We start from the raw sequence: 121,896 nt of genomic DNA, 5'->3' as shown, positions 1-121,896 counted from the left end.
AAGCTGGACAGAGGTGGAAAGTGGTGTCCCTCAGGGGTCTGTTCTGGGACCCCTTCTATTTAACATATTTATAAATGATCTTGAAGACAGCATTGAAAGTCATGTTTCAGTGTTTGCAGATGACACAAAACTCTGTAAAATAATACAATGTTATTACTTTGCTGCAGAGGGATTTAGATAGACTGGAGGACTGGGCACTCAAATGGCAGATGAAATTTAATGTTGAAAAATGCAAAGTTATGCACTTCGGCGTAAAGAATACACAAGCAACGTATACCCTTAATGGAAGCAAATTAGGGATAACAACACACGAAAAGGACTTGGGAATTGTTATAGACAACAAACTATGCAACAATGTGCAATGTCAATCAGCAGTGGCCAAGGCCAGTAGGGTATTGTCATGCATGAAAAAGGGCATTCATTCTCGGGACGAGAATATCATTTTGCCTCTTTATAAATCACTGGTAAGACCACACATTTTATATGCTGTGCAATTTTGGGCACCTGTTCTTAAGAAGGATATTATGGCACTAGAAAAAGTGCAGAGGCGGGCTACAAAATTAATAAAAGGAATGGAACATATCAGCTATGAAGAAAGGTTAACAAATTTAAACCTATCTAATTTAGAAAAACGTCGCCTGAGAGGGGATATGATAACATTATACAAATATATTCAGGGCCAATACAAACCATTGTGTGGAAATCTATTCACAAACCGGACTTTACATAGGACACGAGGTCATGCGTTCAGACTAGAAGAAAGAAGATTTCGTCTAAGGCAAAGGAAAGGTTTTTTTACTGTAAGAACAATCAGGATGTGGAATTCTCTGCCTGAAGAAGTGGTTTTATCAGAGTCCATACAGATGTTCAAACAGCTACTAGATGCATACTTGCAAAAACAGAATATTCAAGGATATAATCTTTCAATGTAGGGTAATAACTGCTTGATCCAAGGATAAATCTGACTGCCATTCTGGGGTCAAGAAGGATTTTTTTCCTAGCTTGTTGCAAAATTGGAAGTGCTTCAAACCGTTTTTTTTTTGCCTTCTTTTGGATCAACAGTAAAAAACATTTGTGGGGAAGGCTGAACTTGATGGACGCAAGTCTCTTTTCAGCTATGTAACTATGTAACTATGTAAGTGCCAATTCGGATTGGGCTGATGGCTGAAGGCAGGCTGCTTTGGACTCTGGGAACAGAAAGTGATATCTGTCTGGTGGAAGAATCACCCCTATCATCTGACAGTTGGAAGTTAATGCTGGTTAAAATGTTAAATAAAGCTGTGGCCGTTACCCTTATCCACTATACAGGTGTTGTGTATTTATTGGGCAATGGGAGGTTACATGGGTCAGCAGTCATGGTAACTGGGGACTGTGCAACACTAGTGATGGTTGTCATCTCACTAGCGATGCCCCATTGTGGCCCTGTCCACCTGCTACAATTCGCCCCAGTGAAATTCTGGGAGGTATGTATGTATGCATCATCGGGTACATGGAACCCTTCCTATTGGCAACGGGGCACAGAACGTCTATGTGCAATGATCTTGGAGAAGAGAACGCCCTTTAATATGTGCAATGTACCTATAGTGCATTTGGTCCCCTTCTGTTGTTAATCAGGGAACAGATCAGACTAGTACATACAATGCCAAAGCTACCTTTGATACCTTATATTTTAAGAACAGTGTTTTCCATGATGCTAAACCAGGCCAAGAAAGATATCTGTGCTTCCCTGGCCACACACTATCGGTACAACACCCCGCATTTCAAGTCGCAGCTGCAGACTTCACCCAAATGACAAATCAACATCTTGGCGACTGCGATGCATGGGTCTAGAGAGGGTTAGCTCCAACAGCCTCAAGATTTATATGACGTCTTTGTTGTTTTCCTTTTTCAAGTCATTTTACTCAAAGCCACTTAACTCCTAACTTTCTACGTCACTTTCCTTCTCCCTCCCTCACCATGCCACTCACTCCCGTACCTCATGACATTGGGAGATATGAACACGGGACATTGATGCCACTTGCCAAAGATGCCATGTGCAAAACCTATCTGACGTTGGAAGAGATACGGTCACGCTGTGATTGCTGGGGAGGGGACAGTTCATTGGAGTCCCTGGACACAGCACACCAGGGAAGCAACATGGGACGGTGGGACTGGATCCTGAAATCAGGACAGAACAACCAAATCTTAGAAAGGCAGGGGGTGACCTCCATTCCTCATGTATAACATTTCCATATTTACACCCTATTTACCTCACTTTTGATCACTTTAGAACACATTTATTTATTTATAAAATATTTTACAAGGATGGATCACACATCATCCCTCTTTATGTCACTTGCTCTTTCCATTCCTCTACTCCAAAAACATTGCTGCCTAAACCACTAAACTATGCTGTTTGGCATTCAATTCACTACATTTCTGTGTTTAGTGAATAAACTCCAGTGTAATATTTGACACTTCATGTAAATCAAATATGAGTTCAAATAATGTTTTTTTTCCACATTAAATATTTGCATTTTATTGATAGAACTGCTGAGGATTTTCTTATTATTTTAGAGTATTTGGGAGACATGCACTAACCAGTCATGACTGATAGAAAAAAAGGTATTTGGAAAAAAAAAAAGCAGCATCACTAATGATCATACCTTCTAAATGTTTCCAACACACACATGCAAACGTAAACACAGTAAAATCAATACAATGAATAAAGTTGCACTATTGATAATTGTGATTAAAAAAACAAAACTATGCCGTGAAAATATCACTCATGGGAAACAAATTGCTAAAAGAATGTTTTTTTTTTTTATCAACATCTGCCCTTTCTTCTGCCCTTCACCAAAATGGCGGCTACTGACTTCCAGTACAGTCACAATGACGTCGCAGGCTTCCATCCAGCCCTGTGCGTGTCAGCGGGCTGAGACTGACGGGAGATTCCAAGATGGCCGCGCTCATTTGAACCATCCTCCCTATCCTTGTGTATGCGGCTCTCTGGCTGTTCTTATCTTTCCTTATTTCGACCAGTAGGTACTAGGCATCACCCCCAGGCCTCTGTCTAGCGCCGAGAGCACGGACGGACGATTACTTTACAACCAGGTGTGGGAGATGTGTTTTATTATTAGTCACTATGTATCTATAAATGGCCAGTGGGTATGCATGCTCACATATCTGTACTACTGTTATTATGGAAAAAATAAATAAAAAAGTAAACCTTGTAAAATCAGTCACCTTGACCTGTAACAGCCCCCCCTCCAGGATATCAGGATATGGGACACTTTAGCCTTTGGACATTGATGTTTATAACGAAAAAAATGATTCTCACTCCTCCTGAGTTTCCTTAGTTTATCCATACTTTCCATTATATTACAAAAGTACACAGTGGGTGTTTGTGAGAATATATGTTATAGTGTATCTACTTTATTTTACCAATAGCGGCTATCTCAAATCCCCATTCCATCCTTTAGATTGTAAGCTCACGGGCTAGCTAGCTAGCTAAGTACTTTGTATACAAAGTTTACAGGCAGGGCCCTCTCTACCTTTTGTATTTGTTTGCGTATATTGTACGTTCTCCCATGATTGTACAGCGCTGTGGAATATGCTGGCACTTTATAAATGCCAGTAATAAATGAATAAGTATGTAGCACCAACGCATTCCACAATGCTTTGGGATGTTTTCTTCAAATGCGTTGATCATATTCTTAGTGTTTTTCATTTTCATATAGAGTTCTATACTCCATAGCTTTAAATTCTACCCTAATAAATTTGCTTATTAGAAAAGGAAAATCAATACATTTGTCAAATTGCCATGTGATGAGCATAACACCAAACAGGACGTGAAAAGGTGAATTATGCGTTATAAAGATAGACCGTGGTAAGCTGAATGACAGCGGATTAACTTGTTTACTGTTAACAATGAATCTGTAACAATGTACACAGTTATCGAGAATAAAATTTTACATTAAACACAGGTTCTGCACTTTTCCTTATGGCAACAGTTCGTCCAATGCTTCATGTAAAACGATTTATAGATATCACTTGGTTTATCTTGTGGTATGTAATATTTTCCAGAAATAATGTGGATATTTGGAACCCATGTCGAACATCTATGAAGAGAGGCAAGCAATGATTGCAGCAGGGGATTTGCAGGAGTTTGTTCCTTTTGGCCGTGATCACAGTAAGCACCACCCCAATGCTCTGAATCTCCAGCTTCGCCAGCTACAGCCAGCCTCTGAGTTGTGGTCATCTGATGGGGCAGCAGGCTTGGTTGGATCACTGCAGGAGGTAACAATTCACGAGAAACAAAAGGTAAATATAGCATTTCTGAGATTAGCTTTATAAGATAGATGAGTATATATGTAGAACTACTTTTTCTTTATTAATTTGTAAACACTCTTTAATGCTGGTCATTTCAGCTTCAAAAATCCAGTTGAGTTTTAGAGTATTTGTTTTTAAATATGCTGTGAGAAATGTTTTTTTCTCCCAGTATTTCTACATTTTCTATTAACAAACACAGTTGAGGGTATTTGAAAGACTTTTGGGCTATTCAGTTTAACAGGATTTGGTGAAAATTGACAAAGGATTGTCAGATATACAGGGTTCTTCACTAAAGTGAGAATTCAAAGAGAATGTTAAGTTACTTAAATTGCATATTTCTTTTATTCCATAGTTCACAATTACATTGGTTACGTGGATCCAATCCTTGTGCTCTATAAAGTGAAGCTTCAATTTTTAATTGGAACACTTGGGTGTTCAATGATTCCAATATAAAAGGGGATGAAGGACTTCCAGTTTCTTGCTATAATTATTTTGACTGCGGTCATATAGTGTGTGTGTGTGTGTGTATGTGTGTATATATATATATATATCTCAATAACTCGTTAGCGTTTAAACTTCATATATTCATATGGAGTATGGCATTCTCTGGATCTTTTGGTATCATCTTATTAAGCAGGGTTCTTAATCTATAGAAGGCCCCAGACCATAAAGCTTTTACAACTTCACAATCCCACCAAATATGGAGAAAAGAACCAGGGAACTTATTACATCTCCAACACATCGGAGAGCAATAATTATACATCTTGGCCATCCTATTAGGCACTAAATACCATATTTACATTACCTTAAATAATACCTCAACCAGATTTAAGCAGTGAATATATTTACATCCTTTAGATAAAACTTAGCTCCATTCACCTCTTGATGGAGCTACCTTAAGGTCTTTTTTTCCATTTCTCCAATGCTGGCTTATTCTCTTTAACCTCTATTTTGAGTAAGTCACTCCTAAATTTTGGAAGCAATTTTCTTTACTTTATCGTTATTAAATAGTGCACAAATAATCTCAACTTCCTGTGAGCTCAATATTACGTACTAAGAAATATTTAAGTCTAATATAGGTAAAGTATTCAATATTAGTCGGATTAAACTCTTGCTGAATTTGTAGAAAAGGCTATAGTTTTTCTCATATAAAGTTGTTCCACTCTCACTATCCTATTTTGCATCCACTTATTTAAAGGAATATCAATAATTCATGAGGTCTACGTCTTTTCTTTTTTCCCTATTTAAGAAATTATAGACTAATCTTTTTGCTGTCGCGTTAAGGCCCTGAGTGTTCACTGTTCTCATTCTAATCATTTTACTTCCATGCGAACAGCCCCCAAGAACCAAAGCTATGTGTTTACATAAAATTTAACACCGACAAATACATTTACCACAAAACGCAGCCAATTGATCAACTCTATCAAATTGGCCTGAGATGACCTCTTTCCTACTTTCTGGTTGGTTGGAGTCATTTTACGAAAATTGGCTGTATAACTCAATACCTTCGGTTTTTGTGTCTCACTACTGGACACTAGGTGGGGGAAAGAAGGGGTCCTGCCTGGCAGGGCCACTGAGTAATTCATTTTATGGGAATTATTATTTGTACATTACATCAAGAGGAATTCCTCACCTACCACACCCAATTTCTTTTTCTTTTCATAATATACATGTGAAGAAGAGGAAAAACAAACAAACACCCTCTAAGAAATAGGCAGTATCAACTTCTAAAGGTTTTCATTATATACACCAGCTATTCTTAGTTCTCCTTCGTGTCTATTGCCACCTTATTCTCAGATAATTTTCCTGCCAATCAGGCTGTTTATAAAATTTCCATCATATACCTGATAACGCTCTGCTATTAACTGCATCTCCACCTGCTGTAGTCCACATTTAAATGTAACTCTTACAGGCTCTTATAGCTTATATTCGTAAGTCAATTATAACTGTCCAAACTGTGATGTGAAAAGTAAAATTAAAGAAAAATACATCCAAAACTATTCAGTGTGCTCCTTTCATACTCACGGTCTGTGAGTTATTTACTTTAATACATAGATCCATTGTTTGCATTTTCTCATCTGTAATACTACTACCATAGTTTTATGCTTGTAAGGACCTGTTGCACACCTTTCCTTTCTCTTGTCTAAGCAAAACATGAAAAATGTAATGAGTTAACTGTACACCTATATAATTATATATTGGTTTGCTTTGACCAATATAAATCCATATCCAACACCATTAATTCAGTATCTTGTTGGAGTGGATTATTGAACACATTACTGAATTCTACTCATTCTTCCATTCACCTTAGACACAATAATTCTCTAAAATATGAAAAAATAAAAATAATGCCAGCTTCTCTAATTTTTCCATATCTACTGAGTTTGATACAAACGTCAGATAAACAGCGCTGACCACCTAGACACAAGAAAACAATATGCTAATACAATGGCCGCACCCGTTGTTTAGCCGGGTACAATTTCAAGCCAGATATACAATATGCGATGCCTCTGGTGGGCACCAAAATATTTAAAAGTGATATATATGCTGTGACCACATAGGTGAAAAGAAAACATAATCACAACAAACTAGCCAACACGAGACTACTACGAATACCACCTAGCACAAAGCTACTCCGCAAGCTAGTTACCACAAAGCACCTACCCAATCCAGCTAACGTGAGGCGACTCTACAAACCAGATAACACACACACAAAAAACAAAAACAAAAAAAACCAAGTATATATATATATATATATATATATATATATATATAATATATATATATATACACGCAAACCAGTTAACACAAGGCAACAACGCAAACCGACTGACACAAAACAACTACGCAGACCAATTAAAACTGGACATCCACACAGACTCATATTACACCAGGTTATACACACCTAGTCAATGTATCTTGGAGCACGCACCTGCTTAACTAAACTGAATACACATGTTCAATATACCTGTTTCAATGTTACCGCCTCTGCGTAGGCGATCATATGCTTTTGCAATGCCATGTTTGAATCTCACAAATATAAAGTGTTGACAATAAAAACGATTTAAAACAAACGTCAGATAAACTTTATCCATATCGATGTGTATTACAACCGTTTTCTCATAGAATTACCATAATGATCAGTACTGTTTGTATAATTTACACCCTATACCTAAAACCTCTCTACATTCCACTGTTATAGATAACTCCTATGAATTTGTGTTTACTTTCTCACTGTGATTTTATACACTGAGTGTCATCTATTACTTATTTATTTAATACTACCTATGAAAAAAAAACTTTACTATTCACCTTTACCCCTTCTATACTGCCTAACCTTACTTTAGTAGGTCTACTATATTTTATCAAGACTGTGATATAAAAAATATAATAAACCTCAAATGTTATAATTGTAATGTCAGCATACATTTCCTTTTCATTTGCTTTAAGAAAAAAAAAAACGGTGCAGCCTTTTATAACATGTTAACGGATTTTTCACTCGAAATGTTTTGATGAGATGTCTATAACGTGTCGTTGTAATAACCTGACTCTACTCGCACCACAAAAATAAAGAATGGAAAAAAAATATATATAATAAAAACAAAAAATAATTCAAGAGTTGTGTGGTGCACTCAATTCATTTTAACAATCTGTGAGATATTAATATTGGACTTAGATCTATGACCTCCATTGTCTCACCTGTAATAACACTCTCATAGTTTTGTGCGCTTAAAAGTGTATTGCTCACTATCTTCCTATCTATTGTCAAAAAAACAAAACAAAAAAACCACGTCAAATTGAATGAGTTGACTGTACTCCTGAGCGGTTATGTACTATTTATACCTTAACCCATTACATCCATATACCCCACCCAGAATTCAATATCTTATTAGAGTGAATTAGTGAACACAGTAATGAATTATAGTCATTCTTTCATTCACCCTAGTCACAATAATTCTCTAAAATATAGCGTTAAAAAAAATAATAAAAAAAATAAAACATTAGGGGGCTCCTACTCCTCCTTGTCTCCTTCACTCTCTCCTCTTCATTCTGACGATCATGTAATATTAAGATTTTTTGCCCAATTTGAGAGTTTTTCTGGGGTATCAAAAATTTCCGTCCTGTCATTCCATATGACATTCAGCAGTTTGGGATATCCTCATCTGTAGATAATGTATTTTCTTTTTTGTCTCAATATGGCTAGTATGGAGATGAATCCTATTTGACAAATCCTGGTTATACAGGAATGGTCTTGAAATATCAGAATATTTTAAAATGTATTGTCTAAAATAGTATTTTTCCTCATGGACGACAGAATTTAGATTTTAGTATGAATTCAGTGTAGTTTTACTATTACGTCCCGTGGCACAGACTCTGGAATGTTGCGGGGTCTTGGTAAACGATGAAATCGGTCGATTAGATAGTCATGTGTATCTCCATAAGGGGTGATGTTTTAAAAAAATTCTTGCAGATATATCTGTAAATTTTCCTTTGAAATGCATTCTGTAATATTGCGGATTCTAATGTTGGCCCTTTTAGAGTGATCTTCCAAAATATTTTTTCCTTTCAGATTAGAGGCAGTGCTTACACCATAGGGATATCCAATCTGGAGGGAAAAACAGGCAGGCAAATCTCCAAACATTTTAACCCCTCCCCTAATTACCTCCTTTCCAATAAGTAGCAGCTCCTCCTGATCCTCCCCAGTTCTTTGCCTGCCTTCGGCAGGGGAGGTTATGCAGGAAGGTTCTCCAGGAAGCAGGTGAGAAGGGCTGAGGCTCGGGAGGCTCTGCTTCCTTGATGTTCGGGTGAGTATCTTATGCCAGATGGTTGTAAAAAGAAACTTTGCTCTGTGTGTTCAAAGAAGCTTCAGAGGAAGCACAAAGAACAGTAATGTCCACTTTATCAGCTGGTTGCAACAAAGTATGCAGCGAACAGTTGTGGATATGTGGTCAGCAGCATTACAGACAAGCCCAGGATTCTCAGCTTGTAATACATGCTAACAAAATGCCTAAGATCTTGGGAAGTTCCGATTCTAGTTTGGAACTAGTGGTTCTGAGTATGGCGATAATTCAGCAGTGCCTCATCAAATGAGGAATCTGCATTCCCAGTAGAATCCATTTGGGGTATTGATTTAAAAGAATGGAAAATTCCCAGGTCACATGCTGTTTATTGGCTAGACAGTTTTTATTTCTCTCTTTCCATAGAAGCGGTACAAGACTGTATGCTGGATACTGTCCCTGTAGTGGGCGTTCCTATTGCTCAAATAGGTAAGAAAACTACATTACCAATTAGAGTTTCAAGCGGCCTCAAGGAGGTCATGGTTGAACGCATGGGCTCCTCCTTAAAGATGTTGTTCATCTCTTCGGCAGCTCAAGCTAAAGCTTTGATTACGGGGTCATCCGTTGCCAAGGCCCATATTTCTTTGGTTGGAAGAACTTGAAAAGGAAGACCCGTTAAAGCTATTATAAAATATCAGTATGGCATCTGATTTTTAGTGGATGCCTCTGCAGAAAGCCTGAAATTATCGGCCAAGAATATAGGTATTTCAACAGTCGCCAGAAGAGCACTTGGGCTTAGAAATTGGTCAGCAGATGCGACACCTGATAATTCACTGTGTGAACTATCTTTTGAACCTGGGAGACTTTTCGGTTCAAAGCTGGATGAGTTGTTGACACAGGTGAAGGAAGGAAGGAATGCTTTACCAGTATCGTATGGGAAGCAGTTAGAAGCCGTTACGCAGAGACACTTCCCTCATTTAGAAGTTCCTCTCTTAGAAACTATTTCAAGGGTCAACAGAAAGAGCATTTGATTTTAGGAAGAAGTATCGACTCTGTTACTAAAAGAGTGGTGGAAGAAGTTCCTCTAAAGGAAGACATCAAGGCACCTATTCAAGACTTTTCTTGGTGCCAAAACCAGATGGTTCGTTCGGAACTATCCTAGACCTAAAGGCCGTAAACAAGCGGATTATCATAAAGAAATTCCTCATGGAAACAGTAAAGTCGGCTGCTCTGCTTATGCACCCATAAAATTGGTTTGCTTCCCTGGATTTGAAAGATGCCTATCGTCATGTACCCATAGCAGAATCCAGCAAAAGTTTTCTACGGATGCGGTGTGCTGCCAATTGGTAACCATACATTACCAATTCAGAGCACTACTTTTCGGCCTGGCATCAGCGCCCAGAGTATTCACATAGCTTCGAGTAGTAGTTCAAGCTTTCTAAGAAATATGGGCATCGCTGTCATTCCATATTTGGACGACTGGCTGTTGTTTGCAGAGTCCCAAGTTCAACTACAGTTAGACCTGGGGACAGCCATCAAATCGCTGGAAAAGCATGGCTGGCTAATAGATTTCAACATATCGGAACTAGTGCCAGTTCAAAGGATCCAGTTCTTGGGTCTAATTTTGGATTCTATCGCGATGAAGTTATTCCTGCCAGAGGGGAAGATACTAAAGATCAAGCGGTTAATCCGGAATCTCTGAGAAAAAAGTATGTTTTCAATCAGAGATGCCAGGTGCTTGCTGGGTCTGTTTACAGCCTCAATCCCGGCAGTCGCTTGGGCAATAGCCAGAATGAGACCTCTACAAAGTTACATTCTGCAGGTCTGGTATCGACAGGAACTCGGCCTAGATAGGCTGATGAGGTTTAACGATCTAATTTTGAAAAGTCTGCAGTGGTGGACATTTTCTCGATTCCTCCACGAGGGTCTGTCTTTCCGGATGAAGTCCTTTACTATCATATCAACAGACGCCTCTGCGCTGGGCTGGGGGGCCCATCTGGTAGACATATAGAAGCAGGGGTCCTGGCAAGAGAAGGATATGAGAAGTTCCTCGAACTTCAGGGAATTAAAGGCCGTATGGATGGCACTCTTGGCGTTTCAGTTTCTCATCAAAGTTCAACATATTCGAATTCGTTCAGACAATCGAACGACAGTGGCATATTTGAACATACAGGGAGGTACGAGATCAACAAGATTAGAAAGCCTTTGTTCGATAATCATGCTGTGGGCAGAAGTGCACCTGATGTCAATCTCTGCAGTTCACATTTTAGGAAAGTTCAATGTGGTGGCAGATGCCCTGAGCAGGCATCATTTGAAACAAGCAGTTTGGTCCCTGTCATGCAGAACTGTCTAGTTCAGCACAGTCCGCTTCGGTGTTCCGGAGATAGACCTGATGGCACCCAGAGTGAACAGGAAGACAAGACGTTTTGCATCCCTAACTCCAGCAGACAGGCCGGATTTCATAGATGCCCTGTCATTACCATGGAAGTTCAACCTGGCATATATCTTCCCGCCAGTAGTGATTATTCCCAGAAAACTTCAAAAAAGTAAGGCTGGGAAATGTAAGTATTATCCTAATCCGTCCAGGGTGGCCAAGAAGTAGTTGGTTCTCGGTTCTCCTGAACTTTCCGGGGGCCACCTTTTGGAAGCTTCCTCTTTTCAGGAGTAATTCTAGAGGACGCCATGGTGCCTCTTCCGGCCCTTCGGAGATTCCGATTGACGGCCTGGTTTCTGGACTCCAGATTTAGAGTGTAAAGGTCTGAATCCTGAAGTTATAAAAAATTTTTGTTGGCATCTACTTCAAGGTTCTACGTTAGGATTTGGAAGTTTCAGCGATGTTGTAGGTTTGAAGTCAAACCTGTTTCCACGTCCATCCAGAATATTCTATGCTTCCTTCAGATGAGATTGGCAAGGTCTTAAACCTGCTTCATTTAGTTTACATGTTTCTGCTATCGGTTTCTTCTCCCTCAGATGTTTCACCTCGAATTTTCTGATTTCAAGGTTCTTCAGAGCTCTGACACGTTTGGTGCCCTTTGTTAGGGAAACCTGTCCTCCCTGGGATCTGAATTTGGTCCTTTCCGCGCTTTGAGTACCGCCTGTTGAACCATTGGAAGAAGTTCCCTGAAGATGTTTTCTTTGGATACCATTTTCCTTTGATGGCTATTCGTCAGCTAAAAGAGTATGTGAGCTCCGAGCGCTTCGGGAGTATTTTCCCTTTTTGGTTTTCATCAGGACAAGGAGGTTCTGAAGCTCGATCCTTCAGGTATCACTAAAGTTTTTTCTGTTGCCAATGTCAACCGAGAAGTGGTTTTGCCGACCTTGTGTCGGAATCCGTCTAATGCCTTGGTAAGTAATTTTCTCTGCTTAGACGTAACGATAGGTCTTTGGCAATATCTAAAGCTACGGAATCCTTCCGTTAGGATATCGGTATGTTTGTCTTGTTCATAGGCACACAGTAAGGTATGTTGGTTTCGCAGAGTTCTCTGGCTAGATGACTGAAGGATTGTATTCTGTTATCTTATTCTAAGAGTGGCTCGGAATTTGCAGGCCCTATAAAGGAACATTCTACTAGAGCTGTTTCGCCGTCAGGGGCTCTGCGTGCAGCTACTTCTCCGTCTCGAATTTGTTCAGCTGCTAATCGGTCCTCTCTCCATACGTTCTCAGGACACTACAAGTGGGACAGACTGGCCTCGGAGTATGCAGCTTTTGGGCGCAGGGTGCTTCAAGCAGTAGTGAACTGAAACCCGCCCTCAGGATCTGCTTTATTATATCCCTATGGTGTAAGCACTGCCTCTAATCTGAAAGGAAAAACATAAATTTTACTTACCGAAAATTTCTTTTTCCTGAAGATTAGAGGCAGTGCTACAATTCCCGCCCCTTTTTCTAATAAACTAAGTAATTTTGCAGCTATTTGGCTTATGTATTGTCTGGGGAGGATCAGGAGGAGCTGCTACTTATTGGAAAGGAGGTAATTAGGGGAGGGGTTAAAATGTTTGGAGATTTGCCTGCCTGTTTTTCCCTCCAGATTGGATATCCCTATGGTGTAAGCACTGCCTCTAATCTTCAGGAAAAAGAAATTTTCGGTAAGTAAAATTTATGTTTTTTTGGTTTCAAGAGAGATTTTCTTTTCCATCATTGTGTTCATTTTCTGCAGGTGAGTATATTGCGTCTCCATCTTAGCAAAATTAACTTCTATAGCGGATAATTTTTCATGTATGTTTTTTGATTCTTGTTTTATTTCTATCATACTGGCTGCAATGTCTTCTCTGATTTTGCCTGCGAATTTGTCCAAGTAATTAGACAGCTTTCTTCTGTTACACTTGCTTGGAATTGTGTTAAACTTTCCTTTGACACACTGCTCTTAGGAGATTCATCCATTCTCTACTGTAGCGATTGATACTTATTTTGGGAAGGGGAGAAGAAGCCAGATAATCTTTTCTCTGTATTTAGATCTTTTCCTTCCTCCTTTTTCCTTTCTTCAGTAGCTTTCTTTGAGGCCATTATTTCTGTACTCTCCTCCAAGCGAGCATGCAGGATTGGAGAACTTTTCTTTATTTTTAGGTATACTGTGTGTTTGTTTATCTCTTTCCCTTTAATTTTGGATTATTATCTTTTAGACCTTACTATGTTGACCCAGGTCTATTCTCTTGAATTTTTCAGAAACCACAGTCTCTACAGTGGTTATTGTACCCCCTTGTAATATATTATGCCACTTTGATACGGTTAATGAATCCGTTATAGCAAGCAGCCTAACACGAAAAATACAGTGTTTGGCAATTACGCCCACATGCCAGCATTTCAGCTACTTCCTCCTATCGTCAGATATTTCCTCCTTTATTTAAACTATTTACACTTCCAGCAGTACTCAGCTTTTTCTCTGCTTCTTCTTTGTGCACACGACTTTGCTTCATGGACTCCACTGCTGTTCCAACTGCATACTTAAGTTGATACTTCCAGAACTCTTCGTGTAGGTAGTTCCCATACGGCGTTGTTCCATTTTCCTGACTCACAGTATCAGAGTATTACCGCGGCCATCTCAGTGCGCCCACCTCGCATCTTCCCCTTGCCCCGCCTCACGACGTCTATGCCTAAGTCCATCCTTGCAAGCGCGCTGTCTTGGCGTCATACTTGAATCTGGCCTCACCTTTGAGCCTCACATCCAGTATGTTGCCAAATCTGGTAGATTCCATCCGCCCCTTTCTTACACAAGATGCTACCAAGGAGCTTGTCCATGCTCTAGTAATTTCCTGCATGGATTATTGTAACCCTCTCCAAATTGGTCTTCCCAAAAGCCGTAATGCCCCCCTACAGTCTGTAATGAATGCTGCCGCCTGACTAATTTTCCTCTCTAGTTAGTCTTCTCACACCTCACCCCTCTGTCAGTCCTTATATTGGCTTCCTGTATCATATAGGAGTCAATTCAAATAACTAATTCATACCTATAAAGTATTGAACATTTCTAGCCCCTCATATTTCTTCACAGATCCATAGGTATGCCCCTTCTCGGTCTCTCCTCTCTGCCCCTGACCTTCTCCTGTCCGCTGCTCGCACCCTTATGGCCAACTCACGCTTGCAGGACCTCTCGCGGGTGGCTCCCTTCCTATGGAATAGCCTGCCTACCACCATTAGACTCTTCCCTAGTCTTCAATTGTTTAAGTGCCTTAAAACCCATCTCTTTAGGAAAGCTTATGGCCTCCCAGAGTAGCTTCTACCTCACATACCTGTCTCTTGTTCTCTCCTAAAGGGCAGCACTTTACTCTCTCCTCCAGCTCTGCCTCACTCCCACCTTATTTGATTGCTATTTCCTGTCCTACTGTGTTTTAAACCCCACCTCCTATAGACTGTAAGCTTGTTTGAGCAGGGCCCTCTTCAACCTATCGTTCCTGTAAGTTTTCTTGTAATTGTCCTTTATAGTTAAATCCCCCCTCTCATAATATTGTAAAGCGCTATGGAATCTGTTGGCGCTATATAAATGGCAATAATAACAATAGTAACCCATTAAGTTTAGTGAATAGCTTGTGATTTTTAAAATATTGACAATAGGAACTACTCAATTGAAGAATTACACTTTTGTACTGAAGTGACACTGTAGTCTTTCTTAGATTCACAGTTTTATTGTTTAGAAAATTCACAAAAATGCCAAAAATAAATAAAATATAAAAAAACATACTCACTTTTCAATTCCTTTTACTTTTGTTTTGAGCATTCTGGATTATCAGCTTCAGCTGTTAGCTCTCCGCAGACTAGGAATAACATAGGTAGGTATAGTTAAAACATTTTAGCAAATCCTGTCCCTCCCATTGTATGGAGTATTCAACGTACTGCTTATGGGATATGTAGTATAACAGACAGCTGCCATTTCATTTATGAATAGGCATAAAAGCACCAGCTCTACAAGGTGATAAAAGTTGCATCTTGACTTTTATGAGATTATAGACTAGCTTCGTGTTTTGATTTTTTTCCATAAATTAAGATTCAGTCAACCATGGCTAAAGTTTTTTTTACATTTTTATTATTATTACATGTGAGGGGTACTATCAGAGAAAGTGTGGAGTGGAATAAAATGTTGAACAGATAGGTGGAAGCACTGTATGCTCTTTTGTAGTATTTGAGCAGGTTGATGCTTGATGTTGATATTTCTACTGCAAATTATTTCTATCCAATAACTGCAGTTACAAAGAGACGGAACATATTTGCCCAAAAGCTCTAACTATAAACTTGGCATGTGGTAGTACTTGAAGTTCTACATCGTTTACCATTTTCTTTTGTATTGCTTAAATATAACATGCCAGTGGATGATTCGCAATTTTAAGGCTGGCAAAGCATCATGTGAGATGTACTTCTACAACACACATCCACCAGTTGACCATCTTATTTTTAGAGACCATTAAAATTTTGTTTTATAACTGTTACAGTTCTATGTTTCTATTGTCCTTAGGAATAACTATATACATGGTAATCTAATGGCTTTTAAAGTTTGTTTGGTAGAAACAAGTCTCATGTTTATTATATTTAAATACTAGTATACAGAATCAATTGGAAGTAGCTTCATGACAGATAATCAGCAATTCTGCCACTGGGACATAACAAAATGTTTATATTCTGCTTTTAGAAATAGCTGTCTATAAGTTCAAATATAAACACTGGTACATTGAGAAATCTAGGCATACTGTGGACTATTAGTTTTAGAACATCTCCGCGTACTTGGAATTATTTTGACTGGCATGTGTATTTGATCTCTATGTACTTACCCACCGAATTCCTGTCTTTCAATGTGCTTCAGGAAAGTTGGCAGCTAAGAAAAGGTGTTGGTGATCCTGGCGACGATGTGGAATATGACGAGGAGATCTATCTGGCTGGAAACATGGTGATTTGGAGCAAGGGTAGTAGAACTCAGGCTGCAGCAGTATATAAGGCATTTACTGTTGACAGCCCTGTTGTTCAGGTAATTATGATTTATTACACACACACACACACACACACACTCACACTCACACTCACACTCACACTCACACTCTCACTCACTCACTCTCACACTCTCACACTCTCTCACTCTCTCACTCTCTCACACTCTCACACTCTCACACTCTCACACTCTCTCACTCTCTCACTCTCTCACACTCTCACACTCTCACACTCTCACTCTCACTCTCACTCTCTCTCACACTCTCTCTCACACTCTCTCTCACACTCTCTCTCACACTCTCTCACTCGTATAAGAAGTTACATTAGAAATTGAGAGAAAAAAAAGTGTATGTAAACTCATTACAGTTTATTTAACCTCTTTGTAACAAATGGTCTGCAGGAACTATTATAAAAAACCTTTACCTAAACGATGAGTGACAGTTGTAGCACATTGATGAATAAAATTCACATCCGGCACGTCACCTGGTGAATGTTGATACCGAGTGTCAATGCTGGAGCAATCCTGATCAGCCCCGTTAGTGATTATTCCAGGCATGCAGTGACTCTTAATGAATCGCATACAGGAAAACACTCTGCCGTGGCCTGGAAAATTAGCTATGGAGTTGTCACCGTGATCATTGGTGAGAGAAGGGCTTGGAGGTGAAAACAATCAGTAGTTATTATATGAAACAAAAGCCTTAAGGTCTCTACTGGCTGCATGCAGCCAGGCCTCTGCTATATAAGCAGAATATATGAGCGAATAATGTAGGCGCATTCCTGGATTTAAGTAGTGTTCATTTTACTGTGTCCATAAATTCAAAAGATCAACGTTTCGACCTATTCAGGTCTTTGTCAAGATCAGATCTGATCTTGACAAAGACCTGAATAGGTCGAAACGTTTATCTAAAAATGAACACTACTTAAATCCAGGAGTGCGCCTACATTATTCGCTCATATATTCTGCTTATATAGCAGAGGCCTGGCTATGTATCTCTAATTTTTATTTTTTAAGGAAGAGTGACAAACCTCTCTCTCTCTCTCTCTCTCTCTCTCTCTCTCTCTCTCTCTCTCTCTCTCTCTCTCTCTCTCTATCTATCTCTATCTATTATTCATGCAGCGCTGCACTCAATCTACTGATTGAGAAAATACCTGCTGCTCAGCAACAGAAAATATACATCGTGAAAATGTTAACTGAACATAAAACTGAAACATTGACTTGTTCGGATTTCCTTAAGTAAAGAAGCTTTATGGAACCCTAGAGTGCTGGCATTTGTCTTCTATGATTATATATACATTTTGTTGTTAAAAAGTTAAATAAAAAAAATTCTATTTAGAAAATGAATCTGGCTGAACATTCCTAAACAAAACACAACTCTCAACCAGTGAGCGTCATCAGGCCGCTTCCATGATTAGCACACTCGGAACTCGATTATTAGTTGTAACCGTTTCAAGAGTAGTGAAAATAAACACGTTTCCCAGTCACAGACTGGAGCCAGGAATCCAGGATCAGGTCCATACATATATCAATGAACCGCAAATACAATGTGATTTAGCCTGCTGACTCCGTCATTCTGTAGTAGAATCAAGTAAGAAAAACAATTGAACGCGCTTCATGCAACAAGTGAAAAATAAAGTCAAAAAGCAGCAGAGCACGTAACCTTCTTAGAAACTTTAAATCCTGTTTTGTTTTTTTCCTGGTTTGAAGGAGGTTTTTTTTTTTTTTTTGTATTGTACTCTCGAGGAAGGTATGTGATATGCTGATATTTGTTTTATTTTTTATGGACACTTAAATAAAGGCTATGTTTCATAGTATGTGAAGCTGGGAGGAATATTTTTTTTACTTGATTCCACTACTAAAGGACTGTGTTTGCGCGCTAAATCACAGTGAATTTGCAGAACATTTCTAAAACAATACATGAAAAGCAGAATGGTTCTTATTTAGGGATATTGTATTTTTTATGACCCCAATGTAACAGATGCGTTTTCTGTTTGCAGGCTGTCTGGTGTGATTTTACCATACTTGATCGGACTGACAATGACAGTGGTAGGTTAATGAAAATTAGTAGAACTAGCAGAATATATTCGTTCGTAAAATAAATATTTGTTCATTTGTATTTTCTTTCCTTATTGCTCAGCAAATGTTTACAGGAAGAGTGATATGTGCCTGGAGTAGCCTGCCTCTGGAAGTAATTAAGTAAAACATGGTAAATGATTCGAAAAAGGTTCCAGAGGTCCATATGGCTATCCTGTTGGACAAATACATTTGCTTATTGAAAACATAGAGGTTGTATTAAAGAGGTACTGTCACCTCTGAGATTTTAGCACAGCCGTATAGGTAAAAGAAAGGTATTGGCTGTCTATACAGGGTTGTTGTTTGTTTTTCTTTAAGTAATCACCAGGCAACACATATGAATTTGTTAGCTCCTTCATTGCTGTACTTATGGTGCATGCATGTGTATAGCACTACTGGAGAAAATAGAGTACGTAAGCTCATATGGAACTTTAAATATGGGTATTTAAGGTGAAAAGCACATAAAGGTCTCTTAGTGGATCCATATATTTTGTAGTTTATTGTAAAATATGCATGAATACATTTAATAGATTGAGGTGATGTTATAAGATGGATCCTTGTATATGTAGATGGATATTTGTTTTATAGTGATTTTATTTATTTTTTTTATAATTTTTTTCCCTCCAGCTCCAGATAAAGTGGAAAAATGTGTCTGTATCCTGCAAGGCTCCTGTATCAATGTCCATAACACTGAAGGAAAGGATTACATCGCGCCTTTGCCTTTTCAGGTAAGCCACGGGCTGTATTTTGCATAGCTGACTTTTGTACAACCTTCAATATTGCTCCCGATCTCTGTAGATCACTAAACATTATTTTAGTAATAAAATGGCATAGTTTTATGCCCAATAATGGAATTCACGTGGTAATTTTGTGGACTTGGAAGGTAAAAAGAAACCCCCCCCCCCCAAAAAAAGGCAAACAAGAAACGTGACATAAAAACAGCTGTTGTTCTATAAATCAAGTCAACTTTCTCTTACTTTTTTCCATAGTAATCTAGATAAATGATAAATACTCAAGTCCACCGACTTCAACCTTTAAAACAAATCTTTTTATACCACAAAAAGAGTGGGGGGGGGATTCTTCCTGACTCCACAATGGCAATCAGATTTCTCTCTGGGTCAACAATCTATTCATGTTATTCCTGATAAATGTTGTTTTAAATATATATATATATATATATATATATATATATATATATATCTCCAGGCCTTAGTTAGAAATATCTGCAGAAATGAATGTGTACTTATTTCACAGAAGTGTTGCACACAAGGGACAAAGACAAGTTTGGAACAAGCATTCTTGATTTGTTCCATGCTAGCAGTAATCAGAAGTAGAAAAAGTGAGTGTAAATTTTTTTGTAGATTTTACTCATCTCTTTAGTTTTAATTAAAATGTGACTTGTACTAGACCAGGAGTGTCCAAAAAGGTAGATCCCCAGATGTTGAAGAACTACAATCCCCATAAAGCTTTGTTCGTTTTTAGATTCTAAAGACTAACAACGCATTGTGGGCGTTGTAGTTCCTCAACATCTGGAGATCTACCTTTTGAGCACCCCTGCACTAGACAATGCTATCTGTCCTTTCTATATAGTGCATGTATATTCATTAATGTCTGAATTGTAGTGATCTGAAATTCAAATGGCAATTCTTGGAGGGAAAAACAAAGCAAAACACCTCCACAATAGTCACAGCTTAGCCACTCTGGCTACTTGTTATTGGGATTTCAGTTCACTATAATTCAAACATTAGTAAATGACCTTGCAGATAACCAAACACCTCTCCATCTAGGAAGGAGAAGTAACGTGGTTTAGTAAAATTCCGATTTTCATGTAGGAGCAAAACATTAGTTTTACTCGCTGCTACCTTGTTAACAGCATGGTAAAATATAAGGTAAATTCACGTTCAGTATATGCAGTTTGTGTGTTTTGCAGGATGTGTGTACATGTGACTGCACACATACAATGGAATTGCAGGAGTTCCTTTTCTCCTTTGCAATTCAGTAAGAAGGAAAACTAGCATTCACACATTTTAAATGTTATATTCTTTTTTTTGTTTGATAGGTAGCCAATGTTTGGCCCACAAAATATGGCTTATTGTTTGAACGCAACGGTTATACTCCTGAGGTTCCACAAAGTCCTCCACGGTGAGCACTATGTTTTTTCCTTTTGATATTTACAATCTTAAATTTTAAAATTCTAAACAATATTATAGGATTATGAAACATGCATCACAGTTTTTTTTTTTCCTCATCTCTTATGAAACTCTAGCCTGTCATGTATATGTCACTTCAGGTTTTATCATCATGCTCCTCGGCATAGAATTGGAAATCCATAAATCATTAATCTTTGGACATGCTTGTGGGTTGGTATGGGGTCCACGGTTAAAACCCCTTCAGCAGCTTACCTTTGTCCTGCGCTGGGCTTCCTCAGGGGTTGGTGACCTCTCCTCCCCTTACCGACGTCGGCTCCCGAGTTTAGTGGAATGCGCATGCGTGACAAGTGCCGCGCTCGCATTCAAACAGTCCATAGGAAAGCATTTCTTAATGCTTTCCTATGGACGTTCTGCACGCTGGATGCGCCTCTAGCGGCTGTCAGGAAGACAGCCACTAGAGGTTGGATTAACCCTGCAATGTAAACATAGCAGTTTCTCTGAAACTGCTATGTTTACATCTGAAGGGTATAAACCTGAGGGACCTGGCACCCAGACCACTTCATTGAGTTGAAGTGGTCTGGGTGACTATAGTGTCCCTTCAAACAATCAAGAATCAGAGTACTAGATTTGTCAAATTCTGTTCCAAGACGATTCTGGTACATTAGTGGACCTCGAGGATTGCTTAGAGAATTAATATTGTAGCATAACTGTTTCTATTAACTTGGTCACCACAAGCTTGTTTTTTGTCTGTCTGCTATTGATCACTAGTAGTGTTTTTAACGTAAATAAACATGACAATAAACTCTTATATTTCAGAGAAGCTTTGCCGACCATGTTTAGCATGTTGCATCCTTTAGATGAGATAACCCCCCTGGTTTGCAGATCTGGAGGTCAGTGTGGATTTCTGCTTTGGTTCTTATTATGAAATCTGTCTTTCTTTATGCAGCCATATTATTTGCTTGATGTTAACTCTTTAGAGCTTTCTACAATCCTGAGAGCCAGAAAGTACATTTTTCATGTTATGTCTATCTTTTTTTTGTCTTCTTGCAGGTATATTTGGCAGCTCACGAGTGCAATATGTGTCAGATAACACCATGAGAATTGTATTCACCAGTACTGAACCTTCCATTGTAATGACATATGACACAGTACAAGGTTCTCACACTGTTTGGGCTCTCCGGAAAGTAAAGCCAGAGGTAAGAGAAAATAAATGTAAATAAAAATATATTCAGCATAATTCATTGTTTGTAAAGCAGTTGGTAGTGTTACCTCTAATCAATAAAGTAAGTCAATTAACAGGCATACTTGAGTGTTGGAGACCACCGTGAAATACATTGCAGACTTTTTGCATTGTGTCAGAAACCATTGTAGTGTGGAATAGAACAGTGGTACCCAACTCAGTCCTCAAGTACCCCTTAACAGTCCAGGATTTATGGATTACCCAGTTTAAGGTGTCTAAGGTGTTTTTAGAAGAAAGATTATACAAAAAACAAAAAAAACACTTTAGACACAACAGGGTAATCTCTAAATACTGGACTGGGTTGGGAACTCCTGGAATAGAAGAATGCACAGGTGTTCTTATAATGTCCCTGCATTGTCTATTAAAATGTGTTTGTTTGCATAAGTATTGTGTGTCAGTTAAGAATGGGTCACATGCCCGCCAACCCCAAAGATTTTTTTACAATACTCTTCTTCAATATTCCACTGTTTGCTGCAGATTCTATTCATCATTGAGTATACATGGAATTGCTCACAAGCTGGTAGATTATATATTCTATAAAATGTTCTGGCAGTTTCCATTAGTCTAATCCTATTGTTAGAAAATTTAGAGGATGAATGTAAAAATATTTAATAGTACCTCATACATTACATAACAAAAAAAATAAAAAAAAAATATACAAAAAATAATACAAAAAAAAAAACTAATACAAAAAATATTAGTTATAACTTTTCCACGTCGGACTAGCAGGTTTTTTTTTTATTATTATTTTTGTATTTATTTTTTTTACACTTTTAATACTTTGATATTTTTCCAGGTACCAGTGTGCTTATTAAATATGAATGGGTCCAGGATGTACATTTGTTTGAACAGATTAGAATAGCTGCATTTCTGTCTGATTTACACAGGAACAAAATTCTGTCTTGAAGTATCCTGACCAACTCGGCACTCCACAACATGGGATGATTAACAGTTCTCTGGCAGCTCACCTGAGGAGCGTGTCGAAAGCAGATTCTCCTACAGCGTCTCCATTCCAGAATTACTCCTCCCTCCACAGCCAGAGTCGCTCAGTGTCTTCACCAAGCATTCAGTCCCGTTCCCACTCTCCATCTATTTCCAACATGGCTGCATTAAGGTGAGGCAACAATCGATTATTGTGCTACGTTTTCTAAAAATAAATGTCATTTGTTAATCTATGAGCATATAAGCTCACAGGCTGTCACATCCTTCCAAGTTTGGATGGCTTTGTACCATTAATGCAAAGTGAAACATCCACCTTCTCTGAGTGGTAAGAGATGGTCCAGACTAGTGTTTAGATTTCTGGCTGTCTCCCACCCCCCTACTTTTTGTTTTAAATTCAGTTAATCAGCACAATCCAAAAGCATTGAGGACAAGGGTCACATGCACAGATATTGCTGTGCAAATCAAACTCATCTCATAGAGGAGCATTAAAGGGACACTCCAGGCACCCAAACCACTTCTGCCCATTTTAGTGGTCTGGGTGCCAAATCCAATCACCCTTAACCCTGCAAGTGTAATTATTGCAGTTTTTATAAACTGCAATTATTACTTTGTAGGGTTAAGTCCTCCTCTAGTGGCTGTCTATCAAACAGCCACTAGAGGGACTTCCGGGTTCTTAAAACACAAAAAGTGCTATGCATGAGGATGGGGCCGGAATCCCCATTGAATAATGCTTTCTTATGGGGAGGTCTAATGCGCGCCTATAGTAATCCTTTAAGAACACAAATGGCAAAATCAGTCCCCAGTGCTTTTTAACATTTATTTATTTTATTGCAATCCGCTTATTTTGAAAATCAAATGGCTTGTTTCTCTAACCCTTTCTTGTTTACTTATTTTCAGCCGGTCTCATTCGCCTGCCTTAGGGGTGCATTCATTTTCAGGGGTACAGAGATTCAATTTCTCCAGTTACAGCCCTTCGCCAAAGAGACTTGGTGCTTCTCATTCTCCCAACAGTACATCTAGTGACTTTCTTTGTACAGAGACAGAACCTATTGTGCCAGAGCTCTGCATTGACCATCTTTGGACTGAGACTGTCACACACACCAGGTAGGAAATGCAGTGCAAAGAATATACTAGATCGTGTACCCATGTATGTTAGCAGGTTTGAAAAACAAGATAGTTTTTCCTTAAGGTAAGGTAATAAGCTAGTTTTTAGAACTCTTCCTCCGCTGTAATTTTTAAATTTTTTATTTAAATGTGTTTTGTAAGCTTGTATGCTACAGACTGTTTTTCTTGATAATTTAACGTTGTTGTGTGAAAGCAGGAGAGCCAAAGATTTGCTTGCTGCTCAGGTGAAAGCAGGAGTCGTTGACAACTGAACGGACCATTTATTTTAACTTAACGGGTTGCTCCAACATCAGGACCACTCCTGCTTTTAGAAGTGGTGGTTGTTGTAGGAGTCTGTAATGGCAACGTTTCTGCTTAAAACGCTGCACATTCAGTTTTGTGCGGGAGGCTATTTTCACCCTTGTGAATGTGATTTCAGTAAGGCTTTTGACACTGTTGCACATAGAAGGCTTATCAACAAACTACAATCTTTGAGTTTGGATTCCAATATTGTTGAATGGGTAAGGCAGTGGCTGAGTGACAGGCAACAGAGGGTTGTAGTCAATGGAGTATATTCGAAGCTTGGGCTTGTCACCAGTGGGGTACCTCAGGGATCTGTACTTGGACCCATTCTCTTTAATATTTTTATTAGTGATATTGCAGAAGGTCTTGATGGTAAGGTGTGTCTTTTTGCGGATGATACTAAGATATGTAACAGGGTTGATGTTCCAGGAGGGATAAGCCAAATGGAAAATGATTTAGGTAAACTAGAAAAATGGTCAGAGTTGTGGCAACTGACATTTAATGTGGATAAGTGCAAGATAATGCATCTTGGACGTAAAAACCCAAGGGCAGAGTACAGAATATTTGATAGAGTCCTAACCTCAACATCTGAGGAAAGGGATTTAGGGGTGATTATTTCTGATGACTTAAAGGTAGGCAGACAATGTAATAGAGCAGCAGGAAATGCTAGCAGAATGCTTGGTTGTATAGGGAGAGGTATTAGCAGTAGAAAGAGGGAAGTGCTCATGCCATTGTACAGAACACTGGTGAGACCTCACTTGGAGTACTGTACACAGTACTGGAGACCCTATCTTCAGAAGGATATTGATACCTTAGAGAGAGTTCAAAGAAGGGCTACTAAACTGGTTCATGGATTGCAGGATAAAACTTACCAGGAAAGGTTAAAGGATCTTAACATGTATAGCATGGAGGAAAGACGAGACAGGGGGGATATGATAGAAACATTTAAATACATAAAGGGAATCAACACAGTAAAGGGGGAGACTATATTTAAAAGAAGAAAAACTACCACAACAAGAGGACATAGTCTTAAATTAGAGGGACAAATGTTTAAAAATAATATCAGGAAGTATTACTTTACTGAGAGGGTAGTGGATGCATGGAATAGCCTTCCAGCTGAAGTGGTAGAGGTTAACACAGTAAAGGAGTTTAAGCATGCGTGGGATAGGCATAAGGCTATCCTAACTATAAGATAAGGCCAGGGACTAATGAAAGTATTTAGAAAACTGGGCAGACTAGATGGGCCGAATGGTTCTTATCTGCCGTCACATTCTATGTTTCTATGTTTCTATGATGTACATGTAATGTGCAAAATCTATGTCTGTTGACAGCGCGTTGGTAACAGACTTGGGAAGCCTTGCTCTCCCCTCCGCCTAAAAATAAATAAATAAAAATCTATGAGAAACATTTTGATTGGGCCACGGAGAAGAAGGTAGTGAAGCGGCAAGACATCAGACGGGCTGAATTTCATGTAATGTTTTTATTTATAGCAATTTATCAAGTATTATTGCCATTTACAAACTAGTGTACAATAGGGCATTTTGAAGAAAATTAAGCAAAGATAGGAAAATGGTTAGAGTAACCCTTTAATTACATTTTTTTTTTACTTAATTAAATGTACAGATTCTTTTTTTTAACGCCATTTGTATTTGTATTGTCCCATTTACTTTCACCAAGGTACAATCCTTCTGCATCCCAATCATAATTATTATTGTTGTTTATATAATGCCAACGTATTCTGCAGCTCGTTACATTACAGAATTTTAGAGGTGATGAAGGCCCTGCTTAAACAAGCCTACAGTCTGAGGATTGGAGGTGGGCAGATATTTGACTATAGGTGTATTGCCCAGTGATATATATCTGGCTCAGTTGTGGTTTATATATATTTTTGGAACCAATAATGGTAAGTCCTACTGTGATATGGTGATACGTAGCAGTTAAATTGACCCTCAACTTCCCAAATAAAATAAAAATTAAATTCACAAATCTGTCTTAAATAAAAAAAGTAGGACAAACTATTCACACATAGGGTTCTGGAGTGTCTGTTAAAGGGAAACTCCAGTGCCAGGAAAACAATCAGTTTTCCTGGCACTGCAGGTCACCTCTCCCTCCCACCCCCTAATACCAGGTTGCTGAAGGGGTGAAAACCCCTTCAGTAACTTACCATGTCCCACGTCGCTGCTTTCTCCTCCGCCGCATTGCGTTGGCCGGTGGGCGAGACTGATCCCGCCCACTGGCCGGGGAGACCTAATGCATTAGCGCTCCCCATAGGAAAGCATTGAAAATGCATTTCAATGCTTTCCTATGGGTAAATGAGCGATGCTGGAGGTCCTCACATAGCGTGAGGACGTCCAGCGACGCTCTAGCACAGGTTTCCTCTTCTAGAAACCAGGAAGTTCCCTGTAGTGGCTGTCTAGTAGACAGCCACTAGAGGTGGAGTTAACCCTGCAAGGTAATTATTGCAGTTTATAGAAAACTGCAATAATTACACTTGCAGGGTTAAAAGTAGTGGGAGTTGGCACCTAGACCACTCCAATGGGCAGAAGTGGTCTGGGTGCCTGGAGTGTCCCTTTAAAGTTGCAAGGGCCAACGACCCGTCAATACTGCAATAAGCAGCATTTTATTCCTTTTTTTGTTTTTTTATATAAAATATATTTCACAATTCAACATTATAACCTAAATATGGGTATATATAGTCTTGTGCTGTTTTTGACGTTGTCTGTTTAAAAGTTGTACTACCAGCCAAAATATATACACTGTTGTATTTATTTTGCATTGCAGGAGGAAATCTCAAAATTAAAATTCCTTACAAATACCCACGATTGGGGTGTTGACCAATTTTGGTTATGTTTTTTGTTAAGTCTAGTATAGGTTCTTCCATTGCAGTTTGTCCTACTATGCGGTTGTATGTCCTTGTACTGTGCTGTTGTATGTCCTTCCCTCCCGATATGATTGACTGCAGAGGATGATCACATATTTATTCCCAAACTAAAATTGCTGCTTTGTCATAAATTTACTTTTTTTTAAAAAATATATCTTCTGCTAAAAAAGACATTGCAGTGGTTGAAAACATGCAATTTAGAGCAATTGGGAATTTATACACCTAATGAATTGCAGCAAATTGAAAATTGGATTGCAATATTCACTAAAGAAAAAAGATGATTTGAAAGAAATCTCCAACTTGACTACAGGTTGGTTATTTTAGCAGGTTTTCAATTCAATTGGTTGTTTAGTGAATAGACCCAATGAGGTTGATGAGTGATTTGTAGTTTTTAGAGGGTAATCCATCACAGTTTAAAGAGAGTTTAGTACATTAACAGATGCAGAACCTCCCTGTGTTTAATTTATAGTGTCTTTCTTTCTATTTCCTATCAAAAGAGAAAAGAACTCTCAAGCAACAAAAGTATTTATTACAACGGATCTATGCGGCCAGAAATTTTTGTGCTTCCTAGTAGAGTCCAAGCACCAACTACGGTAAGCATTGGCCTGAGTAATCCTACTGATTTACTATATTACGGAGTAATTATATTTTTAGATGGTATTATGTCTGAAATGACTTTGCTCCCTTTTAATTTTCCCAGCCCTCACACTCTGGTTTTTATACTTCAAAACTATTCAGCTTCACACGGACACCATGACGAAATAAACAAGTTTATTTCCTTTAAAGGACCACTATAGTGCCAGGAAAACATACTCGTTTTCCTGGCACTATAGTGCCCTGCGGGTGCCCCCACCCTCAGGGCCCCCTCCCACCAGGCTCTAGGGTGAGGAAGGGGTTAAAATCGTATCTTTTTCCAGCGCCGGGGAATCTCCTCCTTCTGCCGTAATCGGCTGAATGTGCATGCGCGGCAAGAGCCGCGCGCGCATTCAGCCAGTATCATAGGAAAGCATTCTCAATGCTTTCCTATGGACGCTGGCGTCTTCTCACTGTGAAAATCATAGTGGGAAGCGCCTCTAGCGGCTGTCAATGAGACAGCCACTAGAGGCTGGATTAACCCTTTTGTAAACATAGCAGTTTCTCTGAAACTGCTATGTTTACAGCAGAAAGGGTTAATCCTAGAGGAACCTGGCACCCAGACCACTTCATTAAGCTGAAGTGGTCTGGGTGCCTATAGTGGTCCTTTAATTTAATTTTTAACTGAAATGTATGGAGTTAATCCAGATCTCAATGAAGGACAACTTTAGTAGAATGTTTAAAAAATATTTGATTGTATCTTGTCTTGCTCAATCACAGTGATATACTGTATGAAATATTTGTCTCTGTGTGATTGTAATACTTCATAAATGTTAAATGCAGAAAAAAAAGATGATGTGTAAATCATTGGTGAGTTATGTGGAGTAAAATAGTGAGAAAGGAGCCCATTTACTATGATAGTTAAAGTAAGGGGCAAGTTATTTATTGATTTATTTTTTTTAAGACTGCAACCATTTAGTCCCTTTTTATCCAGATAAATTGAACTGTGGCTTTAGGCATCCTGATATGTTCTAGAGTGATGGGTTTTCATTATGTTTGTTTATTTCTATAATTCTCAGTGTGCTTATTGACTGTGTTTATTTTTTAAGCATGGTCAAGTTTGAAGAAAGCAACGACAAGTCACAGTTGATCTTTGGTTCTCTCACTAGCATTTTTGCAAAGGATGCTGCTCCTGTACAGGTAATCGATGTAAAGAACAATGACACCTGTATCTTCCACGTGCATATATAAAAGGAGATACAAAAAAACATGTTAAAATAAAAGCAAAACACTTAAATGCCAAAACATTGCAGATTTTCTTATTCAGATTATTTAGATGTTTTTTTTTTTTTTTTACTCCTGTGTTTACTATTTTGTTTTTTTTAATAGTATGTAAGCAAGTGTTTACCTGCAATATTTCTAAAATCCACTTTCACTCTATTTAGAGCTTTGACACAATGGTGGTGTTGGAGACCAATGGAAACCTGGTTCTGTACACTGGCGTTGTCCGGGTAAGTGGTTTTATTAGTTTATTTATTTTCAGGAATTTAATTAAATCATTAATATTTCCTTAAAATGCAAGCTGGGCAGTCATTACATAAATAAATATTTTTTGGGGTCGAGAAGTGGGCTAGAAGTGGCATATTTCATCTAATGCAAATAAAAAGTGGCATTTTTAGGTTAATTAAATGTTTGGCATAATTTTCTTTTAAAATGCTATTCATTGATTGTGTGATTTATTCGAACTACCATTTTTATAGATGTGAAAATAATTTTCAACAGATTTAAGTAACTGGAAACCTATGTTGCAGTTCTGTGGGTTTAAAGTAATCAAAAAGTGATAGTTGCCTAAATAATTTTTTTTTTCTTCTTCCGATTAAACAGGTTGGAAAAATTTTCATTCAAGGACTTGCTGCTCCATCACTTGGCATGTCAAACCCAATGCCACGACCGAGCACGCCACTGGAGAGCATCAGCACACCAACCAAACCACTGAGCAAGCACCTGGCTCCAATGGATGAGATGGTATGTTTAATATGTTTGCTTTTGTCCTCTGCAGTAAAATCCTTTTTAATTTTACGTTTATGAAAATCCAGTCTCAGCCCTTTTTCTGTTTAATGTTTGAAAGACATGTATTACTTGTACATCCAATGTCTGTAATATCTGCAGGCAGGTATATTGTCTCCCGTTCCTGAGCTGCGGGATTCCACAAGGCTCCATGAATCTACCTATTTAGATGACTGCACTTTCCATTCGATTGGCACTTACATTCATGCTGTTCGAGATCCTGTACACAACAGAGTGACACTGGTAAGAATGGATCCTGTTTGTGAAAGAAACTATTACCTTATTAAAAATGTATTTATTTTTTTATTTTTTTTCTCTTCCTCCTATCAGGAAATGAGCAATGGATCCATGGTTAGAATCAGTATTCCAGATATTGCAACCTCAGAACTGGGTAAGTCTACAACAGTTATAGCCTGGTATTCCTGCTCCTGCTCTTGAAATGTGTCTTTAAAGTCTGCTACGTGTGTACTAAAATATTGTTTGCCTAAAATTATCCTCTTGGATCAACAATTTACAACTATGTGTGTATTTTGCTTGGAATCTCTTAAATGCACCTTATTAAATATTCAAGGGGTTACTACAAGTACCATAACCACTTCAGTGATTTGATGTGGTCATGGTGCTTGCAGTATGTATGTGCAATGTTTTGCTTAAGAAATGCACATACATCTACTGCAGAAGAGGGGTTGAAATCTGTAACGCCAGTGTTGGTCGCATCATTCGGGCATGATTGGATAGCACAGCATGCTGACATCCAATAGCGTGGGGAAGTGACATAAGCGATGAGGATGTGACTGCAGGGAGATCTTATCCTTAGCGCAGAAATGGACATAAATTTTTTTGCACTATTTATTTTGATATGGAGACGTGCAGATCAGCTCAGCAATGGTTACTTTAACCAAAAAACAAACATTTAATTAAATTTTACACAGTATGTCTTAACATGTGCAAGTTTACATACATACATGCCACACAAACTGTGCAACAACTTGACAAGGTCAAGCAGTAGTGTAAAACAAATTCTGAGGTTGGACTGCTTGCACTCATGGCTGTTTTTGCTGGAAGCAGTATACGTTTGACTCCTTAAGGACACATGACATGTGTGACATGTCATGATTCCCTTTTATTCCAGAAGCTTGGTCCTTAAGGGGTTAAACAGAGACTCAGCTGTATGTAATATCTAACTGACTCACAGCAGTCTTGCATTGCATTGAAATATAAAACCCTCCCTATATAGTGTTTTTAATATTTTTGTTTTTGTTTTGAGAGGCTCTAAAACCCCCTTCCACCTCCCACAAAACATCAAAGGAGTAATTAACCATGTACCTAGTGCCTTCACATTCTATCTTTGTTGTTGAAATCAGGTGGAATAAATGTTAAAGGTATATAGATGACTATTTACTATGGTTTTTAATAATGTCCTCATACTTCTTCACGTGGTAGCTAGATTAAAACATGTGTAGCCATGAACTCCTGGTATACATAATTAAAGGGATCCTATAGTGCCAGGAAAACAAACCCATTTTCCTGGCACTATAGGGTTATTAGGTACCCCTCCTTGCTGGCCTGAAGGGGTTTAAAACCCCTTCAGCCATTTACCTTAATCCAGCACCGGGCTCCCTCTGCGCTGGTGATCTTTCCTTCCCCCTGCCAACGTCCGCTCCCGAGTTGAACTGAATGCCGCGCGCATTTAAACCACCCATAGGAATGCATTACTCAGTGCTTTCCTATTGATGTCCAACGTGAGTTCAATGCGATTTTTGACACTGAGAATCGAGGAAGCGGCCTCTAGTGGCTGTCAGGGAGACAGCCACTAGAGGCTGGATTCACCCTGCAATGTAAACATAGCAGTTTCTCTGGAACTGCTATGTTTTCAGCTGCAGGTTTAAAACTTGGAGGCCCTGGCATCCAGACCACACCATTGAGCTGAAGTGGTCGTGGTGCCTATAGTGGTCCTTTAACCCCTTAAGGACCAAACTTCTGGAATAAAAGGGAATCATGACATGTCACACATGTCCTGTGTCCTTAAGGGGTTAAGCAAATTTTAAAGCGCAGCTTGTATGATTTTAGTTTTGGAATGGTTTATATAGATGGTTATTTTAGCAACCTTTTGATACTCATATAATTATATCAACTTATTTCTGTTTCTTATTCCATTCAACAGTTAAAAAGTGTCTTCAAGCCATTAAATACATCCTACCAAAAGAAATAGCTGTTCAAATGCTGATCAAGTGGTATAACTCCCACAATGCACCGGGGGGTCCTAGCAACCATTCTGAATGGAATCTGTTTGTTACTTGTCTTATGAATATGATGGGTTACAACACAGACAAGCTTCCGTGGACTCACAATGTAAGTCGATTCTCATGGTTATGTTTTGGCTTGGTTATCACAATATTATGGGAGTTTATTTTATTGTTCTGAGCACTATCCTTTCAGAGCTACCAATGTATTTAGGGGATATATATGCTTTATATGTTTTGTCTGCCATGGCTTCAAATATTAACCTTGCTTGTCCTTGTGATACAGTCAAACTGGTCAAATGTATTTATTTATGGGGAGCACGATAATCAGTACAGCTCACAATATCGGTTATGGTTTCAGGAGTGGCGTGGTGCCCTCCCACAGTAATTAGTCAAACCCTTTTAGCCTTGGTTTGACAACTACCTAGGATGCACCAGGTGCACCAGGTTATACTTACCTCCGCCGCGATCCGCTTCGGGAGGACTGCCTCACAGCCCAGGCAGCCCTCCCACGGCAAATCAGGCCCCCGGGGGCCATGTGATCGCTCTCAAAGAGCGATCACATGGCCCCCTATAGCTGGCTGTGGATATGCCAGCAGGGGGACTGTTTGAAATATCAGACAGTCCCCCTGCTGGTGGGAAGTATAAAAAATAAATAAAAGACAAGTGTAAAAATAAATTAAATATATTTTTATATATATATAATATGTATATATATTATATATATAATATATATACATATTATATATATGTAACGTCATACAAAGTGTATTTTAATATTAATATAAGTATATATATTAATATTAAAATACACTTAGAATGACGTTACATATATATAATATGTATATATATTATATATATAATAGATGTACATATATATATTATATATAAATACGTATAATTAAAATAATAAATAAATAAAATAATAAAATAAATAAATAAAATATTGAAACAAAATTTAATATAAATTATATATGCATATGTAATTTCATTCTAACTGTATTTTGTTATTAATATATATATATCGGTAACAAAATACACTTAGAATGACATTCTATATATATCTATATATATATATAAAATACAAATAACCGCAAATATATATATATATAGATAAATACATATAATTACATAAAAGATTACATTAGTATACACGTAGAATTTAAATACCTATAAATGCATATATATTAAAATTCTACATGTATATTTAAATAATCTTTTAACGTAATTATGTGATTTGATTAATTAAAATGTGATTGACATGCCTGACAACACAGGGAGAAAGTGCAGAGAATTTAATTTGCAAGCACTATATTTGACCCTGTAACTCTCCAAGACACCATAAAACCTGTACATAGGGGGTACTGTTTTACTCGGGAGACTTCGCTGAACTCAAATATTCGTGTTTCAAACTGGTAAATTGTATTACAACGATGATATTTTAAGTAAAAGTGAAGTTTTTTGCATTTTTTACAAACGAACGGCACTTTTATGGACTATATTATTGTTGTAATATGTTTTACTGTTTTAAAACACTAATATTTGTGTTTAGTGAAGTCTCCCGAGAATAACAGTACCCCCCATATACAGGTTTTATGGTGTTTTGGAAAGTTAGAGAGTCACATATAAGGCTTGCATTTCATTTTTTTCACATTGAAATTTGCCAGATTGGTTATGTTGCCTTTGAGAGCGTATGGTAGCCCAGGAATGAGAATTACCCCCATGATGGCATACCATTTGCAAAAGTAGACAACCCGAGGTATTGCAAGTGGGGTATGTCCAGTCTTTCTTAGTAGCCACTTAGTCACAAACACTGGCCAAATATTCGTTTTTTGCTTTTTTCACACAAAAACAAATATGAACGCCAACTTTGGCCAGTGTTTGTGACTAAGTGGCTACTAAAAAAGACTAAACATACCCCACTTTCAATACCTTGGCTTGTCTACTTTTTCAAATGGTATGCCATTATGGGGGTAATTCTCATTCCTGGGCTACCACACCGTCTCAAAGGTAACATTACCAATCTGGCAAATTTCAATTTGAAAATGTAATGTTCTATATTTGACCCTGTAACTTTCCAAAACACCATAAAACCTGTTAATGGGGGGTACTGTTGTACTCGTGAGACATCGCTGATTACAAATATGTGCATTTTTTTGCAGTAAAACCTAACAGTATTATGACATTCACAGTTAAAATGTCAGACGGAAATGCAAATTTAAAAAAAAATCTTATTTTCTCACATTTTTTTTACTTTTATTCATAATAAATGATGTTCCATATATGAATAGTTAATGATAGATTAAAGCCCTGTTTCTCCTGAACAAAATGATATATAATAAGTGTGGGTGCATATAATTTGAAAGAGGGGAACTACGGGTGAACAGACATATAGCGCAAATTCCAGTTTTTGTTTACGTTTTGTTTTGATCAGAACGTGCACTATTGACTCCGTCCTGAAGGGGTTAAGGAGGATATTGTATAGGGTACAATTTCACAACTTTTTTTTTTTCCATCCTAGCTTGACTTTGAAGGATCCCTTTCACCGGTTATTGCTCCTAAGAAAGCTCGTCCTTCAGAAACTGGATCAGATGAGGTAAAACTCAGCCAGTTGGGTTGGTGTTATTGTACTGGAGTAAATCTTAGTTAATTAAGTGACTACCATTCTCAAATACTTCATTTCACTAGTCATTATACCTAATGAACCTTATTTTTGAAATGGTGTCACCTGTTTAAATCTGACGTGTATCTATGAGAAAGCTATGTTATCTGTCTTGCCCTGGGAGCAGCCATCTCCGTTATTTGCCAGAGGGTTTGCCTGATTGCTCCTGTATGTGTGTTTTTGTGTGCTCTTTCTTTTCTCTTCCTTCGGCAATATGTTGGATAAACTCCATAGCAAAATATGTTTGTCCAAAACATAACTCTCCAGATGTTGTAGAACAGGGGTGGCCAAAAGGTAGAACCCCACACATTTTAAAACTACAGCTTCCATGATGCTTTAACATTCAAAAGGCATTCTAAGGGCATGCAAAGCAGCATTTACCATTTGGGCACCCCCATTGTAGAACTTTGTCTCCCTTGGTGCTTTGTCAGCTTTTAGAGAAACATCTGGGAATTTTCCACTCCATTTTTGTATGGGTGAGTGGTAACTCCTGGTCAGTTACTAATTAATGCAACTACTTCACGGACTATGTACTAAGCTGCAAAGTATGCTGGCACTTAATCTGCATGCTAATTTTCCTCTTCTCCAAATAAAACACACTAAGTTGAAGATAAATAACTAAAAAATAAAATAAAACACATTTGACTACAGGTGATTTATTTTTGTCTGTGTTTGTTTTGTTCACTTAGGACTGGGAATATCTTATTCATTCTGACTACCACCGCTGTATTGAAAGTCACACTCTAGCACGGGCACTGCAGTTAGACCCGTTAGAAGTGCCAGCAGTGGAAGATGACCAGCATACCCTTAATCTGGACTCCACTGCACTCCTCTTCAGCCACATTCCTGCCATATTCTCTGTGCTTCATCTGGCCTACGAAGAGCTAAAACTTAATACTTTAATGAGAGAAGCAATTAGGTCACTGGTGACCCTACTTCTGCAATTGGCTAGGTGAATAATCTTAAAGCGCTAAGTGAAACAATCACCATTTATTTTTTTTAAATAATCAGCTGAGGGACTGTACAATTTTATCAACACACATCTCATTTTATGTTGGTGCAGAGATCCTGCTGTGTGAGTAATCTTCTCGGTTTGCTGAAAAACATTATTCAGATGCTCTAGTTAAGATCTTAGAGCTTGAGTAAAAATCATTGTCTTCTCCTTGTAAGGTTAATGACCAATGATTTTCTGGATACCATGTCTGCTTTCATTTGAAAGCAGTCTGGGCTATTTTGAGATAACACTATCCGAAAACACTTTTTAAAGTATACCTGTGTAAAATATGCCACAGTGTCACATTGTAGTTAATAAACGATAATTTATACAGATTATCACTAGTACATATTCTAATTATCTCCCAACCTGTTTATTGCTGTGCTTGCTGGCTGTTTTCATAGACATAGGGGCTATTTGTTTGTTTCAATGTCGGTTAGGTTTAATGTAAGGCCCTTTATTTATGAGCGCATTTCAAATCCAAATGTTTTTTACACTATTTTAAAATTATTTTCTAGGGATTTAAATTTGAATGCTTACATGGATCTTTACTCCAGAGACTATCCAACACTTGTGAAAACTACTGGGCAGATTTGTCGCATGGAGCCAAGTAAGTTTTTTTTATGTTTAATTATAAGTCTTAGTTGATTATCATTTATTTCAATTCTTTTATAGAGGATATATATTATTTAAGTGTATAAAAAAGTGGGGTAATAACAGTCTAATTTCGACTGTTTTCCACCTCACAGCCCCCATACCAACTCACAGTCCCCCTACCCCACCATACAGCCCCCCTACCCAGCTTACAGAACACCTATCCACCTTACGAAAATCAAACCAGATAATATTTAGTATCACAGCATCAACCTCAAGGACCTCATTAATCACTAGCAAAGGTAATTTCAATTTACTTTGTTTTCTCATTAAACTTTATAAACTTAAAAACATTATAAACATGGATAAAGTACAAATAAAAAGATAAATGTACGTACATTTATTTTCTTTTAAAAAACACCCTCCTTTCTAAAAAATATTCTGCACTTGCGCGAAAACTGGTGGGCAGTAAGGAAATGTTTCCATCAAGAAAGATGCATTAGTGGGCAGTAGATAGAAAAGGGTTGACTACCCCTGTTGTAGATGGACCAGTTAATCTTCAGATATTGACAGTACATAGATAACAAAAAATAACCTCTCGATCACTTCCTCCACACTCATCATGTCCTGGAATGAATGGAAGGAGTAGATTAGTAAAGTTTCTATCGGTAGAAGTGATGGGATGCACTCACAGTTGCTTTTCGACTATGTTGATGTTTATATTTAGTATTTATTTACTATCCTACTTATACTTCTTTTTAAATGCATGACATTTAAACTTGAAATTAAGAAAATGTACTGTGATCCTCATTTGGTTACCGGATAGGACATCCATTTGCACCTTTCTGCTTGACTTTTGTTTTTTATGACTTGTAAAACACATTTCATAACAATAAGAAAACAAAATGGTTATGTATCCTGGCAACTACCTAATACTTAAAGCTGCAGTCCAGGCAGCCCAAGTGCAAAAAAAAAAAAATATATATATGTATATATATGTATATATATATATATATATATATATATTTTTTTTTTTTTTTTAAATCATAATGTAATTTACATGCATTTTAGTCAACCCTATAGCCTCTCTCTTTCAAATGTAAGAGGAATGTGCGATAGTAAAGTTAGCTAGTACATTTCACCAAATCCACTGTGCAGCTCAACAGTGGAAGTTAAATTAGTACACACAAACCCTATACAGCTTGGCTTTGAATTGTACTATCCAATATAGCTGCCTTTTACATTTTATTACAAACGTGCTAGGCTATATCTCTTGTACTACATAATAATTTTTTACTTACTCTGCTTTACAGCCCAAGTTGGTTTTATGAATTATCCTTCATTTTTTGAGGATGATCGTCCACCAAGTATCTACCATTGGGTCAGCACTTGTCTGCAAGGCAAAAAGGCCCCACCTTATCCATACTTGCCTGGAATCTGCGAGAGAAGCAAGCTCGTAGTTCTGGTAAATTTCTCCCCTATAACGTATTGTGCAGTGTCAACTTAAAAGAGAACCATGACAATGATGTTGGTTTACTTGTACAACCATTTGTGAGCAGGTGCAATTTTCATTGGGGACAAAAACACCTTACTGGCTGTCACTCAGACTACCAAAGTGTTTTTCTTCTGCTTTTGTTACCACCACATAGCTAACGGAAGCGGGTTACCACCACAGAACTAACTCTGGACTAGCGGGTGCCTGCTTTCTCCTATCACAGTGAGCTGTATTACAGCTCATTGAGAAGCATAAGAAAGTCTTCTATACTGAAAGTCTGTGCGTGGGAAAGAGGGAAGAACATACAAAGGCTGCAGACAGCAAGTCTGTAGTTTTTGCAAGCTGTTTTTTTTCATATATACCCCAAAAGAAAACATGCAGGCGACAATGTATGAATGTTTTTGGAAAGGACACGTCTACCAATTTGTTAGATATTCAATGGAGTATATCTTTAACTGTGTAGTTAACTGTTGTAGTTTTAATGGTTACTGATTTTTTTTTCTTTGTTTTTTTAAGGAGTTCTAAACCTTTTAAATGCATAATCCCCCATTTTTGCTGTCAGTATTATAAGATCATATTTATTTACTCTTTGGGTACATTATATCCTGAAATTGTACTTCGAGTAAAATGATCCCTGGTGACTATACTGAATAATTAATTTCCTTAGATGCCTTTTCAGGGTTGCGTGCCCTGGTTGTTATGGTTAATGAACCATTACCTTTGGAAGGCTGTTCTTTATGATCTATATGTAAGCAGTAGATTGTGCTATTGTCTTTTTATTTTATTTTTCTCTTCTTCTTTCAGTGAATTTCGAAGGTTTGGAATATTTATGCATGGTCTTACAGGGGCTCTCTAAACTCCCTAACTACAACTTTAATGGTTATGGTGACCACATGCTCCTGGTTCCATACCCCAGTTATGTATCAAACCGTTTATTTAGCTGTTTAACGCAAACCAAGACCCAGGACCCTTACTCAGAATATTACGATTTCAGAAGTTACTCTTTGCAAAATTGATATTGCTATTGGTAACATGCCAACTGAGGGGCTGTGGCACAGGCACCTGGGCAACCTGCAATTTGTGTGAAACCACTAAAACAATTTGACACAGAATCTGAGGAATAGCACCAGGAGCATTCCTGCATTGTAACCACTACAGTAATATGATTGTGGTACTTCGAATGGCCGTATAAATATCACTGTTCTGCATCTGATCAATATAAATGTGGCAGAACATAAATCACTTGATGGATTATAGATCTTGACCCATTTTGTCCCCATATAATACTATGTTTGCTATTAGGCTAATTTATAGACGTACCTATAACACTATACTTTTATGTGTATATATATTCTATTCAGAGTGTCGCTTTATATATACTTGGAGATGAGAGCTCGGTGACACGGGAACCGTCCAAGTACCTGTCTAAAATTACAGCAGGTAAATACTATATAGATATATAGATATCGCAAATGACCAACCTACTGTGCAAACATTGCAATTCTGTTAACATACGTGGGGACTTGTTTACCTTTCCAGGACAAAGAAAGCAGCAACAGGAAGATGAAAGGAGGTATGGAATTAATTATTACTTAGCCTTTGTTGCTCTAGGACCATTCTAGAATAAGAACTAATAATAATTAGCAAGTCACACTGTGCTTATTTTCACTTTGAAGGAGATTCTTTTTTCACAATGTTATTTTACCTCATTGTATATTATTGATTAGCTTCTAGCTTAACCCCTTCACTACAGAGCACTTTTTGATTGAAAAAATATTAGTACAACATTTATTTGCAACAAGATACATAGCTAGCAAATATATCACAACAGAGCAATTTTGTTTATAGACTAACCTAATACTGTAACTTTTATTTTTTACTTAATTGTTCCTTTTTTTTTTTTTAAATGTATTTATTTTTAATTCGTTTTTTTATAAAAAAAATAAAAAAATTTTGGGAAACAATAAAGCTTTAGACTGTATACAATGTCCTTTATCTTGCAATATTTCACACAGGTTCTGAAATGTTAGTATAAAGGCAAAAATGCAAGTTTTCTCACAAACACTAACTGTGACAAAAATGTATACATAAATATGGTCAAATACCTTGCTTATAGGTATTTGAAGGAAGGCATTACTAGCAGTACAGCTTACTAAAAATTGCAACAGAATGTAAAACTGTCTGCATATGAGCACAATGCCCACATACAGTGGAGGCAGTAAAAACCTATATTTCTAAAATAAGCGTATTTAAAACTGCTTTCAATTTTAATTAATTTGTAGCGTTCATTCCAACAACCCTTCCTGACTCTAGGGTTAATATGACTGATTGAAACTTCCTATACTGTTTGAAACTATATATTCTGGTCTCCACATTTTAAAAGCACCGGGCCACCATGTTCCATTGTTTCCCATAATGTCATTTTACTCCTGTAACTTGTCTCAAATGCCTCAAAAATGTCTATCTGCACATAACACGTGCTTTTTTTCTAAATCTAGAGTGAGAGTTGCGTGTCTTCCGCTTCCTGTATTAACATAGGACATTTGTTCCACTTGCTTAGAATATTGACTTGTGACCTGACAGGATTTTGTGAATGAGCAGTTGTCTGATTCTAAATTGGAAGACATACTTTTGTTGTCCTCCCCTCCTGCTTTTACATAGAAGAAAGCTCTTTTTTCAGCCCGACTAAAGCCACTGCAGTTGTTTTTCCATACAAATAATATATAAATATTATGCTGTAAGAGTGATTCACGGTTACCTAAACTGGAATTTGCTATATTACCTTAATTATTTTGACAGGTACAGTCTGAAACCCTGCCCCACTGTTTCCAGCCTATCTGAAAAGCTTGTGGTCTGGATGACCAATATAGGTGAGCAGCACATTTGACTTAAATGTTTCAGATCCTTTTTTGAGTTTTCACACAATAACATCTGCTTAGTTTAGATGGAATTAGAGGGATTATGTGGTAGAAATAAGTGTTACAATGTTTTTCATAACTGGACCATTTCCATGTCAGATGATTGCAAGAAAATAGGGTTTTATAATCTTGAAAATTTAAGGTGTGTCTTTCCAAAAAAATATAAGCTTCCATATAAAGGCACACTGCATTTCCCTAAAGCACTCTAGGTTCCTGCAGTATTTTGGGTTTAATTGCACGTCCCTGTAGTTTTTTTTTCTTTTTTTATAAAAATGCTGATTTCAAGAGAAACATTCACTTTCTAAATGACCTTGGTAACATTTCCTGACTGTCAGTAAGACAACTGGAATGATTCCCTGCTTCACTTGCTATGGACTGTCATGCCGAATCATTGTACTATGAATTGCCAAGCTTGCTCCCTAGGTCCTCAATATTTCTCTTTGAGAAGCATTTGATTGCACAGAGACCATCAGTAGTGATGATATCACCATAGGTGGTTTGGACTGGAGAACAGACATGGTTTTGACATTGGGCACACTAAATCTAAAATAAAATAGGAACACTTCAATGTTAAAAATAAATATATGTATTTTAATGTTGCAGTGTTTCTTTAAGACCTTTTTGGTTACGCATTTAGCTGAGGAAATCACTACCAAATGGGGATTTGAAAATATTTTTTTACCTGAAGTTAAACAATTTTTAGCTGGTTTTGACTAATCTACTTTTCATAGGAGTACGTTCTCAGAAAATACAATATTTTAGATTGAGTTTTGGATGGGAAGGTTAGGATGAGCACTCAAAGTAACCTGTTATAAAAGTAAAAAGTTGATCTAAAACATGCACATCCTATTTTACAGTGTTTCTCCTATATCTGTTATTTTAAATATAAGGTTTTACACTACGGGATCTGGAATCTCTGCCTTTTGGTGTTGCTCTACCCATAAGACATGCAGTCTATCAATGTCGGCAGCAGCCTGCTTCTGATTGGCCAGAAGCAGTCTGCCTTCTCATAGGACGCCAAGACCTTTCTAAACAAGCTTCTGATGGAAACTTGCCAAAGACCAAGTCAGTGGTAAGGTGTTCAGAGACTAATGCTTAAAAAAAAAAAAAAAGCAGGATTGTAGCATATAGATTTAATTCCTAAACTCCACCTATGGTCCCTATGGCTTATGGCAGGAGGCAGAGGTATTAGAGAATAACTACAGTCAGCTGGTACATTTACATGTTTTCATCAATTTTGAAGAAACCTTTATTGATGGATGGAAGAGAAGAATGTAACCAGAGTTTTACTAAGGCACAAAGGGCATGCAAAGGCTTTCTTGAGTAATAACTTAATTTCATTTTCCTGCGCAGTTAAACTGTCAGCAGACTTGTTAAGTAAATGATGTCAATGGGTTGAATTGCACATGTTTACCCAGTACATCTTTTAGCAGTTTATTATTTTTTACTTTGACTTTTGTAAAAGTTACCTGTAATGTTTTATATTTGCCTCATATTTGCCTTATTCATCATCTCAGCTTTAACAGTTTTTATTTGATGGAGGGAAAGAGGAACTGCCACTATCAGAAAAGGGACGTTTCCTCTTTAATGCCAGTGATTACATCTGCAGCTCACAGTTTCCTTTTTTTAAATGTATTTTTATTTATTTTTTGTTCTATCTGTATACTTTTTGCTGAACATGTAGGTATACCTCAATTTACCGGTGTGCCACAAGTTTTGCTGCACGTACAGTTAGGTCTGGAACTATTTGGACACTGATTAAATTTTCATAATTTCGGCTCTGTACGCCACAACAATGGATTTGAATTGAAACAACCACGATGCAATTAAAGTGCAGACTTTACGCTTTCATGGGGTTGAACAAAAATTAGGAATAGCAATCAATTTTCATACACAGTCCTCTTATTGCAGGGGCTCAAATGGAATTTGACAAATTTAACACACTCATAAACAAAATGTAAATCTTTAACACTTTGTTAAGAATCCTTTTTAGGTAATGACTGCTTGAATTCTGAAACACATGGACAATCAAAATTTATGCTTTGCCTTTACTGCAGCTTTCTTCAATTGTTTGTCCTTTCTGCCTTGAGTTCTGCCATCAGCTAAACTTGGGTCAATCAGGTTGAGATCAGTCGATTGACTCAGCCATTGCAGAATACGCCACTTCTCTGCTTTAAACTCCTGGGTTGCTTTTGTAGTATGTATTGGATCATTATCCATCTGTAAAGGGAAGAGTTGCCCAATCAACTTCACTGAATTTGGCTGAGTACGAGCAGACAATATATGCCTATAGACTTTAGAATTCATCCGGCTGCTTCTGTCACATCATCAATAAATACTAGTGACCCAGTGTCATTGGAAGCCATGCACGCCCATGCCATCACACTTTGTCTTTATGGAAAGGGTCCTATAACCATCCACCACTGTTGTCTTCTGTGGACGTCCAAGCCTTTTTGTATTGCAGAGCTCACCAGTGCCTTTTTTCCCTTCTTTCTCAGAATTCACCAAACTGTGGATTTGGCCACTCATTATGTTCCTGCTAGCTCTCTGATAGATTTTTATAAATGTTTAAAATTTATTTTGCATTCTAAGGATGGCCTGTTTAATTTGCATTGAGTTCTCCTTTGACCACATGTTGTGGGTTCACAGCAAAAGCTTCCAAATGTGAATGCCACACCTGGAATCAATCCAGACCTTTTAATTGATGAAGAAATAACAAAGGAATAGCCCACACCTGTCTATGAAACCGTTTTGTCCAATTACTTTCGGTCCCTTGAAAAAGAGGGAGCTACATATTTGGATGTGAATATCCTCAAATTAAAACTGAGAGAATGCATTTTAAGCCCTTATTCATTATTTAACTGTAAGTTTAATTTATTTTGGTAAACCACCAAATTAACAAAACGTCAGTGTCCACATATTTCCAGACCTAACTGTATGTGTTTTTACTGTAATGATTCTCAAGCAACCTTTAGCCATTTATGCAATTGAGTTCAAGATATAAAAATGATCTCACTCATAAAGCCAGTCAGTCAAGGATCTTACATACAAGCCTTTTGTGTACAAGTGATCAAATTGTCTCAAACAAACATTTTAGTTAATCAGTTAAGTACAGCTCATACGCCTCTTCACAGCGAGTAAGGAGTTCTCATCTCAAATTGGAGTAATGCTTCTGGACATTACACTAAGCAGCCAGTAGTTAAAATGTTTTAAATTGCTCTTCCTCTTTCTGCCTGCAGTTTTCATAATTCACATTTTCCGACACAAATGGCTTCCTAATGAAATGAAATGCAACAGTTATGTATTTTACATATGTAATCTAATATTATTGATCTATTAAGTTCAGGCATTACTGGCCTTTTATAAAGATACAATAAGGCAAATGGAGAATAACAATCAGGAACACTGGACATCCTCGGGATAGCTCTCCTTGTTATAGTGGCTTTGTCTATGGAGCACCCGTAAATGTATTTTAGACCTATTGGCATTTCAGGTATTACCATGATTCTCATTGATTATTAGTAGAATGCAGTGACACGCCACCCAAAAATATTTTGTTTCTATCACTTGTTGTAATTTAGTCTACTGCCAAGGTTCCCTCCCCGGAGGTACCTCCTGCAGGAGAAGCAGAGGAAGAGGATGATGGTATGAGCGATTTGAATCAGGCAGTGATGTCATTGATATGGAGTGAAGACATGCGTGTGCAGGAAGTACGTAGGCTTCTTCAGAGTTCCCACCCTGTGCGTGTAAATGTTGTGCAGATGCCTGAAGTTAGCGACCATGAGTACATTGAGGAGAAGGAGAACAGGTAACTTTTTACATTTTGTGATGATTTTCAGTTTTTTTGAGCAGAAAGGATATAGTGGAAAAAGGGATGCCATTTACAGATGAGGCATATAATAGTATCTCATAACAAATGAAGCTCTAGATTTTGTACAAGAAATGGGCATTATAAATCTATTTATCTTGATTCTATTAACAGCAGTTTGATTTTAGTTTTTTGCTTTTGGGGTAGAAGACTTTTATCATCTGTGTCCTCATTGTAAGCTGAGGCAAAAATAGGTAAAACAATAAATTAAATAAAAAGTAATATTCACAATATATTGAATTTTTCAGTTCAGATCTAATTCACGAAAATTTGATGTTGTGAATAACCCTAGTTTTATTGGAATTTGTGAGAAACTATTTGGTAAAGACAATAACAACATTTTGAAAGACAACAATCGAATGACAAATAATAATTAACAAACTCACAGAGGCCTAAACCAATTGGATGGGGAGGGGGGAGTGTCTAATTAGAACAACCATTGATCAGGGATAACATCAGCGCTGCGGAATACGTTGGCGCTTTTATAACTTGGTCTATAGCTGCAACATAGTCCATAATGTCTTGTTCAGACTCTTGCAGCTTTGTCAGAGGACCATGGCTCTGCCTGTGGGGCGCGGAATGTTCACCTTGTTTTCTTACCACCCTGTACCAACAGAACCTCTTCCAATTCCAAAACTGAATCTTACAGGTGAGTTTTATTTGTTGGTTATACATACTGTGAAGTAGAATCAAAAAAAGATACATGCAAAAGTTTGGGCACCCCTTACAAATAAAATATTTAACAGGCGTGGGGTGTGGTGGGAGCATGGTGGAATCCTGTCCTTTTTTCATTTTGTGGCATTGAGGACTTGATTATATTGTGGCCACATAAATAGGGCTGTGAGATTCACGAAACCTTAAAGGGATGCTTGTCTGACCTTGCTGCTATTTCTGTACTTCCCTTGGTTGTGAGGCTTTTCCAGGTATCATCTGCCTAATTCTCCTAACCCCAAACAATATCCACCCCATTCCAAAAGATGAATACCTGTGGGCTAACCAATTTCCTTCATCCCTAACAAATTACACCCCCTTCCAAAAGATGCCCTCCTGGGGGGATTGGCACATTGTTTAACCCATATAAAGTACAGTATTTGTGTAGTATTCATTTGTGGGTTATGATGCCACTATTCCTGTGCTGCCGTTACCCAATCCTGTATCAAAATGTTTTTGAGCGTTTTGACACAAACTAAGGTCCCCTAGGTATTTACAGCCCAGACTGGCTTGGCATATTGCTATTGTGAAAGATACACTTCACGTTTGCAATTTTAATTCTGTCCATGTTTGGATAGTTCATGGACTGACCATGTCAGCTGCTGCATCTAGGAGTACCTACTTGGTGTCTAAATGTTCTCACAGAACCAGCTCACAACACCATGGGCAATGCAGGCACCATAACGACTTTAGAGAGCCATTTAAAACAGATTTGAGATTATAATGCAAAAAAGTAGGTGTATTAGTAACTACCTTGTCTTATGGAAAATATTTTTTTTTTCAAAATGTGACATTGAAAGTTTCCACTGACACCTGTGTGATAATGCTTTGATACTTTAGTAGTTTAGTGCTACCTTGTGTATGTTCTGTAGAAGCTAAACAGACAGATTATAATATGGTTTACATCACTAGGTCGAGCTCCACCAAGAAACACAACTGTAGATCTCAACAGCGGAAACATTGACGTGCCCCCAAATATGGCTTGCTGGGCCAGCTTTCACAATGGAGTGGCTGCAGGCCTGAAAATAGCTCCCGCCTCCCAGATAGATTCTGCCTGGATTGTTTACAACAAGCCAAAAAATGCTGAGCTGGCTAATGAGTATGCTGGCTTCCTCATGGCCCTGGGCTTAAATGGGCACCTCACCAAGTTGGCAACTTTGAACATACACGACTATCTGACAAAGGTGAGGCTTTATTTACCTACTGAGATAACTAAGCATACAAAATAACCAATAACACTGATCTAAAATACAAAAATAAACTCCTTAAAAAAAAATTAAAATATGTATATGTGTATGTATGTATGTATGTATGTGTGTGTGTGTATATATATATATATATATATATATATCTCAAGCGATATAGGTGACTAACTAATGCATATACAAAAATAAGAAGGGGTAACGCTAATCAAAGCAATACCATAAAATAATATATGAAAACCACAATTTATTAACACCATAAATAAACCACCAATTAAAAAAAAAAATATGTATATGACAATACTGATCCTAAAATGAGCACTTCTAATGAAGAGACCACCTAATAAAGGCTGCACACCTTGAAGGGGGAAACCTAGTAATGAACAACAAGTGAACAAATCAATAACACTGACCTACTGTGTGCAGCACGGTAAAAAACAGTCAGTGGCACCGTTTTAACAGAGGATTTTAAGTAGCACTGTACAGAAACTTGTGGCACACATTTGCCACAAAGACACAGTACACCTTGTCCTTTGAAACACACCGGTTATTTGCTCATCAAAAGGCGAAACTATGACTGATCACGTGAGACAGTCTAAGCCTAAGCCACATCTTATAATACATTGGTAGCTGATGCATATCACGTGAGATTGTAACTTTTAGCTATCAGTGATTTATAGGAGGGCTTACAAGGTGGAAGGATTTTTTAACCTTTGATATATATGTACTCTTAGTCATACTAATGCTTTATGACAAGCCCTTTTTAGCTGGCACTAGATTAAATTGTGCATTTGAACCATTAAGGGGTTCCACACACTCTTTGTAAAAAATGAGCATACACCTGTTCAAATGTGACATCTCTTTACTAAGGCAGGGTTTGATTAACATTCCAACCAGGAGATCAAATCTGAAACTTAAAACTTTTTTCTCACAGGCTTTTATTTTTATTTTTTTAAATTCTTTATTTTTGCACACGATAGGTAAGGCAAGCATAATACAACCTGATGGCTTACGCAGAAGCCTCAATATAAAATATCAAACTTATAAACAGAAGAATTGGCATCAGCCCATATGACAAATCGTTTTATACATTCTGAACAACTTGCCCCCATCGAGGATTTTATGTTTTTGTACAGCTATATTATCGAATTACCGTATGCGCGTAGAAAATAGGCATAGCAAGAGTAACATGACCGCGTGGCTTGCGCAGAAGCCACTGTGCAAAAGATCAGAGTTGAGTATATAATATTCGATATCAGCCCGAACGCCCAGCCTCAGCATGTAGGTCGTTCAACTTGCCTCCCCTCTAGGATTCGTAAGGAATAATCAGGCTGCATATCTTATAAAGGAGCCCTGTCTCTATCCACGTGAGGCTGTACTGTAGGCATCTTCAATGCCCAATCACTATACTCATGCCTGAGTGATGAAATTCGATATTGACAACATAGCCTATAACATAAGAGACAAAAGAATATAGAACAAGAATAGCACCCTTGTGAATCAAGGGCATAGCAAGAACAATGAAAGGAAAAAACTTAAAGAAGAGAAAGAGGGTTGAAGAAGGGAAGGTGAAGTAGAAGGAAGAGAAGGATACGAGGATAGAAGTTGGGAGGGGAAGGGGGGAGGGGGGTGCGTGAGGCTAAAGCGACTCAGTCCTGCAATGGCCCCATAGGGCCAAATCCCGAATCAAACTGGAGTTCTCCCACGTCAATCGTTACTGGAGCCCATAACGCTATTGTCCCAGGGTGCCCATGTCCTCTGGAAGGCCATTGTTGTACCTCTCAATCTAGCGGTCAGATCGTCCATGATTCTGCTTTCCTTTATCCTAGAGATCACCCCCCCAAACTCCGGGCCTTCAGGTGAGAGCCATGCCGTTGCTACCGCTCTGCGTGCGCTTAAAGTTATCGCCCGTACTAGTTTCTGCTCTCCTCTCGTCCATCCCGCAATAGTTCTATTTAACAAGTAGATCCACGGGTCCAAGGCCAGGGGTCTGCCAAAGGTCTGACGCAACAGGTCCTCAACTGCCTTCCAGAAACCACGGATTTTCGGGAATTCCCCTCACAGGCTTTTTTTGCTGTACATTCATTAGTTGCATGTTTTAATAGCACTCACAACTATTGTTGAACCTACATAAATCTGTTAGACGTTGAAGATTCTGTCACGTGATGACGTACAATATAATTGACTACGCTAGGACATATTCCTAGAAAGTCTTCACCCTTATCTTCTAATACAACTTACAGAGATCTTGAATAAAAAACACACAACTCCCAGGTATTTTTAATGAACAAGTTATTAATGCAGGTCAGCATTTGCATAAGCTTGGGGGGAAAAAATCGAAATCAGCCAACATTGGGGCATTTTTGTTTGTGTATATATATTGGTTTTATGTCCTCCTTCGATAATGTGTCTTGATAGGGCCACGAGATGACCAGCATTGGGCTCCTGCTTGGTGTTTCAGCTGCCAAGCTTGGTACGATGGATATTTCAATTACACGACTTCTCAGCATCCACATCCCTGCCCTGTTACCTCCAACTTCCACGGAGCTCGATGTGCCACATAATGTGCAAGTGGCTGCTGTGATTGGAATTGGTTTGGTTTACCAGGGAACTGCCCATAGACACATAGCTGAGATTCTACTTGCAGAAATAGGTAAGGATTAGAAATATCAACTTCTCAGTTAATAATATTTTTGTGTGTGTGCGTGCATTTTTGTCCTGTGTAGCAATGATGCTCAACATTTTCTGTTATTTGTGTTGTTTATCAACTGGTTAGAACAGTGGTAGGTAACATCACTTAGAACTGGGATCCCAGGTTTGAATCCTGCTCAGACCACCTCACCAGTTCTTCTTGGGTAATGCATCTAGTGCTATGTATCTGCCTAGCTCAAATCCTCCTAGATTGTAAGCTTGTTTGAGCAGGGCCTTCTTCACCTCTTAATGATATTTTATTCATGATTGCGGGCTATGATGCCTTCTACAAATGCTAATAATAATGTGGCCATTGTCCTTGCAGCTTACTGCTGACTAATTCTTTGATATCTTTTGGGTGGATCTCTATATGACTAAATTAGAAACAGTGACTTGATTTAAGAATAATCAGTGTTTATGATTTCCTGTTTTCTGGATAGTTTAAATCGTTAGAAGGCAGGACCTGCAGTAATATAATATAGATTGCACTTTTGTTAGTGATTGCTACTGAAGTTAATGCTTGTTTATCATTATCCTGGCTCTACATAAGTACATAAATTAATACACCCTTCAGGAGAGGTTCAAGGAGAGAATTGTGACTGAGCAAAAGTCCAGTCATCAGGGGGATGGTTGATTAGGTTTTATTAATGGATGGGTGATTCACACTAACTAAATAAATAAATAATCAGAATATCTGTTTAAAAATTAACAATATATCACATTAAACACATATGTCAGATAGTAGAACTAACTCTTTTATCAATTGGAGAGTCTTGATAAAGTGGTAGTCAGGAGGGATAAGCCAAATGGCTAATGATTTAGGTAAACTAGAAAAATGGTCAGAGTTGTGGCAACTGACATTTAATGTGGATAAGTGGAAGATAACGCATCTTGGACGTAAAAACCCAAGGACAGAGTACAGAATATTTGATAGAGTCCTAACCTCAACATCTGAGGAAAGGGATTTAGGGGTGATTATTTCTGATGACTTAAAGGTAGGCAGACTGTAACAGAGCAGCAGGAAATGCTAGCAGAATGCTTGGTTGTATAGGGAGAGGTATTAGCAGTAGAAAGAGGGAAGTGCTCATGCCATTGTACAGAACACTGGTGAGACCTCACTTGGAGTATTGTACGCAGTACTGGAGAACGTATCTCCAGAAGGATATTGATACCTTAGAGAGAGTTCAGAGAAGTGCTACTAAACTGGTTCATGGAGTGCAGGATAAAACTTACCAGGAAAAGTTAAAGGATCTTAACATGTATAGCTTGGAGGAAAGACGAGACAGGGGAGGGGGGATATGATAAAAACATTTAAATACATAAAGGGAATCAACACAGTAAAGGAGGAGACTATATTTAAAAGAAGAAAAACTACCTCAACAAGAGGACATAGTCCTAAATTAGAGGGACAAAGGTTTAAAAATAATATCAGGAAGTATTACTTTACTGAGAGGGTAGTGGATGCATGGAATAGCCTTCCAGCTGAAGTGGTAGAGGTTAACACAGTAAAGGAGTTTAAGCATGCGTGGGATAGGCATAAGGCTATCCTAACTATAAGATAAGGCCAGAGACTAATGAAAGTATTTAGAAAATTGGGCAGACTAGGTGGGCCGACTGGTTCTTATCTGCCGTCACATTCTATGTTTCTATGTTTTTAAGCTGAATAGAAGGATGGTGCCAGGGGGACTCTGAATACTATAGCCACTTCAATGAGATGAAGCAGTTACAATGCCTGCAGTGTTCCTATTATTATTATTATTATTATAATTATTATTATTGCTTTACACTTTTAAGGTCCAATAAAAAGCCTTACTGTGAACCTGTCTACTCTCATTTGGATTTGTTTACATGTTCTTTTGTACCTCTTCAGTATTGCTACACGTTTTGGCTAATGTAATTTGTATGTTGCTATTTGTGTTTGTATACTGTTAAAATACATAATGAAAGTAATCCCATCATTCCTGCTGGCATTGACTTATCACTAAACTCGTAATATATTTCTTACATTAAATCTGAATGCTTGTGTTTTCTTTCTGCACTTTGAAAATAGTCAAGGCTGCAATACATTGGAAAGTTTTTTAATTAAAATACTTTTAACTAGTTTCTTTCAATTCATTTGCAGGCCGTCCCCCGGGACCTGAAATGGAATACTGCACAGATAGAGAGTCCTATTCACTAGCAGCTGGACTGGCTTTGGGAATGGTGTGCCTAGGGGTAAGCTCTGAGTTATTTGCTAAATCAATTATGCATTATGGGTGACCCATTGTAGGGGCAACATCATATATGAAAAAGGCTGTAATCTTACTGAAAAACCTTGCTTTGAAATGTTTATGTAATTGCAGGGCATTCACTTGTGATAAAAGTGAAATGTTCTTTTTTACTTTTGTGATGTTTGATCAGTTTCCTAGAATGAATAGTGACTGCATTCTATAAGGAAATTGTGTTTATAAAACTAGATTATTATCGATGAGCTGTTTTGCCCCTACCTTCTGTTTGCTCATCTTTGATGGATCCGGAGAGACATAAGTTCACAGGTTGTAAACCGTCTGGAAGGTTTAACCCCTTAAGGACACATGACATGTGTGACATGTCATGATTCCCTTTTATTCCAGAAGTTTGGTCCTTAAGGGGTTAAAATATGTGTAATTGTCTGCAGTCATAAAAAAATTGACCTTTAGCAAACATTATTTTTTCTTGGTATTATTCAGCTTCTGTGCCAAAGGAATATACTGCAGTCGTTGTGTAACATGGAATGAATGGAAGGGAGGTGCAAATGTATAAATGACTGTTGTAGGTTATTGCTTCTAAAAAAGAAAATGTGTAAGCCTAAACAGTGGTGACAAATCTTGACTCTGCTGATGTTTAAGGGGTGTTAAAACAATGTCTTCTTTTAAAGAGTTACTCGTACCACCTTGACCACTTTTGCTTTTGGAAGTGATCATGGTGGTAGGAATGTGCAGCATTTCAACTTGAAACATTTCACATACATTGCACATCTACAGTTGTGTGCCAGTGGCTAGTTATATCCTCGGCACACATGACTTTAGCAGCCCGTAACGCTGTTCTTCACTGCCTAACGTGACTTCTGTGCAAAAATGACGTCTGTCATCTGCTTGCGCTGACAACAAGCTTTATTTGCTTCAAAGTCCACTTCCTCCCATCCGTCCCAGTCTCTGAGCGCACACACGTGTTCTGAGCTGAGGAAAATGGTCCGATCAAATTAATTTGACTTGACCTCAGATGACGCGGCAAGATGTCAGACAGGGTATAGAAACAAGTGAGGAGAACCTCACCCGGGCTTGATTTAATCTAAGTTTAAATATGGTTTAATCTGATTTTTTTTTTTTTTTTTTAATTAAATAAGGGCAATAATGCCTGATAGGGAATAATAAAGCTAAAAAAAAGTATTATGAAGAAAAGCTTTACAGTAATCCTTTAACCATTAGATTTTTTTTGCATTTGTAATGATTATAAAAGTTCCCATAGAAGATCTGCCATTTCTATGTTGGTAAATCCTTTTACATTTAGCCCAGCAACTGACATAGTCTATAAAGCCAATTTAGGATTGATGTTCTTGTGGCTATAGGCTCCTCCATTTTCCAAAGGTATACATACATTGTATTTAACATGTTCCCATGACACCCTGTACAGTGGCAGGGCCTGATTTGCTTGGGACATATTGGGAAAATACTATACATTTCAGTGACTACCACTTTATCAAGACTCTCCATTTGATAAAAGAGTTAGTTCTACTATCTGACATATGTGTTTAATGTGATATATTGTTATTTTTTAAACCGATATTCTGATTATTTATTTAGTTGGTGTGAATCACCCATCCATTAATAAAACCTAATCAACCATCCCCTGATGACTGGACTTTGGCTCAGTCACAATTCTCTCCTTGAACCTCTCCTGAAGTAGACCTTATTGGTGTATACTTTGATAGCCCATTTGATATAGGTAATTGAAGTGCAAAATATTTGTGCAATGAATGCTTACTTCAGAAATAAAGTAATCAAGGATACAATCTGTGTCTCTCTTTTTGACCATTTGTAAATACTTCTCCTTCCAGCACGGGAGTAATTTGATTGGCATGTCTGACTTGAACGTTACAGAGCAGCTTTACCAGTACATGGTTGGAGGTCACAAACGGTCACATGTTGGCATAAACAGAGAGAAGCATAAATCCCCCAGTTATCAGATCAAGGTATGAAACCATAAATCATATGAAGGAAGTATTGCATTTTATTTGTATTTAAATTTTCTTTGAAACTTAAACCCACTGAAGTTTAAAGGCATACAGTGCAACACACGCACACAATTTAAAAGAAATAAAACCTGTTTAATTTAATACATGCACTGTTTAATGCTGCTCTGTCGCCTCCTGGGGTCTTTGGATAGTTTGCAACGGTCTCCGATGGTAACTTTGCTTCTTGTAGTGAAGTGGATCCTCCATAGACTAAGCCTTGTTCCTCAGAGAGCTTGGCAGCAGTAGCTGTGCCTGCTCTCAAGGGTAGTAAAAATGCCCCAGACAAAGTAGTCCTTATGAGCATTTAAAAAAGATTTACAGGTAATGGTATACATGGAGAATATTATTGTAATCGAGAACAGTAGCAAAATGCAAATATAGGGGGGTTTGTAGAAGAGGGACAAACATGGTCTATAAATTTCCACAAAATAAAACTTGTGTGAAAAAAAAATCACAAACTTCTTTATATTTTATCATTTCGTTAAATGAAAAGTGTCAAAATGCGCTTTGTTACATATTCTGGGGTGGATGTACTTTCTACACTTTACAATGGAACAGTGGAGCGCTTATTTAGAATTGTGGTACACCACATGCAATACCAGTGATACACTTAAATAAACACCTAACCTTTTCTATACAGAGATGTATATTCTGTTGTAGTGGTACCTTTAAGACAAAAATAAAGTGTACATAGTGCAAACTATTAAACACTTATGAATGTGATATTAATAATAACAAGGGAACACTCACAGATTCCAGAGCTATGAAAACCTAGCTCTGGTAGGAAGCACTTGAGAGTCTGTTTAGGGCGACCCCTCCCCTTTTCCAATTGGATAGATATATAGGCTCCCTTGGTATCTCGGGAAAATGGATACACAGAATACAGTGAAGTTCCGTTTGTATATATAGCAACAAATAAATAGAGCTGTTATACTCACAAGAGTGGAGCCTTCTCATCTGCATATGGACTTTTAAGTCAGAGACTGGTAGTTATATTTATTCCTTTTTTATTGTTTTTATATTGTATCCAATAAAATATACATATATATACTTCTACCAAACGGATTCCTGTGGTGAAAAGAAGGGAGTGTAGCCCTTAAACTACACTAAGCCGTTTTACTGAGCCAGTTTAAAGGCTCCACTCTTGAATTGCATGATTCATACATTAAACTAAACTTTTCTTTGGTGTTTAGAGTATAACTCTAATAGTATAAAGTGGAAAAAAAGTGTTTTATATTTAATATGGCCATGTAAACCTACCTGTATATTTTGGAAGAAGTTCTATACTAACTACTCTATATTGTCTCACATGTTTTTGTTACACCCTGTTCCTGGATTTCTGTCTCTTTGCAGGAAGGTGACAGCATAAATGTAGATGTCACATGTCCTGGGGCGACACTGGCATTAGCTATGATTTACCTAAAAACCAACAACAGGTAATATTGCTACTTAGAATAATTAAATTCTTCTAAAGGGAGTTGTCCTTGTAGAAACACTGTGTATGCCAGTCTTGTGGATGCAAGTATCAAACAAAGAGTTTAATATTTTTTTTAAATTACATGAGCCATTAAAGGTCCCATTATGTACGTAAACTGCTCGTTAAAACGTAACCCATGTTTGTGAGATTAGGAATATATGTAAAGACTTCACCAGTGATGTATTTAGATGGTTCATGCGGGTACAATTACAAAATTAACGGGAACCACTGGTGTCCACTCTAAATATATCCATATATCCAGGCACACCAAGAGGCAGTCTTGATTTTGGAGCAAAATATAATTTTGGCTCCTACATCAGCATTGTCAAGTCTTATACTTATACACAGTCTTATAAAAACTAATAAGAATTATACACAAGAAGAAGCATAAAGTGCTAGTGTCTAAAGTAGTTTTGCAGAAGGATCCTGCATAATATAACTAAATAAAAATGTCCAATGATATCCACTCTAGCACTATCCAGTCAGCAGTGTTGCTGTTACATTGTCATGTCTTAATGGGTTTTGGTTTTCAGGTCAATCGCTGACTGGCTGCGCGCTCCCGATACCATGTACTTACTTGACTTTGTAAAACCAGAATTCCTTTTATTAAGGGTAAGGTGGTTTTCTTTTCTTTGTTTTTTATGGATGGCCGTGATAGTATCATACTGCATATACATTAATTAGCTCATTATAATAGTGTCATCAATCGGCCGTTTTATCATACACAGTGTCACATATTATTCTAAACATTCTTTCGAAAGTGGATTAGTCAAGAAAATAATCAATTGTATTTATTTATTTTTTTAAATCCCTACTGCTACATTTAAATAGCCAGAAAATCTAAATATTTCTGAACATACAATTTACTTCTCATTAGTTACATACATTTAACAATAATTTGCCAAATGATTATTTTGTTGAGACATGGTTAAGAATATTAGACATTTTATATAAAATGCAGAAATTGTAACAAGTACTCCCCTATTATTTTCAGACTCTTGCAAGATGCCTAATTTTATGGGATGACATTCTGCCAAATGCTAATTGGGTGAACAGTAATGTGCCCCAGGTAAGTAGCCAGGGTGGCTTGTGACAAATTTCACAGATGCACTCTGGGATGCCTCATCTCTGCCGTTATTGCTATATACATAGCTGGTTTTAGGTTGGCACTTTTTACAAGTGTGACTGTAGGATGTATTGAAGTTTCTTGTACAGACTGAATGTTGCTCTTCACCTTTCTGTCTTGTAGATCATTACAGACAACAGCATATCACTTAATGGAACAGAACAGCCATTATCAGAAGATCTAAACTTGGAAACACTGGCGTAAGTAGCATCACTGCTCTTTAAAGGGAAACTCCAGTGCCAGGAAAACGACAGCCACTAGAGGGAACTTCCTCCTTCATAGCACAGGAAACCTGTGCTAGAGCGTCGCTGGACGTCCTCACGCTGTGTAAGGACCTCCAGCGTCGCTCATTTCCCCATAGGAAAGCATTAAGTCTCCCCATAGGAAAGCATTGAAAAATAATTTCAATGCTTTCCTATGGGGAAATGAGCGACGCTGGAGGTCCTTACACAGCGTTCCTGTGCTATGAAGGAGGAAGTTCCCTCTAGTGGCTGTCTAGTAGACAGCCGCTGGAGGTGGAGTTAACCCTGCAAGGTAATTATTGCAGTTTATAGAAAACTGCAATAATTACAGTTGCAGGGTTAGGAGTAGTGTGAGTTGGCACCCAGACCACTCCAATGGGCAGAAGTGGTCTGGGTGCCTGGAGTGATACAGCAACGTGGAATTATTATTTATAAGGAATAATAATGATCTACAGATATAGATGCAGTATCAATAGTTTTAAGAAAAAGAAAGACTAATGGATAGAAACACTCAAAATGCTGTTTAGCTACCATCAGCCTTTTCCCTTTGGCGTCTGGTCAGATCAAATGTTACAGATTTCAATGAAAACATTTCTTTAGGAGAAGGAATTGTGGCTAGTGTTGAGGTGAGTAAAACTGGAATTAAACATGCATACTAAAGAGGCCAAGCGATATAAAGCTATATACTGTAAAGCAGTCATCCCAAACTTTGTCCCTCCAGATGTTGATGGCCTGTTGCTCCCAGATTCTTTGAATTAAGAAAATAGCCATATAATCATTGGAGTTGTAGTTCAGCAACATCTGGGGGGCAAAGTTTGATATTCCTGCTGTAAAGTATAATTATTTTTTCATTCATTTATTGTAGTTCTTTAATTGTGAAAGCACTTGGCAATGCACAATTGTTGATTGACGCTTTTTTTCTTTTTCTTTTTCATGAGGAGGTAAGGATAAGTGGGCAGGTTTAGTGAATCCTACATTTCTCCAGCTAACTAAAACGGCCATCATACCTAGCTTGTCTTAGACCAAAGGTGCCCAAAAAGCAGATCTCCAGATGTTTTAAAACTACAGCTTCCATTAAGGTTTGTCATTCTAAATGCATTCTAAAGGCATGCAAAGCATCATGGGAGTTGTAGTTCTAAAACATCTGGGGATCTTACTATTGGGCACCCCTGCCTTAGACCCTTGGGTAGATGGGAGGTGAAGTTGCACACAAAGCGTGAATGTAATTATTTCATATCAGCTTGGATATGTGGGCAAACTAGGTGGTCTTAAAGATCCCGATTTGATGTCATATGTATGGTTTTTGTTTGTTGTTTTATTGCAGACAAGCCCATGTTTACATTATTGCTGGCGCTTGCCTGGCTTTAGGCTTTCGATTTGCTGGGTCTGCAAACCAGGCTGCATTCAACTGCTTGGTAAGATGTAAACACATACAATGATTACCACAAAATTCAATGTTGCTTGAAGGCCTTGTCTTACAGTTTAATCCTTTTTTTTTTTTTTTTTTTCTTCTTCTTTTTTTTCAGTGTAAATTCGCAAAAGACTTTGAATGCTTATCAGGTCAAGCTGCTGGCATAGTAAGTGTATAAGACTTTATAAACAATATATTTTATATTTGTTTTTGTTTTTTTGTTTTTTAACAAAAATGTACTTGGTATATATGTTTAAGAGTTTATTTCAAAAACATGAACAGAAAGTTGAATTTGGAATTTATGCCAAAATAGCCAAGTTGTAAAAAAAATAAAAAATAAAAAAATAAATAGCTCAGCAGGTGCTATTTTGTTTTACATTTTAGGTTTTCATTTAATCTTAAAGGAACACTATAGTGTTAGGAACACAAAGCTGTATTCCTAGCATTATAGTGTTTCTCTACGCGCCCCCTTCACCTCTATTAAATAAACCCCAATTCACTGGCTCTATCTGCTCTCCACTGACGTCAGCGCTGAAGGGGAACCTAATGGGTATGTGGTACAAGCGCCTTAGGCCTTCCCCATATGAAAGCATTGAATTAATGCTTCCCTGTGAGGGATTTGAAGACGCTGGATATTGATAAACCAGAGGGAAGCGCCTCTAGTGGCTGACTGGTAGACAACCAGTAGAGGCAGTGTTAAACCTACAATATAAACATTGTAGTTTCTCTAAAACTCTATTGTATTAGTTTGCAGGATTAAAGGGGACAGGACAGTGGTCTGGGTGCCTACGATGTCCCTCTAAATCATGATTTTGTATTAAATATATCAAATCGTTTTACCTTGTGTAACGGACCGTTTCACTTACAAGAGGATAAAACCCAGTTTAGGCGATAATCCCCTTTCCAGATGCACAGGCAGCTACGGCAAACACCATTCTCCCGACTGGAACCACACGAACACTGGGACAGCTGAACAAGAAAAGCAGACATCAGCTTACACTCCTGGCAGTCAGCAAACAATCCCATTCCCCCAAAGAACGAGACGACACATCGCTTTGAGGGTTAAGCAAGAACTCTAGACTGGGACACCCAGTCTGGCTTTTATTTCCAACTCACACATACAGGCCACACCCAGGGGGAGGCATAAAAGAACCAATGACATAGATGTTACCTCCCACACATCCCCTCCCCTTAGTGTGACACATAATCCCATTATGCATACAGAGTAAAATATACTTTTACACAACTTTCATAACTTTAAAACCATACATCACATTCACATAAAAATACATATCCACGGGGGCGTGGTCTGAAGCCGGAGCAAGATGGACGTGTCCTCCTGAAGCTCCGTTAGGACCACGATGCCATAAGCTTACAATAGCGCTAAAAACACTGACCTGGACGAGAAAATAACCGGGGGAGCCATTATGGACAGGCGGGCACCGAAGAAACAGTCCAAAAAGCCATCGGAACACGGAGCCACGGTGACTGATCTGTTTGCGGCCTCCCGCGCCATGCGATCGCAAGCCCAAGATGGCGGACGGGAAAGCCCGATGGCTCCGAGATCACCCTCTAGCCCGGGAGCGGCGGCGGCCTCGGAAGTGTCGGAAGCTAATACTGCGCAAATCCTAGCAAAACTGGCGGAGGTTCGCGGTTACTTAGCTGCGGAAATCACCAGAAACACACACGAGGTCAAGGCCGAAATTCAGGCCTTGGGAGCGAGGACGGCGGTGCTGGAGCAGCGTGTGGAGTCCACGGTCGTGGCCCACAATGCCGCTACGGCTCAGATTAACCAGCTGTCTTCCAGATTGACCGCGGCGGAATCTGCCCTGGACGACCTGGGGAACAGGTCCAGGCGGAACAACATCAGGCTTCGGGGTCTACCCGAACAGGAAGGTGAGGGCCCGCTGCTGGAAGTGGTCACTAAGATCCTGAAGCCTTTGCTGCCGGACATGCCGGATAATCAGTGGCATATCGAGAGAGCGCACAGAGCTCTCAGGGCAAGAAGAGCGACTGACAACCGCCCGAGGGACGTGATTATTAAGTTTCTCTTCTACCAGACGAAAGAAGCCCTGCTGAAGAGGAGTAGAGAGGGCCCAATCAGGTATGGCGGGGTAGAACTCACCCTGTTTCAAGACCTGACACCGGCCACACTCCAAAAAAGAAGGCTGTGGCGCCCTGTGACGGGGCTCCTACAGAGGCATGGAGTGAAATACGCTTGGGGCTTTCCATTCCGTTTGTTGGCGTTCCGGGATGGTCGCACCAAAACCTTGTACGCGGACGGAGACCCGGCGGCGTTTCTGAGGAGCCTGGATATCCGAGACCAGATCGAGCTGTCGGAGCTTCCTCCTGCCGTAGAGGAGCTGCGTCCCCTCCCCGGTGAGTGGGACACGGCGGGTGAGTGAGTCCCGGTGTGGTAGGCCGACCCGGATCCGGCGGTGGTTGGCGGAGAGGAGATCGGGTTTTTTGTCTCTCCACTCCGGAGGGGGGGCTCTTAAGATGCGGATGGTATGGCGGGTTTTTGGAGCCTAATTTCCATTGGGGCTCACCCAGTGGGGGCATGGTTGGGGAGCTCCCGTGAGGGTCCCTGAGAAGGCCCTCGGGCCCGGGTGGGTTCGTGGAGCACCTATTCCCCTTATTGGGTGGGTTAGGGTTGCTGAGACATGACGCCCCTTCATTGATTATGCGTGCCCCCTATGTTTTTTCTTTATGGGCTGCACGCCGGGGTGGTCAGATTCACCGTTTATTTTTATATTTCTGTTTTCTCATGTTGGGGTGCGGGGATCGGAGAGGATCGGGACTGGGGGTCATTTGCTTCCTAGCCAGCATCTCAAAGTAGACTACGGAACTATCATGCCTTTAGACGATATTGTCCCCCCCCCTCTCCCTTTTTCTTTTTTTTTTTTCTCTCTCCCGGGCTACTGTTTTTATATAACCCACGGCCGCAAGGAGGGAGGTGGGGGGATGATGTCTGGCTACTGTTATGTATGTCGCTATGTACTTTTTTGCGCAATTGTATTGCGTTGTATTATGTTTGCACGGGTGGGGGACGGAACCGTGGGGAGCCGGGTAGGCAATAGGGCCCTAGTTTTTTGAGGTGTAATTGCTATGGTTGGCTTAGATGGTTAGGCCCTACAGGGGGCATGGAAGCGTGGGCTCGCTCTCTCGTCCCCGCATGGGTGGGGGAGGGTGGTGTCTGGGCCGGAGCCACGAGATGGCGCCGGGATCCCCCTAGGTAGTATGGGGTAGAGTGACCTTCCCCTCCCTGCTCCTGGCCCCTCCTATCCCCGGCTTGGGAACGTAGTCTCACCTTGGGGGACGCCCCTCCGCACCGGCGGCCATCCGCCCGAGTTTATTCTTGCACTATACCTATGTACTCATTCGTTTATTTCTTTTGCAGCACTCTCTCAGCACCGGGTTATTCGTTTATTCATTGCCTTATATTAGGCTTGCTTTATTGGTGTGTACGACTTCTACTTAGCAAAAAAAAAAAAAAAAAAACTATATATCTTATATTAGAAAAAAAAAAAACAAGAATAATAGTTAATAAAAAAAAAAAAAAAAAAAAAAAGAAAAAAAAAAAGGGGAAAAAAAAAAAAATACAAAATAAAACAACAAAAAGAAATACATTTGTTCAATTACGATTAATACCTTCTCAACTATGTCTCCTCTGGTTATGCATATTGGAGCATAAGATATTAGATACTCTGGCTCATTTACTCGGTTTTGTTTGCCCTCCCTGCCGTTAAGGGTTATGCAGGGTCTGCAGTGTTTTTTCCTATATTTAACTTCAGTTGGCACTCAAGTAGTGCCATTATTGGCTGGTCCATGTCCCGAGCATCCCAGAACCTTTTCTTAGTTATGGGGATGACGGGACATATACCCCGGATAAGCCTGGCTTTAGGTAAGACCAGGCGACTTTTGTACAATATGTTATGTTGTTCTTCCTTCTTCTTCTCTCTACTTTTTCTATTCCCTCTCCACTCTGCCCTTTCCCATCATATCTCTCCTCTGGGGGGGGAATCGAGGAACGCCCTCAGTATCTTGGCCACAGATGGTAGTGTCGGTAGGCTCCACAATAGCGATATTCCACAAGATGAGTTATGCCTGTGAAACTAATGTCCCTTAATGTTAAGGGTCTAAATGCCCCTAAAAAGCGACGTCTCATGTTTCGGGAACTGAAGCGCATGAACCCGGATATAGCCTTCCTGCAGGAGACGCACCTGCCGAAATCAGCTAAGTTTGCCCTTAAAGATCATACATTTCGAACCTCGTTTGAGGCCAGAGCACTCAATAAGAGGAACGGGGTAGCTATTCTTATACATCATAGATGCCCGCTCAGGGTTAGCAAGGTCAGTACGGATCCGAGCGGACGCTATGTTTTAGTATCAGGGTCCTTACACTCTCACACTATCCATGTTCTCAATCTCTACGCCCCTAACGAGCAGTCCAGGGAATTCTGGACAGAGATGACCCGCGTGGTCAACTCGCTGCCACATGGTATGGTCATCGTAGGGGGGGATTTTAACGCGGCTCCATCCCCAGCAATGGACAGGGGGCCCTGTAGGGGAGCTCCGAGATCGCACAAACGGGGAGGGCAAGATAAATTGTTACACACTTTTATACAACACACTGATTTGCTGGATATATGGAGGGCTCAACATCCAGACGATACTGACTATACGTTCTACTCGCCACCTCACGACACGTATTCAAGGATAGACCTGTTTCTTGTAAACTCACTAACTGTTCCCAGGGTATCAGAGTCCAGGGTGGGGTCCATAACCTGGTCGGATCACGCAGATATCTCCCTAACCCTAGACAGGCTAAGCGCGGCGTCCCCTTGGTCGTGGCGGTTGAATACGTCTCTACTCCAAGATCCAGCTATTGTAGAGATTATTCGTTCGGAACTCAGGGACTACTTTGAAAGGGAAGCGGAGTCAGGAGTTACGAAGGCTACGGTGTGGGCAGCCCATAAGACGGTCATTAGGGGTGTACTGATCAGAGAAGCGACGTTGAGGAAGCGACGTAAATTTCAACGATTGGCCACATTACTGGAAGCATTGAGAACGGCGGAAAACAGACACAAATCGGACCCTACGCCTGCCAATTTGACATCATTGCAGAACATAAGGATCTCGATTAGAGAAACGCTCCTGGATGATACCGCAAGGGCTATGATATGGGCCAAGCGCACCTTCTATGAGAAGGCGAACAAGATGGATACCTTGCTAGCTAGATCCCTTCGACCACGGCAAAGGAGCACACACATTACGAGGATCAAGAATGAAGCGGGTATCTACCAGACAAACCCCACAGACATAGCCACGGTGTTCTCAGATTTTTACGCTAAACTTTATAACCACTCTTCGGAAGGCGCCACGGACACGGGCCGGGAACTAGAAGGGATTCAGAATTTCCTATCTGGATTACGACTCCCTAAACTAGAAGCAGCGGTTTCGAATGTACTGGGAAGCCGTATCACGGGAGAGGAGATAGACGCGGCAATATCCGCCTTGAAAAGCAACAAAGCACCTGGACCTGATGGCTTTTCGGGGAGCTACTATAAAACCTTCCGGGAAGAACTCCTCCCTCACTTGGAACCCTGGTTTAATGAGTTGATGGATGGGGGGACGCCTGATAGAGATATGTCCTTGGCGAATATCGTTCTATTGCCCAAACCTGGAAGGGACGACTCGGTCCCGGAGAACTTTCGCCCTATTTCCTTGATCAACCACGACTCAAAGATCTTGGCAAAGGTGCTTGCGGGCAGATTAGGCCCACTCCTTACGGGTATGATTCACCCGGATCAGGTGGGCTTTATACCTGGGAGACAACTTTTCGAGAACACGAGACGCAATATAGATCTCATAGGGAGGCAGGTCACGAAGGGCACCCCGACACTACTGTTGTCCCTAGATGCCGAAAAGGCATTCGATAGAGTGAAATGGCCTTACTTATTTGAGGTGTTGCGACACTATGGCGTGCCGGCCCCGTTTATTACAACTATTCAAGCTATGTACTCCAACGTTAGGGCACAGATTCAAATTTCGGGAGCGCGAGTCGAACCGTTCCACCTGAGCAATGGTACGAGGCAGGGTTGCCCTCTTTCACCGCTGCTATTCGTGCTCTCGCTGGAGCCCCTCATGCAGGCCATACGAGAAGCTCCTGATGTTAAGGGTATCTTGGTGGGAGACACACAATACGTTGTTTCGGGTTTCGCAGATGACGTCTTGTTGACGTTAACAGAACCGGAGGCCTCCATGGAGGCACTGACTAGGATGCTGGAAGCATACGGGGAGGTGTCGGGATATAAGGTCAACCTGCATAAATCGAGCGCGATCCCCTTAGGTATGACGGACGAAGACGCAGCGTCTATAGGGAGGACCTATCACCTACGGATAGAGAAGGACCAGATTAAATACCTGGGCATTTGGTTGACAGCGGACCCCTCTCAACTCCATAGGCAAAATTATATCCCACTGATTAGACAGTTGATAGCTGACATGGAGACATGGGTAGACAAGCCGATCTCGTGGATCGGAAGATTGCATTCAGTAAAAATGAATGTGCTGCCTAGGATACTTTTTTTGTTCCAGGCTCTGCCAGTCCACTTGAGTAAATCCGCCTTGGGACCGCTTCAACAGGCCATAGGAAGGTTTATCTGGCAGAATAAAAGGCAAAGGGTTTCCCGCAACGTCCTGTATAGGGCAAAAGACAGGGGAGGCCTTGGTCTCCCGAACTTATATTTTTATTATGTGGCGGCTCAATTGACTCAGATTGCACTGTGGCACTCCCCCCCAGGGGAGCGGAGGTGGGTGGATCTGGAATCCACCATGATGGGCCCAGATAGACCACAATTTCTTATGTGGATTCCTAAGGAACATAGACCAGCAGATCGAGTGGATTGCGCAGCGATTCACACTTCCCTTAGGGTCTGGGACGCTGCAGTACTTAAATACAGACTGGCTTCTGTACCATCACCCATGACCCCATTTTTGCGAAATAAAAAGTTTATACCGGGCATGTGCCCTCGAGATTTCAAGGGTATAGAAAACTCAGGATTACAGCGGTTGTGCGACCTCTTTGAAAACGGCACCTTCATCACATTCGATGCACTACAGAGCAGAGCTCCTCTGCGTCCCTTTGATTACTTCCGGTACTTGCAGCTCAGAGATTTTGCCCGGGGTTTCAGGATCAAGGCGGCTGCAACGATGCAATTAACATTCTTTGAAAAAATGTGTAAGAGGGAACAGTTCCCTACGGGCCTGATCTCGTGCTTGTATTCCCACTTGAGCACAAGTACGCTAGAATGGGGTGACATCACATACATACATAGGTGGGAGGCAGATCTTAACGAGGTATTGGAAGGAATAGAATGGCAAGAGATATGGGAGGCCGCGGCAAAATCGTCGGTGTGCGTCTCGCTGCAGGAACAATCCTATAAGACGTTATTCAGGTGGTACACAACCCCAGTAACGCTGCACCGGATGGGCAAAAACCCGACGGACCTCTGTTGGAGAGGTTGCGGTCACAAGGGCACGTATATCCACATGTGGTGGGAGTGCCTGGAGGCGCAAGCCTATTGGAAACGAGTAGCTGCTTTACTGAGGGAAATTTTAGGCAGGGAAGTGAGGCTAGACCCGTGGGTGTTCCTACTGTCTAGATCCATAGATGGTTGGACGAAAATGGAACAGGCCCTTGTCCAAAAGATAAATCTGTCGGCTAGGAGAGCTCTGGCGCAGGTATGGCTACAGGGGGAGACCCCTACGATAGCGACGGTGATACAAAAAATAAAAGACACCTTTCTGATGGACAAGTTGACAGCTCGGGTGAGGGGGACAACGAAGAAATTTGACAAACTTTGGGGCCCCTGGATAGATTGCACTGTCAGCGATTAAGACGGTAGGGACTGATTGGGGCGTCTAGATGTTACTAGGGGACCTCTGTGTTAGGCGTTTTTTTTAGGCGGACTAGATACGACCTACAGGGAGAAGAACTAATTAATCCTGTATGAGATAGTGGTGAGCGGGCATCATACCCCTCACGAGGCTTCGTGAGGGGCTTCACTCCTCGGATACCCCCCCCTCCCCCCCCCCCCTCCTCCTTCTCTCTCTATCCCATTCTCTAAGGCCCCGACCTCTCGGGCTCTACCTTTCATCTTTCTCTTTTCTCCTGTCTCTTAATCTTCTTACGGCTGAGCCGCACGTAGCGGAACTATTTTTGAGTGACACTAATGCTACAGGAAAGGTAGTACGCTGGGGTGCTAAACTCTATCGAGATGCTTCTTTCCTCAAATTTGCGATGGAGGTGCGGCCGACCTTATTCATCGGTTAACCGATTACTGTTTTATATAATAACAAAAAAGCCAGGCGGAACATCCAAGCTCCTGTGGGGTTTTTGATTTCTGTGGTGAACGGGAGTTGGGCATGCTTATGGGGATACGAGACAGGGTGACCTGGAAATTCATGCTAGTTCACTCCTCTTGTTGGTATTTCATGTAACGGTATCAATATACTTGCTTTATGTTTGGAATTTCTGTATTACTGTGCATGTATTGCTTGTGATGTTTTGCACTGGAATAAATAAAGAATTAAAAAAAAAAATAAATACATATCCACAATCAATCCATTCAGGGGAACAACATATTAAAAAATGGCATGAATCCGACCAGGGGTTTAAAAGTTATGAAAGTTGTGTAAAAGTATATTTTACTCTGTATGCATAATGGGATTATGTGTCACACTAAGGGGAGGGGATGTGTGGGAGGTAACATCTATGTCATTGGTTCTTTTATGCCTCCCCCTGGGTGTGGCCTGTATGTGTGAGTTGGAAATAAAAGCCAGACTGGGTGTCCCAGTCTAGAGTTCTTGCTTAACCCTCAAAGCGATGTGTCGTCTCGTTCTTTGGGGGAATGGGATTGTTTGCTGACTGCCAGGAGTGTAAGCTGATGTCTGCTTTTCTTGTTCAGCTGTCCCAGTGTTCGTGTGGTTCCAGTCGGGAGAATGGTGTTTGCCGTAGCTGCCTGTGCATCTGGAAAGGGGATTATCGCCTAAACTGGGTTTTATCCTCTTGTAAGTGAAACGGTCCGTTACATTTGGTGGCAAGCGGCGGGATCGTTCCTACAACCAGAGGGACAGCTACAGACAACACCATTTCTGGATTACAAATTGAGGGCAACGCTAGTATCCGTACAGCGACCCTATCTACAAAGGAAATCAGGAAAATGGAAGGAGACAGAGTCGCAGCTGCTGCAGCACCTCCGAGGGAGGAGGAGGAATCCGAGTTTGCCAGGGAATATAGGAGCAGGATGGCTCTATTCTCACCAGCCCGAGCGGAGCGGATGGCAGACCGGGTCTACAACGATGTACAGGCGTACCTCATGCTGCGAACGACGCAGAGGAACCAACAAGCTGCGGGATTGTTCCCACAGCCAGAAGGACAGCTACAGAACACCAATTCCTTGGAGTTACAAATTGAGGGAAACGTTAACATTCGTGCAGCGCCCCTGGCAGCAGAGGTATCCAGCGACTTGGAGCAGACAAGTATGGAAGGCTCTGACGCTGAAGATGATTTTATGGCCAAGGTGAGGCAGCAAGTGGCCCAGTATGGGGGTTATATATCCATGGACACATTCCAGGGGATCTGGAACCAGGTCATGGCTGAGCAAAACTCAAAGATGGACGAAGAGTATGATGAGCAGGAAGAGTGGTACAACAGCAGAGTAGAGGCTGCATCCGAGGAGGTTAGCCGCCCCCCCCCGAGGCGGCAGGAAGAACCCGAAGTAGGGGTCCTCATAGATTGGTCCTGTGAGGAACCACAACAGGCAGGTGGAGATGGGACCGAGGTCTCTCTACCGGCCCTACAGGGATGCTGGGCAGTCGGCCCAGATCCCCAGCGGCAGTGTGTAACCCAGGGAGCTGATGGTGTCGTCCATCCTCCCCAGCGGCAGAGTAAGTCCCAGGGAGCTAAAGGTGTCGTCCTTCCTCCCCAGCGGCAGATTGTATCTCAGGGAGCTGAAGGTGCCGTCCTTCCTCCCCAGCGGCAGTGTGTGTCCCAGGGGGATGAAGGTGTTGTCCTTCCTCCCAAGCGGCAGGCTGAGTTACAGGGGGCAGAGGTTGTTGTTCCTGCCCCCCAGCAGAAAAGTGATATGCCAGGAAGGCAGTGTGAAGTAAAGGGAGAGGAGAGCAGCGTCCTCCCTCCCCAGCGGCAGTGTGTGTCTCCGGGAGCTGATGGTGTCGTCCATCCTCCCCAGCGGCAGGCTGAGTTACAGGGGGCAGAGGTTGTTGTTCCTGCCCCCCAGCAGCAAAGTGATATGCCAAGAAGGCAGTGTGAAGGGAAGGGAGAGGAGAGCAGCGTCCTCCCTCCCCAGCGGCAGTGTGTGCCCCAGGGAGCAGAAGGTGCAGTCCTTCCTCCCCAGCGGCAGTGTGTGTCTCCGGGAGCTGATGGTGTCGTCCATCCTCCCCAGCGGCAGGCTGAGTTACAGGGGGCAGAGGTTGTTGTTCCTGCCCCCCAGCAACAAAGTGATGTGCCAGGAAGGCAGGGTGAGGTGAAGGGAGAGGAGAGCAGCGTCCTCCCTCCCCAGCGGCAGTGTGTACCTCAGGGAGCAGAAGGTGCAATCCTTCCTCCCCAGCGGCAGTGTGTACCCCAGGGAGCAGAAGGTGCCATCCTTTCTCCCCAGCGGCAGTTTGCCATCCAGAGAGAGGAACTTGTTACACCCTCTCTCCCACGGCAACCTAACCCACCAAGGGGAGATGTTAAGCCCCACAACTGTGCAGATGGGACCGTAGTCTCTGCACTTACAGCACAAGGGATAGGGACGGTCGGTCCTGTTCCCCAGCCTCAGTGTGATGGATCCAAAGGGGAGACAGTCGGTCTCCCCCTCCGGCAGTCGAGCTGTGCACCTAAAGGGGAGACAGCCAGTCTCCAGCAACCAGGCGCCCACCAGACTACTCCCGTGGTAGTGCTGGCAACAGGACAGAGTACCGCTGGTCTCTGCCCCCTCAGCAACCCACCAAGGCAGCCTACCCGTCTCCCACCCAGCAGTGGTGAAACACCAGAACTTGGACAAAATCCTTCCTCACCCAGATGTAGTAACCGGTTAGTGTGGGTGGGCTGCTCTGTTATTTCTGTTTCGTGGGTGGGTTGCTGGACTAACCAGGGCACTGACCGGCAGAAAGTCAGGTACCCTGTTAGTCTAATTGGCAAAGGGGAGAAATGTGGCGAAACCAGCTTCGCCACTGTGAACTGGAGAGGCCTGGCTGCTAGCCTCCTGCCCTGCGACTACGGCCCATGGACATATTGCTCTATAAACACTATATTTGGGCATGTAATAATTTATATTGCTGCTACTGGCCCTTTAAAATCAGCGATGGACATATTGGGACTTTTGGGACTAATGTCCCTTTAAGACTTTGTAACATATCACAGTAATACTGTCTTAAATATTATGTAGGTATTTATGTGTTCAGTTAAACTGGGGATATGTAGAAATGTGTGTTTTATGTGTTAAATGTATCAGTATGTAATTTTATGTCTTTTACTGTCTTTTTGCAACCATGTGGTTAATGGAGTCTGACTCTAGTCCTAGATAATTGGATTACTTCTCCAATTAACTCCAGGGCAGAAGGGAGGAAGCCGGGATGCATTATTGGGGGAAGGATTTATTGCATGCTGTTCCAGTTGACTGCTAGGAGTACAAGCCTATTCGTATGGTTCCTATTCAATGGTCTACAGCATTCATATGCTTGGGAGAATTTAAAAGGTTTCCCGGATTCGGTGATTGTGGTGTCTGCCAGAGTGCTTGGAGTCCTCAGGAAGCGCTAGGAGCATCCATTAACGGAGGTACCCGGTCGGGGTGCCAGGTGATCCGTTACACCTTGTCTTTCATAAATTAAAAATGCAGCAACCATGTAATGGTTATGTTACAGCACTAGCTCCCAGTGACAACTTCTTTTGGCACCCGTTCATGCAATTTAATATCTTACAAAGCCACTTCGGTTAATGACAGTCTTTAATAGGGAATTAAAATGTTAAAATAGCAATGGAACCCTCTTTGATATTTAGTAAGACATAGACTATTTACTAAGCCTTTTGTTAAGGGAACACACTATTACTTGGCATACATGTCATTTCCACCTATTTAAAGCAAAAAACTGAATATATTCTGCAATTCTTTAAATCGACACACAGCAGTAATTTATAAGCAAAGCAGGGATTTTGTGCAAGTTGTAGTGTTTGTCAGTTTTATTTTTCTGTAGTGGATACATGTATAATTCTCAGTAAACCACTGTTGTGCAACCTCTAATTATAGTGCAAATACTTGTATGGGCAGAGAGAAGTATATCTTTAATATATTTTTTCTTATAGCTGACATATATTTCAATAAGGATTTTGTCATTTTTGCTACAATTTTATGACACTGTGCAAAGAGAGAAATGCTATAGGGCTCCCCGAACCACCATAATATTCCTGAAGTAGTTGTTGTTATGGTGCTTGTATTCTCACTTTAAATGCTGCTAAAAACACCTTTTTTATGGTCAATAACAAACCTATAGCATCACTTATATCATTGTCCTTTTCGTGCCAGGCTCAGTCAGGGCACATATTGCAAATGAGAAGGAGAAACCGAAACATGAAGGGAAATGAGTCAAAGTGTTCTGTTATTAAAAGTGGTGCAAAATGTGAAAGGAGAGAAATCACAAATGGAATGTGCCTGCTGGTTCCCCTGGTTTCCATTGCAATTGCTCCAAGCTTATTTTGACAATTTTCTAGAATGGAACACTCCTTGTGTGTTTTTCCGCTTACCATGTTCCGTCCTGGCCATCAATGATCTCGGCTTCTGTAAAGATACTTAGTACTGTTGTGGAGAGAACTCTGTTGATTGGCATGTGAAAAGGCCGTGTTTTGTTTATCAAGCTGGATGCTTGATACATCTGTCTATAACATTTGTAAACCCCACATTGTTACCCCTGCTTGGATATTGATAACCATTCGACTGTTATCCTTTTTAATCTTGGAAAGCACAGAGATGAATGATCCAGGAAGTGCAGCTTAGTGCACTAGTGTCTAATAGTGTCCAGTACTATACAATAACATTGGAATTTCTTGAACAGAAATTTACCACAAACTAGTACATATGCATGATATTACCAATGCTTAAGATTGAAATTATCAGCCATTGCTATCTCTTACCCTTTAAGACCGGTCATTATAACCTGGAAACCTGTCTCAGTGTGGTGCTGTTGTCCCTATCCATGGTCATGGCTGGCTCAGGCAACCTGACTGTCCTTCAGTTATGTCGTTTTATGCACAAGAAAACCGGCGGGGAAATGAATTATGGCTTTCACTTAGCACATCACATGGCATTGGGCCTTCTCTTCCTCGGAGGTGGGCGGTAAGTCTGAAACATTTTAATGTATTTATGTATATAGTATATGTATGTAGTGTGTGTGTGTGTGTGTGTGTGTGTATGTATATATATATATATATATATATATATATTAGTATGGCTGTATCCTTGCACTCAGGCTGAATATACTATGGCCAGGTGCCAGTCTGAATGATGTAAATTTCTTTCATCAGGATAACATTATAAAATACAAAGCAAATATTTATATAAGAACAGTAAGGAAGGTCTAACTAACCACAGGTGTGCTCAGTGCAAATCCAGGCGTTCGTGCGTGCCCAGTGCGTATGCGTGTGGATAGCTTCGCCCCAATAGTGAAGCGGTACATGCGCTTTGACTTGTCGTTTGCCGTTGTCATGGCGACACGGCTTCGCTTTCATAACCGTGATGCCGATATGGGGATGGATAGTGCTGTTTGTACCTGTGGTAAATTGCGGTAATATTGGAAGGATAATTGCTATAACAAGTGATTACATGTGATTAAAAATAATAAGATAATAATTACTGCTAGATTGTCGTATTGATGATTGTGAGAGTAGACTAAAGTATAATTGTTACACCGGAACATAAAAATAAGGCATATTTACATAAAGTACATATTAACTAAACAGTCACTTGCCTAATTAAAAAATGATGAGTGTAGAGGGGAAATAGATATTATAACTTGTGAAAAATTTTAATTTACATACCTTATGAGTAAATTATAGTCTCTATCTCTAAACCCCCAAACTTAGTTTGGGGGAAAGGGGTGAGTATTATTGCTAACTATTGAATTTTCTATGTTCTCTCACTATTGAATTTTCCCCTTCTGTCTAAGGTTTGAGAGAAAATTCAATAGTAGGTTAGACCTTCGTTACTGTTCCTATATAAATGTTTGCTTTGTATTGTAATATTATCCTCATCCTGATGAAAGTCCCGGTACGGGACTGAAACGTTGACCCCCGAACCCTCAATAAAGAAATTTATATAATTCAGCAAGACCGTGAGTGCAGCCCTTTCTAATATTTAAAAAAAATATATATATATATATATATATATATATATATATATATATATATATATAAAGCAACAAGTTTAGCTGCACTCACGGTTAGGAGATAAAATCTTCAATGCTCTATTTGTTCATTAAAAAAATAGATCAACGTTTCAGTCCAGCTTGTGGACTTTCCTCAGGATCAAGACATGATCTATTTTTTTTTTTTATATCTCGTCTGTCACCAGATTTTTTTGTCAGGTTTATATCGCTGTCTTTTGTTTGTGGTTACAAGTGTTGTTGTTTAATATCTATATGTGATTTTGTTTTACAGTTATACTCTAAGTACTACAAATTCTTCTATCGCTGCACTGCTTTGCGCACTATATCCTCACTTCCCTGTGCACAGCACAGATAACAGGTAAATGTCACCAAGTATGTGCCTTGCATGTTCTTTTACAAATTTATTTATATACAAATGTGAAAAACCTTGTCAATGTGAGGATCTTGATCATGTCACATGCATTATGTGTTTTATATGAAGATGGTCAATTCTCCTGTCCTGCATCTCTTAATTAAGTTAATTCTCCTTTAAACCCATTTGTACAGTGTTGCATAAATTACTGGCATTTTATAAAAATAGAGCAGTAATAAATGATGAAGCTTCCTCTTTTAGAGTATTGAAAACTGGTATCCAACATTTAGAAAGCTTTTGATGAGTAGCCAAACATTTTTTTCCCCACGAAGCTTTGCCAGCCTTAAAGGGGAACTGTCACTTATTTGTAATTTACAGCATTGAATCAAACATTATTAATCCCCTATAACAGATAAGTTGCTATATTTTCTTTTAGAATGTTATTAAAGATTTAGCTCTATGCTGATTGCCCTTGTTCAAGGTACCGAGATCATATGAATGATGGATAGCTCAGACAGAGGTGCCCAGTTCCAGCACAGCGGTGTGGATATCTAGATTTAATTTTATTATTCACTCCTCACAAATACATATTTCTTAAACAGAGGGATCGTAAAGATAATGTTAAAGTTCCTGGGAAATGACCGTTCACATTTAAAGGGACAGCCTATCGACCATAACCATTAAAAATGCTCTCATGGTGCCATAACTCTCCAGGCGGTTTCCCCCAGATAAGAGTTAAACAATTGGACATGTCCCTATTTGAACAAAATTGATGTCACTAATGTGGAATTAAGAACTTATATTACATATATATCAGAAGAGGAGGCTTGGGTGGATGGATCCAGTGAGGGGAACTATCAAATCGTTTCATAGAGTTCTGGCTACTCTGTCTTGGTTGAAGATGGTCTTTTGCAAGAGTACAACTAAAACTTTGTTTTTCTATTGTTTGTTTTTATATATATAATATATAATCATCCTGCAATTTTCTTCCATGGCTATTACACAGCCCTTATCGCAATATATGTTCAATCTTTACCTTCTGTTATCCCATTATCCCAATAAGGTATCACCTTCAAGCTCTGCGGCACCTTTACGTGCTGGCTGCTGAGCCACGGCTCCTGGTGCCTGTTGATGTTGATACAAATACCCCCTGTTATGTGCTTTTGGAGGTTACTTACAAGGTAAGACTTTGAATAGCAATAGCAACAAAGGTTTTGTCTGGGACATCAGATGCATGCAGTATCTATTCACAAATAATTTAAACACTTGCCATTTTCATAGTTTGAAATGATTGGGTTTTTTTTTATTATTATTTTGACACATTCGTTTGACAATTACATGATTTTGCGATTTCATGACGAAAAGTGTATAACCATAATCACTAACCCCAGTACAAATAAAAGTTAATATGCAGTGATCCAGTGTGTCTGTACTTTGCTGGGGTCTTAAATATTATTTGTCTTTTCTAGAATAATTTTTATATGTTCTTTATTTGATTTTATAAAATCCAGTGCAAAGTCATGGGTAAAAAAAAAGGTTTGGTGAATTTTCTTTATGTATTGTTTTGCCTTTTTTAAATGTAATGTTATTTTTTTATTATTATTTTAAATATGCCTAGGGAACACAGTGGTATGAAGAAACAACGGAAGAACTTATGGCACCAAGCCTGCTTCCTGAGCTTCATCTGCTAAAACAGGTGTGTGTATTTTAACATCTTGATATAAAGCATGCTACTCCATCACATTGTGTGTAACTGGAGGTCATTATCTGCCTCGTGCTTGTCCTATAATAAAACCGATAAAATAATGTATTCGAAAGAATACAAATGGAGTCACTATCCTCTGCCAAGCGTGTAACACACCATCTCTGTGTTAACCATTAGATCCAGTCTAGGAGAAATTTGAGTTACACTTGTGATTTTTGTTATATATGGACGGTTTTGTAGCTTATTTTGTTTTATACCATTACCCACCTAGCTTCTCTTCATGACCGTATTTTCTTTAGTAAGCATATACACTGCTTGCTTTTTAGCCACCACCTCTGTGTTCAGATGTTTATGGAGAATACATTGTCTGTAACATTTCAGCAGAAACTTTTATATTAAAGGGGGGGGGGAGGGAGGGGGGAGGGTGATCTTGGCTGTCTACATTCATGGCGTTAATTCAGGTGTTCAGCTTCACTCTTCACATAAATATACACACGCATAAAATGAAGTGAATGGGAGCTTACTTTTGTAGCTGACTGTACCTTAACTGTATTTGTTATCCATTCCATTAACACATTATTATTTTTCTCTCTATATCAGAGTGGAGTTGGTTTAAATCCGTATTTAGATAAAGATTTAAACCCGCAAGAGTCAGTTTGAATCATAATTTTTCAATGTAAAGACTCTCTCCCTGGTTGTTCCGATTAGTTTGACAGTTATATCAGAACTGCTTTTGTTTTATACCATTAGAAATACTAGGGTAATGATGACATCATTGCATGGTTAAATATCCAGCTTAGTAGGTTAAACACTCATATTTAAAGAACAGCTTAATTAGTTGTATTTAACTAAAATAATAACACATAGCATATATATTCATTTATTTGTTTAAACATCAATGATTGTTAACTAAGTGGCTTAACAAACTATCTTTAAAAAGCTTAAACTGCAATGGTTTATCCTCTTACCAGGGTCCCCGCTGGGAGCCTACCCTTCTCTGATGCTGGGTGACCCGCATCTGTAATGCTGCAGAAGCCCTATGCTGATCCCCGTAGTCTTTCATTTGCTGAGAGCATCAGTTGGGCACTCTTAGCCAATGAGTGACCCACTGTGCAAAGAATATGCACAGAATTGACATTAGCCAGTCTGGAACTCTTGTTGCAGTTTGACTACTGATGTACTATTGGTGCTGCTAAAGGTACAGTTACACCGAAAGTACAGTTTCATACACATACATCATGCTTAAACTACAGAGACTCTCCTCAATGCTTACCTGTGGTCACCTCCAGGGCTGCTCATCCCAGTAGGAATCTGACGTGTGTTCCAAATCTACACAGAAAAAAGGGGGAATTGATGGCACATTCGGAACATGCATTTCTAAGAATTGGTGACCAGAATAAATACAAATAAAGATTAGGGAACAGCGCACACACATAAAATTAAAAATAATGCTGTTAAGTTTTGTCATTTCCTCCAGCCATCACTAGTGACAGCTGTAGGAAAAAAAGCATTGTCTGTGGTAGGTTTCGTAGGATCCTCCATAGACCTCATTGTTCTACTCACACATGCATGAGAGTACAACACTGACACAGGCTCCTGGCAGATGATACACCAGGAAATGAAGAGGACCTGCAAGAAGACCATGGAGGCTGTTAAAAAGTGAATGTTATATCTGTAGACACAATTTCAATTAAAGAGAAACTATAGACACCAAAACAAATTTAGCTTAATGGAGCAGTTTTGGTGTATAGATCATGCCCCTGAATTCTCACCGTTCACTTCTTTGCCATTTAAGCGTTAAAACACTTTGTTTATACAGCCCTAGTCACACCATTCTGCATGTTTCAGCCTTCCTAAACACTTACTGTAAAGTGAGATCTATTGTTTACATTTCCTTTATTATGCATTCTGTTGGATTTAGAATTTCTTATTTCCTGCCCAGTTAATAGCTTGATAGACACTGCAGGAGCCTCCTGTGTGTGATTTAAAGTTTAAAAAAAAGATACGTTGTGATTACGTTGCTTTGATGCCTATAGTGTCCCTTAAACTTGGATCTATTTATTTACCAAACATTTAAATATTGCATTAATATACAGCCTCATGCTACATACCTGATCTATATTAAATGCTGAATAGTAGTTGGACTACCGGTATGTTGTATCTTAAACTGAAAACTGTCTCTAAATCAGTGGTTCCCAAACAAGTCCTTACAACACACCAACAGCACAGGTATTGTCAAATTTAAATAGAAAAGGGAAATACATAAATCCTGGATTGTTGGTGGACCATGAGGACTGGTTTGGCAACCTCTTAGATAGATTTTTTTTTTTTCCATCCAAAAGGCATCTTTTTTTTTTATTTTCTATCAAAGAAATCTGAATGATTGAACCCCCCCTCAATTTGTATTTATGGTGTTTTTGCTTTCTGTCATAGTTTGTAGTACATATCAATGTGTAATGTGCTTTTTGATACATTTTTCTTTTGATTTTCCTTGTAAATATTTTACTCTTTGATTTGAAAAATTGGTTTAATGACAGATGTGGTATTAATTATTCTAAACAAACTTAGATTGACTGGGAGCTCTTCACTGTAAGCTGGAGAGGTTAGGCTCTGTTAATTTTTTGATCGGTTACAGTAGAATCCTAATATCCAGTTAAAAGAGATGGGTGTTCTAGCTTCCATGCTGTATTTATAAAGGTCTGTCTTGGTTCTCTTTGTCTAATCAGATTAAAGTGAAAGGCCCCCGATACTGGGAAATAGTGATTGACTTGCACAAAGGCCCTCAGCAACTCAAGTAAGTGAGAATTGTCTTATTAGTATGTTACTATTTCAATATCTTGAACAGGTGATGCTTGCTGGTTTCACCAGTCACTATTAAGAAGACTAATTAGCCTGAAATGCCGGAGGAGTCAACAGGCTATTCTACTCATTCCAGGCTGTAGACAATATGTTGCGAGTACTGCAGACCCTCGCTTAACCCACTTTTTCTTTAAGATGAATTTCCTTCTCATCTCTTATGACTCTTGGTGTGCCTGCTATCGTACCTATCGTACTCACTAGCCCAAGCAGCACAGATTGGATTGTTTCTGGGGTTCTTGTTTAATTTTAAGACGTTAGAAAGCTCCAGGGAACTCCAGACATTATAACCGCTTCAATGAGGTGAAGCAGTTATAGTGCCTACAGTGTCCCTTTCGGTGATCACTAGGATCCGCCAACATAGTTGTCTTAAGAATAAAAAAAAAAAGGTGGCTCATACAATTTAAGTGTACTGTGGTTTCTTGTCTTATTTGAAAAGTGCCTCTTAAAATGAATCCTGCTTCCAAAAATATATAAAACATTTCCACGTTTAAATTAGCCTACATTCCAGTGTTGAGAGACGTTTCTGAAAATTAAATGCATGCTTTTTTTTATGAAACACTGGTAATCAGGAAGTGGGATTTTAGGTTAAGGGATGAGGGCATTGGATTGCAGGGGAATTCTATAGTTTGTGTTAAACACTTGAAACAGTCTGACAAAAACTGTTCCTTTAAAAATGAAAAATAAACACTTTTTTAAAGGCTTATTATAATAATTTCAGTTCTTTTTCATCTTCTGTTTCGGTTCCTTTTATTGCATTACAAAAAAAAGAACCAAAAAAAAACAAAACAAAGTTGTATTTAAATTGAATTTTAAAAAATAACTTGGCACATGTATCTCCTGTGATTTTTGGTTAGTTGGGAAGAAATATTTTTTTCTGTGAATAATCCAAATACCATTTAGTCATTTAGCAAACGTTTGTTATTGATTTAAGTTACAATGGATGGCGTTCTGTATACCTGTTTTTTTTTTTTTGCCATGCTATATTTTAAACACATTTCAAATAAAACTTGTTGACCTAGATTCTGTTTTTGCAAAACTTCTTATATTAAACAAAGTGGGAAGATTTTTTAAAATTTTTATGTTGTTTTCCTGTGTAGAGAGGGTCATTTACTAAAAGGAGAATTTTCTGTGAATTTCAAATTTAAGACCAGAGTAGCTGAGATGACTTTCTAGTTAATCTATTTTGACCTTAAATTTGAAATTTAGTGATCTACCCTGATTGTTGTCCTAGTCTAATATTTACAGGGGGGAAAAAAGCATCCAGGGCAGTAAACAGAGTAGACAATTTAAACTATAATGTGTATAAAGTTACATAGATATCAATACAACAGTTAGTGAGACGTATTTGTGACGGTCAACCGTGAAACATTGGAGGAATAGCTAAAAAAGGATCTCCTGGGAGAGAAAAGAGGCGTTAATAGCAAAGATGTAAAGTTTGAAAATACGTGGTAAAAGGTAAGAGAAGAGGACGATTAAGAGAAAAAAAAAAAATATATATATATATATATATATATATATATATATAATAAGTAATAAATGAAGGCTTGCACTCACGGTCTGTAGATAAGTAAAAATCTTTCTTGTTTATTTCAATTCATTTAAAATATGATTGCTGCCATCATCAACGTTTCAGCCACTTCTGTGGCTTTCATCAGGATCAATTCAGCATACAAAACATTCCATATACAAATTTCTGCTTATATATAGCTAACCTGATTTAAACATAAAATTAGCAATGCTTACCACCTGTGTTTTCGAACACCCGGCGTCTATCCCGATCCTGTGCGCATGTGCGAGCACGTCAAACCGGAAGTGACGTGCTCGCGTCATCGACCCGTTGCCGTGGTTACCCGAAACATAAACAGATACCACGGCAACGGTGTCGTACTACACAGCGCCAGGGCGTCCATACGGGGGGACAATTTCATCATAAAAACATACAATCACTACACAGTTTATCCCTTCATGTGGCAACCTTACTCACATAACGCACTAGCTCTCAGAAGTTATGAGCTATATGTAACGGGGGGCATATCTATCGTAATACCCTATTCCCTATAGACATCACATTACATCTCACATTTCATATAGACTTTACACTGAAATCTCTCACTTCTATATGTCAATACTCTTTACATACCATCTATTAATCATAGGGCAGATATGTATCACGTGACGTGATTCCTATATAACAGATCAGTGTGAATCACTGTCTATACCTATGTCAATTAAAACACAAAAATTTTAAAACACAAAAATTATACACTAAAATTGTATATTATAACAATAAGTTCATTATACTAAAAAGTGCTCCCTAAGGTCAATGAATGTTACTACATACACTGGAGTACCTTCCAGTGTATTATATTAGAGTGCTAACAACCTATCCAAATACTACCAAGTCCAATACTCTTATATATTATTTAAAGTGATACCTATTGCATTTATATACATTAAAGTGATACTACCTGCCTTTATATACATTAAAGTGATACTGATTGCATTTATATACATTAAAGTGATACTAATTGCATATATATACATTAAAGTGCTCGCTGTAGTTAATAAAGTGAAACTCAGTGTTATTTGTGGGCAACAATATGCTGTCTGCCAATATCTCTTATTAAAGTGATACTCATTGCTTTTATATACATAAAAGTGATACTCATTGCATTTATATACACTAAAGTGCTCTCTATAATCAATAAAGTGAAACACCGTGTTTTTATATACAACAAAGTGCTTACTGCAAACGTCTCGTAGTTATCTGCCGATATCTATCTACCAGTATCTTTTATTAAAGTGATACTTATTGATTATATGTACATTAAAGTGATACTCATTGCATTTATATACACTAAAGTGCCTTCTATAATTAATAAAGTGAGGCTCCGTGTTTTTATGTGCCTAATCATGTGCCTATACTACGTTGCCATCCAGGATAAACATTTAAATTAAAATATAGCTTTACTCAAGAAGATTGTAAGCATCTATAGCCTTATTCAAATAAAGGGGGCGTATGATAACTGCTCATTCAAACCCCTTGGTGCAACCGTATCCAGTTCATAAATCCAGAAGACTTCCTTGCGTACCAACATATTGCCCCTATTACCGCCTCTTGTTGGTAAGGGAACGTGGTCGATTGCCACGAATTTAAGGGTGGTTAGGGCATGTCCATTGTCCAAAAAATGTTTGGCAACAGGTTTATCTGTGGTTCCATCTCTGAAAGCCGTTCTGATGTTGGACCTGTGTCCTCTGATTCGCTCACAAAGTTGGGTTTCCGTCTTTCCAATATAACACAGTCCGCAAGGGCATGATAGTTTGTATATGATAAACGTGGATCTACAGGTGATAGTATACCTTATCTTTAAGTCTTATTACTGTGTGGATGTGTGAATGTGCGTGCCAGTACCATATGGCCACACGTCACACATCCAAGGCAGCGCACACTCCCTCGTATCTGCACCTTCTGTGATATGGTGTAACTTTGTACAGGATCTGTTCGTATTAACATATCTTTGAGGTTTTTGTTTCTGCGAAAACAAATTTTGGGGGGCTGTCTGAATTCACTGGGTAACGATTCCTCGAGTGCCAACATATTCCAATTCTTTTTGACAATATTTGATATCTTCTGAGCTTTATTGTGGAATGTGATAGGGAAGACCAGTCTTGGTCCTTCTATAGGGTCCTGTGGCTTGGTCGCATTATCTCGTGCTTTTTCCAATGCCCAATCTAGGACTCTCCTGTCATATCCACGTTGCAAAAATTTATCTCTCATTTGTATCAATTGTCTTTGTCTGACTTCATCTGTCGAGTTGTTTCTTATAACTCTGAGGAATTGTGCTTGAGGGATGGAATTCTTCAGATTTCTGGGGTGTGCGCTGGTGTAATGTAGAATAGTGTTACGATCCGTGGGTTTCGAATACAAACTAAATTGAACTTGCTGATTTACAATAGAGAGTTCTACATCCAAAAAATTGACTTTTTCCATACTGATATCCGCCGTCATCCGTACAGGCGTAGGTAACATGTTGATTGATTCAACCATCTGTTGAGCTTGTTCAATGGTCCCACTCCATAGTATCAGCACATCATCGATGAAACGGTAATATTTAATGATATTATGTCGGTATGGTTTCAATATATACTCTTCCTCAAACATATACATGTATGTGTTCGCATACATGGGCGCCATAGGCGCACCCATCGAGGTTCCTGAGATTTGCATAAACCACTGTTGCTCAAATCTGAAGTAATTATTCTTCAGTACCGTTTCTAGTATCTCCAATGTGTACTCAACCGGCAGACCTCTGTAGACGGATGAGGTACATAGGACTTGTCTCATAGCCTCTATACCATCATCATGAGGGATGATGGTATAGAGGCTACTCACATCCATAGTTATCAAAACAGGATTCTGTACATCGATTTGCAGATGTCGTAAAGATTCCAAAAGTGAGGGGGTGTCCTTAACACATGTATGTAGGTTCACTACTGTTTCCTTGAATTGGGCATCCAGCCATTTGCCTAGAGGTTCAAGTACCCCACCGACCGCCGATACTATCGGTCTTCCCGGTGGTGCAGTTTGGTCCTTGTGAATTTTGGGTATTGTGTATATGACTGGGGTCCTTGGTGATTTTTGTATGAGATATGCATACAACTTTAGATCTATGTAATTGGCTCTTAATCCCATATTCAATACCTCCTCTATTCTGGCTTGTACCATAGAGGTAGGATCCCCTTCAAGTTCTTTGTATGTGTTCCTGTCTCTCAGTTGTTTCTTAATTTCATTAGCATACTTATCATAGTCCATTATAACTATACCCCCGCCTTTGTCGGCGGGACGTATAACTATGGATGAGTCCTGTGCCAGATTTCTTGTAAGTGAGTGCTGTTTCTTGCTGAAATTATTATACGTCGGATGTGGTTGTTGCAGGAGTTTCACAGATTCCGCCTGTACTGTCGACAAAAATGTTTTAATATTGGCTTGGTTACTCTGTGGATCAAAATTAGATTTTTATATATATATATATATATATATGGAAGTGGGGGACCAGAGAGCTGTTAGTAACAGGAACTCTATATGGGAAGGGGGCTAGGAGTGGAACAGCAATGGATCAATCTGTTAACAAAGGGGCAATACCTACTGCTTTTCAAATTCAGTAGATGTGTGATCTTAAAGTATCTGTAGGTATCTAGACTGGTGGGTGGCCCTGGCTAAAAGAAAAAAAACATGTCCACTACCCTGGGAAATTGGGTGGCAAGGAAGATTTTGTGGAGTGATGGGAGGCAGAGCCAACCAAAGATTTGTTGGGTTGACAAAATCTGAAGGTCCTTTCGGGATAGTATTATGAAGCTTTTTGGAATTACAATGAAGTTGGAAATGGTCATGTTTGCTCAGTACCCCAAGGATTACACTTTGTAAGAGAAACATGCTTCCTAAGTCTTGCAGTTACTACAGGAGGAAGCCGTAAGTTAGAAATTCAGGTTTAGCAGCTTTAAAGCATACATTTGAGGATTGTACATTGATAAAAGGTGTCTTGCCTGAAATGTTAGTGTTACTTAGTTTTAGTATTAGTACTTAGTCTCCTCCCCTCCCACCCACTAAACTATTGGGTGGCACTAGTGCACCATGCAATATTCTACATTGTGCATAAACTTTTTTTTTTTTTTTTAAAGTAAAAATTAAGCCAGCACGAGGGTAGTGGCAAATAGACAACAGTGTGTAAGACTTCTTTAATATAATGAACAGCAGCAGGTTGTTGGCATATACAGCCAAATCATGCACTTTGTCAACAACCTGGAAACATGCAGTACTCCGTGATAACTGCTCCTAGAAAAAAAGGCTTTGGTGATAGAACATGAAGCAATGGGCAGTGGACAGCCTCACACGGTTTTTAGACTGCATTCTCTTAGACCCGGTATTATGTTTTTTTTTACTCAAATTCTTGCCATAGGAAGGATATGCAATATAAAAAAAATATCTGTTAATTAGATTGCTACATTGAACCGTGCACGTCAAGTGGATATATACAAAAAATATAGAAAATACAATATAGTGCAGATTGTAAAACACTGTGATAGTTCAATTAAGTAGCAGAATGGATCACTCACATTTTAAAGAGCCTATAAAATTGGCAATTTACTGAGCCAATTTTATACGCTCTTTGAAATGTGTGTGATCCATTGTGCTACTTAATTAAACTATCAGTGTTTTACAATTTGCACTATATTTTTTGTATATACCCAAAATTTTCATAGCACTGCACTTGAGGTATATGTTCTTCATAATACCATTTTTTTGTCTTTCTGTTAAATTGTGTGTGGAATAAAGGGTAATCCACACTAGTGTGCAGAGCTGATCTGCATACATCATTTTGCTACATCATTTTCACTATCAGCTATTTTTGTGACACACGCTTTCCCAAAAGGAGACTTTGGTTCTAGATTGCTACATCGTTGTGACTTCCCCCCCTTATTTCCCCCACACATGTTCATGGGTCGATATATTCATTTTAATTAAATTAAAAAATATATATATTTTTTCCTCCTTCAATCAGTATTTTTATTGAGGTATACATGTTACAAAAAATTGTTATATAATAACATTGGGGTATAGTACGTACAATAACAGATAATGTGTGTATAAATTGTATCAACAATAATGAAACTATCTTGAAAAGCACTGAGTGAGCAATAATCTGGTGTATAAGTAAAACACAAGTAATATAGCAATATAAGACAAGTACTATGCCAGTGAATTCTTTACAATTTGCAGTCACCCTATTGTCACATTGGGTACGGTTGGGAGTGTTGCACAAGTGCCACTGATGGATGCTAGTCAACGATACTGGTGTCTCAGTACCTCACTATACCCGCACCAGGCCTTATAAGGAGCCTTCACTAAGGCTGGCTGGGTTATAAATAATGTCCAAGTCCTTTCCACTGGACAGTGGATCCATGCACTTTGGTTGCTTGGACATCTCCCCCCCAAATAGCTCTCCACAAGTGGGGGGAGATGTGATGGGGACAGAGTCCCCTAATGGCTCTCAGCCCAAGAGGGGCCCTACTTCTGAATGGTGTTGAGAGATGGCTAATGTGCCTGGTGCAGGGACACCCTACCTCCAGCTCTGCGTTGCGGAGCCCCAGTCTTTTTAGTGAGTATTGGGTGGCTTCTAAAATGCTTGTTTGTACAGTAGTGCCCACATCCTCTTACAAAGTTGGTCGTATCTGGACAGGATATCCACGTGGCTACACAGCCATTTTGCAAGAAGCTAGTACTTATCTTATGGACAGAAGCAGTCCATCAGGGAGGTTGTTGAGTTTAGGTTCAGGAAATACAGGGTTTGCATTTTTAAATTTAATTAAATTCTGTTTCTAAGCCCCTGGGTTCCTGTGTACTTTAGAAGTCCAAGGTTTCCAATTAATTTTAAAAGCAGTCGGGCCCTGGATTCATTGGGGCATCTGGAGACTGCTGTAGGACCATTCTGATTTGTAAATAAAACATTTTTTAAAGTGTTACATTGCTTTTAGTGATCCTGTCAGTGCCAGTCCCAGAAAAGCAATTATTTAAATAGTCTCTAGTGGTTTTAACCATGGTCATAAATAAATCTTTAATTTGTGTAACCCTGAAGAATTTCGCATAACTGCAGTGGTCTTTGGTTTTTAGGAACGGAAGCCATTGTTTTATTTTTAGATCCAAAAAGGAAATAACATCTTTACTGCCAAGCTAAGTGTGTGATATCCTGACAAACTAATTTTTTGCTATTCTAAAATTCCACTGGAGAAAATGCTGATCACGGAATGAATGTATTCACTAAAATGCGTTGTCCCAACAAAAGACAACATAAAAATGGTGCAGCAGAAGCAATACTATTACACAAACCGTTTGAGTTTTCTGAAAGCGGCAAAGGAATTGGTTTTGCTAACAAGACATTTGTTACTTTGAAGATGTCAAATGTTAACTCATATATTTTAATACACCTTAAATGCACAAAATAATAATAATTCAAATGTTTCCATCTCTCTTAGATCAGTTCTATCTAAGGATGGTGTATTATATGTCAAACTGCGTGCTGGGCAGCTTTCCTACAAGGAGGACCCCATGGGATGGAGAAGCTTGCTGGCTCAGACAGTCACTCACAGAAATTCAGAGGCCCGCAGCTTTAAGGTAACTAATATTTGTAGGTTTTTAGTGTCAATCACGTAGTTCTTTGTTTGCAGTAGAACTACAATGTCAATGATCCTAAACTAGACACAGACACCTTATAAAATGGCCCAAATTTCTTTCCCTAAGTACTTTTGAAAGCAATAATGAAAGTAAATTATTGTTTTGTCTGGTTTTCAAATAAATCTGGCTGAAATTACAACAAATATGTCATTGTAGTGTCAGCCATCTTGATAGTGTATCACAATTCCCAAGCTGTCGGGGACAAATTACTGATAAAATATTATACTGATAATAAAGGCTTTAGACAGCCTATCATAGTATGTATTTTACTTAGTACCTCTACAGGAAATTGTTGGCAAGATTTATAAAATGTATTTTTCCTATACCTTGATATTTTCTTCATAGTGTTCTGTTTTAAAATGCTAGAACATGATTGCACAGACTGCTTTTGTTGACAGATCTGCTTTAATAGAATGCTCCAAATAACGTAGCCCCCTCCCCCCCTGTGAGCAGTTAAACCATTTTGTAATGGTTTGACAAATTACTATCTGAAGCCTGCTGGACGTTGGTCACCTACTACATGAGAGCCAGACGTTCTCAGCATTGAGCTAGTCCAGTGTGCAGGATTTAGAGTGCTAACCAAAACTTCTGGCTCTCAAAGAAGGAGGTGAGCGGTGCCTGATGGACCCTAGCTAAGTTATCAAACCATTAGAAAAATATTTAACTACTTACATTGGGAAAGTGGGCATCAGGGCACTCCTGGCACCATAAGCACTAGCCTTTAAAGCACACTGTAGTGGTCATGGTGCTTTGATTGTTGCTTAGAAGTTGATTGCAGCTAAGGATCATGAGATTTTTTTTTTGCCAGACTACTAGCAATTTGATTACTCAGTACATGGGTTTTTGGAAGCAGTTGACTCCTAATAGCTTGGTCTTGCTCCTATTTTTGTAAAAAGCTTGATTGTTCTTGTCCTGTTTGCTCCATGTTGTTTCAGCTAGAACACGTATTCTTAATATATGCAATATTCTATGTGAAATAATGTGTGTAAATTACCTTGACATTTACTAATGACACTGAAAGTCAAACTATGAGGTTTTGTTATAGTAATTTTCTCACTGCGTAACCTCGATCATCAAACTAAAAATAACATAGGACAGTGTAAGCACCATAATCACTACAGCTCAGCATAGTGGTTATGTTGTCCTCAGTTTTTGTCAAATTGTTTAGGAGCAGTTTGACAAAAAAAGCAGTGCTCTTCTGCAACTCTTCTGCTGACATGATAATATGGAAGCTGCGCCTCTGCAATATGAGCATCAAGTTCATCTAAATTTCAGAGCAGTGCTAAGTTCTAAGTGCTGGGGGCGGGTTAGCCCACAACCCAGCCTATCACAGCCATCCATGACAATAACGTGGCACGGCCTCCTTATTATTTGCAATAGCCAAACCTTGTAAGAAATAGACAAAATGTATAGAATCTTGCAGTTCTACTTCCAAGACTTTATGCATGCTAGTACATGTGTAAAGCAAAAGACAAACCTGTAAACATAGGGTAATAAAGCGTGTTTCATCTACATGAATCTTCCACTACCTTTTTTATATTGCTTTTGTTTAGTCACCTATGTCAAAATAGGTTTACAGCTGTACTGCAAACATGGTATTTTTCCATAAGAGTAATCAAGACCTACTTGCACATGCACTGTACAGGCGTAGAGGCTTTACACGCATGCATTATCATCTTCCGTGGGAGTAAAAGTATTGGCTGAGATATGAAGGAGTGGGGAACTAAGACAATTGCTGCAGAAAATACATTTAGTGATAACTATTTATATTTTTCTATTTTTCAATGTTTATATTGTTTGAGATGCTTGCCCTTGTAGCACACAATGAATTTTTGTTGTTGTCCTTAATCCCCATAACAACCGAGTTGGTAATTTCTCAAGTCATTAATTTCAGAATCTTTAAATGTGAACGGTAGGTGCATGAAATAACAGCTTTAGGCTTTAAAATTATGACACAATCCACCCTAACTTAATTTTGCGCATTCTTAATTTTTTTTTTTCTCCGACTCCTTAATGCCTGAAGACTGAAGTAGAGTGAAAACAGACAGAGAAAACACACAGATCTAATGCAAACCAAAAAACCTTTGGAAAGAGTTTTGTTTATGTATTTAAAACTGTTTCATATATCTGCTTCATTTAAATTGTGAGATCTGCTTAGTGTCTCAATTAATGTTTTAGGTGAAGTAACGTCTTAGATCTTTTTGCCAAATTTGATCAAGTCTTTTGATGACTTGTACATTGTCATCTCAGAAGTCAAGTCACTTGTCTTGCGGTTTAGTTTTACTTGTATCCAGTTGTAATCCGTTGATTTATTGCATTGTGTAATGTGACAGTTGCAGTCCGGAATAAAATCGCTGCAAAAAAACTTCAAAACAGAGTCTAACAATCTCTGCATGAAGCATCCTACATGGCCAGTAACATCAAATTAGTAACATTGAGAGTCCTGTTGTAATCTTGAAAATGTAAAGACTCTGATTGTGGCAACTCCTTACAGTAAGTTATTTGAAGGCTATGCAGTTTGGTAAACAGCACAGAACAAATAACATTCCAATCATAATTCTGTCTTTTCAGCCGGAGGCTATATCTGCTTTCACATCTGATCCAGCATTGCTGTCATTTGCCGAATACTTCTGTAAACCAACAGCTGATATGGGTCAGGTAAAAATTCTGCATGTTTTCATTTCACTCATGGAGTAATTATGTACCACTTTAATGCTTTTGATCCTTAAAGATAAACACTTGAGCACCAGAACAACTTATGCTCATTGAGTATACCTGCAGTTCTCACCCTTATAAAAGGGATATACACAAAGCACCATAACCACTTGTGCACAATGATATCCCCTGGCTCTTTGTGCTCTTAACTGCAGCAATTTAAAAAAAATCAGCCTGTCCTTTTTATTACACTTGTTGAGGAGACTAAACTAAACTTTCTCTGATGCAAAATCCAACCTGGTATGCATCCTGGCTGTGGGTTAGAGGGTACTTAAATGCAGGCCTGGAGGTCCTGTCCTAAAAGTGAGCCATTGTGGGTGTCTTTGTTTGCTAAATTTATCCCACTGTCTTGGGGTGAAACTCTCCAGATTCTATGGGTAGAGCTAACCCTCTCTATCGCTGCACACAAGCTTATACAACAGATGTATGTAGCTTTTAAATATGCCTGACCAGGAAAGCTGACCATCTTTGCAGGCCTTGGTTGGTACTTGATTTAGAATGGAATAATTGACAGCAGCAGTCAATTAAACCATTGATCACTTCTTGAAAATCTGGAACCATTGGAATAGAGACTTTTGCTCCTCAGGGCCTTAATCTGAATATCCTAGTGGTGTAGCCATTGGCAACAGGGACCTGCACTCCTAGCCCCCCGCTTCTCAGCTTTTCATCACTTTTGTAATGTACACAACTTCAATAGAATGTTGCTACTGCCTGTAAAGTATTTCCCTGTGCCTCCCTGAGAAGCTCTGTTCTGGAACCCTGTACTCTGCTCCATTACAAATCATAGATGGTAATGTTGGCACTATTTAACCAGCTGTTCCACGCTCCAGGTTTGAGGAATAATACAGCTGCTGTTGGCTGAACTACATACCTTGTCGACACCTATCTAGTTAAAAATCAAACTCCATAGACCAGAATCAGTGTATTCTGATAGGCCAGAATTAGAGGATTGGTGAATCCACTTCCTTGTCTGGGAGGGTTTGTATGCTGTTTACTTGTTGGTAAGGAGCCGCTGTCAGGTGTGAGTATTTTCATTCAAAAAAATTGGATCACTTTCAACATGGAATGTTAAAGTATATGAATAAAAATCTATTAGATGTTGTTTTACATAATTTGGCATTATTTATGCCACACTGTGGGTTGCACTCGTTGGCCAGATAGCTGAAATACTAGGTTTACATGCTAACCAAGCTACTATAACTGTACAACAGATTATACAGGTGTATTTGCCAGTATATGTGGATATAACAGATTCAAATACAGTACTGTGCGGTGTCTAAGAACTCCTGGAAAAATTTAAGGCAATATAATTTATCCCTGCAGTAAGTCTTTACTTGTTTTAGTGGTATCAAAGCCGCAACATATATAAAGGGACATAACATGAGTGGCCCAAATTCAACTTTACTTAGGTCACGATATTGAAAGACAGGAGGCATTTCAGTGCTTGATTCAATACACATGGAATTGCTCACTAAAGTGAGAATGCACAGTGAATTCAAATGGAACTTCACATATAGGGCAAGAATAGATGATTTGAAAGCATAGCTGTCTTGGCGTTATACTTGATTCTGGCCTCACATTTGAGTCTCACATCCAGTCTGTTACCAAATCCTGTAGATTCCACCTTAAAAACATAGCCCGCATCCACCCCTTTCTTACGCAAGATGCTACTAAGGAGCTTGTTCATCCTCTAGTAATCTCTCTCATGAATTATTGTAACTCTCTCCTAATAGGTCTTCCCACAAGTCATATTGCCCTTCTACAGTCTGTAATGAATGCTGCAGCTAGACTGATTTTCCTCTTCTGTCGCTCCTCTCACACCTCACCCCTCTGTCAGTCCTTACATTGGCTTCCTGTATCATATAGGAGTCAATTCAAGGTACTAATCCATACCTATAAAGCTCTGACTAATTCTAGCCCCTCCTATAGCTCTTCACTGATCCGCTGGTATGCCCCTTCTCGGTCTCTCCGCTCTGCCTTTCCTGTATGCTGCTTGCACCTGTACGGCCAACTCACACTTGCAGGACTTCTCGCGGTTGGCTCCCTTCCTATGTAATAGCCTGCCTATTAACGTTAGACGGAAAGTCTAGTCTTCAATTATTTAAAAAGTGCCTTAAAACCCATGTCTCTTGGAAAGCTTATGGCATCCCAGAGTAACCTCGACCTCACATACCTGTCTCTTGCTCTCTCCTAAAGGGCAGCACTCTACTCTCTCCTCCAGCTCTGCTTCACTCCCACCTTGTTTGATTGCGATTTCCTGTCCTATTGTGTTTTATACCCCACCTCCTATAGACTGTAATCTCGTTTGAGCAGGTCCCTCGTCAATCTATTGTTAATTTAAGTTTTTTTGTAATTGTCTTATTTATTGTTAAATCTCCCCCTTTTATAATATTGTAAAGCGCTACAGAATATGTTGGCGCTATATAAATGCCAATAATAATAGAGAATTTGTTTAGTTCGGCTATTTTCTTTTTTTTTTGTTCTTTATTTTTGTTCGTGCATGAATTAACATTTAGGTCTGTTACGCCACAATAGCTGTATGAGACCGTTTGTCAACAGGTTGTAACCAGGCATAACAAATACGGTGCACAAATGTTTAAGTAAAATACAGGTTAAATCAAGACGTGTCAGTGAATGAAAATACGTAAGGATTGATAAAGATATGCTTTGTAGTCTGACGGAGTAACTAAATACAGCAAGGTGATATGCATTGAGATTAATAGAAACAGGAATAACTTTGTGTATGTTGGCGATATCATGAGCGTAGTCATAGTAATACAAGGTGTATGCACTGTATGTGCTTATAGTGAGTTAGTGGAAACTAACATAGTGCATGTTAGATTGGGTTACTCGCTTAATGGTTGTAGTGGAGGTTGATGCACAATATATGCTTATGACGAGTTGCCAAAGAAAGAGATAAATATACCACAGTGTGTGCTAACTTATATGAACAGCGTGTCGGTAATGGTTAAAGTATATGCACTGTGCATGTTTGGCCGTCGATTGTAAACTAAGTTGTATTATAAAGCATACTACAGCCTATTAATATCTGCCCTCAAGAGCATTGTGATGTGTCATGCATGCTTGGTGTAGGCTGTGAAATTTCTTGCTCGCCAGTCCCATGGTGTAGGTATAAGCCTGTTATATGAAATTAAAATAGGTAACGCTAATGGGGCTGTGCAGGCTAATCTCTGGCTAACACATACATATGTAGGTGCAAGATATAATAAGATGGTGGGGTGGATGGCCATTCACAGGCTAAACATGCTAGGTAAAGCTAATAACATCCAGGTAATGCTAGGTGAGTGAAGTTGTTTACAATTCTATAGGTACACATACTACGAGGTGAGTGTCTGGGCTATGGGTTGCTACCAGCGATGACAGTGTCCCGTCAAATTAACTCTTCCAGCCTATGCCCTTCCGGCGTACAGAGCTGTCCAGTATGAGGGTAACACGCTGGGGGGCTGCCCACTCATTGGCGAGATGATTACCATATTTTGATTACTATTTCCCAAATGCTCCCCTACTTGAATGTTGGTCAAAAAAAATCAACATTGTTTGTTATAACGAGATCCAGACATGCAGCCTCTCTAGTTGGTGCTTGTACCAGTTGTGACATGAAGGTGTCATTTAACACATTCAAAAACCTCATGCCCTTTGCGGAAGTACTAGTCACTCTATCCCAATTTATGTCCGGGTAATTAAAATCTCCAATAATGGGGGGGCGGGGCCTGCCCGCTGAGCTGGATGGACGTGGGGTGCCTCGGCTCCACATTGAAAGATCATTAATAATCCCAAAACTACTCTATCTCCCCTAAAAAACAATCGGCAACTATGAGAAGGCAATGGGGACCAGAGCCACAACACTTGGGGCGGCTGTCTGCCCTCACCCTACCGGCAAAGCTGACTGCTGGGCGGATAGGATTGCGGCCTGCCATGAGGCTTTGGCGGGAGAAGCGGCCGATCTCCCGCGCTTAGTCTGGCGGGTCCTCCCGCATGCCTGCTGATGGCCTCGTTCTCCCCCCCTGTGGGCCGGGGGGGTTATCCCGGACCCCACCGGGAAGGCAGTGAGTCTTTTTGGCAAACCGTGTGGTGAACAGACCATTCAGGGACCGCGTGGAATAACCCAAGATGGCCGCCGCGCCCAGTATAAGCCGGAGCACAGATGCAGCGACAGTAGAGCAACGGCTGGGTGCTGTCTGGAAACAGCGGCAGACCGGAAAGCTACACACTGACAGCGGCTAGCGGAGAACCCTCTCTGCCCATCAGACAACCCTGAAGGGTGCACATTCATCAAGCAAATATGGCTAATAATCGTATTACCTGAGGCAACATTTCCATTGCGGTTTATGGATCTGTGGGGACTACACTGAGACTCTGCCCTGTATAAACATGGAGGAATAACGGACATGGGACGCAAGCCTCATTTCCTACCGGAGACTGATACCAGCAGACATATAAGTCCAAATACACTCCTGTCCAAGTACCTCAGCTGTTCAGCAATCAACGTGGAACACAAGGAATTTGACTACAGCACTGCTGCAGGAGTACTTAACCCCTTAGGGACACAAAATCTGAAATAAAAAGGAATCATGACGGACTATTTCCGTCATGTGTCCTTGGGGGGGTTAAGCGGCTGATACTCATATATAGCTAGAAGCCTAGCAGAGCACTAGATACCCTTTATGGTAACTCTCAGTGTCACTCTGTGTCACTCTGTTTTGTTTTGAGTTTATTAAGGTTGATTTGGTTCCTGCAGAGCCACACGGCAAAAATTTGGAAATGACTTAACAATGACTGAGCACACGTGTATACTATAGCCGGCTGACCCAGCGACCCACTGCCCCCTGGTGGTTAAATTCAATCAGCTAGAGAAACCTGTATCTGATATTATTCTGCATAAGCCTGTAACTAAATAATCATACAACCACTGCTCAACTAAGCATGCATAGAATAGCTATAAAAGTTTTACTCATTGGCACTAAACTTGTTATATTGTTTTAGTCTGCATGATATATAATTTCAAAATGTGCAACGCATGCGAATGCCATAACTCTGTACATCTTGTTATATCTCTGTTTGCTGCAGCTGTTGTGGCGCATCAAACAATGTTATCTCCTTGCACACAATAAATAAAGAATGTAAAAAAAAAAAAAAATCTCCAATAATGAACGTGTTACCCAGATTTGCAGCTTTCTCAATTTGCTCAAGCAGCTGTCCTTCCTCATTCATATTTACATTAGGTGTTTTATAACATATCCCAACCAATAATTGATTTCCCTTCATTTGCCCCATGGTCAACTCATGGTTGACATACAAACATACCCCACCACCCTTCTTGTTTTTCCTATCCTTCCTAAATAACGTGTACCCATTTAAGTTAACTGCCCAGTCATGTGTCTCGTCCCACCCTGTTTCTGTTATGCCTATTATATCGTATTGTTTAGTGTATGCTACTGCCTCTAGTTCTCCCATTTTGTTATATAGGCTCCTTGCATTAGTAAGCATACATTTAATATTATCATGGGTCATCTGTACTTTTTGTGAATTATCAATATTACATACCTCCTCTGTTCTGAGCTTCCCCCTCCCCCCATCTCCACCCCCTTGTACTGAGCTAAAGCCAATCTCCTTTCTATCCTATCTCCATTTTCTAGATTGCTTTAACCCTCCCCACTACTACTAGTTTAAAATCTCCTCCAACCTTCTAGCCATCCTATCCCCCAGCACAGCAGACCCTCTTCCGTTTAGGTGCAATCCATCACGGCTATACAGGTTGTACCCAAGCGCAAAATCGGCCCAGTGCTCTAAAATCCCCAAACCCTCTTTCCGCCACCAAGACTACAGCCACTCATTGACCTCTCTAATCTCCCGCTGCCTTTCTGCTGTAGCGCGCGGCACAGGTAATATTTCTGAAAATATTACCTTGGAGGTCCTTTTCTTTAGCTTACTTCCTAGATCCCTGAACTCACTCTTTAGGACCCTCCATTTTCCTCTGTCTTTGTCATTGGTACCAATATGGACCATGACAGCTGGATCATCCCCAGCCCCTCCCAATAATCCCTCCACTCTGTCGGCAACATGCCGGACCCGAGCACCCGGGAGACAGCAAACTGTGCGGTTGAGACGATCAGAGTGGCAGATTACCCTATCTACTCTCTTAATAATAGAGTCCCCTACCACCACAACCTGTCTAGACTTCCTTACACTCTCAACCCCACCCGTACTAGAGGGGCTGTTAGAAGAAACAGCTTCCTGCAATACAGCTACTCCTGAGCTGATGCTCCCAACATCTCCACTCAAATGGGCAAATCTGTTAGGCTGCACTAGATCAGGACTAGCTAAACCTTTCCTCTTCCTCCCCCCCCCCCCCCCCCCCCGCTTCCTCGCCCCGCTGTTACCCAGCTATGTGCTTGCTCACCAACAGTCTCATCTCTTCCCACTCCACTAACTGCCCCCAATAAACTCTGCTCAGTGCAGCAGACCCCTCAGTGTTGCATTTCGCCTCTCCAGATCTCCAATCTGAGCTTCCAGAAAAGCCACTCGCTCACACCCACCACCGAGGTATAGACCCTGGTCAGATTCATCCAGGCATGCATACATGCAGCAGGATGGGCACTGAGTAAATCTTGCTAGCACTCATCCCCAGTTACCAAAAACACAAGTGAGCAAAACAATATTTACCCTCTTGGTTTAAACTCACTTATAATTTTAACTCCTGTTGTTTCAACTCCCTACTTAAAAGAGACTACTTTAAATAGCCTACTTTCAAGCAAACTCCAGTGAGCAAGCTCTGTGAGTCAGTAGTGGGTTTATATTGGCAATAAAAATCCCACACAGGTGGAAATTAAGGGGTAATCCCCTAATTAGCTCAGCAGCAGCACCCACAAGGAGGGGAATATAAACAGCAAGAGGGTAAAGGTTTTAAATAAAAACAGCAAGGAGAAAAATAGAAAAAGGGACAACGTTTTAAATAAAAGCAAAAATATATAGAAGAAAAAGGGACCTTACATTTTGTATTCAGTTTTAATTCTTACTTTAGTGAATAACCATGTACGTTTTACAATTTTGATTCTAGTTTGGTGTTTAGTACACTCCCTGCATTTAGGGAAACATTTCAGATGTTTCATTTTGTATTTCTCCACCTTCGTGGTTATCAAATGCTTTTACACTTTACCTTGCAAAACACATAAAATACATTTTTTTTTCTAAAGATTTAAATGTTGCTTTCAGAAACAAGAAATCCTGGATTTATTCTCTTCCATTCTGTATGAGTGTGTAACACAGGAAAACCCAGAGATGCTGTCTGCGTATATTGCAATTGACCAGGTAAATAGCATTATATCTCCTCAGCAACTTCGTGTCAACAGACTGTGCTGGTCGCGGTCTCCCTCTAAGTAGAATAATTGGATGACTGGTAAAAGCTTTGCTTCCAGATCTAATGACAAAAGAAAATTTGTATAAGTACCTCTCTGGAAATGAATGCAAAACATTTGTCAGTCCTCCCATTTATATGGCTCTGCTCTCACCCGTGGAACAGGAAAATATCCTTTACCATCTGTCGTAATGTTTGCAACTATAACAAACAACATCAAACTTCTGCAGCAGAACCTTTTATAGGACACGAACAGTTCGAGTTTTCTAAAAGAGGCAAAGCACTTGGTTTTGTTAACAAGACTTTTGCCTTTCAGATATTATTTATAGAACATTAACATTCAGGAGAGCTGTTGACGGGTAAACAAAAATCATGCAATGCCCAGGGCAGATGGCAGTACTAATTATAGACATGGAGGAAGTATGAGAGAGAGTAGGATTTAACTGGGTCAGCTGTATTGAAGTTATTCAAGGAAAACGTGGATGTGTGGGCGTTATTAGACGATAAGAGAAGATCACAGGAAGAGCAGAGTGACCAAGAATGAGTTGGCTCTCAAATTATTTGTTGTGTGAGATCATATCGAGTGCTAGCTATGCACAGAGCAAGAGTGTAACATGGAAGTGTCTTAAAGTGGCTCAAAAGTGTCTTAAAGTCGCCTTAAATTTACTTTTCTCCTATTGTTTCCTCTTTCAGAATCTGTTCTTCTTTTCTTCATTTCTGATCTATTTTCTTTAAAACAGAAGACAAAGTAGGAACTACTTTGAAAAGTAGTCCTGAAAAGCAGCTGTAATTTATTATGTAAATGTTGGCCAATGTCATTACCCATGCATTGCACTGTTTTCTCAGGCTGTGAGAAGATTAGAAAGGAAAGAGATAAGTGAGACCTTTGAGCTGTGGCAAATCAGGCTGGTTCTAGAGTTCTTCAGCTCTTTGAGCCTCCAAGAAAGGATGAAATTGAATCCAAATCGAGGGCTTTTCATGAACTCTGAGTTCCTGCCTGTTATGAAATGTACTATTGACAACACTTTAGATCAGTGGCTGCAAGGTAAATATGATCTGGATGGATAACGTTCTGTAATTTCCCACGTTTGTAACTTTGTGACATTAGTATTTTTTACCCTGCTGGTCATAAAGAAGTCACTAGAGGGACTGTAATGGAACCATGCAATATGCCCACAGTCTAGCCTTTTTCTCCAGAGACTAGAAGACCCAAGGTTCCCCTCCAGCTCTAAGGACAAGTGAGATACGTGAACAGTTAATTAACTTAACATTAGCAGAAGTATCTGTGTACACATAAAGGCTGACTTTATATGGACGCTGAATCAGGAAATGGAGATTGGGATTTAAAGGATAATACTTGTTGCCATTTAAAGAGTTAAGTCTGAGAGCTGAGAGAATTGTGAACCACAGATATTTAACATTGTTTTGCAAGAGTACATTTTTTTAGAGGGATATTAGGAGTGGCAGTACTGAGAGGGTTAATTCTGTACTTTTACTCGTAAAAATGCTACCCCCCATCTCAGGTTTCTGAGATCAGGAAATCGTGGTCAGTGTGCCCGAAAAAAGTACATGCGTTACCTGCAGGTCCTTTTGGGACTCACTGACACTCTCCCCAATATATTAGCAGGCAACCACAGATGGCGCTACCCAGCCCTGAACACAGGCGCTGGTCAGCAAAGTTGTGCGTACCTTCTGAAGTTTTACTGCATAACCCTTAAATCACTGATCTCTTGATTTCTTGTGTTTTAAAGTGTGGCTATCTCAGGTGGAGAGCTATTTGAAGGTACCATCATATTGAGGCTCCATTACAGAGAGCCCTTTCTTAGGTTATCCTTTAGTACACACACAGGATCTAGTTTGGTACATGCCCAGTACACAAGTTCTTACTATGTCATTGCTTTCTCCCATCAAGGTTGGCTGATGGTTGTGCAATATCACTGCAGAAGCTCGGACTACGAGCTGAGTAGTAATGAGGTACCCTGTTACTGCAGTACCTCTTGGAGGTTCCAGAGCACAGATAATAGACAGATGCAGTAGCAGGTTCAGATCTTTGTCCAAAGTCAGGATCATGCACCAAGATTCTGTTACATCTATTCATCATTCAAATCACAATTTCAGCATTTAAGAGTTAGTTTTTAAAAACATGGAGCAACACTGCTACAATTTACTGTTTTCAGTTTCATTAAAGGCTCTCTCACTTTCAGTCTCCATTCACATAAAGTTAAACTAAGTAAGCACTTTACATCAAACTAGTTGTCAATATCCTCTGTCAGGTTTAGCTGCACTCAGAATCTTTCCATAGATTTAACCCTGAACTCCGTAGTGGCCAAGCTGTCAAAAGGTCCAACTCGTCCACCTGAATAGCGTCTGACTTCAAAGGGTGCCGGTAGCAATGCATAGTAACTGCTCAAGCAATTATCACATGGAAGGGGATTTCATAATAATTTAATTCGATGCTAAATACATTTTTAGTATGCCCACTTAAATTTTTTGATTACATTTAAGTGGACTGTGTTCCGATCAGGTGATTATTTGGTCATTTTGCCCATAGGACCAAAAGATTGCTTGTCTTGTACACTATGGAATAAATACCACTAAATTAAAAATACACTTTAAATACATTTACTTGCTGCTCTACATTACTTACACTTGTAACAGAAGGATTGGAAAAAGTTGGTTAAATATACATTGCAATCTCTTGTTTCTGAAAAAGGAACTTAATTTACTGCGTTGTTTCTCATTATGTACAAAATGTTTGAAAACCATTGCCAAGAGACCACACACTAACTTGGAATTACTGCTTAGCATTTTATTTTCAAAGGAATTACTGATAAAATCCTAGACCGTTAGTTGTCCATTAGAATTGATTTGAGAATCTTTGATACTTTTGAATGGAGCCCGACAATGATAGAACTGTTAAATAAGGTAGTATTTTATTTAATTTTTAAAAATGTTTTATTCATCGTCATAATGTTCAAATCAAGGAAATAGGTCAAGACATAAGTTTCTTGACTAATTAATATAGAGGTTAGAGAGTAATATGAAGTTTAGAGCCCTATAAAACACAAAGGACATTTAGTGAATACGAAAGGTGGTGATTCTCCATATTGCACGCGAAAACTGTCTCACCGCAGGCATACTTTAGTGTTAAAAATACAAATCTATACTCATAACACTATATTGCCCCCTGGCCCCCTCTACCTGACGCATTAAGGGTTAAAAAAACCCCCCAAAAAAAACCTTTTATTTACTCGCCTGATTCCAGCGCCAATGTCCCTCGGCGCTCTGCCTCCTCCGATGTTATGCGATAGGGGGACCTAATACCCATGCGCCTCTGCATAAACAAAGTGATTAAACTCCTTATGGTAGAGAATTGAGCAGTGAGACTGCAGGGGCATGATCTATACACCAAATCTGCTTCATTAAACTAAAGTTGTTTTGTGACTATAGTGTCTCTTTAAGCTTGGTGAACTAAAAGTTCAAATAAATGTTCAGAAAATTCATTCTTCAGCAGAAAGCTGTATCAAAGCATATTTTCTTCCCAACCTGAAAATGAAATCACATTAGTAATATGTTTTTTACATTACTTTTACAATACAGTTTGACTTGTAATCTAGTGAGCAAAGTAATATGTTTTCTGCAATATATTTGTGTTTTGACAGCTGGTGGTGATGTGGCACTGCACTCTTATTTAGCTGGCCAGGATGTAGAAGATTCTCAGTCGAGCATGCTTGCATGTTTCTTGGTTTATCACTCTGTCCCAGCACCAAAGGAGCTGTCACAAGTTACACTGGAAGGTAATTCACATGTGTCTGGTGTGTAGTCTGATGCTGTGATTTAAGATATTAGTTCTTAATTGCTTTTATTAACAATTAGTAGTTTTTGATTTCTCTTCCAGGAAACTTATTAATTACAGGGGATTTTGCAAAAGATGTCAATATAGAGTATAACAAATAACTAGATAAAATAAATTAAAATTTAACATTAGAATGCTTTCTTTTTATCTTTCACAGGTCTGTAAATACATGTATTACCCTACTGTCTGTCTAGGCCTGAAATAAATCTTCAAAATTTGGAGCTCCCATGTCCTTCTTTGTGACAAACAAAAAAAAAATAATAGAAAATATTAAAACACATGCACAACAAACATGTCCTACTGGCATTCAATAGCTGTGTTTCCAATAGCTGAAGTGCCGGGATCTATGTGCGTGCATTAAATGTTACAGTAAACATGGCGCACACTGCTATCCAGAACAGGAAACCAAATCTAGAAATCATCGTGCATTGTGATAGGTAGTGGGCAGACAAGATCACTCACTTGGATTTTTTATTGTTAAAATCTGTTTCTGCAAAAAAAAAATGTATTTAATAAATTTTTCCGTCTTCTGTTCACAGGAAGCCACTGTTTTTCTGACCTGCTGTTGAAATTCAAAACCATGGGATTGCCAGTGAGAGCATTACTGAGGCTTGCACCCTTGTTACTTGGAAACCCCCAGTACTTGGTTCTTTAGCCAACTTTGAGCCAATCAGAAGTTCTAAAAGATTTGTATGTATGAGGAGTTCTCTAGAATACTGACTTTCTGTACTTCGTCTCAGTCAATGGGATGTCCTTTGGTATGATTTATAAAGTGATACCTATTAATTGAAAATAACTTTACTTATTCAGCCCTTTAATTTAACGCTGGATTATCAGTGAGAATAAAGTTTACAAGAAGGACTTACAAAGTGATATGGAGCCATAATTAGGTACAGATTTTGGAACTGGGAAATCCTGGGACAGCAAAGGCCCAAGAGACAGAGCATTCGTAGCCCACAACTTCTTTGCCTTTTGGCTAACGAATGAGATGAGGCGCAATCATTGGTGCGTTTCCCAAGATTATAGGATTAAGATATTTTCTTATTCTGTGAATTTTGACCGATTTGGTGAATCTAGGTTAAATGTAGATGAGCTTACTTTGTCTTAAGTGAGCCGAGTGTATTTCCATTGTTATAGGCAATGCATTGCATGTCTCTAAAGAAAATAGCACTTGTAAATACAGTTTTGTTTAAAAAAGAAAATAGAAATTAAATATTTTTTAAAAGTCCATTATTTGCATTTTTTTTTTGTTGCAAATGTTATTGGTTTCATTATGCTTTACATTTTTTCAGTGATACAGAAGAAAATTCCACCCACAGCTGTTTACATCTAAACCAAAAATATAAAAAAAAAGTATTGAAGACATCTGAACACGATATGTCTTTCTAATGAAAAACATGAATAAATAATAAATACATTGTACACTGAGCAACGTGACTGGACAAAACCTTTTTATTTTTTTTATTTTATCATTTATGTAGTGCCAGATGTTCCAAAGCACTTTACAGTTATGGAGTATTTATCTAGAACCGCAAGTAGTTGACAGATAAAATAAAGCTGACATGAACGAGCTCAAACGAGCTTACGGTCTTGGAGTCATGGTTTGTATATTGATATATGTGTTCGTACATTCACATTGTAGAAATAAATATAATGCAGGTTGGAAGCTGTGACCATACTGGCCTTAGAATTTATTAACAAAACCCAGCAGTTTGCAGAGAAAGGGCAGCTTATGGAAACTGTATTGCCATTTCAGCAAACCCATATAAAATGTAGTGTAAAAAGGTCACTGTTGCTTACTCCCTGAATCACTTCCATTAAGCATTGCATTTAGCACTCACATGCTTTCCATGTGAAGAAAATAAAAGTGACCAACCTAGTGGGTGGAGGTTTTTGTGGTTTCTGTTTTTTAGTTGATTTTCCTTAGTAAGCCATGTATCTGGTTGACTTTTATAGTTTTTTTCAATGGTGCATAGTTGCAGTTTACTGTTAGATGGTTGATCTTTTAAAGGAGACTTCTAGTTAGAAACGCGTAGGTCATTCATTCTTTTATGCAAGTTTTTCAGATTGTGGTAATTTGAAACGTTTATCCAAAAGAATTAAATTGAGGCCAAAAAAGCAAACAAACTTTGTATTAACTGCATGCCTATAGCAGAGGATATATGCGCAAGCAGCAGTCATCACTAATCATTACTGCTGCTTGGACTATGGGAACTGAAATGTACAGTAAGTAAAATTTAGATTTCCACCCACTTGTCTTATACAGTTGCAAGAAAAAGTATGTGAACCCTATGGAATGATATGGATTTCTGCACAAATTGGTCATAACATGTGATCTGATCATAATCTAAGTCACAACAATAGACAATCACAGTCTGCTTAAACTAAGAACACACAAAGAATGGAATGTTGCCATGTTTTTATTGAACACACCATGTAAACATTCACAGTGCAGGTGGAAAAAGTATGTGAACCCCTTGACTAATGACATCTCCAAGAGCTAATTGGAGTGAGATGTCAGCCAACTGGAGTCCAATCAATGAGATGAGATTGGAGGTGTTGGTTACAGCTGCCCTGCCCTATAAAAAACACACACCAGTTCTGGGTTTGCTTTTCACAAGAAGCATTGCCTGATGTGAATGATGCCTCGCACAAAAGAGCTCTCAGAAGACCTACGATTAAGAATTGTTGACTTGCATAAAGCTGGAAAGGGTTATAAAAGTATCTCCAAAAGCCTTGCTGTTCGTCAGTCCTCGCTAAGACAAATTGTCTATAAATGGAGAAAGTTCAGCACTGCTGCTACTCTCCGTAAGAGTGGCCGTCCTGTAAAGATGACTGCAAGAGCACAGCGCAGACTGCTCAATGAGGTGAAGAAGAATCCTAGAGTGTCAGCTAAAGACTTACAAAAGTCACTGGCAAATGCTAACATCCCTGTTAGCGAATCTACAATACGTAAAACACTAAACAAGAATGGATTTCATGGGAGGATACCACAGAGGAAGCCACTGCTGTCCAAACAAAACATTGCTGCACGTTTACAGTTTGCACAAGAGCACCTGGATGTTCCACAGCAGTACTGGCAAAATATTCTGTGGACAGATGAAACCAAAGTTGAGTTGTTAGGAAGAAACACACAACACTATGTGTGGCGAAAAAGAGGCACAGCACACCAACATCAAAACCTCATCCCAACTGTGAAGTATGGTGGTGGGGGCATCATGGTTTGGGGCTGCTTTGCTGCGTCAGGGCCTGGACGGATTGCTATCATCGAAGGAAAAATGAATTCCCAAGTTTATCAAGACATTTTGCAGGAGAACTTAAGGCCATCTGTCTACCAACTGAAGCTCAACAGAAGATGGGTGTTGCAACAGGACAATGACCCAAAGCATAGAAGTAAATCAACAACAGAATGGCTTAAACAGAAGAAAATACGCCTTCTGAAGTGGCCCAGTCAGAGTCCTGACCTCAACCAAGATGCTTTGGCATGACCTCAAGAAAGCGATTCACACCAGACATCCCAAGAATATTGCTGAACTGAAACAGTTATGTAAAGAGGAATGGTCAAGAATTACTCCTGACCGTTGTGCACGTCTGATCTGCAACTACAGGAAACGTTTGGTTGAAGTTATTGCTGCCAAAGGGGTTCAACCAGTTATTAAATCCAAGAGTTCACATACTTTTCCCACCTACACTGCGAATGTTTACATGGTGTGTTCAATAAAAACATGGCAACATTTCATTCTTTGTGTGTTATTAGTTTAAGCAGACTGTGATTGTCTATTGTTGTGACTTAGATGATGATCAGATCACATTTTATGACCAATTTGTGCAGAAATCCATATCATTCCAAAGGGTTCACATACTTTTTCTTGTAACTGTAGTTTCTGTATCTGTAATGAGCTTTGATTGGGTGGGATCTTAGTATACCATTACACTAGTCTTTGCAGTGAGTATATATACTGGTAGCTATCCTGTCTTCCTCGAACTCTTTACAATTTTTCCTTTCCCCCCATATTGTTGTTTGTACCTTTCATATATTGCTCACATATGTGTCCAGTTAAGCTTAAATTTTACTTGACAAATATTTTATTTATTTTTTTTAAACCATCAAGCAAACACTTTTAAAGAAATAGACAACCCAACCTTAAGCAATAAAACATGAAATATATGTAATAAATGTTCATAAACTTAGTATAAACTTGATCAGATTGCATTGCTGGGCACACTTAGCAACTAGTAGAGATTTTTTCAGCCTCCTCCCACATCCCTCTTCCCCACCCTTCTCAGTTTTAGACCAGTCCACTAATGACTGAAACAGGGCATCATTGTGCAGCAGCAGAAGAGAGTAATCTGACACGGGAGCCTGCTCTGCATAATCACACTGATCAGACTCCTTCTATCTGTCAAGGTGAAGAGATCTTCCAACTGCACATGTGTAAATCTGTGAGGCATGCCCAAAGCACGTCTCCTGCATTCCTAGGGATCGGATATTGATTGGTTAAATTAGGGTGTCCCCTGGTGTATAAAGCACAAGAAAGAACTGTCTCCTTCCAAACTTAGTTTTTTTTTTGGATAAACGAATGAGACAGTTGTCGCAAAGTGATACATGTTCCTTAAATTTATAGCAAGGCTAGGTTTTTGGCTTAGAATTAAATGAAACCTATAGTCCCAAAAAGAACAATTGATTTGGGGAATAGAGGTTCCTTTCTGTCTTTGCCTCTAAAATGCCTCTGGTAGCTTTCAAATACAGCTACTGGAGGTGTATTTAACCTTTCAATGTAAAGATTGCTTTTTCAACAAACAAAGAGTTTAAATGACAGAACCACTAGCGTTCGTAGTAATTTAAGAATATATATTATACAATCAGTGGCGTACATACCGGGGTCGCGGCTGCGACCGGGCCCGGCCCACCAGTGGGCCCAGCCGCCCTGCGACCCAGGTATGTATGTCACTGGGCCAGCCTCTTCTCCTGGGGGGCCCAGGAGCCGGCCACCTCAGGGCCCCCCGAGGCTGGCCCTGCTGTCACCCGGCTGGCCGGTCCTGCGGGCGCGCGAGGGAGCACTGTCTCCTGAGTGCTTCCTCTTCAGCTCCCTCGCGCGCCGCACTGATACCAGAGCCGGAAGATGACGTCATCTTCCGGCTCCGGCATCAGTACGCGGCGCGCGAGGGAGCTGAAGAGGAAGCACTCAGGAGACAGTGCTCCCTCGCGCGCCCGCAGGACCGGCCAGCCGGGTGACAGCAGGGCCAGCAACACCACTGGACCCCAGGGAATCCCCTCAGCTCTCCCACAGGTAAGGAGGCTGGGGGGATTAAAAAAAAAATGTGTGAGTTTGTTAGTGTGTGTGAGTGTGTTAGTGTGTGTGAGTGTGTTAGTGTGTGTGAGTGTGTTAGTGTGTGTGAGTGTGTTAGTGTGTGTGAGTGTGTTAGTGTGTGTGAGTGTGTTAGTGAGTGTGTGTGTTAGAGTGTGAGTGTGTGTGTTAGAGTGTGTGTGTGTGTGTGTGTGTGTGTGTGTGTGTGTGTGTTAGTCTTAGAGTGTGTTAGTGTGTGTGTCTGTTACTGAGTATGTTTGTGTGCGTCTGTTAGTGAGTGTGTGTGTCTGTCAGTAAATGTGTGCGTCTGTTCATGAGTGTGTGTGTCTTAAGCACTTACCTTTCTCCAGCGCCGGACTCCCTTGGCGCTGGGAATCTCTCCGCCCCGATCTGCCTCTCAGCTCCGAATGCGCATGCGTGGCAAGAGCCACGCGCGCATTCAAACCGCCCATAGGAAAGCATTACTCAATGCTTTCCTATGGACGTTCAGCGTCTTCTCACTGTGATTTTCACAGTGAGAATCACAGAAAATCCGCTAGCGGCTGTCAGTGAGACAGCCACTAGAGGCTGGATTAACCCTCAGTGAAACATAGCAGTTTATCTGAAACTGCTATGTTTTCAGCTGCAGGGTTAAAACTAGAGACCTGGAACCCAGACCGCTTCATTGAGCTGATGTGATCTGGGTGTCTGTAGTGGTCCTTTAAGTGTATGTGTTTATGCATGCACTGGCATACATACTGCGGTCGCACAGGTCGCAGCCCTGCGACCCGGTACCCGCCGCCATGTGTTGCGGCCCCAGCCCGCGCAGAGTAAGCGCGCGCGGGGGGGGGCCACGGATCAGTTTTCGCACTGTATACAATCCAGATGATATAACTTGGCTGTTGGATATACTTGTTACTAGAATGTGTTTTGTTCATATCCACACCTTATTATTATGTCTAATATTAGGTGAGACACATTTTCACATGTACATGTACATGGTCAGATGGTATTTTTGTCTTGCAGTGTGCTTCATCTCATTAACCTGTATGTGCTGTACACTAATACAACTTATGTTTGCAAGGGAAAGAAAACTGAATTGCAGATTTAGCCAACTTGTCACTGTAGCTAGTTAAAGTATTTTTGTCTAAACTTTTTAGATTTTTTTTTTTAAATTTAGAACACTTTTAGATGGTGTTGCAATTTAGCTCCAAAGTGTTTTATGGACAGACTGGTAAAAATCATAGAACAAAGGTTTTTTTTTTCCATATATACAGTGTGTGTCCCCCAAAGTGAGTTACACTCATAGCACCATAACATGGCACCTGTAGTGGTTTTATTACCAGGAGTGCCCTAGTTCTTTACCAGAGTGAATAGTAATACTATTTTAGAATGCCTACGTCGCATCCAGCTTCTGTAGAAAAAGTCTGTTTCCCCTGTGCTAAGCATGGCTAGATTACAGGACAGCCCTCATTGGCTGAGGCACTTGGCTCTCAGCCAATGAGAGTAGCTCTGTATAACTAAAGCTATACATATTTTCCTTGGAGTACAATTTAGAGGCTCGGTGCCTGAAAAACCCAGGTAAGTTGACAAACCCTTCTTAAATATTTTGACTACATACTGGAGTTTGCCAAGGTTCTCCTTGCACCCTAAACACTAGGTTTGGTTTTTATTTTGTCGCTTTTTTTTTTTTTTTTTTTTTAATTAAAAAAAGAAAAAACAACCCAGAGAATAAAGTACTGAGCTAAAGCCTGATTGTAATCAGGTCTGCAAACCTGAGTTTTGAGCAGATACAATTGACGCATTAGCCAAGTAGGCCCTTAAATCTACTTTATCCCTGACCACTACAGTGGATGCTTTTAGTATACCTTATTTATATAGTTGATCATTCGATATTTGTAAAGAAATATGCACCTTCATGTTTTAACAATGGGAAGTTCAAAGCACACAGGTGAGTTTTATGAATGAACTGAAGACAGGTGTATAAATACACTTTGATGATAGGTATTATGAAAACAAGCATTACATAAATGAGGAAGCCTTGATATCCCTTTGCCATTCTACAATGCCTATTTATATGCGGTATGCATCCAAAGCTGGTTTATAGGATGATCTTGTATTCCCTGCTTGTGATATTAGATACTTCCTTTTGTTTCTGCTTAGTAACTATTGATTTCAACTCCTACGCACACGGACACTGTAGCTAGGAGAATACATTCTCACAAATGCTTTGGTTTTCCAGGCAACGTGTTGGAAAACAAGGGTTGGGCTCATCAGTTTCTGACAAACCATTTCCACATTGAGAGTGTGGAGCAGCTTATCTCTTAACGTGAACAGTCAGCTTTTTATTTCATAAAAAAGGGAACTTCCATTTTATAGTACCATTTATATTACCAATATAAAAAAAAGTCTTGTTGTATTTATAGCACGTACCAAGATATGCTACTGGGCCAAGTTCTACTCTTCAAAAAGATTTCATTAAAAGTTGTGAACTTTTTAACTTTTGTCCTTTGACACATGTCAGTATTAAACATAGAAAGATTAATTTAGGAGACATTATATTCATTTACAAAACACTTTACAATGACCATACATTGTTTTTAGAAAGAAACCTTAAACAGAGTTCCTTAACCACAGACGATAGCAATGTAATTACGGAGATAGCTACAATGATTTTGATAATTGACAGGTGGCTACAGCTCATATTTTTCTGCTTGTACTTTCATTGCTTTGTTTTTATTATCTACTTTTTTGAATTGTGGGGCAACTCATTGGTGGACTCTGGTCAAATCTACACATTGGCTACTTTAGCAATGTAGAAAATCCCAAAAGGTAAATTTTTTTGTGTAACTGCAATTGTAGAGAACAGTGAATCACTATTAACAAGACAAAATATGTTCTAAAACTGGCATGTTACATTGTCCACAAGTATAAAAAAAATATATATATATATATATATATGTGTGTGTGTATATATATATATATATATATATATATATATATATATATATATATTTACTCATGTATAGTGGCAGTACTGTAACAAGTGGGTTGTATCTTCTACCCCCAAAATTTAAATATTCAATTGAGATCCCGCCTGCTGCTCTCCTTCTAACCCCATGTACCTCCAAGGTTCTGCAATTCTTCTTGTCCCGGGATAGACAGGCTCCTCCAGGCATAGGTGAAAAAAATTGGTGCGGTCAGCACAGGCTGCTGGCCGGGGAGGTGGGAGCTGAGCGGCAGAGGCTTCTGTTCTGTTGCACTACGAAACACAACAAGTAGCCGGCCTATGTGGCCAGATCCTGGGCGGGCCTCCCACATTGCAGGATGGGCACAGCGGTGGAACACACGCCCAGAAGGTGTTTGCGTTCCACTGAACTTCCGATCGCGCCACTTCACATGCGCAGATCGAAAGTTTGAAAATGTGGTGCAAAATTGGAAATTAAAAGCTGTGCAGGACCTGTGTGACCCGAAGGATGGTTACCAGATCAGGTACTCTGTGTCACCAGCCCTCCTACACGGTGGTGAGGTTTTTGAGGTGGGAATTTACTTTATATCTCCCTTGAAAACCTAACCTTTATCGCATGCCTCCTAATTTTAGGAAAAAAAAATTCTCTTCTCATTTGTCTATTAAAAAATGTCCAGCAAATTATTTAAAATGCACAAAACCACCTCAGACGTTTGCTGGAGGGGATGTGGGGAAAAGGGGACATACCTACACATGTGGTGGGAGTGCCCACAAGCCAAGCCATTCTGGAGAGACATACAAGATATTCTGGCCCAGGTGTTCACTAGGACACCAGACTTGGACCAATGGGTATACCTGCTAAATAGATCAATCGATGGGAGGACACGCAGGGAACAACAGTTGATACACAAAATTCATTAGCGGCAAGACGTGCTATAGCATATACATGGTTGAAGCAGAAAATGTCTCATGTAGGAGACGCATACGGGTGCCTAGGGGATCACCGTAAATTAGGATCAATATGCTACAGGGATATATAGGACCAGACCTATAGACAACACTAAATCTACCTGCTCCCACAGAAGGTACTTGTACAATATTTAAAAGTTGAGGCTAGAGGGATCAAAGCAATAGGACCAATAACCAACATGAGAGAGAACGGGTGGAGCGGGCCTTCATAGATTGATCCCCCAAACTAGGTGTAGTTTGATAAGACTCCTCTACGCATAAGATGACCAAGAGCCCCTGTGATCACTACAACACTCCTATACAAACATGTTATTCTGGGACATAAAAAGTGCACCGTATGCTATGTATCCTGCATGAACATTGAAAGGTATAATATGGTATTTTGTATCTACAATTTTTTATCTACAGTTTTAGGGATAATTATTTGATATTGCCTGTATGTATCTCTGTGCACACAAAAATGAAGAATAAAAAAAAAAATGTCCAGTCCTGCTTCACCAGATAAAGCGGAGAAAGATAAGATGTCAGCTCCTATCCCTAAAAAGGCCACGAGCACCAGGAACAGTGTTACAAGACACTCATGAGATGGTACACGACCCCTGTGCAACTGAACAGAATGGGTAAGACACCTACAGACATATGCTGGAGAGGATGTGGGGAAAAGGGGACCTATCTGCACATGTGGTGGACATGCCCGAGAATTACCCGGTATTGTGACGAGGTGGCCAAACTCTTGACAACGATACTTAAAAGACCAATAAGACCAGATCCCTGGACATTTCTAATAGCCAAACCGATAGACACATTACCCAACAAAGACCAAAAGCTCCTAAACAAAATAACTCTAGCAGCCAGGAGGGCTTTGGCACTGGTGTGGCTCCAGGCAGACACCCCACACATGGACAAGGTAATACAAAACATCAAAGAAGCCTGTCTCATGGACAAGCTGACAGCTCAGGTCCGGGACACATACCCACGCTTCCTCAAAGTTTGGGAACCGTGGGAGGAATACTCAGACCTACAAAGAGGGACTTAAACCCCCCCCCCCCCCCCCAGCAGCAGAGCCCACTACACCACGAGAGGAGCGCGCTTCCAGCAGCCCATAATTAGGCCTCCCATATCAACAACGGCCCGAGACTATACTCGTACCTCTAGTAGTAAGCCCCCCGTGGCAAAAACTCAGCGCGCAGACCCACATATCCAACAGCAAGTGGGATACGGGTGCTAAATATCCCAGTAATTTGTAAAGCCAGGGAGGGTCTCACCCCATCACCCCCCCCCCTCCCTCCCATCCTAATTTCCTTCCTTATCTCCTCTCCTACCCAGCTACGTCTTCAACCTTACTTTTTCTCCTGAAAGATGATCAACAAACATGTAAGGAGCACACGTTTAATATGATTTGAGCTAATAAATGATAAAAATGTCAGCTGATGGGAGTGCTGGTCGGCATCCACACAAACCGACTGTGAAGACACCAATACTAAATGTCTATATTTCGCTTCTGCATAAGCAATGAAACTATGACATGTAACAACAAAACTGTATAAGCAATGGACGGTTTCTGCGCAAACCGATTAAACTGCACAAGACGTGTTCTCGCATTTTCTGACAAACCAAAAATAAAGAAATAAAAAAAAAAAAAAAAAAGGCCACGAGCAAACAATTTCTGTTGCTTAGAATGTGTGGTCCCTCCACCTGACTGGTGTAGAAAAAAGTCCTTTTAACCAATGGTTTCAGGAGAATTTATCCCAGACATTTGAGTCATTTAAAGATACAATTAGAAAAGACTGTGGGTCTGTTAATATTCAAGACAGACAGGTAAAGAAACGAAGGAGAGAAAGATCCCCATTCCTGTCTGAGCTATCATCAGGTGAATGTTCATCTTCTTCCCTTTCAGAAGTTTCCAGTCTGGCCTCAAGTGTGTATGAGGGATTTCCACCAGAGGAATTGAAAAAAATTATCACTGAAGTATCGGCGGTTGTTCAGGAAAATGAACCAGCAAGGGAAGGTAAAAGGATTTCCTATGCACCCAAGGGTTATGGAACTACTTAAGAGGGAGTGGAAAAACCCATAAAGACGTGCTTTAAGAACGTCAAACAACTATTTAACCTAGGGATGTGGATGGGTAAAAAATTAGGTTTGGTTTGGTTCGGCACTTCCGAAATTCAGGACTTTGGCAATTCCCTAACCCTACCCGTAACCATAACCCTACTAGGGGTAGGAGTTGGGTTAGTATTAGGGTTGGATTCCTGTCATCATTCCCTTAATTTTCCCTCCCTCTCCTGTTTTGCCACGCTTCTGAAATCCGAAGCACTTTGGCACTTCTGAAATTTGGCAATTCGCTTCCATACTTCTGAAATTCGTCAATTCTGACATTCTGAAACATCCGAATGTCCGAATTGACGAAATTAGGCCGAATTTAAATTCGGACCGAAACGAATTGCATTTCTAGTTTAAACAACAGACAGAGGAAAAGTGGGAATAACTTCCTAAAGTTTATATCCAGGTGGCACAATTATCCAAGAAAACCACAATCCCAATTGGTGAGGTTTCTAGTTTAAAAGATACCATGGACAAGCGGGCTGAAACATCGAGCAGGAGAATATTTCAGGCCGCGGGCTATCAGGGCAAAGCCAGAATCGCTGGTTCAGCAGTTCTAAAAGCCCAGGGCATATGGTTACAAACCATAGAATAATTCCTTATGGGAAAATCAGAGAGAGACCCAGACCAGCTGTTGTTTCTTCTGAAACTTTCTAATGAATTTTTATCGGATGTCTCTGATGAGATGCTTCGATTATCGGCTCGGATAATGGGTTTATCCTTGGTGGCCAGAAGAGCCTTATGGCTCAGAGCGTAGACTGCAGACTCGGGTTCAAAATCTCTTTTATGTGAACTCCCTTTCGAGAGGAAAAAAATATTTGTCACTCCTTTGGAAGAAATTATTAAACATATGTCTGAAACCAAAAAGGCATTACCTCAGGATTCAAGGATCTCAAGCCAATAAAATATCTCTGGACAGCGTTCAGATTTCACAAGCAAAATAGAGCCACCAGATTCAGAGATCTCAATAACAAAGACAAAAAGAAGAGATATTGACACCAAAAGAGTGGGAGGTCTTCTTCGGTTCTTTTCTCAGAAGTGGAAGGAGACTACATCAAACAATTGGATACTAAAGACCATATCAGAGGGATACAGGATACGTTTTTCAACAGTGCCAAACTCAGGTTTTCTCCTCTCAAAGTATCCATCACAAAATAAATCAAAAGCCCTTCTAGAAGAAGCCCTGCTTCTTCTACACAAGGGCATTATAGAAAAAGATTGTATTTACCTGAATCTCATGATGGTCAGGAGTCTTCCCTTTCCAAGATGTTTATAGTTTTGGGAAAAGATAGAAGTCGCATGATGCCAAATCTTTCAACAGATTCTCAACCATCTGTGAAGGGTTTGTGCCGCACTTTTATTTGTGCTATACTCATTGTATCATCCCTGAAAGCCTTCTGACCATCTGTATAGTGAGGATTGTTCAATCCTAATGCGAAATCTGATGCAGATTTGTTGCTCTACTTTTTCAGTCATTTTAATTGCAAGGGACACACAGTACACATGCTCACTCAATGGCGTCTAGTGCCCCCACTGACTAGTACAAAGAAGCGGTCATTGCTCACGCATGCGCGTTCCAGTCCACTGTCCTTGGCTACATCTATGTTGCACTAACTGTTCTTGTTATATTAACAATGGCTGGATACTCTCTGGACCTCAAATAACAATGCCTGGTGCTAGTTAACAAATTAGGTAATATTGCAAACAATAATAGCACAATAGCTGGGAGTGCTATCATTGTATGCTATTTTTTAAATATAGTTGTGCTCAAAGGTTTGCATACCCTGGAAGAAATTGTGAAATTTTGGTATTGATTTTGAAAATATGCTGATCATGCAAAACAATTTATTTTATTGACATTTGAAGCCATTATCATCACTTAGTTGTTTGGCTCCTTTTTAAATCATAATAATATAAATCACCCAAATGACCCTGATCAAAAGTGTACATACCCTGAATGTTTGGCCTTGTTACAGGCACACGAGGTGACACACACAGGTTAAAATGGCAATTAAAGTTTAAGTTTCCACACTTTTTTTTTTTTTTTTATTCTTTATTTTTGAAGTACAGGAGTAACATGTATGCTTACAATGCCACAATATCTGATGTAAGCATTCAAAAAAACCAGACAGTAAAACAGTATATGGCATTTATGACATCCGCACATTTTAAGAAAATAAGAACAGGCTAGGTAGTATGTTTAGACATGGATTGAGTCCAATGAAAAGATATAATAAAATATTTACAAAAATGATTGTGAGATACTGTATATTACTCCAGTGCCCTACTCCAGACCACAGAACTACTCCCCATCAGAAAGTTTGCATTGGCAATATGTGTATGTCAGAGACATCATGCCTGACCTAAATTGTTCTAAACAAAGGAGTGCTTCAGATAGGCAAATCTCCATTCTGCTATGAGAACAAGGCCTGGTTTGATTAGCAACAGTAGGTTGATGTTCACTAAACAGGAGCCCATGAATTTTGAAGGGCCTTTTATAAATCACTGTAATCTGGACACTTTCAAGTTGACAAATTTGTTTTCCTGGCACTGTAGGGTCTTTAGGTCCCCCCCACCATAAAGGTCCCACTCCCGCTGGGCTGAAGGGAGTTAAAGGGGTTAAACACTTACCTTTCTCCAGCACATTCCTCCCTCCCGCGCATACGAACAGTCCATAGGAAAGCATTTCTCAATGCTTTCCTATGGATGCCCAGTGTCTTCTCACTGTGATTTTCACAGTGAGAATCGCGGAACCGCCTTTAGCAGCTGTCAGTGAGACAGCCACTAGAGGCTGGATTAACCCAAGTGTAAACATAGCAGTTTCTCTGAAAATGCTATGTTTTCAGCTGCAGGGTTAACACTAGATGGACCTGGCACCCAGACCAGTTCATTGAGCTGAAGTGGTCAGGGTGCCTACAGTGGTCCTTTAACATTAAACCTCCTGCCACAGTGCAGAAAACTGAATGTAACACAGTCTGTGTATCACGCCACATTGCATTGCCTGCTCCACACACCTGGCTTGCTCCCCTCATCAGGCAGCACAAGCCGTATGCTCAAAGCGGCCGTGTGACCTTAAAAAGGAAATAGTCAATGCTGATTATACTTACCCATTCTTGCTGTTGAACCGCTCCTCCTCCTGATTCACGCAAGTGAATTCAATTGACAGCCGCTTCTTCCCTGCACTCTGCTGGCCGCCACCTCCTTGAATATCGTGTCCTTATGCAGTTTAAATTACATGATGTCGCACACGCCCTTAAAGTGACCACATCATATAGGGGATCCCATTATCATACTTCTAGGGTCGCAGAGATGGCGTGGACCAATCAGAAATTGTGTAAACCTATATAAACTTATTTGGGTCCTTATTCAGTGCCCTATCATGGTTTCTGCCTTGATACATGTTTAGTGCTTATAGTAAGTCTCCTGATATTGACCTTGGCTTGTTTCTGACTCTGTGTATTTTTGGAATCCTGACCTTGGCTTGTTTCTGACTTTGAGTATTTCTGGAATCGTGACCTTGGCTTGTTTCTGACTCTGTGTATTTCTGAAATCCTGACCTTGGCTTGTTTCTGACTTTGAGTATTTCTGGAATCGTGACCCAGCTTGTTTGTTCGTTTATCCGTATTTTTTTTTTTTTTTTTTTATAATTCTTTATTTTTGGAGTGCAGAGTAAATTACATGCTTGAGCAGATACTTGTACAGTACAATGAGTCATAGTAAAGCAATATATGCATGGAAAGTCAAGAAGAGCTGCACTTTTTTTTTTTTGGTTATAACAAAATAGGTAATACATGAGTAATACAACGCTACTATACTGGTATTCAAGGTTCGTATCAGTCGAGTGTCATGCTATGCTGCTTTGTCTGGGATGCAAGCGTTGTAAGCCTAGGTGGGGAGCATGTTGGTTCAGCCTGATGTGTCATGTTTGGCTTTAGTGTCTTTAGTCGTACAATAGCGTAGAGTTAAGCATATCAATACTAATCGGTTCGGCTGCGCTTGTGTGGTTGAGGACCTAATGGCTGCTCGCAGTTATGGCTGCGTGTACAACATAATATCAACATTACAACATTATTATATTAAGACATCCGTGCGGCCAGGCTAACTGACTCCGCTTCAGGTTCAGGGGCGTCAAAAATAAGCCAGCCTCACACTGACGCCACGCTGTACAGCAGAGGACTTGTGTGGGTCCTCCTGTGCTAGGCAATCTAGTCAGGGCAAGCTTGTGTCATGGTGGAGTCTGGGAGAGTACTCCCAGCGCGTCCGAGAGCTGGGCTCATGAACGTGGGTTCAAAAATATAGTGCTAGGGGGGCGGGGCCAGGCCGCCAAGCAAGATGGTCGCATGTCAGACCAGCTCCTGAAACCTCACAAGACATAAGCATGGAAACCGGACTTTTAGCAGCAAAAACCGACCGACTGAGGTGGACCCCATCGGGTGGAGAGTACCAGACCCAGGGTGAGGCTGGCCTGCCGGGTTTCAGTCCCCTGGAGGAAGAATCCTCACTGGCGCAAACGAGGCCTACTCCGGCGGTGAGTGGGGCAGACGGCCGCTGCCCCACTATCCTGCCCATCGGTGCTCAACCAAGGCCAGACCCGGCGGGAAATGGCCCCGTTCCCCCCCTCTGGACCGGGGGGGTGATCCCGGTCCACACCCCCGCACGCCCCGATCATCCAGGGCGCAGCAACAGGGCCGACCTGCTCCGACACCCAGACACAGCAGCCAAGATGGCGGAGGCCAAATGCGATGGCGCCAAAATCGAATCCGCCACAGGCTACTCATTACAACAGGCAAAGTGGCGCAGAAGTAGCCCACACAGCTCCTTCTTCACAAGAACCTACCTGTGGGTCGACCCGGCAAGAGGCAACACTTTAATAAGGTATTTCAGCCCAACCATGAGGGGCAACAGTACCCAAGAACTCTCCACGCCACAGCTAACTAGAAGAGGACACCTGCAGCAAGCTCCCAGGATACCTGAGCCCACTGCCATCGCCACGCTGCAACACTCGAGACCAGGCTGAATTGTGACCCCTGCATTGGGCCCCTCTTACCAATCTCCTCAGGGACTGTACTAGGCACTCGGAGGGAAAGGGCTGAGCAGCTGCACACGACCGGAGCCTGCCAGGCGCACACCTCGCTATAAGTGGACTCCCTCACCATACCTCATGTCATGAGACCTGCATTTTACAGGCTAGGAATGTGCACAGTACTGGATTTTAACCTGCTATTATTTCCTTTTACATTATTTTTTACTGAGCTTTGCCTTTGCTTTTATCTTATGTGTGACCAGCATAGCTTGGGATAGCATCTTGAATTAACATATATTATTCATCTTATTTAGCAGGAAAGCAATGTTACATGTTATGCAGCTCCTGCTTCTTTAAAATTAGCTCCTATACTGTGTCCCATATGTGGGGTAATTACAACTTCTACTCTACCAACTTAAGCCCGGCAGGCTACTAACCCCCAATCATATATTCGTCAGGACCTTAGGTGTCCCTACCATACATGCAGGGAGGATTAATACTTGCGCCGGTCCGGCTGAAATTAGCCTACCCCAGCTGGCCCACTGTCATATATAGTACAGCATTTAAATTACATGGCTAATATAGCCCTAGGGTGTGCCCTCAGACCATCTTGCATGCTGGCCTCCAGCTGTCAATCACCCAGTCAGTTCCACTGGTTAAATCTAAGCCCTCTAACCCATATGAGTCGGCTCTTTGTGTTTGTGTTTAAAACTTATTTTGCATAGCGGGGCATAATTACAATTATAAATCATAGCATAGACTGTACCACGGGCATGATACGGTATAATCCACCGCAAAGCTAACAATATAACACCAAGCTCTGTACTGCAATGTCTCAGCTTGACCGCTAGTCTTAACGTGATTGTGTAACGACACATATCTGTGAATCAAACTATTACTTTAACTTGTATTTCTAAGCGTGAGAAATTATCCTGTTTTATATAACTACTAAAACGTGCAATGTCATTAATGCCATGTAATTAAACGTGTTTGCAAACTTGAAAAAAAAAAAAAAAATAAAAAAAAAATATAGTGCTAAGCCTGCAAGGCCTATGTAGCAGAATCCCCTACATTGCAATTTATCACAGAGAATATTAGTTAAAAGAGTAAATCACATGTTAGATTTACTGCGCTTTTTCTTTGTAGATTACATTACCCACGCGTATACCGAGTGGGGTATTTAATGGTTGGCTGCTAATCGCAGGTGAAACCTGCTGAGAGAGGTTATGGGCCTTTAGGCAGATTGAGATGGTGCATGTGATAGGAAAACGCTTAAGAAAGCATATATATTAAAGCTACGCGGGTACAAATAAGATTAAACCAAATTAAACAAAAAGTATGAACTATGCACATTCTGAGTGTGGATATTGGAGCCTTAGTCTGCTTGCTGTTACCATGTCTCATGTGATGGTTTATTGTATAGACATGGCCCTCACCCCACATGTCCCTCGGGCTGGCCCCCTTCAGCCGATGCCCATAGGGTTTACCGGACTGTCCAGCACGTTGGTGATCATCCAGGCGGCAGCTCTCTCGCTTGGTAAGGGGTTGCCCAGCCTCGGGCGGCATGGGGGGCGGCTCTGAGGTGACCACGTTGGTTTCTCTATGTTGCTTAGGACAGGTTGTGGCTTGCTGATTTACGGCAGTGGGCAGGACGTTGGTCCGCATCTCGGTGTCTCAGCCGGTAGCGTTGTTTCTGCAGCTTTCGTCGCTTCAGTGTGGGTGGAGTAGTGCGGGATAACTGTCGGCTTGTAGGCAGCCTCTCAGGCTGCTCCATGTTGCGTGCTTGGTCTCCCTTGTCAGGCTCCCGTGTGGCCTTCGCTTGCCTTGCCCTGTCGAGCAGCATGGCCCAAAAGTTGTCAAATATGGCTCCCAGAGTGTTTGTTGCTTCGACTTCAGGGCCTGCTGAGTCAGGCTGCAGCGGTGTCTAACCTCGTGTTGCAGAGCTTGGTGCCTCTGCCATCTTGGGTGTCTCTGGCACCATGTGGCTTGGGAGTTCTGCAGGGCTCACAGGAGCGTCCGCGCTTAAGGCAGCCTAGGTCCTCAAGACCGGGATGACCCCCAACGGTCCACAGGGGGGAGGTGGTTTGAGAGTGCCCCTTTGTCAGCCAGAGAACCGGGAGAGCGGCCATCTCTCCTCGGCTCCTACCCGCACAGGCTGCCGGTCTCGATTTGGTCCGCCTCGCACCGGAGACCCAAGTGACGGGTATCCCCGGGTGCAGTGCAGTCTCCTTGTCCCGAATATTTTGTTTAGCAGTCGGTGCGCTCAGGTGGTCGGGCGACAAACCCAGAATCTTGGCTCCAGACTCGGGAGCCCTCACCATGTACGTCTGGTCCACTTAGTAGTCAGGCTCCGCCCCCCGTTTATCCGTATTTCTAATATCCTGACGCTGGCTACTTAATTACTTATTATTATATATCTTTCTTAAGTTAAGTCGGGCTACTCTTAGGCCTGGTAATACATCTATTTAGAACCTCTGTTTGTGGGATTGGCCATTTCCTGTAAGTTGGGGTGCGACTCTGTGACATTACGATAGGGCCATGGATCCTGCAGGAATGGGATCTTGACAAACCTCTTGTGAAATAAAGTTTGAGGAATTAGATCACAGGATGGCTATGAGTACAGAGCTTTTGGTCTGTAATGCGGGTGAGTGCAAATTACTGTTGAAGGCCTGAGCTTCTCCATGAAACATCCGATGAGACCCAGAACACAAGTAAGTGGACACACAGTATTCCCAGATTAGCTTGTCATACCCAGCAAGCATGATTCGTTGTTTTATCATAAAAATATTGCAAACAAATACACGCATAACACACATGGAATACATATCTTATAGAGGTGGTATGGTTGATTACAGTACTGGAAGAATTAATATGGCTAGTTAGAGGAATGTGCCATTTGATCACAGGAAAAGGGGTTGTGAATTAGGTTTCCTCCTGTTAAACCATCATCGATACGGTGAAGTGTGAAACGTTGCACCCAAGAACATTCACATGTACTTTCCCCTTCTGGCTGCATGCCCTTCAGTGCTCTTCTACAGCACATGCCTCTGACTTTTTGATGTAAAATTTGACAATTGGAAGTCAGGAGCCAGTCTCTGCAGAGTCACATCCAAAAAACAATAAATAACAATAATCCCGAGATGAATGATTGTGCCCCCTATTATATAGATTCAGAATGTTGAGGGTATAACCTACAAAAAGAAGTGCAAACATGACCAGAGTAATGCTTGGAGGAATTGGGAAAGTCAGTTTTTCCAAGTCGCAGACAGGTCTTGGAAGGTTGCAAACGGGTCTCGTAAGATATCTTTGGAATGGATCAATTGTGACAATTCCATATATGAAAAAAATATTTGTGCCAGGTCTACAATTAGGGATCTTTTTCTATATTCATCTATATTCATTTATGTTTAATTTGGTCAAAGGTGAGATGGAAGGTCAGCAAATTTGGATCCTTACTGTTAGTCCTAGCCTCCACCCTGTACCTCCCTCAGGGCCGTTATGGAAACTTGGGATGATTGAAGCGGGTATAAATCTGATGACATTCAAATGACAAGTGTAATTACTCATGGCCAAGATTTAATATTAACAAAACTGCCATTTTCCTCGCCAGAGACCCCGGGAACAAAAGATACAATTACTGTGCTAGCCTAGTGAGTAACTAGTATTTTCTGATGATTTTTGCTTTTTTATTTTTAGCTGTTTGTTGGTGCTATTTAACTTGCTTGTTTGCCCTGTGACCATTTTTAGTCAAAATAAATGTTCCTTTGTTACGTAACGCCTTGGTCTGGTAAATAATCATGTTACATTCAGAGAACTATTTCAAACAGAATTATTCACTAAACAGATCATTCAAAGTAAATTTCTAATTAAGGCCGAAGTAGTCGAACTAGAAGCATACCTGAATTAGAGAACTATTTTGACCTTAAATTTGAAATTCAATTTAAATTCACTTTGCATTGTCACTTTAATGACTAACCATGATAATTTTTTTATTTGATAGATATCTTATTAAATTGTGTTTTGTGTTTTTTTTTTTTTTATCTGATTTATAAAAATCCACCGAAGGCAGGCTAATTGAGCTGTTGTCCATCCTCAGCACTCTCTTGTGACTTGTTTTTTTGCTCTCCTTAAGCTTAAAGGGTAATCCAGACGTGAACCCCTTGCTCACGGTGCCTAGAGAGATATCAGCTATGCCTCACTGATGATGCCTAACAAGGCATGGTTGCTGTATTTCTCGTGCAGAGAGAGCCGGCCTGTATTTTGGATCTGTAATCCAGACGTGAACCCCTTGCTCACGGTGCCTAGAGAGATATCAGCTATGCCTCACTGATGATGCCTAACAAGGCATGGTTGCTGTATTTCTCGTGCAGAGAGAGCCGGCCTGTATTTTGGATCTGTTCTGCCCTTTTGGGTGAAATCAGTCTGAGATGCATGGTCTGGTTCTCTCTCTAATGGCACAAGATGAGCTAAAACCAGCTTGAGAACTGAGCGGGGACCCACCGAAGGGCAGGCTAATTGAGCTGTTGTCCATCCTCAGCACTCTCTTGCGACTTGTTTTTTTTGCTCTGATTTATAAATTGCTTTGGTGGTGGCAGCTTTTGATACTAAAGATAAGCGTGGATGCCGGTATTAAGAGGGATTTTTGTATCATTATTTTGGGTCTGGTGCAGACAAATTGTGATTTTTAAATCCTTTTAACCCACTGAACTAAGTCATGTGCCTGCTTGAAGTAGTAGTGTTTATGACATAGCTTACCTCTGGATGCCACCCAGGGATCATGGAGACATCATAATTTACCATTATACTGAAGGTCAAGTGGTTTTTAAATATCCACAGAACTCAAATTGAATTCTCAGTTTAGTAAATAACCTTGTCAGAGTAGCCAAACCGACAGCATAGCTGACTTTTCTTAAATTTTATTTTCTTACCTTGCAGGTTATTCACTAAACAGCAGACTTTGTCCGAATGACCGAAGATATAATATAAAATAGAACAAAACACACTAGAAAGTAATTTAAGCCTTAGATGGAAATTAAGGAAATAACCCAAAACAATCTGAGACTAAGTACAAAAAAAGGAAACCCGTGCCAGACAAAAAATGTCTTGATGGCTACAACAATAAGGCTAAAAGTTCATAAACCTTTATTAGGTAACAAGAAACTCTTAAAAACCCAATGCACATGAAATTAATTAAAAATCACTCCTAAGTGCAAACAACTGTAGGTGTACTAATAAAATAACGAGTTAAGTACACTTGAAGCCTCTCTGTAAAAAAAGTTCAGCCCTGATTTTTGGAGATAGAGCGTACCCTTATTACTTAAAGCAGCTAAGGTCAGACTCCGTATGACATCCAAACTGATCTTCATAAACTCCCAGATGCCAGAAATCAAGTTCCAGAGGTTGTAACCATCCAGACATTTTGTCTAGCATGGTTTTCCTTTTTTTCGTATTTTGTCTTGTTGAATATAAAACATTCAGCAAATTGCCAATTTCCTTAAATCAGGTCTTACACAAACTGCAAAAATAAAAGGTATTCAGTGATCAAAGTGAACTGCGATAGTGGCGTTCGCTAAATTCCCAGCAACAACAAAAAAAGGAAGACGGCTTCAAAGGCTACTTACAGGAATTTACTGGAAAGATGACTTTGCTTAGACCAATTGTATTGTATCAAAATATAATGGTTACATTTAGGAGAAATAGGAATATAAAGTTTAAGCAAGTCAAGACTTAAAGGAACACACCAACACAAGTGTATTTGGATGGTTTGGGCTTCAAATTAATGCTGTATTTTATTTTCAGTTCAAATCTCATTAGTCTTGCAGCAACAACAACAAAAAGGTTTTGCAGCATTCTGTAGCATAACCCTTTGCCACATGATTGGAAGGACGATAGTGTAGATCAACCAATGAGAGATCAGTGTCAGCTGAACAGCTGACTTGACTACACCCCACAGCCTATTGCTGTACTCCTCTTATCAGCATAGTATATTAAATTTATGGTAAGGGGATAATATAATGACAGTGATAGGCTTTGGGGCAGTGTCATTTCAAATCTCTCATTGGCCGAGCCAAGTATAAGATAAGAATACATATAATAAGAAGTCACTTTGTAAAAAGAGCGGGGTATGGCAAAGGAGTGGGATAACACTGCAAAATTGGGAATTTTTCTTTTTTAGCAAAGCTAAAGAGATTTGAATGTGGAGAAAAATACAACGTAATACGTAAATAAGAAACTAAAACCTATCAAATGGACTTAAGTTCTGTTTTTACTCAAAGTGTGCCAGGATTGTCTTTGGAAAGAGC

The 121,896-nt window shown here is 40.0% G+C and overlaps 1 protein-coding gene across 2 annotated transcripts; it reads left to right on the top strand.

The window, feature by feature from the left end:
- Positions 1-2,891: 2,891 nt before the first annotated feature.
- On the top strand, positions 2,892-100,248 carry ANAPC1 (anaphase promoting complex subunit 1). Of its 2 annotated transcripts, none has more exons than XM_063443671.1 (48): positions 2,892-3,093; positions 4,066-4,302; positions 16,372-16,533; positions 18,489-18,537; positions 19,198-19,292; positions 20,624-20,706; positions 21,531-21,604; positions 21,765-21,910; positions 22,842-23,068; positions 23,794-24,000; positions 27,682-27,777; positions 28,867-28,957; positions 29,203-29,268; positions 29,642-29,782; positions 29,927-30,067; positions 30,155-30,215; positions 31,989-32,176; positions 34,589-34,663; positions 35,419-35,681; positions 36,242-36,333; positions 37,631-37,782; positions 39,174-39,252; positions 39,352-39,385; positions 40,612-40,682; positions 41,621-41,802; positions 44,312-44,538; positions 45,129-45,247; positions 46,222-46,493; positions 48,930-49,164; positions 51,325-51,416; positions 53,278-53,412; positions 54,808-54,890; positions 55,465-55,543; positions 55,926-56,000; positions 56,181-56,257; positions 57,624-57,714; positions 57,826-57,876; positions 70,913-71,106; positions 72,426-72,512; positions 73,570-73,687; positions 74,125-74,202; positions 76,938-77,005; positions 85,102-85,240; positions 87,872-87,958; positions 95,249-95,344; positions 96,237-96,435; positions 99,053-99,187; positions 99,786-100,248. In XM_063443671.1, the coding sequence occupies exons 2-48, from the start codon at positions 4,090-4,092 to the stop codon at positions 99,899-99,901; spliced, it is 5,841 nt and encodes a 1,946-aa protein (XP_063299741.1). In that variant the 5' UTR covers positions 2,892-3,093; positions 4,066-4,089; the 3' UTR covers positions 99,902-100,248. The 2 variants fall into 2 exon arrangements, with proteins under 2 accessions (XP_063299741.1, XP_063299740.1); XM_063443670.1 differs by having other exon boundaries at positions 19,192-19,292.
- The last annotated feature ends 21,648 nt before the right edge of the window (positions 100,249-121,896 follow it).

Source organism: Pelobates fuscus, chromosome 2, assembly GCF_036172605.1.
Source record: "Pelobates fuscus isolate aPelFus1 chromosome 2, aPelFus1.pri, whole genome shotgun sequence".
Lineage (NCBI taxonomy): Eukaryota > Metazoa > Chordata > Amphibia > Anura > Pelobatidae > Pelobates > Pelobates fuscus.
Note: the sequence above shows the minus strand (reverse complement) of the source record. Positions and strands in the feature narration are given on the sequence as shown.

Bases quoted from the DNA above. Each gene is read 5' to 3' on its own strand.
- ANAPC1 (XM_063443670.1), top strand. From the start codon at position 4,090: ATGTCGAACATCTATGAAGAGAGGCAAGCAATGATTGCAGCAGGGGAT. The intron at 30,068-30,154 runs GTAAGAATGGAT...TCCTCCTATCAG, and splicing joins TACACAACAGAGTGACACTG to GAAATGAGCAATGGATCCAT. The intron at 71,107-72,425 runs GTAAGTCTGAAA...TTTGTTTTACAG, and splicing joins CTCTTCCTCGGAGGTGGGCG to TTATACTCTAAGTACTACAA.